The 106,914-nt window shown below is 39.2% G+C and overlaps 3 protein-coding genes across 11 annotated transcripts; 2 read left to right on the top strand and 1 right to left on the bottom strand.

Moving 5' to 3' along the window:
• Positions 1-19,698: 19,698 nt before the first annotated feature.
• Positions 19,699-33,215, bottom strand: EIF2S3 (eukaryotic translation initiation factor 2 subunit gamma). Its single transcript, XM_065646193.1, has 12 exons — positions 33,109-33,215; positions 30,761-30,824; positions 30,163-30,290; positions 29,919-30,040; positions 28,419-28,513; positions 27,085-27,243; positions 25,694-25,828; positions 24,701-24,795; positions 23,944-24,088; positions 23,348-23,517; positions 22,189-22,361; positions 19,699-19,954 (listed from the first exon to the last, which is right to left on the bottom strand). Exons 1-12 carry the CDS (start codon positions 33,175-33,177, stop codon positions 19,891-19,893), a joined length of 1,419 nt encoding a protein of 472 aa, XP_065502265.1. The 5' UTR covers positions 33,178-33,215; the 3' UTR covers positions 19,699-19,890.
• Positions 33,216-33,810: 595 nt separating this feature from the next.
• On the top strand, positions 33,811-56,810 carry KLHL15 (kelch like family member 15). 5 transcript variants are annotated; one of them, XM_065653214.1, is made up of 5 exons: positions 33,811-34,617; positions 35,856-35,952; positions 37,856-37,967; positions 46,567-47,278; positions 54,746-56,810. In XM_065653214.1, the coding sequence occupies exons 4-5, from the start codon at positions 46,574-46,576 to the stop codon at positions 55,853-55,855; spliced, it is 1,815 nt and encodes a 604-aa protein (XP_065509286.1). In that variant the 5' UTR covers positions 33,811-34,617; positions 35,856-35,952; positions 37,856-37,967; positions 46,567-46,573; the 3' UTR covers positions 55,856-56,810. The 5 variants fall into 5 exon arrangements, with proteins under 5 accessions (XP_065509286.1, XP_065509293.1, XP_065509280.1 ...); XM_065653221.1 differs by lacking the exon at positions 37,856-37,967 and having other exon boundaries at positions 33,811-33,967; XM_065653208.1 differs by lacking the exon at positions 37,856-37,967.
• Positions 56,811-70,325: 13,515 nt separating this feature from the next.
• APOO (apolipoprotein O) lies at positions 70,326-102,492 on the top strand. 5 transcript variants are annotated; one of them, XM_065653252.1, is made up of 9 exons: positions 70,326-70,389; positions 75,417-75,530; positions 77,850-77,969; positions 80,619-80,673; positions 81,728-81,823; positions 84,607-84,698; positions 90,881-90,988; positions 99,131-99,221; positions 102,176-102,492. In XM_065653252.1, the coding sequence occupies exons 1-8, from the start codon at positions 70,381-70,383 to the stop codon at positions 99,197-99,199; spliced, it is 663 nt and encodes a 220-aa protein (XP_065509324.1). In that variant the 5' UTR covers positions 70,326-70,380; the 3' UTR covers positions 99,200-99,221; positions 102,176-102,492. The 5 variants fall into 5 exon arrangements, with proteins under 5 accessions (XP_065509324.1, XP_065509334.1, XP_065509317.1 ...); XM_065653262.1 differs by having other exon boundaries at positions 70,329-70,389; positions 75,468-75,530; XM_065653245.1 differs by lacking the exon at positions 70,326-70,389 and adding an exon at positions 73,523-73,586.
• Positions 102,493-106,914: the final 4,422 nt, after the last annotated feature.

Below are 106,914 nucleotides of genomic sequence, written 5' to 3'. Positions count from 1 at the left end.
GGCGCTCGGCTCCCTGCGGCTCCTCCTGCAGCCGCCTCCGCCGCAGCTCGGCCGCAAAGCGCCGCTCGGGGCTCGGCGTGCGCCCCCGAAGCGAAGCGGCTGCCCCGGGGACCCCCCTCCCCTCCCGGCCCCTCCATGCTGGCGCCGCCCGGGCGAGCCTCCCCCGCCCTCCGCCTCCCGCGGCCGCCATCCCGCGGCGCCGGCCGCCAGGCCTGCGGCCCAGCCCGGCCCAGCTCGGCCCGGCGGTGAGGGCCGGTGGGCTCCCCGTTCCAGCCGGTGTGTTTAACTCGCATCTGCGCGGCGGGGGGACGAGGAGGGGGATTTTTTTAGGTTGCGGAAACTCCGCGCTGGGGCGGACACGGGCCTTGGGCCGGGGCTTGCGTGGCCTCGGGTCACCCCGGTGCGGGGCGCGGCTACCAGTGGGAATTATGGCGAATAACAACACCACCACCACCACCACCACAAGGACGGTGGGGCGGCAGGCGCAGCCGGAGCCCCGGCTCTCCACGCGGAAGGCGGCCCCTCCACGCGTGACGGACGGCGCTCCCCGCGGGCACCAACCCGCACTGCGCCCCCCGGCACCGCAGCGCGGGGGGTGGGGGAAGGGTTCGCCTTTTGTGGACAGTGGAAAATTTGAAAAATAGTTTGAAAATTTGTAATAATGTTTCTTCATTCTTGTCCTGAAAGTTAATCAGAATTTTTTTTTTTTCCTAAGAGAAGAATTGATGTTGATCCGTGAAAGGTGCATCCTAAAGTTTTCAAGGCATCCGAAATTACATACCATGGTTCACCTCAGGGAGGTGAGAAGGTACATTCGGTTTGGTTGGAGTTGTGTAGTTGTGGAGTGAGGGCTTGAGGAGTCTACTACACATGCTGTTCTTACCATTTAAGTAAACTGGAAGGAAATTTGCTGTTGCACTTATCAAATGACGCGAATGTGACTTATCTGGTCATGAGCAGCATATGTGCACTGTTTATGTTGCGAATGAGCCTTTGGGTTCAGCTTTGACTTGGCTTTAATTTTATGCACTAGTGTTTTCTGTCTTATCACACAAGATTAAAAAGTAATTTGGGTGATGTTTGCAGTTTATTTCAATGTAACTTATGGTAAACATGTACCCTGCACCGTGCAAATTTTAACCATGATACTGAGAATGGAAGAGGAACCATAATACTTCAAAAAATAATTCCTTTAATTACATGAAGGCTGAATCAGCCCAAGCACGTATTAGAGGAGAGTGGGTCCTAAAATATTTACCTTAAAAATAATTGGTGAGCTTGACCATACTTGCGATATTAATGTAAAATAGTCTTCAGTAAATATTCTTGTCAGGATGGAAGAGGCCAAAGGAACAAGAGCAGAGAAAGACGATGGAAGATCCATAATCAACAGCAAGGTAGATCTAACATAGAGAAGTAGAAAATGGTCACACTATTAATTGGTTTTATTTATGCATTGATCCTTGGTTGGAACATGTCCCTAGTAGCTTGTATTTTACAATGATTTCATAGAAGCTAGGCCATTAAAATGGTTAAGGGACTGGAGTATCTGATGTATGAGGAGAGGCTGAGAGAGCTGGGACTGCTCAGTCTGGAGAAGAGAGGGCTGGGGGGAATTATCCATGTGTATAAATACCAGATGGGGGAAGTGAAGATAGTAGGGACAGACTCAGTGGTGTTGAATGAAAGGACAAGGAGTGATAGCACAAACATGGGAAATTAAATGTAAGAAAAAAAAAAGTTTCAAGAGTGGAACAGGTTTCCCACAGAGATTGTCAAGTTTTCATCTTTGGAGAGGATACTCAAAAACCCAACTGGACACAGCTGTAAGCAGCCTGCTGTAGCTGACCATGCTCTGAGCAGCAGGGTTGGACTAGATGGTCTGCAGAGGCACCTTCCAACTTGAATGATTCTCCAATTTTTAAGCCAGTTTTTCCAACAAAAGTAAAACGCATAGAAAGTTGTAATGAACAGCAGAATATCCTATTGGGTCTTTGGTTCCAAGGATTTTTTAATCAATCTGTCATTCACAAAGGGAATGGAAGTCCAGAATACTTACAACCAAATGTTATGTCATTGCAGGAGAAGACCTCGGAAAAGCTGTGATTCCATTGTAAGGTGAATGGCTGGGTGTTTTGTAAAGACCCAAATCTTAACTTGTTGACTGGTCGGCCGTTCATCCCGTGTCCATATAATGGTTTCACCTTTATCCCCTTGTTCTTTACTACTCAGGAGCTTTTGAGTCATTAGAGAGACAATTTGTCCTGATGCAGCAGTCACCTAAATACCCTCAGCCACTATGGTTTCCAGTAGGCCACAAACACCCTGGTTTGATCAGAAACAGGGTAACTCCCACTGGTGGAGCTGCCAGAAAGGAAGCCGTGTTTACAACTGATACTCAGCCCTTTCTGCTCTTGCAGCTCGTGGAAGAGTCCAAGGTTGGAATGCACTTAAAAACTGCAGATACAGTGGGTATGCTTGCACCACTTTGTAACAACATGGGTTAACTTGCTTGCACAAACGTTTTTGTACCTTGCATTTTTTGGAGTGGAGTAGGCAAATGGTGAAAATACATCGTAAGCAATAGGATTTCTGACCTTTAATTAGTGATTGGGTTGGGTCAGATTTGATACAACAGAGACGGAATATAGCTTGTGTTTAGTTGTTCACAGTCCTGTGAACAGAGCCCTAACCTTCTGACTCCTAATTCTACCTGCAATCCAGTGTTTCTTTGTATTTTGCCCTAGAGCTTGTTCTAGTATCGCTCAGCAGTAGGTACCATGCTGTATCTGACTTTGCCCTCACAAAAGCAGATTAAGCTGGTGGATTTTGTTGAACGTCCTCTTAAAATTATAGTCATGCTTAGCAGGCAGGGAGTTTGTTCTGAAGTTACATGCTGGTAATTTCTTATATTTAATTATCACATTGCTTATTATGATGTTTTGATCAGGTTCCATTTAGTTTTTCTTAAAAAGAACGTGTCCTTCAAGTCAGAAAAAATTAGTATGGCTAGTATTGCTCTAAGTCTGGTATGGCTGACAACTTTTGCATCCATCTCACCGATAATTTACATGTGAATAAATTGTAAAAATTATCAAAGAGCCATTTTCAGTCTCAGTTCCCTCACATTTTTCTTGTGTCTTATTTAGATCCCATTCCAGGTATCGGCAACATGCTTAGCAAACAGCAGCATGCCAAGTAACTGCCAAATTTCTCAAGCTCTCACTCCTCTGTTGCTAACAGCCCTAGGTTATAAGATGCTAAGCTGAGGGTCATCAGCTTTGTGTTGACTGGTTTGAACACCTTTACATAAAAATCTGTTTGCTTCTTGATCTACAGCCAAACTGAGTTATTTTATCATCCAGTTACATTATCATGTTTCCTTAACAGTAGCAGTTTTTTCACCTTGACAAACCCATCACCTGGTGATGAGTGGTCATTTTGGGTTGAGTTAAGGTTTTTTCACTGTACAGTAAAAACGTACTGAGCTTGCTGAAGTGATCTGTTCATGCTTCTCCTATGTGGCCACAGTGATGGAGGGAAATTAGAGGCTGCGTAAGAAAGGAAGTGGGAGGGGTTTCTAATTTCTGTCAGAATAGTCTTCTGTTAATATATTTTCATGGAAATCCTATGAATAATTTTTCTGTCTTCCAGCTTCTATTTGAAGAGAAAATGCCATCATCCAAGGATCTAAAGTCTTCCATAACTTTTTCTGGTTTAGTTATTAATAATACTGCACATGAACCAATACTTACCTGCAATCATTTGATTAAAAAGGAATGACTAAGGAGGACTAACAAGATTGCACATAACAGTGGTAAAAAGGTTTCCTTTGTAACGGTAGTAGCTGCTGACCGACTGAAAGGAAGAGTTGGAAAAAACACCTGTTCATTTTAGCTGGCTGTGGTCCACCTTTGAAACTAACAACACAGGAAGCAGGAGTTTCGTGTAGTTAAATACAGAAACTTGCACATGTGATTCTGAGGCAGTGCTTGTAATACTACTATCCACTAAACTATTTGTGATAGCCAGTAAAAATTAATTACCTTTGTTAGTAAGATCCCAGCTATTAATCCAAGAAAAACATTATATGTATCAAAGACTATGTGTGTTTAAAAAAAACCCCATGGATTTCAAAAGAAACCAAGCATCTTGAGTATTTAGTATTCTTGTTTTCATACTGCATACTGTATCACCACTAAAATTGCCCCTGACGAGGATTATAGAGGACAGAACGCTTTATAGTATAGTAGCAGCAAGAGATTTTAGCAAATGTATATTTCCATCAGTAGCTGCAAAAGAGGCAGTGGAATAAGTGCTTCTGTTTTCCACGTGACAAAACCAGCAAAATATGCTTGTAGTTCATGAAGATTAAATAAAGCAGTTTCCAGTCTACAAAAAAGTCTGCAAGGTTTAAATTGTGAACCTTTGCTAGGATAGGTTTGTGAGGAAAGTCAGTTCCTTTATTAGAATTCTTTTACTCAGGATGAAAGGAGTGTGGCATAGAGCATGTCAGCCAAAGTGGTGTTTTGTGGTATAAGCTACAACTGTACTTGGAGCATTTTTCATGCATTATTTGGGACAGTTACACTTTAAAGGAATCCTTGTAAAAATATGCTCCAAAGTGAAGGAAGAATGAGGGATGAGCCGTTGTTCTATTGATGCTATTTAGGCTGCAGGTTCAGATAACCCTGGAGTCTTAAAAGTGAATGTAACAAAGGAAGGCTGTCAGACCAAAAGTCTGTTAGACCTCATAAGCTGTTTCTGGACAGTAATCAGTAGAAAATGCTTACTGAGAAGTACAAATACAGGGAAAATACAGCATGGTACATGCCTCTAAGTACAATCCTGCCTGCCTTTGTCAGCAGAGGAGGTGGCTGGTCCATTTACAATAAGAAATATAAATCTCTCAAAAGGCTTGAGCTGTTTCAGAAAGAGTGACATCAGAGACAGTTCGCATTTGTCTGAGCAGGATAAGTCAAGCATTAATAAGGTAGCCCATCATGTTAAAGTCAGTCCTCAGCAAAATAACAGAAAACATGAGATTGCTTTGATAAAGAATAAAAGAGCAGGAGAATAACTAATACCAGTAAGTGTGGCTTAAAGAAAAAAGGTCGTGGCAAACACATCGAGCTTCAGTACTTGAGTAGGTGAGAAGCTTCAGCACAGAATTAATTGTGTAGATAGGGTAGGCTTTGGTAATGTGCTTCATACTACACGCCAGAAAGTCCCACTTAGTGACCTTATTGCGGCCTTTTGGTACTTAGAAGGGGCCTATAAGAAAGATGGGGACAGACTTTTTAGGGCCTGTTGCAATAGGACAGATGGTAATGTTTTTAAATAAAAGGAGAGGAGATCGAGGCAAGACATGAGGAATAAATTGTTTACAGTGAGGATGGTGAAACGCTGGCCCAGGTTGCCCAGAGAGGTGGTAGATGCCTCATCCCTGGAGACATTCCAGGCCAGGCTGGACAGGGCTCTGAGCAACCTGATCTAGTTGCAGATGTCTCTGCCTATTGCAGGGGGTTGGACTAGATGACCTTTGAAGGTCCCTTCCAACCCAAACTATTCTGTGATTCTACGATTCTAATTGCAGTATAATACATTAAATGGCTTAAAAGCTGATGGGCTGACAGATCCAAAGAAATAACATTACAGCAATAAACCAAACAGCTGGATGGTTGACAGAAGTGGAGCCTTGGTTACAGTATCTGGCCCAATGCTTCCATCCATGGTCTGGAAGTCATTGCAATATTACCACTGATTTTATTCGCGACTGTGACAAAGGCACTGGAGTAAGAATGGATGGTGAGGAAAAGACAATAATGCAGAACAGTCATGCACACTGAATTACTTTGTAAGTGGAACCTTCTAAATAAATTATGTCTTAACGTGTTCAACTGCAAAATTGTGTATCTAGGATTAATGAATGCAAATCGTGTACCTAGAAGATATTACTGAATCCTGGAAAGCAGAGACTTTAGAAAAGATTAAGGAGGTGCAATCACAAGACACCTTGAAAAGATTCTCGTATACACATGGGACAAAAGGGGCTAGTGCTCTTTGGGAGTGCTGACAGGGGAGTTGATAGCAGAAATAAAGTGAGTTTATATCTGCTGGGTCTCCCTTTCTAAATAGACCAAAAACCGGAGGGGCCACATAAGAGGATTCAGAGGCTTAAGAAGTCTCTAGGTGTTTAACAATAGGAACAAAAAATAGAGATACATGAATTATACAGTGTTTTCCTGGGAATGGGAAGTCATTTTAGTCTAGAGAAAGACATAGTTGAAATTAGTAGCCAGAAGTTTAAACAAGATGGATTAAATTTAAAAATTGAGACTTGACTGTCTAAATGGTAACAACCACAAGTGAAACACAAGGGACTCTCCTCCCCTTGATGCCTTCAGCTCAAGATGGGGTGGCTTTCTGGCATTTTTGCCTGAGTCAAAAGTCCCTTGGTTCACAAAGGAGTGAGTGAAATTTAATGGCTTATACCATAGTCGAATTCATATTAGGCCAATTGTGGCATTTTTTCCCCCTGCCCTTTTAGACGTGGAAAGAAGTACAGATATCTAGAAGAATATCATTTCTTGAAGTCTTTTTTTTAATTATTATTCCGATTTTTTCTGTTAAGAAGAGTTTCAAATCATGCCTTCTGCTCTGTCAACATGCACAGGTCTAGTTGCTCTGTAATAAACAGTAAAATCTTGCCCCTTTTTGTAGTCTCCATAAGGCTGTTCAGAATTTCTAAAGAATTGTCCAGACATTAATTTGCATTTGTGAGTTCAGCTAATGTAATTATCTAATACAAACCTGTGGGGACACTTAATTCTGCTGAGCCTTCTAGTGTCTGTGCTCTGGTGCTTGCACTCAGCCAGCAGTGCCTGTTTCTTCCCTCTCTCCAGTCCAAGGTACTACAGGATTAGTATTTCTAAATATTGCCAACCAAGCCTTGTACTGGCAGAGTGAGACCCTATCCCTGTTTTTCTTTGCTGACTGCTTTAGGAAAGGGTCTTTCTGCGGCCACCACAAGAGAATATTGCCACCAGGTTGCCACCACCATCCTGACAGATGCTTGGTCCTTCGCCAAAAATGTCCCAGGCTAGATGTCTCAAGGGTTTCCATGCAGGACCTGGAAACCTCCAGTGAAGAGTGGGCCATGACCCAGAGAAGGAAATATGTCAGGGAGAATTTGATGCCTGCTACTGTGCTCTAGGCGGGTCTGAAGAGGCGGTTCTTTAACTCCTTTCACTTAGGGCAAAAATCCTGCCAAGAAAACAGTTGCTGGAACCTCCCAGAGCAGCCCTGGTTATTGCTGTCTGCTGTGACAGAGGCGTGTGGCCATGCACAAAATCTCAGTGGATGAAGCAAAGTCCCTTGAAACTGCCTACAGAAAAGTGAAGACAGCTCAAGTCATCTGGAACTGACAGGGCATTTTATCCATAGTATGAAGTGTTGAATCGTATTATGGCCAAGGAACCAACATGATCAAATCCAGCAAAGTCACAGCATAGGACAGATGCAGTCAGACAGGACACAAGATAATCCAAGGCATTAAATGATGTTATGAGGAGTCAGGGCTTGGCATTCCTGCTGGACAGGGGAATGAGAGGTGGTTACGTTTAATCTTTCTTGTGAGTAGGGGATCACAAGCCTATAGAACTGCCCAGATCTCACGATGCATGTGATCCGTAAGCACCAAAGGGCCAGAGCCTTATCACCTTGCATTCCTCTCCCAAGGCAGGGTTCAAACAGTTTGGCACTAAATTAGTTACAGGCTGCTCACAAGTAGAGGCTTTCCTGTCCTACAGATGGCTCTGTTAGCTCTTTGCTTCATTAGAACTGGGGTAAAATCAGCACAGAACTCCAGGACAGTCACCTGCCATAGCCCTTGGCTTCAGCAGCCGCCAGTGCTGGAATATCCTCACCAGGGAGCTTGAGCACCAGCTAAAAGCAGTGGGAGGGAAGCTGTGAAAGGCCTTTGACCCATCCTTCCACACTTTGCAATTGCCTCTGGTCTTCCTTGTGCTCCCTGGAGAGATCCAGAGAGACCTGAAGAGAGAACCGGCTTGGCGTTGGTAGGAAACTTTACATAGCTTCTGGGAAACAAGGCTTGGAAGGCACAAGCTGGGCTGGAAAGGTGCTCAGGCTGTCCCAGTGCCTGAGTTTTGGGTAGTATCTGGCTTGATGTTTGTCAGAACAAATGGCTGGGCCACTGAGATGGGCACATTATAGCCCATACCAACACGTATGAAGCCACTGACTCACCTCAACCCGTGGAGCTTAGAGACAGAAGTGCACTTGGGGATCACAGAATGATAGGATGTCCTGAGTTGGAAGGGACCCACAAGGATCATCGAGTCCAACTCCTGTCCCTGCACAGGACAACCCCACAGTTCACACCGTGTGTCGGAGGCCTTGTCCAGTCTCTTCTTGAACACTGCCAGGCTTGGGGCCGTGACACCTCCCTGGGGAGCCTGTTCCAGTGCTCCACCACCCTCTGGGGGAAGAACCTTTTCCTCATGTCCAACATAAACCTCCCCAGCACATCCTCCTGCCATTCCCTCGGGTTCTGTCACTGGTCACCAGAGAAAAGATCAGCACCGGCCCCTCCTGCTCCCCTTGTGAGGCAGCTGTAGCCCCATGAGGTCTCCCCTCAGTCTCCTCTTCTCCAGTCTGAACAAACCAAGTGACTTTAGCCACTCCTCATACAGCTTCCTCTCCAAACCCTTCACCAACTTCGTAGCTCTCTTCTGGACACCGTCTAGTAGTTTTATATCCTTTTTATCCTGTGTCACCCAGAAGGGCACCCAGTGCTCCAGGTGAGGCCGCACCAGTGCAGAGCAGAGCGGGACAATCCCCTCCCTGCCCGGCTGGCCATGCTGTGCTGGATGCACCCAGGACACGGTGGCCCTCTTGGCTGCCAGGGCGCACTGCTGGCTCATGTCCAACTTGCCGTCGAGCAGAACCCCCAGATCCCTCTCCGCAGAGCTGCTTTCCAGCATCTCGTCCCCCAGTCTGTGTGTACAGCCAAGGTTGCTGTGTCCCAGGTGCAAAATCCGGCACTTGCTCTTGTTGAATTTCATGTGTTTCGTGATTGCCCAGTTCTCCAATTTGCTGAGCCACTCCGTGGTATAGTTCAATAATCACCTCTAGGACCAGTAGTGCCCTCCCGTTTTACTGAGCAGCATGGTTGAATTTGATGTCTGTTGGTGTTCAAATCTAGGACAAATTCAGAGAACCCAAGTTGTGATGCTGACTGAACTGCCTGCAGGCACAGGCAGCCCAAATGCTTGGGAGCCAAAGGCTTGAGTGCAAAGGAAGATGAATGAAGCTGTAAGAGAGAAATATTTTATTTTGATGAGAAAACTAGTTGCAATTAATTAAGTAATGAAAAAAAGATTGACCTGAACAATCATGCATTAGTACACAAAATTCTTTTGAAGAAATTGCCATTAAAAATGCTTATCAAATAACCACAAGTTTTTCAAAGAAGGTTTTCGTGGCATTATAAAACATAATTTTCCCAAGTCCCAATGAAGACGTTGCTGGAATCTGTATAATGCTGAAAAGTAAGGTATCGCAGGAAAATCTATGAAAGAAGCTTGACAACTTGTTCATTTGGAAGAAGTTCATCATGATAAGGCTGGGATATCGAATAGCAAAGCAGCAGGAAATACACAGCCTGAACAATGAAATGTGATCTGAGAATATCCTATTTGTAAGTGTTGCTTGTGGTCTGAAAAATGGACTCAGGCAGAGCTTTTAATAGTTCCTACTTATAAAAAAAGAGTAATTAAAAAATACAGTTGGATATACCAGGCTGATGACTGACATGTTGTTTATTCAAATATTATCATGCGACTTAGAGAACTGTGTCCTAAGTTAAGAACCCCCAGGCTGTTTTGACCCGTTAAAGAAATGCAGAGGGCTCATGTTTGGTCTGCCTGTGCTTTGCTACACAAGATAGCTGCAGATAAAGATCAAAAAAGCGTCCAGATATTTACAGTCTTACTTACTGTGGTGTTACACAAAGTCAATAGGCTTGAACTGATCTAATAGGTTTAAGTTGGTGAAAATGTTGTAAGGCCAATATGAAATTATCTACAGCTGTGCATCTATCTTGAATAACCTTTCTACTTAAAAATATTACCAATATGAAACATAATATCACTTATTTTGAAGCTGTCTGACATTTCGCGTTAGACAGGTTTTTAGTTGCTCATAAAACTTTGCCAGCTTTTACAAGTCTGAAATTTTCCATAAGGGGTGTTGGCCTCAAACTGAATTTTTTTGGGAAGATTCCAGACACACACACGGTTTTTTCAGCTGTCTGAGATTAAAAAAAAAAAAGATTTTTTTCCTCCTCTTGTTTAAAAAAAAAAAAGTTACAGAAAGGAAAAAAAACCTCTTACATTTAAACAGCAGGGTAGTCCTTGTGTTGAGCAGGGGTCTCTGGCATCCTCTGGAGAAATGACAAGTTATGTGGCTGCATTAAAATCTTTGAAATATCTTGGTTTACAAATATTCAGTAGACTTTTAAATACTTAGTTGTTAAAGGTAGGGTTTCACAGGTAATTTTATTTCTAGTGCTTCCTTATTAAGTGCTGTGCAAGCTTAAAGGAATTTTTAATTGGGTAGGATGGTTAATTATTTATTCTACAATTTCAAATATCATCCTCTGGGTTTAAACTCTAATTGTTTTCGAAGGGAAAGGTGGGGGAAAAAAGAATCCAATATTTACTCTATAATTCTGTAAGCTCACATTTCATTTGCCTTATTTGTCCATGAATTGAAGATAACTGCCTCCAGAGTTGTGGGTGAGTACATGGAATAAAGGTGAAAGGACTCGTAAATATTCAACCCGATACATTGCTGGAAGTCAGCACTGATAGATCTTGAAAAAAAGGAAGGCTAGAGAAGATTCCAGCAGTTTACAAGTAAGTTTAAAAGTATTTCTATTTTCTCTTCTTGGCTAAAAAAATTGTAGATGGCCCTGAGGGCTGCCTGCTTCAGTGACTACATGAACATTGTATTTCAAAATAGGACTGTGCTCACCCCTCCCTGTGGGGCATTACAAAACAAACCATTACACTGAGGGACAAACCCTCTTTTCAGTGAGACTTTAATAGGAACAAAATTTGCTGCTAGAGTAGTAGCAAAGACAACACCGATTTTGAGGGTTGTTTTTGTTGGTTCAAAGCTGTGTTATTTGCTGTCTTTCCAGCAAAACTCTTGTGTAGCTGCATTAACTGTGCTCTGAGTGAGCCACAAGGCTGCTTTGAAACCCTCAGGTCAAAGATCCTACGTAAAACTGAAAAATTGAGTTCCTCAGGCACAGATATGAGCAACCTCTTTTCTAATCTCTACCTAAAAATACATATTACTACTCAAAAACATCATATGGGATTGAACTGACGTGACTCAAATTAAGAATGGAGCAAAACATGAATTAAATCTAAACTCCTAAAAGGAAAGTCTTCTCTGAAGAAGCCCCTCTTCTCTCCCTGTCCTCACCTGAGGATGTGGACTCTGCAATCTACTTAAATTGACTGGAGTTCGGCACGTCTTCAATACGTGCAGCAGCTTTTCAGCAGTCCCTAAGCTGCCAGGTTGCACTGGTGAGTACCAAGAGTCCACTTTTCTATGACATTAACTGTCAAAACGAACACCTTCCCATAAAGTTCAAAATCCTTTCAAAGACAAATGTGAAGTTTTAACTGCAAAAATAAATTCCCAGCTTGAACGCACAAATTGGCAGAACAGCAACAGCGTGAAGTAGCAAGTAACGTAAAGGAAGAATGAGGCCGTCTGGGAAAATGGAAGTCATTTAAGATCACAGTTTCCAAAACCCTTCAAGCACAAGCTTACCTTTAAGCGCACAATGATCCCCCTGGCATTCACAGGGTGATTTGTGTGCTGAAAGTGTGCAGGTACGTGGTTTGCAGCGCTGCTCCGGCGTTCGCTGGCTCAGCATGTTGAACACGCCTGCTATCAGACAGCCAGGCAAGAGACAGGAGCCAAAACCATATGGAGAATACGTGAATGCTTGCGATTGCTGTGGAGGACTAATTACGCCCTCATACTTTTTTTTTGTGTGTGTGTGTGTATGAAAAGTATGTCTCTATTTTAGATTTATAAAGGATTAAGTAGTATACAGTCACTGCCAAAGGAATAAATGGGAAAAAAAATTAAAGAAAGAAAAATACTTTTTTTGCTAAACCTTATGTTATCAACAGCATTTTGGCTGTAGCCAGGTAAAAGTACAAAAGAAAAGGTATGCTACTTCTGTATGCTCAAAGCTGGTCACCAAGGTAAAAAAAGCTTCTTGATGAAACTTGCAAAAACTGTGACTTAATTCTGTATGTGTGGTAGTTAGGACTACATTGAAAATGAAATATTTTGAGATTCATAGTAGATTACATAGTCAAATAGGTGATTAAGCAAAAACAGTAAGAAAAATGAAGCAGAGAACCTTAAGACACATTAGCAGGAGAAATTGCTTTTCAGGTCTTCATCATAAACTAAATAAACTGAAATAACTAAACATAGAATTGTGTAATGCTTGGCAGGGGAAGAGGCTTTCTAAATATTGTAACATAATGAATCGTGTATGTTAGATTTCTTTACAAATATCCACAGAGAGGCAAGAAAGAAGAACTGGTGCCCCAATTCATTCGAATCCTTACAATTGTGGAACATGAGCCTTAATTCATGAATTTTTTTTTCAAATGTAGCGAAATATTTTTAAAAGTATACTAGGCTTTATAAAGCATCTGCTTGAACTGAAAAGTTGGTGGTTTATAAATGCATACCCTCCAACTTGTTCATGAAGCCTTCCTCAACACAAGTAAATCTCATATATATTAAACTTTTTTTCCACTAAAATATTTCAACAGTTGTCACCTGTGCTTGAGCACCGTGTTCTAGTTCCTTGTAATTTATAAAAGACATTGAAGAATATGTATTTATTTAAATATTTGAGGAAATTCCTTCGACAAGATGCCTGTTCCTTGACACCAAAGTTCTCTTGCCTGTTCCTTCATCATTGCACACTGCCCATGTTAGGAGTTTGTTTGGGATTTAATCCTTTCAAGGCAAGAAAGGAGAACTTACACACTTGTAATCACTTGCATGCAGCTTTTGACTGTCACAACTGAACTATTACTCACTGCATACCGAAACCTCTATAAAAATGTTTATTCTACCTGGGATGTGCAGCGAGCACTTATACTATGCCAGTAAGATGGACTGGAGACATATAAGAAAAATTAGATGTGCACATATAGACATAGCTTTACAGAAACAAGAGCAGCAACACGACACCAGGGCACATTCATAGTTTTACCATCATGGTAAGTGAACGTCAGCTATTAAGCCAGCTCTGCCAAAATAATTGTGGCAAAGGAAGAACTGATGTTCAAGCAGTGTACATCGAATCAGGGGATTGCAGTGAAAAGGCAACTGAATCTAATGGTGTGTGCACAGACGCCATCGTATGGTCAGGAGGTGACAGGGTTTGGAAACCAGCAGTTGGTGTAATGTTGTTGTTGTTGTTAATATCATTATGCAGGAAGGGCAGCTGTTTGAGGCTTTGTAAATGTTTAGTCCTGGCCTTGCAGGAAGGAGTGACCCAGAAGAGCAGGGGCACGCAGAGCCGGGGCATTATGCTGGTGGAAGCACTGATGGGAAACCAGCATGCGAACGCAACAGGGGCAGAAGTTTAATTTTTTGACGTAGGCGATGCCGAGGCTTTCGTCAAGATGACTCAGCATGGAAAAACAGCAGAAACTCCACTTCCGGCAGTGAGCTAGAAGGAACTTTGGAAAGTGCTACAGAACTAATACAACAAAAACATAATTGTAAAATGCTTTTGGATTTTGTATGTAGTAGGACAATGTTAATTGATGTTAATTGAAAATTCATGCTTCACCCCTTCAGAACAAAATCTGAGGTTTGGCTGGAAATGGCATTTCCTAAATACATACTGAAGTCTCGGAAAAAATTACTGATGCAGCGCCTTAACTTTGTACGATTGCACAAGATATCTACTTCTTCTGTATTAAAGAAGCATGCTGTATTACGTCGTGCTGCCTTCTTAACTATTGAAGTAATGCAGCCTGGCACAGCAGTGTCTCCAGTCAGCATTGTACCCTTGAACAATGCCGTAGTTCAGCTGGGGCCAATACAAAATACTGTATGAAAGGTCAAACCTCCTGCCCTGTCACACTCTCAAAACCACTCAGTGCCTCAACCAGCAAAACAGAGTGAGACAGAAGCCGATGTAGCGCCTGCCAAACTAGCAGAGCTGCTCATCACCCTCATTTTTACCCACCACATTTTATTTTGGGTAGCGTCCCCATAAGACACTGTGAGAGCACCCTTATTTGAAAAATGAACTGTGAAACTCTCCTCTCACCAGAACAGCTACCTGGCTCGACCATTAGGTATATTTATCTCCTACAAAAACAAACTTTATATGTCAGTGTATAACCACAGGGTTCTGATGATTACATAGAGCTTAAAGTTTTACTTTCAGGAACCACTCCTGCATGTTGGAGCTAAGGTGATTAAAGCAGCAATGTCTTTTTGCCTTTATAGGTATGATTACAAATCCACTTTTCCTAAAACCTCTTCATTTTAAGGTATACAATGCAACAAAATAAAACATCATCCTGTGTTTTTGTTGAGTTTCAGCCCACCCATCCTTTTAAGACTTTATATCTTTCTCAGTGTTTTATAGCTCTTTCTTCAAAGAATGAACATCCATAAGCATCAAGCAGGAGTATAAACTCAGCTTTCTCTTTTCTGCATCACAGAACTACTCTATATAGATTCTGTGCAGTCATTCACTGATCTTTTTCTAGTGAGCTAGTGTTACTTATATGCAATACTATGAGTAACATTAGTATATATGTACTAATGCCTTAAAGAAAATTTCAATATGAAATTAAGCTAATGACTATTTCTCCCCACATTTTTGTGAAACTGGGGCTTCCAAAGCCAACCTAAGCTGTTACCAGCAGCAGCACCACCACAGCTCTGGGAAATGCTCTCTTCCCGTAACCCTCCTTCTTATATAACCAACCAAAATGCAGCTATTCCACAGATACTCTCAGGTGTGCTTCCTTTCTTTAACCAGCTCAACAGAATAATTACTAAAAATAACAAAGCCAGGGAAACTGCCAGAATTTGGGTTTATTTTGTCCATCATTCACTTGCATTTTTATGACTTGGAATTACAATATTACAGGTATAATATCCTGGCTTGAACTGCATTATCGGTGTCACTTAATAGCTCTATAGAATTGATACCTGCATACAGGCTGGGACATAGTGTTAGTTTAGTGGAGATAAAGTGCAAAGTCATACATATAAAGTCCTAAGTTACGCTAGGCGTCTGAAGAAACATAAAGGTTATTGTCTACCTGAGGAAAGCAAAATAGAATTTCACATATTCCCTGTCATCTGGAACCTTATGACAGAAAATTAACTTTAAATCCAAGCTGCCAACAGAAAGGATTGTCTTTCATCTGCATCTCTCCTTTAATTTCTAAAAAAAAAAAAGAAAAAAATTAAAATCAAAGTTTTCAAACCTGTTCCCCCATCTGATTCACTGCACACCTGTACAAGCACTGGAGCTGATACCACAGGTATGGGGAACAAGCATCCAGCAGCAGGACAGGTCCAAGCTTCAACAGCAACCCTGACTTCTGCTCCTTGAAAGCAGCTGTATGACCACAGTTGTTGTTAATCTGACATTTCCCTATTTTAGCAGGTTCGTGTTTCTACAGATGTTACTAAGGTGCCTGACCTTCATTTTAAAGATTCCCGTAAATGCATTTTTTCCTACATTTTTCTTTATGGCAAGTTTAAGGTAGGGAGTGAGTCTCTGGCCTCTTACACAGCAAGATCTGAAGAGAACTTGGAGCAGGCCACTGGGAAGACACTTCTACATCTCGTGTCACTAACTAGATGCTTCTCTGTAAGACAGTGAGACATTCTGTAGAAACAGGGGTGGGCAGTAAAGGCATCACTTATAACTTTCATTTTCATGGATAGAACTGGTGGGAGAAAGAGAAGGGAGAAAAGAAAGAGGAATTAACTGAACAAGCTCTCCTGCGGGTAAACCACCAAGAAGACTATCTTCGGTGGAAAAACTGCTTTTGGACAACTCTAGCCCCAAAAGCTCAGACACAGAGCATAGTGCTAGGGAGCTGCTCTAGGTCAGGGGTTGCATGGAGCCCCTGGAGAACAACCACACTTTCCTCCCCATAGTTTCTATTCAGTTTTAAGCTAAGCTTGACTTCAGTTGCATCAAAACCAGTAGCAAACTAGTATTAATATCCACTTTTATTAAGAATAACCTCATCAAGTGAGGCAGCATTATCGCTTTGGCATTTACAAAAAGTTACGGTGAAGAACTACTTTGAAGTTTTGTGTACCTTTGCTTCCTTAAAATCTTATTTCTTAAACTAGGTAACCAAACAATGTTAACTGTGGGTGGTTTGCAGGGCAGTACAGTATCCATGATATGGATGAAGATAATGGAGAACTCAGTTTCTCAAGTGGTTTGTTTAATTTGAGCTAACCAGCAAAAACTCCTCGGAATGACAGGCAGCCAGTGTCTCCTGCTAATTTTAATACAGAACCGACTACGGGTTGATAAAAAAAAAAAACAAACCAAAACAGGTAGTAATTCAGTTCACTTGCGCTGGCATGGCAGGGTTCTTGGGTACCAGAAATCTTTTGCAAAATATTTGTTGAGGTAAAATACTTTCCTCGCTCTAGTGAAGCAGTGCCACTACACTAGCAACCCCTGAAACCAGTTACTAAGTTCTGACAGATTACTGGAAGAGTTTCAGTTACCCATGTGTACCTACTGGTGCCACCTCAGATGCCCTGTTACATCCAGCTACCGCTCCAGAAGGTGGCAAGTGTGATAGCTGCTTGTGCCACTTGTGCCCTGGCTAGCCAACCCATTTGAAAGGCAACTGCACACCTATAATGAGGGTAAAAAAAAAAAAAAAAAAAAAAAAATCATCACTTTGTCTCTGAAACAAATCCTTAGTCAAGTGAGAGAGCTCACAAGTCATCTGTTACTATTTTCATCCTGGCCAAGAAAATCCAAGTACTTTTCAACTTCCTTAGTTTTACATGGTATCTCTTTCTCTCCTGTCATTCATCTGAACCTCAGCATCACAACTCAGCAAATGCAGAGCAGGTGGATACAGACACATCAGCACAGAATATAGTCACACTTGGGTCTCCGATGCTGCAGGGTCACATGCACATTTACTTGTGCCAGCAGAGTCAAAGCTCTCCAGTCAGAAGAAATGTAACATTTCATTTCGGTGGCAAGAAAGAACTTTGCAGTTTACATCTTCCCCTCCACTGCCACAATGCGATAAGATATATAGCACACTGTTTTATGTCATATGTAAATCACAGCTGACACGTCAAACTACTTTGACATGCTCCTCACCTCCCTTCTTCTCTCGGGAAGGATCAGGAACAGGCTTTGGGCCAGACACACTACTCTGTAACAACCGTCTCACTCTTGGGCAACTCTTTTTGCATGACACAGCATATGTGCACAAATAATGAACCCAAGTGTACCAGCAGAAGGACGTGGAGAACAGTTCAGAATGTAAGAAACAGTCTTGGGAGAGGGCTGCAGCTGCCAGAAAAAAACCCTAGCGCAGCCTAGAAGAACCACTGTGAAAGCAGGCTGATGCCAGAATGGGTCAGATGCAAAATTCACTCCCCTGGCACCTGGTTGCCTCTGTTCACTCTCTGGTTCCCACCAGTTCCTGTGCAGGCCATCAGAAAAACAAAATATTAGTATTTCAGAGGGAACAAGACACTTTCGCAAAGCACTTCTTAATGTTACTGATAACATATCCCTACCTAATAAATCTGCTATCAACTACAGGAGTATCAAATCATGTTTTAGACCTAAATTTAGTAATGACCTACAGCTATTTAGCTGCAAGGAGGTAAGGGTGGCTACTAATCCTAGCACTAGGATGGTATTAGTACTTTGCGTTTATTACCTACCCAAGTGAAGAAGTACATTGTTTTGGAAAAATTATGGCACTTCTATTTTTTAAATTGCTGATCAAGAGATTAAGACCCAATCTCCAAAGTATCTAGATACCTAAAAATGCCTACAGGAGTTTAACCAATTTGTCAGAAGAATTTCAGAATGTCTGTACCATTAGACCTACACATTCCGTGCATTTAGAAATTACTCTCTGGGCTAAATTTCACCCTGGTGGTGCTGTCAGCCCGGCACTTTGCAGAAGCTTACTTTCTCTTTTGTGCTCACACTCATGCCCCCAAACTAGAAATGGTGTAAGTTTATCCATGTTCTTGTAACTCAGAGTTACAGAAATGAGCTTCCAAAGCATGGAAGATGCAGCCTTCGAAACAGACACATTTAAGATCGTAGACTGGCCAGGTACTGGGAAAATCAGGAAGAACTATAGCTGACTCTCTCTTTTAAAATGGAGAAGCACTATACAAAAATTAATGTATTTAGTCACACCACCATGTGAGGTAGAAGTACTTTACAAACAGAGAAACTGAGCACAGGAATTCCATCCAGTAGATGGAATAAAGGAACATAAAACACAATGCCAAATCAGGAAAAAAACTCAAGTTGCTTCAAAGTCCAATTTGATGAGTGAAACAGTATTTACCTTTAAAATGCCCTTGAAGATATTAAACAAAACAGAAACCAGGCTTTGAAAATGAACACAGTACTTTGTATAAAAACATGGAAAGTAGCATGACTTGCTAAAGAATCTAGTATATAGAATACTTAGAACTATTGTTCATTAGTACAAATGAAGAAGTTAAACCTAAATGGATGGAAGCATTAGCACCCTGCAGTAAGTTTATTACATTATGTTTTCTCCTAAGCAGCGCGATTCAGGCTAGCTAAAAAAAAAGTGGTTTTACATCTTTTTCCTCATCTCATGCTGAATCCCCCCCTCCAAACCATTCCCTTTGTAGCTTCTTCTAGATATTTCATAGTTCAAGATCATAGCTAAATTCGTTCAATAGAACTTTGAAATAAGCAGTTTACTCCTACTGTATAGAGTGCTCCCAGGTTACCCACAATGACAAACAGCTCCATTTCAAACCAATCACATTCTTTTCATAAATCCATTCTAAAATAAAGTCAAAACCAGTACTGCCAGTTCAGGTCCAGTTTACTTGTAGTTTTTCTTCGGGGGTTTAAGCAAAATTCTTTGTAATACTGGAAGGAATAAACTTAAGTCAGCAACGTTGACATCCTTCTTACAAAGTGTAATACAGCTTGAATCCTAAAGTCAGAACCATACAAACTAAGGAAGAAAGTTTTTGTTGTAAACAGCTGTCTGAACAAAACAAGATGTGCAGAAAAGGTACTAGTCTTCAAGAAGAGTTTGGCTTTTTGCTTTTAATTCTTGCACTAGTTGAATAATCACTGCAGTCTTTTGTTACTCAGAAAAAAAATTGTATTAATTGAAAATAAGCAATATTTTATTTCGATACCAGATTTATGGTTTGTGTGTTACACTGGGGCTGGCTTGCCTGATATTAAACAGATATGTCTGAAACACAGAATAATATAAATTAGACATGCCATGGGACATGTACAAATGATTTCTACCAAAATGTGGATAATAAAACCCACTTCTATGCCAATTCTTTTACACTTTTAATGGTGATAGTGACTAGTATTTTAGTAAGAGGGTAAAATTCAATAAAACGTACAAGGACAGCCATACAACTCAAAGGTAATGTTTGCACAGCTTCCAATTCCACTGTGAAAATATACCCTCTCCAAAATAGAAACAGGCACTTCATCTTTAAAAATGAAGCACTCTCTCTTGTTCTTCAGTCGTCATCAACAGTTGGCTTGATTGTTACTCCTCTTCTGATTTGACCCCAACCAATTAAACTGCAAAAAGAAAAACAGTTTATATTAATTTTAATAGTCAGAAACATCCAGAATAAATCAAAATCCTTCTGTCCTTATGCCTTCAGTTCTCACATTTTGATTTTCTCCACCTCTCTCCCACCCAAAATATCCTACAAGATCTACTACTGGTTAGTGGAAACAAGAATGAAGAAAGATTAGGGACAGAGAACATTAGTATGTTTGTAAACAGTTAAGGATGTATCTTTGAACACTAAACTAAAAATCTGAAAAATTTGTAATTTATGTACTGGTGGCCAGTAAATCTATTCACAGCTTGATCTCTTTAGCTATGCCTGCGGTGCTGCATTACTTTCAAATAAAAATTAAAATGTGAAAAGTCAGACAAGATGACAATAAGATCATAAACAGAGCTGTAATTCTCAATGAACATGTAACCTATAAAAGGCAACTCAACTCTCAGGTAAGTTTTACTATTTCTAGTCAGCAACATTAAGGCCCCTTTTACAGGCCACTGTTGCTTCTGAAAAACATGCTTGTAAAAATAAATTAAGATTACATCCATTTCCACAATCAGCAAGCAGTCCATATTATTAACGCAACTGTCTTTAAAACATTTCTAGTTTCTGGCACAGAGATACACTGAAACCACATGTGCATCTCAATTTAATTTATTAAGCAGTAGAATCTGTCTCTGGCCACCAGAAAAAGAACTGGAGTATATTAGCCCAGCACCCCCCACTTTTAGGACCATATCCACCTTTGAATTCACAGTTCCTTGGAATCACTAGTGTATCCTGTTTACTTGGCTACTTGCTGTTTAACCTCTGTGCTTCCATATATTTACTTTCTAAGTTGTACTTCTTGTTCATCTATTTCTTTCGCACTTTCTTCCATCTTTTCAGTACTCCATTGCCTCAGGCTACAAGTTCCTTTTCACAGTACCAACTGTATATTATCTTGACTCCAATTGGATTTTATTATGCTGCTCTTCCCAGTTTGCCTCCTTTCCCTTTTCTCAGCTTTCAGTTTCCTTAATGTTGTCCTTTTGTCCTTTTAATACAGCATAGCAAGCAACTTTTTAATAACAAGATCTTTACAGCAGGCTGCTGCTACTTGTCCACCAAATAAACCAGAGACAAGTGGGATTTTTGGCAAAATTTGGTCATGTATTTCATGTGGGAAGTAATCTACAGAAGCAAAAAAAGTCACATTAAAATTTACACAGGCTGACAGTCTATAGCTCAAAAAAAAGCATTATTTCCAATAGAAATAGTTTCTCCTTTTCCTTCTGCTTCTCCTGACTTAATTTGTCTTTATTTTCTTTCCCCTCACCCCGTTCAAGAGATGTTATATTTTGCTTGAGTTTTTTCAGGGAATAATCTCTTCCCTAATTTGTCAGCTAACTCTGAAACAGCAAGCACTGAGTTCTCATCTATGCTTTCCTGTTGATCTGAAAAAGAAACACACAGCCATGGATATTTAAAGCTTAGTTCTTTTTCATATAATTGTATATTTATTGTATAATTATTGTATAAACGGCTATGTTCCCTTATACTTTCCCCTTATCCTACAAGAGCTGTGCAGGGTCAATGAATCTAAATATCCTTATGTTCTTACGATATTCAGGTAGTCTTAACGGAACACGTAATAGGTACAGTATGCATAAAGAGAAGTGTGGCACCAATGTAAAAAACACTCAATTCTGCTCATTGTTTTCAGCATCCAGATGTGCACTCAGCCATTTTATACTGGTAATTTGAATGGGTCAATCCAGTTGATACTTTCTTCTTTCCTCTCTACTCACAGAAAAGACTCAAACTGTAGAATGTCCCTCCTCCATTCCCCTGCTATTACTTCAGGGTTGCACTAGAAGTCACACAGAGCTCCACACCAACTTAGGTGTGTATAAAGACAGGCTTTGGCTCAGCATTACTACAATTTTCAAACCACGCTGCTGCGATAGCCTGCTGTTAAGCTCAATCACAGCATGGCTGTTATGGGAACAAACCATGAACCTCAGATGTTTCCTTGTCTGTTAAGTAATAGATACCTATCCACTATAATGCTTGCTTTAAAAGAGGCTAAAAATGAAATGAAGCATCCCACAATAATGGTGTCAAGGTGTCAGGAGAATCTAAAGGAATTTTGAAAACAGACATATACTTACCTGTTCTAGAACAAAATCAGATCCATGAATTTTTTTTGTTAATAATATAACAAGAAGGTACTCTACCAATTTAGCACCAACTTACCGCCAATGTTTCTCAACTCTTCGACTCAGGGCAATTTTTTCTCCAACTTCTGTGCACACTGGGTTAGTTAGCACAATTTTCCCCAAATCAGCCTTTACTGCACTGACTCTCCCTCCAGTTGATAAGGATCCTATGTTTACCATTAAAACTTCATTCTTCGATAATTTTTGCACCTGAAGACAGACATACAAAACTATGAAACATAAGCTTTAGTATTTAAAAAAAAAACATTCCACAGACAATATTGAGTATCTCCTGTTACCTAGTTGCCAACAAAAGAGATATAGCTGAGAAATGTAAGAATTATAAATATCCCCCCACATAAACCATGCACAACAGTGTCTGTGTATAAAGTTCATACATGAAAAGACAAATATGTAAATGTGTTGTGCATGTAGTACTGCAGGTTCTTAGTATGATATACTTTCTTGGGATTTCTCTACATTTTCTATAAAACATACTGCGGATTGCATATACTGTATTAAAGGCACAAACAGTCTCAGACAGCGCTACAAACTGGAATGTTATGCCATTCTTTTAAATAATCTGGATATTCTCATTTCCCTTATGCCTACATACATCAAAATGATTTCTCAAAAATAATTCATTTCAGAGGATAGAAAGTGCTGAAGCACTTAACCTACTGTTGCTTGAAGCAGTTTATAGATTTTAATGCTGACAGGGAAAACTGATCTTTTAGTTTGATTTGTGCAAAATGGACCATTAAACATGAGACTGTGCCATGCATCAAATTTAGCTTCTTTTCAACTAGTGTTTCAAAAATACTTAGCTTTAAAAGTTCTTCGGAGAGAGAACCTACAAGAAGCATGTAAGCAGGAAGTAGATCAGTATGTGTATAAAACTAATTATTTCACAAATGAATAGGCTGATAGCAAAGGAAAACAACTACCAGTATGTTCAGAAGAATACTTACCTTCAGGACACAAAAGTACTTTATGTTACTTTAAACTACTCTAATATGAACTACTCCCCTGAAAAGCATTCTTCTATATTATTAAATATGCAGATAAGTTTTCTGACAAGAATACATGAACAGGGAGACAAAATTACTACAGAAATCAAAAAGTACATATTACTAAAACTTAGCACAAGAGAAATTGTAAAAACGAACCCGAACAAACAAACAAGGGGTACAGACCTTTGCAGCTTTCTTGTCACCTTCAGTGCGCACACCTAATAGTCGTCTCAGCAAGAAATAGGAAATTTCTAGCTCTGTAAATATTTCTGGCAGTGCTCCAACTGCACCAAGAACTTGGCCTACCATTCGGTCAGCTCGACACAAAGTTGGATCAATCTTAGTTCCAACACCTACAACACAACAAGGAAAGTCTCAAGGAGTAACTGAAAGGTAGCTGTCACATCTGCGTATTAAAATATTTGAAGAAGATCTAAACCCAACAAACTGAGAAAGTACTGTGAATTCCCTATTACCTGGACAGCACTTGCAGAACGTCGGCAAGACTGTGAGCTCTGTCTAAACAGATGAAGAAATATTCTACTGTTAAAGCTGGTACAATTAACAATGCAAGTTGATCTGCATTGACCAGTGACATTCAGGAAAAATATTTATTAAATACATAATTTTCACACCTGTGTTGCCTCTCCCTATGTATATGAATTATTTGAAATTACTCAAAGGCTTTTTTTCCCTACACTGAATTGAACTTTTGAATGAAACCAAGTGTTTTCAATAAGCATGAAGAAATAAATCTTTTCCTAGGAGAAAATTCTTACCTATAAGACCTCCAGGAGCAGCATATTGTAGATCATTGTGTTCGGCAAAGAGTGACACAATTTTGGAAAAGATTGGCTTGCACATGAGTTTTCCTTCACTGTCCTTGGACACGATACCAGGCCGAACCTCAATTTCCTGACCCACCTAATTACAAAAGTGAAAAAGTGATTAACTGATTGTTTCAAAGGAACATAAAGCTAACAACTAGTCACAGATAAGACCTACTTCAAGTTGTATAAATGTTTGAAGAATGTAGTTTCCTTTCTAATCCAACAGAGCAACTTTTAAAGTTTCCATCTATTTACAGTAACCCACAAGAAAAATAAAAAAATCAAAGCATACAGAATACTTAAATGGGGAAGTGGGACCTGTGGAAAGTCACACACACTTCAGAGATACCTTTAAAGTTCTTTTGCTCCCCTCCTTCCCCCCAGTAATTCAGCAAGTAAAAGTGGTAAGACTGAAAAACAACTCTCTCCCTTAATTTTTGTAAGCAATAAAATCAGCATCATTCTTAGCAAAAGTTTAGACTATGGTATCAAAAACACATATTAAAAAAACCCCAGTGTTTCTTCTTCTGGTATTTTAAAATAATAAAGTAAAAATGAGGCACAGACAGAAAGGATAGGTGCCAGCTGACCATATTCTGGTTTAAAAAGGCATTCAATTACATAGATTCGTTTTGTACCATGCATACAAAAACTCTACTCACTATTATCATTACAAATCTCCAGACAAAAGAGGGAAAAAGGTTACCTTTAAAACACCCTTTAGAATACTGCCACCAGCTACACCCCCCTTAAGGTCATCAACTTCACAGCCAGGCTTGTTGACATCAAAAGATCTAATTACTGAAAAGAAGAGACCATAACCAAGTCTATATTTAAGATCATGTTTTTAAAGGATTAGTGCCTTTCTTTAGCAACTTTGCTTCTCTATCCTTATTAAGGTATACACATATTTATAAATATAAAAACATAATTCAGGGATAACACTAAAAATTATGAATATTTTATTCTGAAATTTTAAGTATATAATTGATATTGTTCTCAAAACCATTTAAGCTGCTCGTATACATAAATGGCTTTTTAAATTGCTTTTGCGGAACAAAAATTAAGTGAAATATCAGTATCTGAAAAAGAAAGTTATGATCAACTAGATTAAAAAAATCTTCAACATTCACAATGTCAGCTGTGAATATTGTAACATTGGTTTAATGTAGTCAATTTTTATGCATTCTGAACATGTGTTTTCCAGGTCTCCCATGTTTTGTGTAGGGAAAAAAGTAAACAAATGGATTCATTCTAGCAGAACTGAATTTCAAAATACGCTAGACAAAAACGGAGACTTTCAGGAGACAGGACTCTAATACAGAAAATCTCATCAGGCTAACTGTACAATTTCCATGGAAATACTTTAATTTTCAAATTCACCAGCTTGTTAGTACTTTGTTAAATCAAATTTAAATTCATAGTAACTAAAGGAATGTTTTAAGATACAGATTGCATTTTAGTGCTGTCATACACATATAATATGCACAAAAATCAGCAATCACCTCAAATAGATCTAACTATAGCAATTAGCTATGAACAAACAATACAGCTCTCAGAAAATATGCAAGTTTTAAAAGCACATTAAACGCTCCTTTTAAACACACCTCTTGAGCACATTCAGCAACATGCTATTCCAAGTGCAGATACATGTAGTAAACTGTCAGCTAAAAAAGCCCAGACCTAAGCGTTTACATACCAATAAGCCTTGGCTCAGATGTGAAGTCTCGCAAAGGGACTGGGATTTTCTTCACTATATACTCGCAAACTACCTCAATGTTGTATTTCAGCTGGGCTGAGATTGGAATTATTGGAGCTCCTTCTGCAACTGTACCTAAACCAACATCAAGTTCAACATATAGACTTAATACAGTATTTACAGCAACATTACCAAGTGTTCTGTCATTGTTAAAATTACTAATGAATTTCAAGGCACATTTTATATGTATTTCCCAAAGCAGTTATCAGAGAATTTAGCCTTCCCTTCAACATTTTAGCTCAAACTAGCCAGACCTGCTTTTCAAGGCAGTTGGTAAGTGCGTACTGAAGAGCTTTACAGTTTCTCTTTGAACATTGTGCAAGATAACCTTCTGCTCTAAGGAAGAATTCACTTCTTACACTGCGATCAGAAATATTCTTAAGATAATTTCGGAGAGATCAGATATCTCAGTGTTGGATACATCAGTATTAATTTTACAGTCAGATCTCATTCTGACAAACTAAAATTCCTATCAATTTAATGATCCAGGTTTTCTAAGTTTTGCAATACAAATACATAATTTAGAAAGATCCTAATTATGGAAGGATTAATTTAGTTATCAAGGCTTGTTAAATATTATTAGTTTTAATTGTAGCTATGTTCTCACAAAGAACTCCAAATTTACATATCAAGCCACTCTGACATAGCTGTTATGAACAGCTTATGTAAGGCAACAATTTCGAACTCAAAAAAAAAAAAAAAAAAGAAGAAAGATATCTATTGGCTACTTTTATTGGTGACAATCTAGATCTGCAGCTTTTCACAAACCACAGCTGAAGAAGATAAGCAGGGAAAACAGTGGAAGCTCCTAGGAATGATGAAACTCAAAGCAATATACTACAGTTAAACAGAACTTTATGGAGAAAGTAAGATAATCCTGTCTGAACTGGACTTAACAGACAGAGCCAAGAAACCATCTTTTGTGATTAAAGTAACAGACGCATTTATACCTACAAGGTGCCCCAACAAGTACTGCTTCATTCTCTCCTCCACTGCAGTAAAATCACAGCATAACCTCTAGCAAAGAAACAACCCAAGAAGAGACAATACAGAGGAACCACAAATTCAGTGAAAAGCTACTAGACAAGAGCTATTGCTATTAGTTTTACATCCAGAGCTCTGACCAACAGCCATAATACTATTGTACGTAAGCAGTCTGAAACCGATAAGAATCACAACTCCAAAAGTCTATTTTTTTACATTAACAGACTATGTACAGCAGCATCTAATTAAGATAAGCTTTTCTGTAAACATATAGAAAACCACTCTGTCCATGTCCCAACACTGAAGAAATTCTACCACTAACTGGATTTCTGCTGTTGAAAACTTACCTTGTACAAATGCAAGAATCTGTTCATACTGTTCTTTAGCCTGACTCTCCTTCACCAAATCAATCTTATTCTGTAGAATCAAAATGTGTTTCAGTTTCATGATTTCTATAGCAGCTAGATGCTCTGAGGTCTGGGGCTGAGGACATGACTCATTACCAGCTGAAAGAAGAAAAGTGACTGCAATATAGAAACTATAAAGACAGACAAAACTCATACAGTTAGGACATCTACTTTCCGTTTTATCTTTATGAAAAAAGACAATTATCTCTCAGTAAGCTACGTGTGAAACATCCAAGTTAATAAGCACCACTCTTCTCCAGAACTGCTGGCTATAGCATCCACACTATATATGACAGATGAGAGGTTGCCAGAGTGGCCCCGCATTCTACTTCCTCCCAGAAACACACATCTAAAATTTCCGAAGATACTGAGAGCTAACTTGTGTCTACTTGACTTATTCCATCTTTTAGGTCTTCAGACATCTCACTACAGACTGTAGTATAATGGACAATTCACCTCTCAAAAAATATCTTAAAATTCTATGGCATTTTCTTATCACTAAATCCATAAAAATGCCAAGATCCTCAAACTCTATAGTACACACACTAAATATATCAAGTATGTGAACAGAGCAGTTATAAGCATGGTTTGGATTTCAGCCATCCAAGAAGCCAGCTTTGGCCTGATGTGCCATTATGGTGTTATCTCACTTGAAGTTCAGTCTATCACACTTTCTAGATCTAAACAGGCAGGAGTGACACCTTGTCAGCTATCTCAGAGTACTTAAACTACAATATCTGAAGTTATTTTTCTTGTTTGTTGACATGCCCTATCTAGGTAAGATAATTACTGTTTATCACTGCAGAGCACTAAATGGTTCTATAGACACATAAAAATCAGTTTTACTCACTTCCTGCTGGTTGCAAATCAGAATAAAAATTGTCTGAATCAAGATAAATCTCCTGGACATTGATTTTGGCCATTTTCATCTCAGTTTACTGTTGTACTGATGATTCTGGACTCTCCTGTATGGCAAAGGCTAATCTATTTCCATAAAATAATATAAACTTTACAGTACTATACCACTACAAGGTTTCATCTTACCTAACCTTCTATTGATTGGGGCAGCTACCAAACTAATGTACAGCAATGTTTAAGAAAAACAGCTTGTTAGGGTACATTTTCATTGCAATATTACTTTATTTTCTTAAACATATCTCAAAAGCATCCACTTGTTTTAATGTCTCATCCCACCCCACTAAATTTAAAAACCCATATCAAGTTGCTTCACAATATTAAAAAATAGAGTTCTGCTTTTGTGTAGCAATCATTACCTATCAACAGTAAAGCTGCATCCATTACCGCTGCACCGTTCAACATAGTAGCCATCAAAATATCATGGCCAGGACAATCCACAAAAGAGACATGCCTGTTGTAGAGGAAGGTTAAAAAGAAGTCCAAAAGCCGATTATCAACAATTTCTCTGACTGATTCATGTGAGTGGCTAAGCAGATATAAATTTAAAAGCATTCTTAAAATATCTAGATAAACAAATATTTCAAGACAGATGCTGAAAATACCTTAGAAGTATTTTCAAACACATTCTAAAAGAACACAAAACACAAAAACCACTGAATAGTTTTTCTGAGTTTTAAGATTCAATACCATATATCCCTATTAGGTACTGCTTTAATATTTCACAAATTTATTTGTAAATTAGGCTAGATTTAAATGTACCAGAATAAAAACAAAACAACAAAAAACACCAAACAAACACCACACAGGATTTTGCTTATCTCTTTTAAAAGATGTCTCCCATTCTCCGATTTTAGAAAATTTTATGGCTTTAATTACACAGTTATAATTGCACTTCACTTCAAAGATTTATCTACAGAGACAGTGTTACAGCCCTTAGTTCCAACCTTATGATTTCCTTGTGCAGACCATAATAGTTAATTTGCTATCTCGTTTGAACCTATTCAGTGAAGAATCTTTGTTTCCTGGTAGCATGCCACCAAAAAGCAAGACACTAATTTGCTGCTTCACTGACAATGTTAAAAATCTACTATAAGCAAATAAACAGTAAGATAAAGAAAGCTTAGCCAATAGTTTAACAATGGCTGCATGACTGTCACACTCCAACAGAAGCTATTGTGAGAAAAAGTGCTCTACTGAGAATCTGAGGAGAGGAAGGAAATACGTGACTACAGTACTACGTGTATTTTATACATAAGCATGGACTAGGAATCTTGTCATCCAACAGTCTTTGTGACTACTCTCATTTGAGCAATCATTCTAAAGACCCATGTAAGAACTGTTGTGGTTACTATGCTTGCATAATGACCATGCTATGCTTTATTAGAAATGAAGAAATAAAGAACACTTGGCCTCCAGTCACAGGCCTGATCTCACATTAAGCACCAGACTTTCATATATTCATTTTAAGAACTTGGAAAACTTTTCTGCCTCTAGGAGAGAAAAGTTCAACAAAGGTCACCCTCCAGAAAGGGATTTTAAAGATGCATTTGTGAGGTCCATATTAGTTCTCATTCTAGTGGATGTAAAACGTTCTTATATTAATAGCAGAAAAAATTCAGTTCAGAGTCCTGTGAATACCTGAGGACAGAAGACACAGCTGTGCTCTACCACGGACTGTGTGTCACGACTAATAAAAACAAGGCAGTTTAGGTGATACCTTAGAACAGGGGTGCCCAGCATCTAAGAACATGTGGTCTGCCGTAACAACTCATTCAGTTTACAGCTCAATCCTGACTATTTTCTGTTACGTCAAAGGAAGTAAACACAATTTACACCATTCATTTTATAGCAGTTACCTGACTAGTTTAAAGTTCCCTTTGGTGCCAGGAATATCTGTAGGGAACTCATCTGGGGTGCTACTTCCACAGGACCGGTAACACTCTGGCCGGGAACAGCTTGGGTCATCCAGCTTGTAAATCTGTAAGTTGTTTTTAAAAATTGAGAAAAAGTTTAACTCATCAAGGGTTGGTTACCTCTAAGCTTACATCCACCCTGAAATATATTTACAACATATTTGCTAGATTTCTGGTAATGACTCACCTTTGCATTAGCATAACCCAGCTTGATTGTGATATTTCTTTCCAGTTCATTTTTAAATCTGACAGTATGAACTCCAGATATAGCTTTGACTACTGTCGACTTTCCATGGGCTACATGACCAATTGTACCTATGTTTTAAGAGCAAATGTTTGTCAATAAAGCAGTATTTTAATTTTTTGCAATGTTCCATTATGATCAACACATAATTACCCCAAACTCTCTGTAACCAATAAGTCCAGAGCTCCTATCAGAAGCATGTATGGGTTTCATCATCATTTTTGTTCAAACAAGCAAGATCCTAATTTGAGGTCCCAATGGACAGATTTTGCATTTTCATGAAACTCATTTCAGTGCTTAACTTTAAGGTAAAATAAACTTTGCTTTAGCAACTATTCCCCATTTCATTCAACAGTGTTCTTAAAGTAAAATTGGTGCTTTTCAAGTTAAAAGAGTTTGACAAATCTCTTCCTGCACCTTGGTGAGTCTGTTTCAGTAAGAATTTCTTAAAAATGTTCTCACATAGGTGCCATATGCTACTGAATAAGCGCCAGAAAGAGTCACATTAATGCACCCCTCTTTTTTAGAAGTTGGATTTTACCTATATTAATTGTTGCTTGTCTGCTGATGACTTCTGGTGAAAGAGGCGTCAACTTGGTAACATCCTGTATGAGGGAGATTTTAGAATTTATTCATCTTGTATCTAAATGTTTAGAGTGCTGTATTTTCTTAAAAAATTATTCAGTAGTTCTATCCAGCAAAATCCAACCAAGCTCATTAAAATAATTCTAGATATGCGTTCTAGTCTTTTAAGTATGTGAAATAGGACAAAAAGCAAACAAAATCATAATTGTAAATCAGTATAGGTTGCAAATCAAATCCCTGATCATAAATTGGTATAGGCTGCAAGGTATTAACGATGGAAGTAAACAAAACAAAAAACCTCAAAAGAAGCTCTAATACACACAAAAACCCCCTACCTACCCCCACACTTAAATTACACATAACAGACAAATTCAAATTAACTTTCCATGGGCTACACAGTGAGCTGCACGTACATTTTAAAAACAAAGGTTTGACAATGAATATTTGTTTACGTGGTATAAGGTTCCATTACAGTTGATATATAATGACAACTAACACTTTGGAGTCAGTAGGTCCAGAGAATTCACTAGTGCAATGGATTTTTTTTTAATGGCTACTTTCTCCTCAAATACTAGTATTGCTCCTTTAGGTACCAGAAAAAATTCTGCTGTCCTAAACAGACTGTTGCATGAACCTGCTGGTAGCACCTGGCAAATCACAACACTTACAAATACATTCCATATAGCTAAAAAGATGACTCTGACAGAGTTGTTTTGGGTTTTTTTAAAGTTTTTTGGACACATGTTGGACAGATGTTGAAATCCACTGTAATGCTCCTCTATACTATTTTTGAAACACAGTTATTTTCCATCTCAGCTCAAACAAAGATTCAAGATGCCAAAAGAGTCCTCTGTGCAGTATAGGATATAAGTATTTTGCTAAGATACAAATAACACACACACGTTAATTTACTTGAAATCATGTATTGTTTACACTGTTACATGCAGGTTTTATGCATAACAATCTTATTTGACACAATCTGTGTAAAAATGTAAGCTCACTCATTCTATTCTCTAGTATTACATTAATAAAATGCTCATGTTCAATACAAAACAAGTTTTGTCCACCTAACACAGGCAATTATACTTCTATTTCTTGGATATCTCACTTTAAATGACTACACACACCAAAGTCAAGGATCGGAACATGACCTGCAGATGGCGTCATCTAGTAGGATGACAAGCATGCAAGCATGATGCAAATCCTGCCATCACAAGAAATGTTCCTGGTGCGCACGATTATGCACACATGCAATTTTTTCTTCAAGACTAGCATAAGGCTAAGTTCAGCTCTAAGCTCCAGCCAGCTGTAAGCATTCAAGAGCCAATTGAAAAGTATAGTATCGGCCTTAAAGGTAATTCCTGCTGACCTTCCAAGTAGGCCTATACATGCTCTTCCTCACTGGCAAATGCTATAGTCAACAATGACAGTTAGTGAAGAAACTTTTAAAAATTACTAATATGCTTCACTAACAAATATCAACATGCTTAACTATAACACAAAAAGAATTATTGTACCCAAACCCCACGAATATAAAAAATTATTATTGTAAAGACAAATAGCCCTTCTAGTTTACTTAACACCAGAGGCAGCAATATGACTTTTGACTGCTTTTGTCTGCATATATGTGTAATAAATGAGACAGCTAAGGCAACACATTTAATAGGCAAGACCACCACAGCAAGAGACCACCGCAACTGATTTTCTCGGTAGGCAAGAAAATTCTATTGGTAGGCCAACCAAGACACAGCTGGCAGTCAATCCATCGAGCCTGCTGGGGAATCGAAACACCAACTGATTATTTTACTTTGGAAAGAGAAGAGCCTTTAACAGCGCTAGAACAGGACAGCCCTTATGAGGAAGAATCTGCACGTCTCCACCACTGCCAAAGACTTCGCTCGCAAAGCCGGGACGCCAACTCGCTGAGCTTTAGACTCATCTCACCAGCAAGCGAAGCGCCTCATCCAGCTAAGCCAAACCCGCAGCGACCTGCCTAACCTGCTCCCAGCGCCGCCGCTCTGCCCGCGCCTGCTTTCAGCTACCCCATCCCTCGGACCCAGCGAGTTGCAACTCGGCCCCGGCAGCACCGCCGCCTTCCGCGCCCCCTCAGACCTCCCCGGCTCCAACGGCCACAGCGGGGCCTGCAAGGAGGCACGGATCCCTTCAGCCTTCCAGCGCCGCCGCCTGCCCTCCTGCCCGCCCCCCTCGCCCTCAGCGGCCCGCCCCCCGCATCCGCCGCTCCTCAGTGTCCTCGCCCGCGGCCACCTGCCCCCGTCCCCTGGGCGCCCCCCGGGCGGGTCTCACCAAGGTGGCGAGGTCTTGCCGGCTGAGGTGCGGCTGCCCCAGAGTCACTCCCGCCTCATCCCCCGCCATCTTGGCCCGAAGAGGAAGTGAGGACGCTCGCGCGGCCGCCTGACCCCCGGCTCCTCTCGGTGCCGCCGGCCGCGGCGTGCAGACCGGCACCAGCCGGCCGGGATACAGACGTCCGGCTCACGGACTCGCCGCGCTGGGCGGTGCAAGGCCGCCGCCAGCCCCACCGCGGGGCGGAAGCGGCTCAGGCGCGGAGCGGGCCAGCCCCGAGAAGGACCCCCGTGGCCCTCGCGTCGGGTGATGCAACCGGGCCTGCCGCCGCGGCTGCTCCGCGTGCGCCGGCGCCGCCAGAGGCGTGCGCATGCGCGGGGCGGGGCGGGGCGGTGGGAGCGCGCCTCGCGCGTGCGCCGTGCACCTGCCGGCGAGTAACGGTCGTGGCTGAGGGTGGTGGGGGGCGGCCGAGGGCGGGAGGGGCGGGTTGGTCGAAACGCAGCGCTAGGGAGGACGTGCGATGTCACACGCCGCTTTGGGTAACTGCTGCTGAAACAAGCCTCTGGGGAACCCGCGCTTCTAAGTGTTACTGTAGAAAGGGGATTGTCTTTTGTCGGTACGACAGGCCGGCTGGGCCCGCGGTTGCTCTCTGCTAGTGCTGTGTGTGCTGTATATGTAAAATACTGCCATTGCTTTGGCAGAGCGATCTGGACCGGGACCTAGTCTGTCAATAGATGCACTAGAAAAAGGAAATTCAGCCCGTGTTTATGCCTGTGTAACAGCATGGTGATGTAGGTTTATTTGAGGCAGTGAGCGGGAGCGATGCACAAAGGATGGGGTAACATTGAAGCAAGATATGCTTGTATGTATTGGAAATGAACATATCTAATTTGATGTCTGATCATTTTATCTGCTTGAACTGTACAATGTCACTCTGCATATGTTAGTAATCTCTGCTAGCCATGAATCTGATAAGATTTTGAATTTCAACCTTCCTCTCGTTACTGTCTTTTGTAGGTTGAATGTTTAGTGTTAGGGAGACCATATGGATATAAGACCCTGCCCCATGATACAAACAGCTTGAATCTTCTGCATGGAGCAGCTAAAAACCCCACCAAATATGTGCTGTTTTCAGTGTTGAGTATGACATAAATGCTTTAAAAATGGAATTAAAATCCCTGATCCAGTGATGAGAGACAGCTTAGAGGTTCAACAGAGACTAAAGGCCAAATTCACAACCGTCCCTCGTGGAAATTGAATTGTGTTCTTCATGAAAACTTGCTAAATGCATAGGGGATATTGCTACTAATAGGATTGCTTCTATGATTGGAGAATCAAGTTTCAATATAAGTAATCAATTATGTCAAATACATGCACATTCAATAACAGTGGCTTTGCCTACTGAAAGATGTGATGGTTCTTAGATTTTGCGTGGCTAGCTGCTTGGGTCAAAAAGACAAGCTTGGAGGAGACAACAATTGAAACGCTATGATAGAAACCTGTGTGAAACTGGTACGCCTGATTTAACAATACTTGTAACCTCCCACTTTTGCAAATAACTACTATTTCCATTGTTGCCTGATACAAAAGTTAGAACTGAGTTCTGCTGGATATACCTAGAACAAATACATTGCCAGCATTTTTGTTTTCAATAAATGAATATGAAAATGAATATATGAATATGAAATATGAACAAGAAAACTTACGGTATGTGTAATGGCATTGCCAATGACAAAATATATTTTGTCTTGCAATCCAATAATTTTGCGTATTGGTCTGGAAAATAAAATTCAATGTCCAGTCTTTCGTCAGGACATGTGATATTTCAATTCTATATAAAATATATCACTTCTTGGAAAAATAATAGATGCTTATGACTGACATACACAAAGTATTGTGGGAACATGATGCAATACTTGGTTGTAGTTGCTTTGATGTCCAGGCATGTATAATCACTTTTCTATGAAAATGAACTGAAAATACTAGACTCTGTAGTTACTTAGCTGTTTAAATTAGGCAATAATGCAGTGCAATGTAAAATTATAGAAACAGTTTTTGTCATGTTTGCAGCAGCCTTTAGAAAGGGTTTAATCTGTGCCAAGAACTCTACCAGGAATCTGAAAAAAAAATACACAAACTGTTGCTCCTGTTTTAACAATGAGATCATACATTTTATGTATTCTGAGATAGTCTTGTTACTTTGATTGATCTATTTGGGAATATATGTAGTATGAAGAAAAACCAAAAAAGTCTAAAGACTGAAAATGTCTAATTAAAGTAGGTAAAAACGTTTATAGGAGTTGTCAATTATATTATGCATACATGTATAAATTAAACAATGTTTTAAATTACTCAAATTCAGTGGTAAATAGTATATGAATTAACTCAAAAATGTGTGTCCAGAATTTTATTCATTGCAATAGTCTTATTTAAGCCAGTGGGAACTACTTAGAAACTGACTTCATGAAGATGCCTAAATCAGAGGGGTCTGCAAATCTCTATGTAAATTTATATTAACTAAAGTAATGTTGATAACACTGGTCAGTGCCAAGGACCCAAATTTAACAGTCTCACATTTTTATTTAGGAGATGAGAACTGAGGTGTTATTGACATATTTTGATTTTTTTGGTAGTGTGAAGGAGGAGATTCTTTTTTGTTGGTTGGTTTTTGTTTTGGTCTTTTTTGCGTGTGTGCTTTTAAACATGAGAATATGTCAAAGCTGTTTGGCTTTTTTTTTTTTTTTGGCTAGGTTCGAAGTCATCTTCTGTGGCAGTGTGTAGGAGAGACCTGAAGATCATCTTACGCCTCAGCTTGCCACAAACCGCAAACAGCAAAATGACAGTCAGGTAAAACCAAAACAGCCCTGCTTAGCTTTTTCCACCCTCACTGACCTATGAAAGGTGAAAAGTCTGAAGAGGGCAGGATGCATGAAATTTTGGTGCTATCGCTTCTGTGTATGAGAAACTTACTTTCTACTCCAGTTTTTCTTTGCGGAAGCATGAAATATGAGTGAGTACATGGTTGGGGCAGCAGAAGACATGTCCTGTGGGTAAGGGAGAGAATGTCTTTCCTTTGAGACTTAGGTGGCAGGAATGGCGCCTGCCTTGGCACAGCGAGTACATAAAGGTTGATTGTTTAACTGTAAGTGCACAAGTAACAGGTTTTCAAACAGTGGCTGGGGAGATGGGGCAAATTTCCTGCATGAGTTAAATGGATGAGATGGAGTAGTATGAAGTTTACTGAGAAAGGTCAGGTCATTGGGATGAAGGAGTGAATGGCAGCAGGTTGTAGTGTGGAGTAATTAGGCTGTGAGGGAGCAGTAGCAGGGCAAAGTGGGAGTAGCAGTGGGAAGTCTTTTGTGAAGCAGCGCACACGATAGCTGGCTCATTGTGTGAAGCTGTGAAAGGTGGGAAAGATGTTCAGCTTGGGGGTGGCAGCTATAGAGGAGGTACACTCTTGTTTTATAGATCAAGAATGGGGTGGGGGTGGTAACGAGAGACTGAAAATAGGCAACGAAGGGGATGGGAATGGCAATAAACAGGGAGAGGATGGCAGCGTGTGGCCTGCTATTTAAAGCAGTGAGTGACATAGGAGGTGACGGGGAGGTATGTAGCAGGTAGCGAATGGTTTGGGAGTGGCAGCGGCGAACTGAAGGCCCACATAGTTCAGCTCACCTCTTTACAATAAAGTTGCAGTTTGCCAGGCAAAGGCAAGATAGATATAGAAAGGAGGTGATGTTTGTACTGTGGCAAAGCCCCATTTATCCCACGTTGGGCTGCCGTTCCCATCCATGAGCTGCCTGCAGTTGGTTCCTTGAGGGCAGCTACGCTGAGTGTCCGTGGCAGGCAGCCCTGACCTCTCAGGCTCTGGTGAGCTGGTTCTCACACCGGCTGGCAAGGCCACTCCTGGCAGAAGGGAGCAGGGATCGGGCTGCTGCACCTGCGGCCAGCCAGGTGTTGGGAGTTCAGCAAGCTCCTAATGGGTTGCCGTGGCTGGGGTGGTTTGCAGCTCAGCACCCCCATGACGGGGCTGCTGCACCCCAACAGAAGTGATGGCTGCAGGAGCGTTGAGGAAAGGGGCTGTGGTTTGCAGCGGGATCTAGCCTGGAGGCTGAGGGGTGGAGGAGAACAGCGCACCTTTGAGCCACCAATAGTGGACGCTTGCAGTTGAGCATCCTCAGAGCCAGGCGCAGATGATGCTCGTTGGTGCAGTTTTCCCAAGCCCAAACTATATGCGGCCTCCGCTAGGCTCCGGTACGGGGATCCTTGCTCAGGGGCGTGCCCGGTCTCCCCGCGCCTGCCGGTGTGCGGCTGGCCCGGGTCTGGCTCACACTGCAAGGGGCGGGGAGGTGCTGGTCGGGCAGGGAGGGCCGCCCCGAGGCGGGGGAGGTTTGCCGTCCCGGGGGCGCCCCCCGCCCACCTCCGGGCCCGCAGGTGGCGGCGGAAGTGACGGCCGGCGCGGGGTCCCTGTCGCGGGGGAAGATGGCGCCTGCGGCCGTGCTAGGCAGCGCAGAAGGTAAACAAGTGTGAGCGGCGGGGGGCGGGCGGGAGCGGCAGGGACCCCGGGGGCGAGGCCAGGCCAGGCAGGGCTGGGAGCGCCGGTGTCCGGGCGGCGCGGCGCGGTGGGGGGCGGCTCCCCACCTCCTGAGCACGGACCGCGGGGAGGAGGGAGCCCAGGATCCCCCCTTCCTCCTTCGCCGCCGCCTCCTCTTCCTCCCGGCTTTGCCTCAGCCATTGCCCCTCTCTTCAGCCCCCCCGGCGCCACCCTCCGCCGCCGCCCCCGGCTGTATGTTACACGGAGGCCCCCTTCTCCGCCGGTCTAGCGGGAGGAGCCGCGTTTTCAGCGCTGCCGCTGCCGAGAGGTAGGTGAAGCCGCTGCCGGGGCCCCCCGGGCCTTCCCGCTGCCGCTCCCAGCCCCACCGAGGGCGGCCCGGGCCGCCCCTTGGCCCTCAGGGTCACTGCTTTCCCGGCTCCGCCGGCCGAGGCAGGCGGGGGCCGCGAGCCGGGTGCCCGCTGGCGCTGGGGGTGTGGGCGGCGGCGGCGGCGGCACGGCCGAGCCGTACCGGGCGGGCGGGAGCCGTGAAAGCTTGTCGCGCCCGCGGGGCGGCCGCGGCCCCGGCCCCGAGGGCTACTGCGGCGGCACGTCTCTAACGTGTAGCCCGCCTGCCCCGTTCCTCGAGGAGCACGACCCCTGAGGTTTCGCTCATAGCAGAGTAGTGCTAAACGTGACAAACGGACAGGCTGAAGTAGGTCATCTGGGTTCCGACCCTGAAAATGATTATTTCGCGATCAGCAGTATTGGAAGAGAAAAAAGTATCTGTGAGCAGAACGAGTAGATTTACTGCTCAAGATTGGTACTGGAGCTTTGACCTATTTGGTAAATACTTAAATGTTGCTTAAAAATTGAAGTGTTGGTTTTGTGTTTTGTTGGGGTTTTTTAAAATTATTTTTATTTTTTCCTTTAGAAGAAGAATAGGGGAACCATAAAGCTTTTACTGGATGAAAGGGCAGAACTACTGAAGTCTGGCTTCCTGTTAACTTCGTTGTTGTGTATACTTGTTCCTAAAATAATAACCCAGCTCTTTCACCACCATTGCCCCAGTTCACACTCGGATGCCTTTAGCATACCACCATGCGCCAACATACTTTCTGTCTTTTTCCTTCCAACACCTAGCCAACGTGTTTAATTCCTACCACATGTCCTATAAACTTTTCCACTGTCACTCATCTCCTTTCACTTTCTTTAATTATACCCTTTGACTGGTTTGGATCTACACATGTGTTGATTTGCCTTTCAGCAAGGGAAGCAGAACAGATAACTGTTGAGCTCACACTGGAGACACCAGATCTTTTTTGTGTATCTAGCTGCCAACTTGGGGGAAATTTGTAGAAATTAATTATGGTTGAGATTTCTGTCTTTCTGACAAGTGAGGCTGACGTTTGGCAATGAGGTCAGAAGCTCTGTGTCTTGAACAAAAGGCACAATCTCATTAATGTCATTTTCTCAGAAGATGCTAAAATATTAACCAAGTTAGCAATGAATATACAGATAATAACAAAAAAAAAATTGTAAGGGGTAGTTCAACTGTTTTGATTTAGATTAAAATTATTTTTACTGTTGGAGTTTAAATACTACTTGTAGCTTATTAACTTTTTATTATGCTAAAAATTTGTGATGAGTGAGAGTCCAAGCACTTTGATATAAAAAAGTAGGATTAGATTTTTGCTGCTAAGAAATACTTAACTTTCTACTTTTCTGTATAAAATACACCATGATTTTCTTGAAAAATATATTCACAATGAGAAAATCATTCTTACATTTGGAAAAATGAGTCATTATATTAGCCACAAATATGTACATATATAAGGAGCGTTTGCACACTGGATAAAGCAGTCCTGTTCACTTGGAGAGTAGTGGCAAACCTGTAGTTTTCGACACTACTGTCATTTAACTCTTAGATATTAGCGATACAAGTTTTTCTAGTTAAAGACAATTCTCATTCTTATGGATATATTAAGAATATTTTATACTAGGCGTCTGTTCTGGTACCAGTAAATGTAATTGGAAGAGCATTAAGCTGAGCTGAGCTTGCTCTGCATTTGGGAGCAGGTTTTTCTGTACAAGTATAATGATGCGATGATCTTTTAGCCAAATGGCTTAAACTATCTTAATGTCTGTGAAGTATAGTTACATCATCCGCATAATGGACTAATATGATGAGAAACGAATGTATATCTCATTTATGTTAATTCATGAGGCAGAAGCTGAGTTCAGATTCAGTCACGTAAAGTTGAACTGGTCAGGTAACTACAGCTGATGCATATGTCTGGCACTCTTAAATGCTTGTCAAGCATGTACTTTCATCAGAAACCTTTTCATAGGCATCCTAAAGCTTGATTTAAGGGCTGAGCTGGGGAGCATATTTTATTCTCTGGTGACTAGTGTTGTAAAATAGGAAGTTTGACATATAATCGATTAGTATTCATCTAAATTCAGCATATGTGAAAACTGTACTTTTCAACAGTATTTTAAAACAAAATGGTTCTGATCTTTTTTCTGTGTGCTTTTGTAACATTTTTGGATCCTTCTGTGCGGGAAGACTGAGTTGGGTTATACTCTTAAGTTTTTAGGAACAGAGTAGTAGGAGCTGAGAAACCTACCCATTTTGAGTACATGCATATGAGAGCACTAACACATCTGCCTGAGTTAGAGGTTTCTCAAAAAGAAAATGGAACAAAACACTCTCTCCTAGTACTGTACTCTGTGAAGATAGCTACAGACTACTCTGCAGGGTTCTAGCATACTTACAGAATGACATATAGCCATACTGAGCTGAGACACAATCCATACTGAGTTTTAGTATCTTTTGTTATAACTAGTTCTGATAACGCTTCTAGCATAACCATAATGACCTCAGAGGCAGCCGATGTGTTGTAAGTAGTGCCCATTGTTACAAACTAATGCAGATCGCTCAGAGATAGCAACATGGGTAGAGATTGTAAGAGGAGCTGTCATGATCAGATGTGTGCCCCTAAGAAATTCTTCCTGCAGCGTGGACAGTTTTCGGAAGTACCCAAGTTTTAATTTCTAGAGTTCTGGCAGTCTGGTTTCTCTGACTGGCTGCTATTGGTAAGCTCCTAACTCCTCGCTTCTAAAGTAATCCAGTGTTTTCAGAATTCTCAGCATGGATTGGGTGACGTCTTCAGCATGAACCTACCGATGTGTTTTAAAATAAATTGTTTCCCAAACAGCATATTAATTATAAAGGATATTAGATAAAACACATAGAAACCTGATGTGTTTCTTTGTTTCCTACATTTGCAATTGTTGCAGCAATGGAGGGTTTTGATATCCACTGATTATTGATCTATCTCACTTTTACATCATTCCTTCTGTTGCTGTTAGTAGGGGATTATAATAAAAAATGGTGGTTCAGACAAAGTTTAATGCTTTAGTGTCAACCCATGTAAACGAAGGTTTAATTTGGGGGATAAATTATACTGTATAAACATATATTTATGCACTCAGTGCATTCTCACTTACTGCAGTACACTGCATTCAAAGGCCCAGTTTTTAATGAGTACGTGCAGTTGTGAATGTTTTGCTTGTATGTACAAATGCCTGTGTGTATTGTGTTTTCATACATATGTATAACATTTGAGTATGGAGAAACATTTGTGCAGAAAAGTGTGTGTGTTAACAAAATTAGAGTCAAAGAATTCTGCTCAAAGCAGTCTTTGCTATGTACCTCACTAAGTAAAGCATATGTAATGGCTTTAAAATTTGCATTTAAATGCATATATTTAATGCATGGAAAGAATGGGATATATGGAACAGATTATTGGATTTTAAGATGTATTTTAGTACTTCGTTTAACCAAAGTATGGCTCTGTAACTTGTAGATATAGTGCTTCATTATGTGAAAATTTGTTGCTCAACTGTGTTCACATAGGTGCTTTTTCAGAATTTCTGTGAGGTAGGTAGAATGAACAAGTACTTAATCTGCAAACAAAGGGACTTGCTAGTTCTGTCTCAGCATCTCAAATGAGTTAGTAAGGAACAGCAATAGAGGAAAGCAGAAATCTGCCTTTCAGATGGTGTGCTGAGTTGGTATTGGCAATACTTTCCTAGAACAATACATTTCTATCCCTATAAAGTGAATATAAGCTTACGTATTACATATGGGCACTTTTTCAGGAAGTACTGCTGTTGGATAGATTTTTAAATCAAGCAGGGCACGAGCCAGAAGTGGCTATTCCATAATTTCCTTCTCAGTAACCTTTTAGACTCCATTTCTTCTGCTTGTGACTAAGAGCCTCAGACACCCTGAGGAAAAAAGGTTGTTCTTGTTTAGCAAGAAAAAGCAGTCTGGAACAGCGTTTTCAGACTCTTATTACAGCTGCAGAATAAAGATGAGAAATCAGTGTTCCAAGTAAGTGCTTTTACAGTCACAGCAGAGTAGACTCAGAAATGCATAATGTACTAAAAGGGGAAGAAATGTCAGGAACAACTAATAAGGTTAAATGTATTTCTCTTTTGGCTTTTTGGCAGAGAATTTTACTTCCTGTGCTGCATTATACTCTGCAGCTCTAGAATGCACAGAACAATGCAGGATGTCAACTTAAGTTTTTGGTGGTTTTTTGTTTTATTTTTGTGTGGGTTTTTTTTTTTATTTTTTTTTTTTTCTATTCCTTTAGTGTGTATATGTTGGATTTGTGTTTTTCCACTTTTCTTACAGACCACCGTAGGCTATGTGCCTTCCTTAGGATTAAGTGTGCTATTGTGATTGCATGGGCGAAGAAAATCTAACTCTGGATTTTGCATTTTTATTGAAAACATGAAAAAAAATGTTATTGTCCTCTGGGAAATAAGCTGCAGCATTTGAATAGCGCTTAGAATTACATCTAAGATTGCGAGTCTGTGTGTGGGAGGAATGGCATAGCTATGCTTTAGAAAAATGACTTCGTTTGAGAGTATTTTGTATTGCTTTTTTAATATTTGAACTACCACATTGCTATTTGCTTTTGGCTGAGGATATTACCTATAGAAATGAAGATTTTCACCAGTTTATCATAATACACATCTATCTAGTTTCTCAGTCTCTGTGCTGTTTTAACCCCCTCGTGTATTTGCACTGTCCAATACATTTTTGTGTTGTAAAGAAAGACACAGGATGTTTCAAAAAGATGGACCCGATTTCAAAGCAGTGTATTTCATGATGACAACGTGTTACAATTACATGAAAATTTACAAACAGTTTAATGAGTTATCAAGTTTTAGTAACCTTTTAATAAATGCTCTATGTTCCCTCCACCTACTGTACAGACAATTGAGACGACAGTGGTTGCAGAGATACAGCATGTTTCAAAATGATGAACCCAATTTGAAATCACTACATCTCTGCAACCAGGAACTGCCCATGAATGAAACTTTTACCACTTGAAAGGGCCGGGCATAGAGTTTCAAGTGATTACTACTAGATGCCAAGTTTTGTGTACTTAATATAAGCAGGTATGTGAAAAAAAGGATTAGGTTTCTTAAACTCCCACATTGTTAAAACATTCTGAAATAATAATAATTTCATATTGCTGGCGAGTTCATTACCATTGTAGAGTTTTAATATATTTTTATAGAAGAGCCAGTTTTAGGGAGATGTGAAAATTAGACGTCTAGAAGATGTTCCCTAAATGAATTTTTTAATGTATTTTGGTGATTCCTAACACTTTATTTTTTGATAGATTTAAATTCTGAAGAGTAAGCTTGTGTCTTATTGCTATTTAATCAGAATTAAGAGGATGGTTGCAAAAAATGTATTCAGTGTGGTCTGTATGTAAAAGCAACATGATCATAGAATCACAGACTAGCTGAGGTTGGAGGGGACCTCTGGAGGTCATCTAGTTCAATCCTCTTGCTCAGCAGGGCTATCTATGGCCGGTTGCCCAGGACCCTCTGTGATGCTAGTTTTTGGGTTTTGTGTAAATCCTCTGGATTGGGTGCATTTACCCTCTACTATTTGTCTCCGTTACCTTCTCTTACCAACTTTTCCTTTTAGCTTCTTTGAGGTTGGTGAAAAAGGCCTTTTAAAGCTGTGCTAGGTGAAAGTTAATTTCTTTCCTCTTATTTGCAGAGTACCTGTAACGTAATTATCTTAAGTTACGTGAAAGGCCCTAGTATGTGTTTGGAGCTTACTGGTATGGTTCTCCTATGTTGTTCACATACGCAGTAGTGTATGTACTGTTTTGAAGAAATCCCTTCTGTGACATTGCCTCCTGCATGAGCCTGTGTGATGGGAGATTCCATTATTTTCAGATTGATAGATGTTGCTTCAGTCACCTGGGGAATGTTGCTTCATTTCTGGCTCCTTTTTTTGAATATTTCGTTGTGTTATTCTGTTCATGTCTCACATTTGCAAATTCCAGCTGTCCTGTCCCAGCTTTTTCACTGATTTTGAAGCTGAGCCACACATCTTAGTTGGTCTATTGAAGAAACATAACTTACGTAGTTGGCCTGTCAGAGCATCCTTGTAACCTTTGAACCTCTTGGCCAATTTCAAACAAAATTGGGAGATAGTTGTTTCAAGTTGCTGTATATTTTATGAAAACAGGTGGCCCATTTAAAGGAAAGTGACCATTAAATCTCTTAAACAGGATTGAAGTATGAGCTGGACTATTATTAAACATCAGAAAACTGAGGGTGGGAGGAGTTACAAGTGCTCTAGTCAGTTTGTTTCTTTTTGAGGTGGTAAGATTTAGTAATTTTTTTCTTGTCTGCTTTTCTGTAGAATTAGCAACAACTAAGACAAAGACTTAATGGTAATTTTTCTTTCTGGCAGGCATGTGCTGTGCTCAGGAATAGGGGACTCACAATATGGAGCTCCAGAGCAGTTTGCTTTTTCTCTCTGTCTTCAGTGACATTAAGGGGAGTGTGCTATCATGGATACCGGCAAGAAAGCGACTGGATTGTCAGCTTTGTCCTTTTGCTGCTGCTCTTACTTTCAGGAATTTGAATTTTGTTGTGAGACCTTAGTTTTCATGAACACTCCCAGAATTAACTCTACTGTGAACAGAACCTGTCAGCAGGCTTCAACAGCATGGGAGCGCTGCCGATTCCATGAGGTGTGGCTACAAACACCCACTCACCTTTTAGTTTTGCATAGATAAAGAGTATTTCCAGTTTTGTTTCCCAGGATGTGTGCTGATGAATTAAGGAGAGGAGATGATTATCTGTTGATGGAGTCTAATAAAATACATTTCAGTTAAAATGGCAGCAGTTAGGATGTGGTGCTTGAGGAAGTGGGAGTAACATGATAACTGCTTTCTGACATTGTGAAACTTGGGCCAATCTAGAGTCAGTTCTGGTACGCTGTTGTAAAGTTCTATAACCTTGACAATTAGCATTTTCTTAAATCTGTCGATGCTGGTGTTACTTAGCTTTTCATGTAGGTTACCAGTACCAAAACATTATTAACTGTAGGTTTTATAGGAAATTCAGACTTAAATGTACAAATAACTTGAGTATTGCAGTATAATGTAAGAAGAAATAAAGTGAAACAAAAATGTTTGAACCAATTCTAGTAGCTGATCAATGCCAAAAGGGGAAGATGTTACTCTTTGTCCCTACTCCTTCTTGTTTGTGATGTCCTGCCCTCTGCATCAGGGTGATTCTGGTGCTATACCTCCTGCAGTGTCAAGTCAGAAGTCAGCTCACTGATAAGCAGAAAGCTCTCTGATTTTGAGGTTTTGTGTGTGCTGGTGGATGGTGGTGGTTGTGTCATGTGTTGCTATGTGTGTCCTGTGCCTCTGCCTTGGCTTAGTTTTCTGGCAGGTTTATGAGTTGAATTGGCTTTCTAGGGCAGTCTGGCAGAAATGGCTCAAAGTAAGCAGGAAGAGTTCAGACCTCAGAATGACAAGAGGCGCAGAGTGGAACTCGCTATTGCCCTTTGACTAGTCATAAATTGTTAAATTGGTTAAAGCTGCCTCATGCAACTTCACCCTACCTAAACCCAGGGAAGTTGAGCAAGATCATGAGAAATTCCTGGATTTTGAATTGGTTTTGATATAGATTTTTGTTGAATATTTATCTTCCTTAACTTCAACCCTGCTAGTCGTTAATTTCTTTTTGGCTTATTTACAGTTTGACTATAGCTTGCACATAAGTAACACTATGCATCTGCATGTTCAAATGCTTAATAAGCAATTAAGCTTCACTAAACCTAGTATACAGAATATTATTTATTGTGACCTAATCTTGTGAGTGTTTTCTGTTTCCTTAGTATATTGCACTTTATAAATCTCATCACCTAATTAATTCCTATAGTAAGAAACAAGGAGGGGGAAAGGGACTGTGTTACAGAAGTGAGACACATAAACTTACGTAGTATGTCTGAAAATGTTCCGTTTCCTAGAAATAACCTTGAGTAAATGGACATATATTTTTAAAGAGACTAATTTTTTTTTAGGTTATACATTGTACAAATCTACTGGACCTTGTTTCTGAAGTTACAGAAGTTTGGCTTCCTTTCTGAAACCTTTGATATTCAGGACCGGGTGTTTTATTGCTCTCCTGAGCTAAATTCTTTAGAAAGATTGAGGGTGGGATAGGAAGAAAAACATGATAACGTTTTTAGCGTTGCATATTATTTATCTGACCACTAAGTAGCTTGGAGTGAGGAATCACTTTGGCAGTACTGCGTAGTTATTCTTGTTCATTACCTTTTCTTTAAAATGAGAGTATTTGTGGGGGAGAAATATTTAAAGTTGCTTAAGTTGTTCTTTAATGTTTTAAGTTGTTTCTTAAGTTGATTTTTCAGCTGAAGAGAAACCAAAAAGAATGGTGAAGACTTTAAGGTCTTTATAAATGTTGTCTCAGTTAGGATTTATCTGGTCAGAAAGGGCTTGTGATGTTATTAGAAATAACAATTTCTTTTTATTTTTATTTATTTATTTTTTTCTTCCCCCCAGGTGATTCATGGCAGGGGACGTGGAAGGGTTTAGCTCCTCCATCCATGACACCAGTGTCTCTGCTGGATTCAGAGCACTGTATGAGGAGGGATTGCTTCTTGATGTCACACTTGTCATTGAAGACCACCAATTTCAGGCCCATAAAGCACTGCTTGCCACCCAGAGTGATTACTTCAGGATTATGTTCACAGCTGATATGCGAGAACGAGATCAGGACAAAATCCATTTGAAAGGTCTGACAGCTACAGGCTTCAGTCATGTCCTCCAGTTCATGTACTATGGAACTATTGAACTGAGTATGAGCACTGTTCATGAAATCCTTCAGGCTGCAATGTATGTCCAGCTTATAGAGGTGGTGAAATTTTGCTGCTCTTTTCTCTTAGCTAAAATCTGCTTAGAAAACTGTGCAGAAATTATGAGACTTCTGGATGATTTTGGTGTAAACATCGAAGGGGTCAGGGAAAAATTGGACTCCTTTCTGCTAGAGAATTTTGTGCCACTCATGTCCAGACCTGACTTCCTTTCATATCTGAGCTTTGAGAAGCTCATGTCTTACTTGGATAATGATCATCTGAGCAGGTTTCCAGAGATAGAGCTGTATGAAGCTGTTCAGGCCTGGCTGCGCCACGATAGAAGACGCTGGAGGCATACGGACACCATCATTCAGAACATCAGGTTTTGTTTGATGACACCATCCAGTGTTTTTGAGAAGGTTGGTGCATTTGAAAAGCAATAGACAGGATTCATCTTTTAGCTAGGGCAGCATGCCATTAAATAGGTAAGATTCCCAAACCTGTCAGGAGGAATAAAAAGATAGCATTTATTTTTCTAATAAACCCATAGAAGACAAACATCTAAATGTATTGTCATCTGATTATTAGACAATGGCATGTACAGTGGCTGGAGAACAGGTAGGTTTATAAAACATGTTTTTAAGTGACTTCATTTGGAAAGGACAGTCGTTCTTACTGTTTTCCACAAGTTGCTTCTTGCTCTCCAGAGGTTTTACAGCTGCATACAGTATGTAGGGCATATGTCATTAGAATTGTTATCAATATAATCAAAACGTAGTTACTGTAGATTTTATATGTTTTAAGTACAGATGTTTTTATTTACAAATGAAAACTAGCATCTGCTGTTAAATCTGCAGGGTGTTTTTGTTGTTGTTTCTTCAGTGCTTGTGCTGTTACACAGCAGTTGGAAATAAGCCCTGATCCTGCGAAGTTACCTACATTTGGTTCTACATAAGGCACATAATACAATCGAAAGTTATTGGCAGTGTGAAATGTGATGATTTACTGTAAATATCAGAGGAATCTTTGTAACAGGTGATCTAAAATTCAACTGATCATTGTATGTATTTAGGTTAAAAGAGAACATGCTTTTTTCTACTGTTCTGTTGAATAATAGACAAAAAAAATTGTTTTCTAATTCCTGATAATCCCTGAGTATTTGTCAACAGTAGAGGATCACGAAACTTTGTAAGCAGCTCTCTCGCAGGCTAGTGATGGTAAGAGTATTCAGGTTAGGAATTACTTAAACTGTGCTGGTTTGTTTTAATGAGGTTCATTTTGTGTGATAAGATACAACTTGTGTTTTTTTCACCTCTCAGTGAATTAATAGGATTTAAAATTGTGTTTTTGTCAGGCTTCTTAAAATTATTTTCCCCGTATATTTTTACTTTAGTATCTAGTGAATATACAGATAAGGTGGTATTGTTCTTGGTGATTTTAAGGGCTACTTGATCATTTAAACAGTAATACTTACACTTATTTGTATTTTAAATTATAAAAGCTATTAATTACCTCAGAGACTAGTGAGTTTTTATATTTTGGATTTTTTTGTGTGTGAATTAAGTAAAGGACGTAATAATACATAAAAATACATTTATGATCCTCTATTAGCCTACAGGCATAAACAAAATAAATGCCCAAACGTGTTTTAGAAGGGTAATGTAATATTTATTGGGTTAAAATATTTCCAACTCGTAAGAGCTGAACTCTGCAAGATACTGTGTAGTGTCTTGTTTTTAATAACGTTTTTACCTTATCACATCATTTAAGCCCTTCAGTAGGAAAACTGGTAGGATTCAGAGAGTATTCTTGAGGTCAGTCTAATGGGGTAAGACTCGTGTGAAAGAGCCTGCTTCAGCTCTTTGAGTTTTTGGGATACAAGTTCAAGCATCAAGCTGTATTGGTTTAAATTTCTGTAACTGCAAGTGAAAAGTATGTTAGTCTTCAGCATTACATTTACATATAACTTCTGGGGCTGGTTTTGCTATCAGTGGTATCAGTCCTGCATACAGGGCTGCTCATATTTTATCTTGACAGCTACTAAATGGCCAGATAGGTAGATTCTAGGGACAGAAGTAATTTTCAGCGTCCCGGTTTAGGTACCCACATGTAATAAAAAGCTTTATCTGTGAGTGCACTTCCCAATAATCGTAAATGGGAACAGAGAGAAGCTAGTGCGGATTCTGGAGTAGGACAAGGCGGCAGAGGGAAGGCCAGCTAAGTAAGTATGTCATTTGTTGCTGAAGCGAGGAACGTATTTGTGTTTTGCCCTGGCTAGGGAGCATTGAGTAATCCAGCGTGACAAGTGACAAAAGACAACACAGTTGGAGCTAACATCAAAATATAGATCACGTTTTTTTTTTTTTTTAAATAAAAGAATGTGTCTATTAATTGTTCTGGAGGTAACCTGAGGAGAACTCTCATCTGTGTGTAGAAAGTGGAAAATATTGGTAAAACTGCTCTTTTTTGGAGATCCACAAACAGAATTCATCCTTTTCCTGAAGCCAGCACATACTAAATGCCTGCGTGAATGTACCAAATACAATCTGAGGTTGACTCTTACAGTTCAGTGAACTCTGTATTTGCTATACACTGGCTGGCTCGTCATATGTATTCTTATGTAATCTTTCTAATACGCATTTTTAAGATGCCTGTCATTGTAGTATATAAATAACTTATGTAATTTAACTTTGTAAGTCACAGTAAGGATACCTTTGGCCTCTTAAACCATTCTATTTCTTAGGTGGTTTTTTTAAGAGATTTACAATCTGAGTGGGATTTTTCTGTCCATTTAAAAATAAATTGATGAGAGATTCCAAATTTATACCTTGAGGCTGATGTGCATTTGGAGTGAAGGTGCAGCCTGTTTGCTTAGTCTAAATCGTTCTGCTTCTGAAGTATGAAGCCCTTAAAATAAATATAGATGTATGAGGGAAGATGGAAATATAAATGAAGTAAGGGTTTGGCAAATAGTTAGAAAATAAAGGCAGACTGTATGCAGAGAAGCACAAGTTCCACTATCTGTGTTACACTTTCCTTTATATGAAACATATCCATGACTCTGTAAATCTTGAGGAAGATTGGAGATAAAAGTTAGAGGGCATTTCTCCTAGATTGTTGGTTTCATCTGTGTATTATTGTAGACCACCATGTCATGACTTCCCTTCATAAATTGAATTTAAGCTCCATTTAGTTTCTGTGTACTGCTTAAATTGAAGTGGTGTTTCAAAACCTCTGTCCTTAAAATAGGAAGGGTATTTTTTGGTGTCCATTCTGTAGGATTTGTTATGACTAGCCCATGATTTATACTCTGATTTATAAATTCCCAGCTTAAATCAGAAACTTACTAATTGCTGGGTGCTTCTGCTTTACAGGAAGGATGAATAGCATGTTATCTTTGAGTACGTGCCTAGAAAATAGAAAATTTTGAGAAGATGTCAGTGTTATGTTGTTGTGACTTTACCTTTGATAAATGTGTTTGGATTAAGTGTGTTAACGTTTTGATAATGTTTGTTGACAAACTTAAAATTGTGCTTAGAATATGGCCAGAGATAAGTAGGTGTGTAAAATAATAAGGATGCTTGTTAGTAGGGTTGATGGATCTTTAGTTTTGATCCAACTTAATCTCTAGTAATTTTTTTTTTTCAAGTAAAAGAAAGAATTTACCCTCTAGAAGTCTGACACAGACACCATCGTTATTCATTTAAAAGGTGTGTAGCATAGCTTCTATATTCCTAGTAGTTGAGTTTGAGTTGCATCACGTACACATTCAGAATTGGCAGTTTTAGAGAACTTTAGTAAGCACAATTTTATAACCTTTGAAATAGTTCTCTGCTTGTATGACTAGGGATGATAGTCACCTTATGAGCCCCCCAGATTTTTCAGTGTTTTTTACCAGTTCTGCAGAAGGAACCAAGCTAATATCTACTGCATATAATAACATGTTAAGATTTAGTTTCCAGGTGTACAAATAATAGATGTTTTGTTTGGGCACTTCAAAAGTAGCCTTTCTTTGTGGTTTTGAAAGCTTTTTCCTAAAAGCCCAAGTAACAAAAATACAAATAGAGCAATAGCTGTTAATAGGTGTATGGGGAAAAAAAAAAAAGCTACGTGCCAAAGTCAAACTTGTGTTACAGAACATTTACCTTGCATTTCATTACTCTTCCTGCAGCTTATTAATTTGCTTAATAGTTTTTAGGGGAGGGAAGATGATGAACATAACATGGGGTACATCTGATCTTCTGTAGGGATCACTTTTCAAATTAGAAACTAATGGTTTACATTTTTTGCTTTACTTTTTCATAGAATGTATATGGAAAACTCTGAAACTTGCGTAGCTGCTACAACTAGAAAAGCATGCCTTGCAATACAGCAGAAAAATAGGCTATGATTAATAGCTATATTCATTTGAAAGGCCAGCAGTTTTTACTGAGTGTTTAACTGATTCGAAATGAAGAAGAAAAAAGACATTCAAGCTCAAATTGACTATGGCTGGAGGGATGGTGGTGATTTTGGTGAAGTCTTGGTGGTTTTGATATTGACTACCTAAGGGGTGAGTAGAAGGCTGGGTGTTTTTAATTATTTTGTTCATCGTTTTTTTTTAAAGGAATAACACATTTGATTTTGTTTATGCTGTTCCCCGTCTGCATAGCTAAAAGTCCAACTGTGAACCACTGGAACTGGTAGATGATGCAATGAGATAGTTCTTATTAGAGCTCTTTAGGGAGCTCTTACATTAGAGCTGTGTCCCAGCAGAACCTCTCTAAGAAGGTTATGTCCAGAAAACTGTAGAGAAAGAATTGGAAAGAATGTAGAAATCGCATGAGCAAAGATTTAGCACTTGGGTTATATTCCTCTTTTACAATAAGACTGGGGTTGGTAAGGAAGTCCAACTTAAACTTTGAGACCCTTCAGCAGGATAACAGAATAGTCTTTCTTTAAACTTTGAAAATGCTATGAAGCATTTGTATTTTTTTATCAGTTGAGAATTGTTGACATACTGTTAAGAACACACCTTTGGTTTTACTTCAAGTTTCATTATGGTTAGTGTACATTTCCATCTGTTTTGCATGTTTTGTAGAAACTTGTGTGGGTTTTGTCTGATTTAGTATGTTGGTAATTAGGTGCATGTTCCTTTTAGAGCTGCTTTTTTTCTGAATGTTGTAAAAATTCCTAATGATTATGTATTTTCATCCTCATCTCTTCAAGATTGAGCTTGCAGATAGGTTCCCCACAAACTTCAGTCTGAAAGAGTTGTTTATAACTGGTAGTTGTGTTTGCCTCTTGTTGTCTTTGTGGTTTAAAGAATAAGGTATGTGGTTAAGGATCAGGGCTTTGTTTTGATGTTAGTGTCTTGGTCAAGATAAGTAGTAGTAAACTACTAATAGATTGATTCCCTGGTCTTGAGATTCTGTCTCTGGAATTAGAGATGCTCCTTGTTTCCTTTTGCATGTTCTCATGGGGTGAGATTTAGACTATGTGAAGGAGCAGAGTGAGGGTATGTTATGTGAGGCTTATTTTAATTCCAGTTTCTGGCTGGCATTTCTACTTCAAGATCTAAAGGCAGAGTTGTAAATGTTGTGAGGGAAAGAAAAAACATTCTTCATTTCTGCCAGGCTTTGCTGGCATGCTTCACGCTCTAAGCATTTTGATCCTGTTGTCTTCCTTAATCATCCAAGAAAATTTGAAATGCATATAGGTGGAACAAAAATCGTTCATCTTTAATTCCAAAAGTGGTGGCTGCAGATTGGGAATGTGTGAAATAGTTGTGCTGTTATGGAATTTGAAAGTTACTTTTAAGGATAAAGTAACCCATCCATGATTCTTTATTTTAACTTCCTCTTTCATTTTTTTTTTAACCTTTAATTCTTTCTGTACTTTTACCACTTTTCTTTCTGTGGTTCTCTCTGCCACTCCTCCCCCCAGCGTATTTTCTGGAATTTATGTTCAATTTTTTCAGTCAGGCAAGGTATGGTTTATTCTAACAAATGCCATATGAGCAGATCTCCTGTGTTTGTATGATTTATTCTTTATTTTCAATAAGAAAATAGATCTGTTATTCCCCAGAAGAGTTGGGCTTTGCTGTGTGTGTTTTATAAGCACTATACCTAAGTAAACCTTTTTGCTTTGTCATCACCCCTGGTAAAAACAGTAGAAGGAAGTTAGATATTGCCCCAAAAATAGTATATGCAATCTGCATGTGACCACCCTCTTTTTCCAAGCAAAGATAAGTTGAATTTGTCAAGATGAAGTGGGGAAAAGAAAAAGTTTAAATAAAAACATAAAATCACTGTAACTCTTGAGCTATGCAGTACTTTACAATGGTAGATTAGTATTCAGGGTTTTTTGAAAATCTGGTGTGTAAAAACAATCTCAAAATCTGTGTGAATCATGTGAAATAATAGGGTAAAGATTTTTAAAAAATGTTTATTTGACAGCAGAATGTCTTAATTACTGTACAAGGAAGAGAAATTATTAACAGAAAGCTAACAAAATTTGAAGAGTGTGTATATATGGAACGAGCAACTACTTTATTCACAAGGTATAAAGAACATTCATTTCCAAATTGCTTTTCATACACATGAAAACTCACACTGCCACCCCTTAGGTAAGTGGTGGTCCAGACTTGTCCCTTGGGACAGGGAATAGGAGGGGGTGGGGGAACAGATATTGAAAAATAGTTACCTTGTGGTCACTTTGAAATTTCAAAGAGGCCTGACATTTTTTCAAAGCATTGCCTCTCTTTTTGGAGCTGGTGGGAACTAAAGGCATTTGAAATGTTTTTGAAAGCAATCCAGTTTTATCTGAAAGAAACTGGGATTTAGGATCAAGTCTGATAGCAGATTTGTGGATTTGGCAATATCAAGCAGGTGTTTGTTTGTTTTAGAAGTGTAATTCAGAATGCTGTGTTAGACCAGATGGTACAGAAGGAGTGAAGCCTCTCTGATGAGAATCACACAGTGACCTGAGGGCTGCCTGGAGCCAGATTTATCAAAGTGTTCAAGACAGTGATGTGTTTCGGTGTTGTCTCAGGAACTTAAATTGGCTTAGATAATAGAAAGAGTCCTGGAAAGGTAAATTTTCACAATCTCCCCCCCACCAACTCCTATAAAACTGAGCAGGGGACAGCTCTTTTCAAATTGAGATGGCGCTGAGAAGGAACACTTCGCTACTCTGCGGTAATTCAAAGGTTGGAACTCTTACCTGGGAAGTGGAAGTTCAAACCTGCCTCCACAGTTTACCAAATAAATGTACAACCAAATAGATTGACATGATGTGTTAACGGTGTTCACTGTCATGTGGAGACTCACAGAGGGGAAACCATAAGGTAACCATCATGACAGGTGGTTAGTGCAATCATGTGTTCTGAAGGAAAGATTTGAGTACCTTCCCTTCCCACCTCACCCCAGTTAAATAGCCTGTTGAGCAGAGCCTAGCATTTGGGGATACCTGCTTGGGCTTCATTATGAGAATTTAGCAGAAATTAGGCTTGGTAAACACAGAATGGGTGTGTAGAATGTTTTTCAATATCAGGAAAATAGTGCATTTTTAATTTAGGTGCTTTATAGATTAAGCAGAAGATGAACAGAGGCTTTTATGGGGGAGAAGGAATAATGATTTTTAGACTTGGGGATTTCAGTTGTGCCTAATTCCATCTTAAATTCTGCATGTGAGTATTCTGCTGAAAACGTTAGTCACTGCTGTTAATCACTAAATTGCCTTCTGGATTTTGGATAACAGTACGTTATTAAACCCTCTATGCACAAATGCAATTGCTGTCAAGATTGCCTGAATGAAACTAAGAAAAATAATGTAATGATACATAGTCATTTAGGTTTTCTGTTTCTCTTGGTCGGAATTTTAATATCTTTTAAATGTATTCATAGGTAAAAACATCAGAGTTTTATCGATACTCCCGGCAGCTGCGACATGAGGTTGACCAAGCCATGAATTACTTTCATAGCGTTCACCAACAGCCTTTGATGGAAATGAAATCGAACAAAATTCGTTCTGCCAAACCCCAGACTGCAGTATTTAGAGGAATGATAGGACACAGTATGGTAAACAGTAAAATTCTTCTCTTGCACAAACCAAGGATCTGGTGGGAACTAGAGGGTCCTCAAGTACCTTTACGACCAGACTGCCTTGCCATTGTGAATAACTTTGTGTTCCTATTAGGTGGGGAAGAACTGGGGCCAGATGGTGAGTTTCATGCTTCGTCCAAAGTGTTTAGATATGATCCAAGACAGAACACTTGGTTACGAATGGCAGACATGTCTGTTCCACGTTCTGAGTTTGCTGTTGGAGTTATTGGGAGGTATGTTTATGCAGTGGCTGGGAGAACCAGGGATGAAACATTTTACTCAACTGAACGGTATGATATTACTGAAGATAAATGGGAATTTGTGGATCCCTATCCAGTCAATAAATACGGACATGAAGGGACTGTGCTTGGTAACAAGTTGTATATCACTGGTGGAATTACGTCGTCTTCAACTTCTAAGCAAGTGTGTGTGTTTGATCCCAGTAAAGAAGGGACAGTAGAGCAGCGCACAAGGAGAACTCAAGTGGTCACTAACTGTTGGGAGAACAAATGCAAAATGAATTATGCAAGATGCTTTCACAAAATGATTTCTTATAATGGTAAGCTTTATGTCTTTGGTGGTGTCTGTGTGATCCTAAGGGCCTCCTTTGAATCTCAAGGATGTCCTTCTACAGAAGTTTATGACCCAGATACTGATCAATGGACTATATTGGCTTCTATGCCAATTGGTAGGAGTGGTCATGGTGTAGCTGTTCTGGACAAACAGATAATGGTTCTTGGAGGCCTTTGTTACAATGGTCATTACAGTGATTCGATTCTCACCTTTGATCCAGAGGAAAACAAATGGAAAGAAGATGAATATCCAAGAATGCCGTGCAAGCTGGATGGCTTACAAGTCTGCAGCTTGCACTTCCCTGAGTATGTTTTGGAGCACGTTAGACGTTGCAGCTAAACCAGAATGAACAACTTAATAAAATACAAAAAGCTATACATAATTTGTCAAAAAATACAAACCAGCTGAATTCCTTCAGAGACATTACCTTGTGTTATAAGAGCAACTGCTAAATGCTTAAGAGAAACAGGATATACAGGGAGAGTACTTACCAAGTTCATTAGAAAAGCCAGTAGTTGGTCTGATATTGTAAAAGCTTTGTGTTTGTTTGTTTCCTTTTTTAACAAACATAATTGTAAGTAGGGGAAAGAAAAACATATTTTTGAGTGTTGTTACTTTTTTTTTAAATGGCCATTATACCACTATGCTTCTGAAGTCAGTGGAGTTAAACAAAATATTTGTGGAAGGAAGGCTCTCTTTTCATTTTTTTTATCAAGCATCAAAATAAAGCTCATCATCTGTACTAGGTTACAAGGAGGTTTAAAAGAACAAAACAAAACCATTTCTGTATTTTATGTTGTCTTTTTGATACTTTTCCCATTAATTGCAAGGTATTTTCAAATCTTCTAGCTGGTTTTGTTTTCCCTTATGTATGTTGAAGAATAATCTTAACCTCTTTGCATGGCCTTCTTCCTGGTTTTGTACAGTAGTACCAGTAAGTCTGCCCAAAATGCAAATCACACATTTTCTACTACATTGAAAATGAAAAATTTTTACATTCAAAACACTATTTCTGTGCTGCCTTCTATTGTCTGCATTGCATTTGCTGGTGAGTAAAAATGTGTACACACATGCATACACTATAAAAACCGTCTATAAATACATTTTTTTATGTGCAGTTACAATATTATATTTTAACTAGTGCACAGATTCAGCCATATCTGTTTAATTTAAGGTATAGTACTATCCTTTAATGAGCTAAATAATTTGAAGTTATTAAGTAACTGGAGGCCTCATTTGGTATCGAAGTATCTTTAGTATATACTGATTGATTCAGTAACTTTAAACTCTTTATATCAATGCTACATAATGAACTGTTGATAATTTGTTATTTTATAAATTATTTTTAAAAAGTAAACACATCTGAGTTTCCTTTATGTTTGAATGTGCTGCCCAGTCTTCTTTTTTATGAAAATGGAAAATAAGCAAATGCTCAGCACTGCTTTGACCCACAGGTATTTTCAGAACTGGATAAACTACAGTTTATTCTCAGTACTTTGCTTGTATTGCTTCTTCAATATGAGTATTTTGTTTGTACTCATATTGAAGTGGTATAATCTTGATTATTATTTTAATTATTGACTGCTGTGAACTACTGTGTTTTGAAAAAGTGGAGTTAGGTGATTGGATGGTTAGTACCATTTATGTTTCTTTTACAAAAAAACCCTACACAACTATAGCTACTGACCTCAGAGTGCCTGAATTGACATATGTGGTCCAAGAGGGCTTTGAATAACTCCGTTGTGTTAACTTGCAGATATTACTGACAGTAGATTGGTAAGAATTATCAGCCAAAACATAAATAATAACAGTGATTATATTCTGATTATATTTAACGATGTGAAATCAGTCACTTCTAGAGTCTAAAGGGGAGATTTGGAGAAGTTGCAGGCTCACACTTAGCTCAGACACGTAGGGACAAAATGCTGAAACATGCACCTGAATATTTTGTAAAATCTTAATGTTGATGGGTTTCACTTTAAGCAAGACTTGACTTTATATGCAGCAATGCAAAACTGCTTTATTCAGCATCTTCCAGTCAGAAATCACTGTAGAAAAGGAATGTACGGTACTCAGGGAGTTCAAAAGAATGCACTTACAAAGGGACCAAAATCACCTTAAATTTCGTATGTTAAAAATAACACATACTTGCCTAAAATAAGTTTGAAATAATTGATGGAAGCTAAAACAACATGTAAAACTCCTCGAACTCGTATTTTGATATTTTTCTAGTAATTATGTTCTGGATCGAGATGTGAGGATTTGTAGCAAGTCAGCAGATTTTTTTTTTTTTTTTAATGATTTATTGATAGAGTATTTTCTTTCCGTATATTTTAACAGAAAGAGAGGATGTATGCCATCACAGCTTTAGTGGTAAGTTACTTTCACCACTAGTGACTGGACCAAATATTGATTCAGCTTTCTGATACACACTAGTTTGCAGTAAAATGTCATTCTTTTTTTAACCAAAATTCAGTTTACTGAATTAGAAATCCAATTTACTTTCTTAATAGCTTAACGTAAAGCCAGCTTGGCTTACATTAAAACCTCAGTTTCACTGTGAGACTTACGTGTACATTACCCTGCATCAGTGCAGAGATAAACCGAGTCTAGTAGGTGCTGGCTGTGTGCAAGTAAAAAGGTTCTAATGTACGTAGTTCATGGAATATCAGGGCACAAGAAAAAAACAAGGATTTAAAAAAAATCGTTTTATTTTTTTGTCAGCAGCTCATTTCTCAATAAGTTTATGGGGCAGCAAGAACTAATGCTGCTTGAGAAGGCTTTCACAGGCATGTTAGGTATAGCGTGGGGTACTTCTCTTTTATCTAGGGCCAGTCTGGGGAATGGCCGTGGTTCTAGGCATCTGGTCTTGCGTGATTCAGGTGTAGTAAAGAGACATTCCCAAGACTTCACTAAAAATAATGGTAAGGATGGGTGAACTCAAGTTATGTTTTTGAGTCTGCATTTGAGCACCTTCTGAAGTTCTATGTGCTAAGTAACTGTCACTGAAGTCATTGGTGAGTACTGAATTGAAATGTGAAGAACCAGGTAATTTTTAGGTGCTCTGCTTTTAAGTTCATTTTTATCTTCAGGCACCCAGTTCTGAAAGATCTTGTTCAAGTTTGTAACAGTAATTACTCTGTCCACTTCTAATTTGAACTGTTGATTTCCACTTCCCTGAAGTTGCGTCTACATTGAGAAGCTGGCTGTAACCCGTGGAGCATTAAGAATGATTGGAATTTGCTTGGGTTTAGAACATGTGGGGCTATGCAAGAATGCTTTGTTAATTTACATTTCTGCTGTGCTTTTATTGCTTCAAACATGAAATACAAAATTAACTTATATTCTTTTTCCATTATAGTGGAACTTTTGAGGCAGTTATTTTTGTTACTTTTTAAATCAGAGGGATATTTTCTTTTTACCTTTTTTTTTTAATTGAAAGATTCTATGTTTACTTATAGTACTTATTTCCAGATAATTTATCGTTTAAATAAAAACACAATTAAACTGGTTAATAAGAATTGCCTATGACTATCAAATTTTTAGCATTATGATCAGATTAAGAAGGGGTTTTAAAGCATTTGAATTCCTCTCATTTGTTTAGGAAAGGTAAGTTATGATCTGTGATTAGTAAGTGGAGGGGGGAGGTTCTTCTCACCCCACCCATAATGGAATATCAAAAAACCTGATCACACCCACATATTTAAAATTTAAACATGACCTGCTTTTAAACAGCATCTACTTTCTTAAAAAGATGGGGTAGTGAGTTACAGTCTAGAGGTTTTTTCACATTTATATCACAAATGTGTCAGTTTCATGTCTTAATTTAGCAGCTAGCTTCAGGAGGAAATTTTGTTTCCAGGTCAGCCAGGATGGACAAAAGACAAAGTGCTCTAGAAGGGCTGGACACTGCCAGTTCCCTTTCCACATGCCGCTATATCTGTTTTTAGGAGACAGATTTTTTTTTTTTTTTTTTTTAAGACTGCATAAGAAAAAAATTTCTAAAAGCTCATTTTCTCCCACGAAGTGTTGCTACTAGTTTCTTAGTGGGAGGTATTAGGTGGCAAAAGAAACCCTTTTGAAAGTTTTGTTCCCCATTGATTCAGCTGGAGGGAGGCAGCACTTGGTTTTACAAAGGCTCTGCTGTTCAGAAAGCGCTGTTAGCAGCAGTGGCTGGTGGCAGCACATGAGCTACCTGGTAACCTGCTTTTGTGCAAAGTGTGGATGCCCCACTTTCCGCAGTGTGATAGCAGCCCTGTTAGAACTAGCTCTAAGGGTGTCTGACTTTCATATTTCTCTGGTTTCTGAGAGTTGCGACCATGTTTTTCTTGAGGTCCTCCTGCCTTACAAACCTGAGGGCTGCATTTTTTCATGCTGATCATGTGATAACTGCTTGCATCGGGTGAAACTTTACTTGACACTCAGGAAGCAAAGGATAAAATTCAGCATGTACAAATTCAAATTGGCTTAAAAAGAAAAACATTGCTTAACTCGTTATGTACATTCTTTTGCGAAGGGAAGGTAAGCATTACGGGGAGAACCTAACAGCTGTTTAAATAAACTTCGAGTTTGTGTCAGCATTTATATGACAAAGTCTTTTTAGAAATAGTCACATTTGCAGAGGTACTGTGCCTTTTTAATATATTTTCCCTTACAAAAAAACCAAAAGTGAATTTGGCCTCTGATTCCTTTAACACTTAAGTGTGTACTTCACGTATATAAACTGTCCAGTATAAAAGAAAACGGTAAGTTACTTAAAAGAAAACAGAAAAGCACAAATGTTATTAAACCTGTGCTTAAGTTTTTGTAGGGTTGGGGGCATCAAGTAAAACATCCATCCTGCTCTCCTTCCATTAATAAAAATGTACCTGGTGAAGTTACTTGAATAAGTGCGGTCCATCACATGTGGCAGCGCTCGCTGAAGGAGGGTGGGAAAGAACATAACTGGAAAGGATGTGTAATCTATTTAAAACAAAGCTTGCTGGTGTCCTATGGCAAACATTTTGAGATTTTAATGTTCGTAAACCAATCTGAAGCTGCTTAAAACAAATACTAATGACTACTTTTGCATCCGCATTCTATTTTTGAAAGTTGATGTGTAACTTTACAATTTCCAATTGTGTGGATAAACATCATAAAACGTGGTTGTATGTGGCAGGTGGCAGAAAAGCTGACTTCTCTTGAGCACAGCTTTCCCAGATTTCCCTCTACTAATGTTTTGTTGTTTGTTTTTGTTTTTTTTTTTTTTCCAGTTGCCAAATGTCAATGTTTGTGTAGTCTTTTAAAAATAACTTTCAAAGATCAATTTCAAATACCTTTTGATTAATATTAAGATGGTAGCTAGGGGAAAACCACTTCTATTTGCAGATGTTTTTATTTATGGGTCTGGTAGAAAACCTTGGTGTAAGTCTAGCAAATGATGTAGGACTGTAATGTTAGCTGTACTTACGGAGCTTTTATTACCTCAGTGGGACCCACCTAACATTTATTTCAGTTCTGGGAACAGGTGAAGGGAAGAGTGAGCTATGCTTTTATTTTAAATATTTTTTCCCTATATATTGTTATTTTTGTAGATATTTTTAAAATAAATTATTGTATGCTGGAGAATGCGATTCCACTGTAGTATCCCACTTGATTCCAGTGTACAATATCAGATTGTTTGTATCGAAAAGAATGTATTTGGTAAGTATTTGATAAGTTAATGGAAAAAGTTATTTTCAAACTGTGCTGTGTTAGTGCTAGCCATTGGAAATACTTTTCCTATATAAAATTAAAATTATCTATATATATGACCTCATATGTACATTTGGATTAACTGTCTATGACTATCCCAGGGCTGCTATAAATTTCTCTGAATAATTTAAGAATTGCCTGTTTTTAACTGTTTAATAGTCTTTTTTCTTGTCCTTTTTTGGCAGAAGGTAATTTTCCCTAGCTATGGAAACTGTGCTCGGACTTGCATATGCACTCTGTTCGGGTTTTAAACTGAAAAAATGTGTAAAATGTGTATAAACAAAAGTGTAAATAAAAATATTTTTAATCTTTAAACACTCTTGTGTAAACTTTGTAATACTTGAATTGTAGTGGACCTGGATTACTTTCTATGGGACTTCAGAGTTTACTCAGTTAAGCAAATCTTTAAAAATGCGAAGTGTTGCTATAATTCATAATGTTACATTAATGATAGCTAAAGTTATCCCGACAAGTTGTCCTTATGTAGCATCAAGCTTGTATCTCTAGCTGTATTTTATAATCTTTCCAGTTTTAATTGCTGCAGTACATTCACGTGTCTACTCTGCATTTCAACTTGAAATCATGTTCTGAGTCAATTTCATTGTTACATCAGTAACTCAGTGTCAAGGCATAAATTTAACCTCTAAGACTGAAAACTGAAGCCAACCTGTGGTGTTAGAGGCCAGGAGGAGAGGAGACTGTTCCCTGCTATCATATACATGTAATTAGTGGCTCTGAGACCATGTGCATTCATCACATATTTGCCAGGAGTCCAAGTCACCCTGCTTTATAGCAGGAAGGGGAAACTTCATTTCAGGATTAATATGTCAGATTAGAACAACATTCAATACCAAGAGGGGAGGGGGGTGGGTAAAACAGAAGGTTATGATCTTATTTTCTTGAGCACTCTGTTGAAAGCTTTCCTCGTCAGTCCCTTGCCACATTTTTCGTTTTCTCTGCCACTATTTTTTGACAGCTCTCTTGCTGTCAGATCAAAGCCCCTGGTTGAAAAATCTGCTATCAAGAATGTTTGAAAATAACTGTGGTTTCATGCTTTTTTGAGTTCTAAAATAGCACTTTTATTTTATTGCTTAGAATTACTTAAAACTTAATTTGCATGAAGTAACTTTTTCCCCTTCCCTCTTTGGTAACTTGACTTCATTCTACACTAAGTAGTACTGTTTAGTATGAGAGAGAATAGTGCAGATGAATTTGTGTTGGTCCCAGTGGGATGTGTCACAGAAGGAGGTGCCTCTTAAATTGTGATGTGTCCCCATTTTTTGGTTCAAAAGGAGACCAAATGTGCTAGACTGATACAGTGGAAGAGAAGATGACAGCAATCTTTCCACACTGTAAATTCATTATTTACAATTATTTTTGTTCACCTTTTTAATTTCCCTTCTCTGTGAGCCAGGTTGTGTTTTTCGCAAAAACTTTTCTTCCATGATGCTATGCTGGCCAGCTTGACTGACTTATTAGCACCTCTGTAGTTGATTAGGAATCTTAAATAATTATTCCATTATTTCACTAAGGATGGCTCTCACATTTTAACTGATTCATGGTTGCTCATATCAAATTCTTCACTTTTTTTGAATATGTGGCCTTATTTTTTGGCAGTAGTTATCTGTGTTCACTTGCATGATATGAAATTAATGTTAGTTTGGCAAAGGATTTTTTTCAGTTAATTCCTTCCAGATTCTTTGGTATGAGTTATCCATCCTTGTTGACTTGAAATTCTTAATTTCAACAGGTGTTCCTTCTTTGTTACAGACTGGGGTTTTGGTTCTATGGTTTTGTGTTTGTTGTTGTAGGGAGTTTTTTGTTTTGTTTCTTTTGTGGTTTTGTTTGTTTTGTGGTGGTTGTGTGTTTGTTTGTTTGTTGGTATTTTTCTTCTCTAATTTCATTTGCTTCATAATATGGACAGGAAAACTGTTGCTTTGGGTGTTGCACAGGTTCCGTATTAGTTCTTTACCTTTTGAGTTCATAACATACTCACGGACGTGTGATTCCCCCACCCAGCCTTTAGCCTGTCAAGTCTTACTGATGTTTCAATGTCACCTTTTAATCGGAAAAATTTTTGTTCTTTCAAGGGAGAGGGTAGAGAATATGTGTAAAGACAGCTTTCATTTCTTGTTTTCATTAACACTTTCCACTTTTACATTTGATGCTTTAGTTGCACTGCCAGGTGCTTCAGGTAATGTTTACTGGTAAACATAAACCTCATCGTGGTCTGTGTTTAAGTACCCAGTGACTCTTCAGTCACCTCTCCATTGGAACAAATGCCAGCATTAAGCATCACATGGTAAGTGACAGGCTTTCTAGATTGATGCTATGTAGTCCTTGACAAACAAAAAAAATGTTCTTTTTGGCATGCGTCTGATGTCTGTCAATGTGTCTCCTGGTGATGTCACCCTTGGTAGCGGTTCTGTATTATGGATAAATGTTGCTCAATAAGTGGTGCTGAAAACCATTTGTTTTCTAATGAGATAGATGGCTTTAATGGTTAATGATTTTATTGCACTATTTAATTTTACCAGACAGATACGTCTTTGGCCAAAACTGGCAGCCACCTTTCCCACACCTATTTTGGTATCTCCTTGGGCACGTTCTAAGCAATGGTTTGTTTGCTTTTTTTTTTTGTCATGTGGTTCATCTCACGAGTTTGAGTTACACCAACCATATAATTCTTTTTCTATGTGAGAATCTCGATCTGCTGTAGTGAATTGTGCATGTTTTGCGTCTTTTTATATGTATTTGAGCACTACTGACAGGACTTCCTGACTTTACCATGTCGTCTTTGTCAAAAGAATTGCGTAGTGCTAACTGAAACCAAGTATTTCCCCCATGTTTAACTTCCATAGTCTCAGGGAAAAGTTCCGAGGGGGTCAGAGTATTCCTCGTGTTTACCTTCCCAGATTGCTGAAGCTGTATGAAGCGCGTGGGATTGTACTTGTGGTGGTGACACTGGTGTCAATGCAAGGCACGGCCTGAGCACTTTCCCCTCTGCTGGTGTAGCAATGGCCTTCGTTTTCACCCCTGAAAAGGAAGAAATTGCTCTGCTGTCATCTTGCACCTCTTGGAAATCCCTGTTGGCTAATATATTTCCAAGTTGCTTGGGTGTCCTTGGTCGGCTGAGGATGTTCCATGGGATTTGCCTCGTGTCACACATGCTCTCACTTTTTTCTCTGGTTCTTACAGGTAGTTCTGAAGGATTTTTTTTTTTTTAATCTAGCACAGGTGGCAACTTGATACCAATAACCTATTTTAACTTATAATGAAAGCAAAAACATAAAAAATTAAAGTTTCAGAAGAAGGCATTTCAGAGTGTCAAACCTTATATATAAGTATTTCTTCTGCTCCTTCTCAGTTCAATTTTTGCAATCAGGAAGAGTTACTGTCAGGTTATAGTTCTTCTGTCACTGTTTCTCCCGACAGATTATCCAAAACACTGAAACAGTCAGAAAAGAAATGGGCAATGGTAATTAACTGAACTATATATTTTAATGACTCTTCATGGTCTTAAATTTGGGAGCTGATCCAACTAACAACCTTATTGGAAATGTTTTCGCTGATTTCTGAAGGAGCTGGATTTTGGCTCAGTACTGTTCTTCGAAAATAAGGGGAGTGAGGCTGACCTTTGTGTAAGTTAAACAAACTAAATACTTCAGCCAAAGAAATCTCAGTACAAAATTGTTAACACCCAAATAATCAACAAGCTGTACTTCGCAGAAGTTGTGAACCTTACAAAATGATCACAGTTGCTCAATATTAGTTTTGTCCTAGCTTTGCAGTGCAGAGATTTTTTTTTCCCCCATGGTAAACAATAATTACAAGAATGTATGTTTTGCTAAACTTGTTAAACCAGTGTAGGAAGCCGTGCTTTCAGATTTGCAGCCTTGTTCAAAGCAGGACAGAACAAAATAAAGTGACTGGAAGGTTCACAGTTTTCCAGTGCCTTAACTTCTGAAGATTTATGTATCTGCTGTAGATTGAAATTGTCTGGTATCCTTCAGAGCCAATGCCTGGGACCAGGCATACAATTTACCTGCTTCATATTCCCATTTTTCTATAACAACAGACTAGTTCTCAGGCTTTTCAATTAGTGAAATTGCCATCCCTTGATGTTCGGAGAAGTTACATCCAGTTTCTGTACCTGTATAATACCATTCAGTGTTACACACATACAGGAATAAGAATCTGTTCAATCACACTTGAGGAATGTGACATTTTTCTCATCCATAAAACTGCCAAAGCAAGCAAAAGCTTTGGTTTTCACATGTGCCAGCACCATATTGTACTAATTTGTGAGTCTGAAGAGGTAACTTCAAATGCTGTGTTAGAGAGAAACAGTTAAAAGTAGAGACAGTGTCATTCTGTGCACCACTACCCTGTGCTCCTTTCATCCTACAACAGAAACTGAAACTGTGCCAGCCATAGCCCACCTCCACAGGGCAAAAACGTAATGACTTCACGTTATAGGAAGTAGCAGGTGATAACGTACGGTAAAGATACAAATGTTCCAGTGATCACTGGAGGAAACTATCTAGATGCCAATTTTAATTAGTGATTGTGAAAGAACCCTGAAACGTGTGTTAGAGTTTCCTAAATGCATTTCAGGATTAAATGTGTATAAGGTCGGGTGTTACTCCTTTGTGAAAGGTACTCTCAGAATGGAAGCAGTAGTTGAAGGTACCAGATGTGATGGTTTTTGAGGAATGTGAAGCAAAAGAATAGAAGTGTGCAAAACCAGCCTGAACAAATGCCGTGGTACCAAAGAGCAAGGAACTGCAGTAGTACCTCCTGGCTAATGAGTACTTTCCCCAGAAACGCAGGATTATGTCCTGAAAAAGGCATCTTGCTTCTAGATTTGCCTCGTACCTCTCATTCTCTCTCAATAAAATATGCCCTCTTCATTTTTTCTAGCTTCTGTTGAGCTTGGGAAGAGCAACGTGTTGGCTGCATGGACACTACAGTGAGACAGTAAGAATGAAATGAAGAGGTGACTGATGTATAGAAATGAAGATCTAGAAAGCAAAAAATATTTAAAAGCCAAAGACAGGCTTTTCCTCTCAAAAAGGGTGTTACCCTAGACTGAACAAATAAAGCCATGAAGCCAAATTCTGCCATTTAGAAATAGAGTAGTAAAGTTTTCCCCTAATGCTGTTCTATTACATCAAATGACAGTGGGAGTGCCAGTGAAAAAAAAAATCTGGATGATTCTTCATGTGCTGCTTGGCTCTGTCTCGCTGCTTGTTCAAGCTGCACAACAAACCCCTGCAGAAGCGTCTGCTGCTCTTCTGGTCTCTAGGACCCCGTAAGGCTTCAAGCCCTGGCCTGGGGACTTAATGGTGAAGCAAGACAGAGCTTAAGCCAAGAGTTAAGTAAGAACGTAAGTATAGGCTTCACCACTCAACTACACAAATCTTTGCCTATTTCTCAATAACTTGTGTAAGGCAGGATGGCGCACAGCTGGTAGTGGTAGTGGTTCTCTAGTTGGTCTCTGTGTGAGTGGTTACGTTCCATGGACCTCACTGTAACTCCTCTCACTCTTACAAGTGTGTGTGGGTACTGCTAGAAACATTGAAATGCCATTTTCTAACAGCAAGAAGGAAGACACTAGAACACTTTCAGTAATAGACTGTAATAATGTCATGGTATGTGTATATATAGTAAGCATATAATACATTCTTCTTCTCATTCATGGGAGATCTGCATCATGTGCCTTGGTAGAAAGTAAAATAGAAATTAAAACCCTTCAAAAATGGTCATCTTAAAAGTCAGTTATAAGTAACAAAGTGAGCTCAGCATGTCACTGTTAATTATTAAAAAGGCAGCACAGTAAAAGAAGGAATGTACGCCTTTAATTGGAAATCATTTGGTAGACCTATAAACTGATTCCGGTAAATAAGACACTATATTATATATATAAAAATATATGAAGATACTGATGTCAATACCTTTATAGGCAAACGAGGTAAAGATATTCACATCATCTTGCTAGGAAGCTAAGGATTACTGTGAAAATAATTCTTAAGATAAAAAGATTTGATGTGCTAAATACCTAAAGAGACTGGCAACAAATGCAATAGCTTTCGCCTTTTAGCCTCAATTAATTTCCAAAATGTATCCGGCTTGACTGAAACCCGAGATGCATTTGAATTTTGAAAGGAGTTGGACTTTGTTGTGATGGGTGCTTAAGAGCATCAAAAGGGTGTTTGTATTCTCACTTTTTTGTGACTCATTTGTCAGTGCTCGAAAGGGAGTGATTGAAAAATGTGGAACGAGAGCTACTGATGGCTACAGTGAGAAGTCAAGGATTTTAATTATGGAAGGAACAGTTGGGTGTTTAACTGCAGCGACACCGAAAGTGAAACTATATGCAGTTGAATTACACTGGAGTTTTTTTGCGTTGTATGTATGGGGTTTTTTTCTACATGTCCCCTGTCTTAGAATATCGGATCTTTATTTGGAAAGCACTGACTATATTTTGGATGCTGTCAGAATGCGACACAGCTGATGAGAAAGCACACGCTGCAATTCAAGTACTGTTTTACCCCAGATGTGAATGCAGTAATGCCCCTCCTGCAGTTAAAGGCAGGTCAGTGGGAAGGCACAAAGAGCTCTGCAATGGCATCTGTCCTTAACATTCAATTTACTGTCTGAAAGTACGACTTCAGACCTCATAGCTGCCAAACCTCTGACACAATTTTTTTTTTCCAAGTTAGGAAGTGAATAAGTGACTCTGCAAATCAATGCAACGGAGAAAGAGTCCTATTAGCAGTCTTCACTCATCAGTCACTTAAGTACATTTAGGATGCAATTCTTCATTGCTAAAGATGGAATTTTCATAACCAAAACCATAATAAAATACCATTATTGTCTGTTATCTTGTGGTTTGGGTACCGAAGCTCATCTTGTACCATTTGTTCATGGCATTTCTGATATGCCATTACCTTGCAAGCATCAGCTGCTGCCTGTGAAATACAGCAGAAAAATACAATAAAGCTTTAAAAAGAAAATGCACAAACCTGAGGTCTTCTTGTTTCACCTCAAATGGCTCCTGACAATCCCATGTGCCAACAAACAAGAAGGGCTGTCTGCTGATTTTACAAACAGCTCGTTGAGATGCATCGCCCAATTCTGCTATGCGATGGTTAAATATCCTCATTAGTCTCAAAAATACTTGCTCCTGCTATAGCTAGTTCTATTAAGTCTGTAAAGAGACTGCAATAAAGAAGTACAGGAATTTTCTTTAAGAGGGAACAACAAAAATTATCACAAAGAAATTTAAAGATAATAAGAGGGAGCGTACCTCATCTGGCTTTCGACAATATCCTTTCTAGTAGACTAGCTGCTACCTTATTCTTCAGCTGCTTTACCTTTTGCATAAAAATGATTTTTGATAAAAATTTCCAGGACTAATAGAGTGCTATTCTTCATATTCTAAAATAAATTACTACAATTTGGGGGAGGGGACAACCTGAGAAAACTCATAAAGAGAGGATCCACATTATTTTCTTGGTGTTCTTACTGTGCCTAAATTATGAGTGTAGGCTTCTCTCCCCATGCCAGGGAGAAGGAAGAGATGACAGAATGCACTTCACAGCAGTGTTGGGGTGCTGTGACCCCACAGGGGCAGCCTATGGCCAGCCCGTACCCAGGCAGCAGAGGTTTCAAGAGTCAGGGAGTCTGAACCACCCCTTCACCCCAAGTCATAGAATCATTTTGGTTGGAAGAGACCCTCAGGATCATTGAGTCCAACCATAACCTAACTCTGGCACTAAGCCATGTTCCCAAGAACCTCATCCACGCGTCTTTTAAACCCCTCCAGGGATGGTGACTCCACCACTTCCCTGGGCAGCCTGTTCCAATGCCTGACAGCCATTTCTGTGGATAGATTTTTCCTAATTTCCAATCTGAACCTCCCCTGGCACAACTTGAGGCCATTTCCTCTTGTCCTATCACTTGCTACTTGGGAGAAGAGACCAACCCCCTCCATGCTACACCCTCCTTTCAGGTAGTTGCAGACAGCGATCAGGTCTCCCCTCAGCCTCCTTTTCTCCAGGCTGAACAGCCCCAGTTCCCTCAGCCGCTCCTCATCACACTTGTGCTCCAGGCCCCTCACCAGCTCCCTTCCCTTCTCTGAACTCTCCCCAGCACCTGTGTCTTTCCTGCAGTGAGGGGCCCAAAACCGAACACAGGATTCGAGGTGGGGGCTCAGCAGGGCTGAGTACAGGGTCACTGCCCTGGTCCTGCTGGCCACGCTGATGCTGGGCCTGGGGCTGTGTGAGACCCGATGGAACTGCGATGGTGACCTTACGGCACAGCCTGTGGAACCTGCACTTCCCATATGCAGCAGTTAATCTGAACAAAGAATACAGATAAGTGCTTTCAAGTACCTGTGTTGTAAGCTTCAAGGTGTTAATGCTTTTTTGCTGCTACCTAAAAATTATCAGTATTTAGTAAAAAGAAGGCACTTGTTTGCATTTGAAATGTGGTGTTACGTGACCGAGATGAAGCATGAGGATAAATATCTTACAAAATGTTAAAAATAACAAGCACCAGGATCCTAGTAACTGCTCAGAAAATGATGACACATGAAATAAGTCACCTCATTTGGTGTAGTTGCTATTTTTTTTTTTTTCCCCACTAGTGCATTTGCTGCCTTGGCCTTGAGCGCTGCGGCAGATCTTGAGCACAGCGAGAGGTGGAGACTCCTGACCGGCAAATCTGGAGAAACAAACCAGCAGTGACTTGACTGGCAGCAGGAGGACAGATTTCCCACCATTTAAATCCGAACGGAATATTGCCTTGGTTTATCTTATCTGACAGGAATTTAGTACTCGTTGGTTTATTAATTTATTATTTTGCGGTTAGAAAGGAACGGGACACCCTCGGCTCCCTTTCAGCCCTCGCTGCTGCCGCGGCGGCGGCAGGAGAGTGGTGGGCGGGGCCTCCTCCCCTCTGGCCCCGCCCCCTCGCCGTTGCCGGGTTACCGCGGCGCCGGTGGGCGGGGCCGCGCCGGCCGCGAGGGTAAGGATTCCAAGCGGCCCCGCCTCCCCGCCGGGCTGTTCTTCTTGACGTCACAGCTTAGCGACACGGCCGGTGCCCACCGCCCGCTCGGCGCCGCCATGTTCAAGGTGAGGAAACCGCTGCTCCCCACGCCGTGGCCGTCGCTGTCCCCCGCCCGTCTCGCCGCAGCCCCGCTCCCTTCACAGGGCTCCCCGCCGCCCGTCCCCGCCGCGGGCGGAGGCAGGCGGCGGTCCCTCTCTCCCTCCCTCCCTCCCTCCCTCCCTCCCTTCAGGCCGCCGCCCCACCCCGGGGCCTTGCAACGGGACGCGGCGGTTCCCGCGGAGGCGGCGGGTTGGGCGCGGTGCCGCCGGGCCGCGGCTCTGGGGGTGTCCTTGTGCGGTGCGGTGCGGCGGCGGGGCGAGGCCGGCAGGGGGCGGCCCGGGAGCGCGGCCGGAGGGCCCCGCGCTGAGGCGCCTTGCGGGCGGGAGCTCCGCGCCGGGAGGGGCCGCGTTTCTCCCGCTTCTCGTTTTGAAGCGGGTTCTGTTTACTCGGTTGAGTAGACGCGGTAGCGAAGCCCCCGGTGGTGTTGCCGGCGAGTGATTTTTTTTTTTTTTTTTTTTTTTTATTCCCCTTGGAGCTAAAAACTGTGCTAAAAATCTGTGCTGTCTGGGGACAGCTCTACTCGGAGCACGTTGTCTGTAACTCTCACAAGCTCTTAGTTCTCCTCTTGTTGCAGCTGCATCATCTCTCTTTTTAACATTTCAAAATTGAGTGCCCAGCCCGTGTTGCACAAAAACAAAACACATGCACACTACGTTCCTGATTTAAAATTACTTCTTGGATACAACAATATGGAGTTGTGAGTTAGCGTTATTGCGGAGTTTGGATTCATACAGTTGTGAAAGTCCTGGTCACACGAGTCGCCCTTTATTGCACGTAGGTTGTCGGTGAAAAGGAGAGAATGTGCATGATCTGGGGTTAGAGCCCATAGCTGTTTCAAAGGTCTTTGCCTCTGATAAGAAGAGCCTCAGATCCTTTCAGACTAAAAGCCAGTTGCATGTTTTAAACAAATATTAATCGAATTGTTGTCATGACTACTCAAGAAGCTGGAGTTTTTTAAAAACTGGTGATGCTCAGTTCTTGAGATCAGTCTTTTTTGTAGCTTTTTTGTTTGCCAAATATTGATAATCAATATGCTGAGCAGCCTATGCTTGCTTTACTCTTGCCATTACTACTTCTTTTTTTTTATTTTAAAGTTGGGGCAATTGCTGCAATTCTTACATAAGGATTTATTCTCAAAATCTTTGGGAATTATGTAAATGTTACTGAATTGTCCAGTAGAGGAACCTGTGGGTTTAGGTGCTATGCGTAGTATTACAATTTTTATACGATTATTGAGGTTAGGCAGATTCCTGTGCTTCAGGCCAACCTCATTTTTGCTTCTAAGAGGAAAAGGGGAAGGTGGCTTTTTGTCCTTGATGTCTGTGCTTCAGGAAACAGGAGTGCTCAAGAGTTTGTTTTCTGGTTGGTTATTTTGTTTTAGTTGAGGTTAAGAGGTAGGAGGAAGAATGGAAAAAGAAAAGGAAAATGAAGCAGCTTCGTACATTAGGTCAAATATCAGCCATCACCAAAATATGGCTAAGGATTTTTTTGTTCTTCCTTTTCCCATTTTGACAGGTTGACAATAACAGTAGCAAGTGAACTGAGAAACCACAGACAAGAGGAAAAAAAGACAAAAGTTCTAGTTAATCTTTAGCTCTTTTTTCCCATGTTTGTAGTGAGAACTAATATGGGATTTATTCTTCCCAGAGGCATTTTTTTTAGTTAAGAATCAAGAACTTTGAGAAAGACAGTAATGCAAGACAATGGAAAATGAAATATAGTAGTCTTTTGCCCTCCAGCTTTCAGATAGAGTTTGCTTATGAGTGATCTGGTGTCTACAGATAAATCTGAATTCTTCAGCTAAAGAAAGGAATAAACTTAGTATCTTTTTTATTTCAAGTGAATGCAGAGCATTGCCTAGAGAGAATGTCAGCTCTACCTTTTTTGTATCAACTGAATAGCTGTTAAGACAAGCAGACTAAATGCACAGCTCCATCGAAGTGTTTTACTAAACTAATTGGTTTGTAATGCGTGGTTAATATGGAATTAAGAAATGAGATCCTAAAGTGAATTTTGGAAACAAAAAGTAGAATGGTTTATCTTTCATGTTACCTAATAAACCTCTTATTGTGTGTGTATATACGGTACTTTAGTACCAGTTGTATCTGTCTCATAAACTTAACTGATGTAGAAGACCATTGCAGTTTAGCTTGAACAGTGCATTTAAGGAGAGATTCTTCTTGCCCTTTTCATGTTTAATTTCATTTTGTTTAAACTGTAAATATGAAACCTTTGGAAAATGTCTGCATTTCAAGATTGCATTTCAAGATTTTGATAATACAGTGTTTTCAGTATGAGTAGTTCTGTCATCACTGATATTTGTGAAACCAAGGTGGTTTCATTCTTATGGTCCACTGTTTGTGTGCATCTTTATAGACAAATCTCAAATATTTCGAGCATTTGGATTTACTCTTTCTGCTGGTAACAGATAATTTTCAAACAATATAAATGCTGCTGAACAGCAGCACAAAACACACCTGTTATTTAACACAGCAGACTGGATTTATTTTTCCTAAACAGAGGTTATCAATAATGAATTATACTTAAAGTATTGGTTTTTACGTTGCTGTTGGCTTTCTTTTTTTTTTTCTTTTTTTTTTCTTTTTTTTTTTTTACTGGAAGGGACACTTGCAGAAATGTTAAATAGAAGATGTGAAAACTATGCATGTGTATTCATGTAACAAACTTTTGCTGTATTCAGGAATTAAGTTTTAGACACTTGTCTCGGAGTGGCTCTCTCTGAAGTTTGTGTTTTTCAAGGCTTATTTCAAAAGCCACCCCTGCTACCAGCCTCTTTGGAGTGTAGTGTGTTCCATTAATTTAGTAGTTGATCTACCAAGGCTATTTGTAGTTTTAGACTTATTTGAAATTCAGGCTCACATGAAATATTTGCACTGAATATGGCTGTCCAGGTAACTGGTTGGCGTGGTTTAAATAAATTTTAGAGTGCTCTGAGGAAAGTGAATAGAGTAGAGAATGTCTTGATGTCTTTTCTAGCTGTGTGCTTCATTCTTAAACATTCAAAAAATCACAGAAGTAATATTTTACTGAAAGCATATTTTTCAGAATGAAAATGCATTCAGATTTTTGCCTTTTCAGTGGCAGAGCAGTTTTGCAGTGAAAAAAGGAAAGAATGACGAAATATATTCTACAGATGTTAATGGTCAGTGGCATTCATGTTTTTATCTTGGCTCATGAAAGTATGTGAAAATGCTTTGTTTAAGCAAGCATTATTAAATATTGTTCATGTTTTCCTTGGCTGTGAAACAGAACTGATCTGGTCCTTGTGGTGTTTCATTATAGTGCTGTAATAACGAGTCCATAAATACAAAGAAGGAAAAACTTCCATTTTAAGCTAAGTTTTTCCGTACCTTTTGACCTACCAAATACCTTGTGTCTTTCTGAAAAGCAATGCCATGACCTAGTTCTTGTGTGCTGTTTCTCTACACATAAATGAACATTTTCAGCAAGTTTGACAACTATATAGTCTAGTTTTGAGTTTGAGGAATCTCTTGGTTACATTTAAAAAACGCTCCATCTGCAGAGCAGTGGAATAAATTTAATTTGCAAATACTGATCTGTTTGCAATAAACATGTAGTCTGGATAATTTTAAAGCTGTTTTCTAACAGTTCTGCAATGGGCAGAAGCAAAGTTTCAGAGTAACTGTCCCGTGGCTAGGTTGGTTATCATCATAACAGCCTGAAGGATGTATTGGTTGATCAAGGCTTCTGTGTCACAAGCAGCTAGGTCAATGTCATGTTCCCTTGCGACTTCTGAAAAGGAAGAGGACTTGATGCCTTCTCCTTTTTCATCCCCTTGTCCCTGGCCACATGGTTCCTCTGGTGCTTGTCAGACTGTTTTCGCAGATGGGTTCGACTTACTAACTCCGCACAAAGCTCTCCACTTCTTTTTCAGGGTTAATCTTTTGCCAAATTGGTGAGGTGAATTGCCTCGTGGGGGAAGTGTCTGGCCACCAAAGCTAGGGCAAGGTGAGCAGCGGGACTTCGGATAATGGATGCGGCGAGCAGAGCCAGACCTCTCCAGTTTGGTGGCTGCAGGCTGTTAGATCCACTCATGCTGTCACCCAAGGCAACAAACCACAGGCTGTTGTAACTCTGCATGTTTTTACCTGAGCAGTAATGTGAACGTGAGGCATTGAAAGGTTTCCCATTGGAACTGCCGTTTCTTGAGTTAAACGCTGCTGTTGATAAGGATGTGCATTTGTTGGAAAATGCTTTTTGTGCATTCCTGATTTTTCTCTTCTGTTTTTTAAGTTAAAGCAGTCTCTCCTGGTAAAAAATGCAATGTAATATAGGTCCTGAATACAGGAAGAATTATGTTCACCTTACTCATGTCGGTTGTGTTGTGTGACTGGATTGAATCAAGTATTCAGAAAGAGTCAAGTATCTGTCACAATGTGCTGTAATTCATGTTTCTCACAGAAAAGCAGGAGACATTCCTAAAACTCTAGAAAGCAGTGATTATGTTCTGATACTTTCAACTGTAGGTCTCTCTTCCCCGCCCCCCCCCCCCCCCAATCTAGATGCAGACAATAACTAGAAATAAAATGCAGAACTTTTTGGTACTAACTATGGAAAAATGGAGGTGTTACCAACACTCACAAAGTTGTTTAAAATATGAAAATAATGTTGTTAATATCTATACTGAGAAAGTTACTGAAAATTATGTTTCAAGGGAGAGAAAACAGATCTTTTTGTGAGATGAAAACTTATGAGATTAGCATTTGTATCTACTCTCTCCTTTAGCCTCAGGCTTTTCCAAATACCATCTGAATAATTCAAGTGTTACCACTTCAATGCCTGAGAGCATTAGATTGTCTACCACCAACTCCCTTTTCTCCTAACTTCTAAGCATCATAATATAACACTTATTACCATATATGGGGGCATAAACATTGTCTACCTGGGTGCGTTCAAATGTGTTGCCATTTTGTTTGAACATAATGATTTTAATGTCTTATAATGTTTCCAGGTAATTCGGCTGGGGGCCACCCCTGTTAGCCTGAGCTTGCTCTCTCTCCAGGTTTATGCTGCTGCTTCTTCAGAGAAGGAAACTCCCAAAAAGGAGTTGCTGAAAATTGAGGAGGTAAGTATGGTTAGACCCCTAGGGCACTTCTATCTATATAGAAATATCTGCAGAATTCTGAAAGACATTATATTTTGATGCCTGAAAGCATTTAGCTACATCTCTTCACCCTTTATATTCTTGCCTTTAAACTTACTTCTCGCTTTTCAGTAATGGAGATGTTGATATGGCTTGGCTTCTTTTACCTGAGAGTTGCATTTGATGCCCTCTGCTTGATAGCATCAGGCTTGCTTGTGTGCAAGATCTCTTTCCTACATTAAAGCCTTCTGTTCTTCATTCAGAAATTACCTATTCATATTTGTGGATTTACTTGTGGTCATATTTCAAATCCACAGGAGTGTTTTCTTTGCTTTTTAACCAGGTAGCACTATGTATTTTTTCAAGAGCAAATCAAAAGTTTTTCTTTCTTAAAATATTATCTTTTTTACAGATAAAATTCTTGGCTGGCAATGGTTTGAATCAGATATAGTAGCCTACAGAATTTTATCAGTGTTTCTTTCTTTACAGCATTCAGACCTAAGCAGCAACGAATACAATAAGTAGTGATAATAAAAAAAAGTTACTGTGTTGTTTCTCTAAGATGTTATATCACAAGTGGAGCTTTAAAACACCCTGTCAAACTGTAGACACACCAGCATTGTTGCACAGGCTTTTCACAGTCCCCAACATTAAAAAAAAAAAAAAGTAGTTTAAATAAAGATTCATATCCATGAGAGTTTGTAGATCTTTAAAAATTTTAAGTACTTCAAGCCAAACTGAAGTTTTGTTATATGAGCAGTGAAACACAATGAAACTTATTTTTGTGTATACTTAGGTCTTTAGGATGTGTCTGCATGGGCAGTTCACGTGCATAACAGGAGAGGATCAATAGCTGATGCAGTCTCCTGGCTTCACCCCAGTGAAGTCGCAGTAGCGTGGGCCATCGCATGCCCCACAGCACTGCTGGTGTGGGGCAGTAAACAGGCAGTACGTTCAAGTTACATTTGTGCTGAATAACTGGCTTGCCCATCAGCTTCAGCCAAGCAGAATATGCAAGCTGTGGGGTTTTGGCTGCCTTCCTTAGCATTCACAGGGTATGTTTGTTGGGATCTCTGTCAGCTGTCCAGTTTCAGAAGATGTATGGGAATTTCCGTATCTCTGGGACTTCTGTCCTTGTGCCAGATGTGGCTGTTAGGTTGTCTAACAGGGTCAGAGTTAAACTGATTGTGACTATGATTGCCACAGATGACTGGATTTCCTAAGGAAATGAGACTTAAAATGCTTGTCTTTCCAAGTATTATGGGAAATCCAGTTGCATGAGTTATTGAATTATTTGACAAATTCAATGTCATTGTATTTTTTTATGGTTAGTAGCTTTTTTAATTATGATAGAGATACAGTTGTTTTCCAACTTACCATGAAAAGAAGGCTAGCTTCACTTCAATGCAACGTGTAAACATCAGTTTATAATATACCACATTTATGCTATATTTTGTAGTCTAAAATATAAGCTCTCTATACAAAACACCAGTGCAATATCTAAAATAGGTTTTGTTTTGATCTAAACTTTGCTGTTCATCTTCAACAGTATAGACTTTGGTTTTTTGTTTGTTTTGGTGGGTTTTTTCCTTTGTTTTTTCCTTTTTTTTTCTAAAGGAATACAATTTTAAATATGTTTAGGTAATTGTAATAAATACATCGTGATGCTAAACCCTAAATATGGTAGCTTACTATTTATTATGTGAAGATGCCCATTGCTCTTCAGTTGGATGTTACAGTTCCTTTGTGCTCAGCCCCATGGCGCTATTAAAGCTGTCAGTTGCTGATGTGGTCAATGACGGTAACACTGGGATGTCATACTGTTTTCCTGCTCAGTAACAAACAGACAAATTTGTATCAGATGATACCTTTGTTAGAAGCTACTTAGACTCTTTAATGATGGCTTGTGCAAATATAGAAAATGGTTGATTGTGATTTCAGAGTTCTAGTACATTTAGCATGTGAACTGGGGACCAGAAGTGCTGATTAAGACCAGAAACATTTTTTCACAATTATGTTTTGTGTTTTTATTAAACTAGTTTAATATTAATTTATAACCTGTGACTTGGATCACATAGCAGCTATGGATGAATTGTACAGCAATTGGAAGTCATCATCATCATAGTATATAATTAAACTTTGCTCATAATTGTCTCACAGCTGTGCCTGAATTTTTATTATGCATTGTTTATGTAGTAAGCACTGTGTTAGATGTTCTCTGGTTAGACTGTTCATGCCCTGAAGACCTACTTAACACAATTACACCTTTGTTTTTAACCTCGTGTTTGCTAATATTCACAGCTGTCACTCTACTCCTCTCCAGCTCGTGAGACTAAATATGTGGAGAATCCACAAACCCAGTTGGAAGAGGGGGTTTCACATTTACGGCATGTTTTGGAGCCATATACAGCCTGTTGTCAGGTATAATGATTTTATATCACATCTGGTAGTGGTTCAGTGGTAAGGGTTGATCTGGGATGGTTTTTTTTAGAGTCGGAATTCATAGATAGCAGCAAAGTAAAAGTCGATAGCTATACAAGCATTTTTTCCAAAATGCTGCATTAGTTCAATTTTTCCACAGTTCGGGTCATAGTATTTATCCTCTCCTCACACAAAACCAGTTGTTTCTTTCTACTAATTTGCTGAACTAAACCCCTGCTTTTTCATATTTTGTATCCTGCCAGAAGAATTAAAAGAAAATTAACTAAAGCTTAGAATTGTTATCCTAAATAAACTTAAAGATATCTGGGGATATCCGGATTTGATACTGTCCTGTGACCGATGAAGACAGTGATTAAATTTGCGTTTTCCGTGCTCAAGGGGAAGGCCTTAAATTACCAAGCAGTGTGTTTTGGAGCAGCAATACTGAGTTGGCCTCACTGCAACTGTGACAAAACACAACTTTGCAGAGAATAAATCAGTATTTGCTGAACTGGACTGTTGAGGGAAGGAACGTGGTTCTCTGGAAGACAGAAAATCCCAGGTCACTAGTAGTGGCAAACCTAACTCCCAGACCTTACCTGAAAATTTTCTTATATATTTTGTTAGATAGCATGTTTCTACTAAACAGTCATTAAATACAAAAATAGTCTTTGGAGCATAGAGGAAAACCAAGATCTTTGTCATCAAGGCCTAAATTATTGATACTAGATTTCAGGTTTTCTTGTTCTTTCCTGACCCAGCAAATGTTGAGGCTTTCTTTTGAAGCAAGGGCATCCTTGTCACCTGGGTGCCTCTCGGCAACTTCAGGTGATTCTCTGCTCTGCACTCTGGCTGGTGTGAATCCTCTTCTTAAGCCAAGCTGTTCACATCAGGGTGTCCTTTCTGCCTGGAAGTTCTGTGGTGTGGTACTAACCTTTAACAGTACCAAAACATTTTTTCAGAAATACTCAGGATTACTCAGTCTAGTGATGTGTTTCTAAAGTGCCACCAGCAGGAGCACTGACTTCGGTTTTGAAGGAGAAGGGAGTTTTTCCACAGTCTCTTTAGAACTCTGACCTCCTAAAGGCATGGGTTCAGTTTGGTTGCCTGTGGTAACTGTGACTGGGGAATGGAATTTGAGACAAGGTTAGTTGCCCAGTTGGACTGAGTGCAGGTAAGCCTTGAGCAGTGCTTTATGTCTCACTGGCCTATTGTCTTCCCATTTGCTTTATTTTTTGTCTGCTTGGTGATCACTTACATAAGATGTGCTCTTCTGTTCATGCACAACAAGCCATTTCCTGGCAGTGGTTTACTGACTCATTTTATGAAGTGAGCATGTAAACTTTATGGGTTTGGGGTCATCTTGCTTGCTTAACTGTAGTCAGAGATAGTTTTGGTTTTACACCACTCCCACCCTCTGCTGTGTTAAAGAAAATAACATTTTAGATGTGTCTCGGTTGTCTTTAAAATTAAAAGCATAACTTAGGATAATGAGAATAAAATTTGTTATGTTTGTATATCCATTTGCTTCCTTAACTGTAGTGGGAAGTCAGTCCAAAACACAGACGTAGAAGTGGGCCAGTTATGTGGGAGCTGTGACAGATCAGTCTTACTCTGCAGGTTTTTTTAGAGCATGTTCCTTTTTCATTGGCTTTTAAGAAGACCAACATCCATTTAGAGTTATGTTGTGTGTCACCCACTACCACTTTTTTTTTTCACAACAGGTTGTTTTGTTTTGTTTGTTTGTTTTTTTAAGTCATTCTTGCCAGTGAGGAAATGAAAGTTCTAAAGATACTGTCCCCCATGCAGTATCCCAAACAAATGCTTTCACTTCTGCATGGATACAGCTCAAGTGGTACTGCAAAACCATTCTTTGCTTTAGCTTTGGGCATACATGTTTATGAACTTGTTCCCTAATTGATAGACAGTCTCACACTGTCTCTCTGAAGGATTATTAGCATAGTAACAATTAGCAGGGTTGCTCTTGTTGAGATATATTTTTTTCTACTGTGATAAAAGGCAATGTGATTTCTTTTACTTCCTGCATATTTTCAGTCTGAGAAAAAAAATCTAGAACTAGTTTGTGGGGTTGTTTCAGTGCTCTTTGATTTGCTTTGGACATTATATGGACATCTCATTTTCCAAGTCACTTCAAAAATGCAGTTTTGTTAGCTTGAGATGGTCTGTTGGAAAGTGCAATTTATCACCTTGCAGAATGACTCATGTACCCCTGTGAAGTGCTGGGAAGGAGTTTATTACAGTGTTGTACTTCCTTCCTTTGCATTAGCTCAAGTGTTTTTGCGATACCTGTGTACACTGAGAAACCCGAGATAACCCTGAGTTTCAGCTACCTGATCAGAAACTCAATGAAATATTGAAGTTGACTTCTGTGTTTTGAGGTATTGTATTTCATCTGTGTCCAAAGACTCCTTTGAGAAAAACCTGTATGTATGTATGCTTAATGTAATGTTGAGCAAGCATAGCCCTGTAAGTGAAGGGTGGAAGTGGGAATAAGATGAAGTTATTTTAGGCACCCAACACTTTTTTTTTTGTTCTTTCTTTGTCAGGGCAGTTACATTCTGTAGTTAATATTTCACTTACTAAGTATCTATTTACTGTTGTTTTCTTTTCTTTTTTTTTTTTTTTTAGGAACTTTATGCCAAAGCTATGCCCAAATTAGAAAAAGCTGTTGAGCATGGTAGAGGTAAATCAGTTTAGTTTTCTTAACTAGCAATTTAAAATGCAGGACTATATGATATCTTCTGTTAAAAGAGAATTCCATTAAGCGTCATGATATATGTAGTTTCTAATGCATTTAAGACTACTTCGTTTGCACTGTATATCTGTTTAAATTTCCTTTGTAGGTCATTATGACACTACATTTCTAAACAATTAGAATCCAAGACCTGCGTTCGTGTCAACCTGCGTGTCTAAAAACAACAGTTATGCAGGAAAAGAATAAAAGAAACCCCTCACAACTTATTCCCAGCTAGTAGTATTTACTTGACCCAGCCTAGTAATTGAAGCTTCCTGTGATGTTCATTACTTGTCGCAAGTGTTAGGCCTTTCGTTTGTAATGTTAAGCCTTTTCATTTTAGTTTACTTCCTTGGATCTCCTAAGAATTTTGAAGTAATCCAAAATAATTAATTTTTGTTATGGAAGCATCCTTTCATACTTAATCTCATCAGGACTGAGTATGAATGCTATCTAGAGCTCATTTCACATACCGCACCTCTTTTACTTAAACTTAACAGTGTCAGTCTTTTGAAGTCCTTTGTATGGAAGGTTTTAATATTTTTTCATTCCCCCATCAGACTCCCATCTTGTAGTGAGCTTTGCTTGTGCTGTGTCTTTCCTTTGTTCTGTGATTTGTTTTTTTGTACAGTGTTTTATTGAAACTAATTCTTCTTAACATGTAAATGTAAGAATCCATTTTGAAAATGTTTTTATCACTAATTTGAAAAAGATATAATCAAGATGCAAAAGAGCAAAACAAAACAGATGGCCCAGGAGCAAAGGCAAAAGCTTCTGTGAAAACTGGTAAATACAATACGATGTTCAGTTTCATTCATGTGTCACTAGAGAAGATCTCAACGGCTTTGAATTTTGTGCCAGCAGATCTAAAATGTGCATGATAGTTAAATGTGTTTTGATAACTCTTTATGTTTTGTAACAATATCCAGCATGTATTGATGATTCCTTATCAGAATAACACTTTCACATGACATTAAAGCACTTTGTTCTGACTTCTTTTCAGAGGGCTTTGAACTTCTCCAAAACCCCCCTGCTGGATTTTATCCAAGGCTTGGTGTGATAGGTTTTTCTGGAATTGTTGGGTTGTTTCTTGCTAGAGGTAAGTGGGAACCTTTTGAACTGCTTATGTTATGGTTTGGGCTAAGTAATTTATTTGTGGGGGTTTTTTTAATACTAATTTTTAATTGTGATGCGTGAGATCTGTACGAGCATGTTTCTACAATCTTCCTCTAATTATAAAGAAACTTCAGGTAAAAGTTGTGTAATAACCATCAATTATTGTTTATGAATACTCTGTTTGTTGCTGGAATCTAGTCTTTGATCTTTTCCAATTCTAGCTGCTTATAGCAAAAGTAGGTTTTTTAGCTTAAAAATCTTTTAAATTACTTGAGTTCTTGATCTCATATGTCACTGTGGAAAACTACAGAGGAATAAACTATGGTAAAATACAGAGGTTCCTGAACTATGATACATGTACAATTAGGTGTATATTCAAGTTCTGTAAGAGTATTGTGTGTTCAGACAGAGCTGCTGCAGATGGTGATATTCAGCAGAAGTGCTTGTGAACTGTGAATGTACTATAAATACATGCATGTTATGGGCTGCAGAAATGTGATAGTTAATTTCATCACACTGATTGAAGAAACTAATAGGTTTATGCTTTCATATGAATAAATAGCTTTTAAAGTAGTGTTAATTTTGAAAAAGTATTTTGTGTTTGTATTGAGAGATTCTTAATACAGTAAAATGAAGTAACACAAGAAAACTTGTAGGTAAGAGAACCATGAATTTCTAGAATTTAAATACTAGTGAGGACTTGCTTTGGATAAAAACATGCCTCTGTGGGGCCTGTATATGTTGAACAAACTCCAAGTGTGTGCTTGACTATGTAGAACTGGAAAGCATTCTATGAATATATGCACTCCTCAAAATATTTTCCAGTGAAGATGGTAAAAGCAGTACTTTTTTCCCTAGTTTTTTTTTTTTTAATTAAAATCAAGGTCTCCAGCTTCACCCATTTGAAGTTTGTTCTCTTCAAATTCCTGCTTCTGGAGTTATATGATTATAAATGAGATCAGATTCCAGCCTTTACTACTGTATCAAAATTGAGGGATAGGCAGGGAATCGCAGTCTTGAGGCTGGATCTAAAAGAGCAGGGGGTCATAAGTTTAAGAAAAATAAAAATGCCTCGTAATACAAATGTCTGATTTGTGCATCTTTTAGGATGGGAGCCATAATTTAGAACTTTTTGTCTGGTTATAGTTTGCAATACTATTATTTCCAGAAAGTATTCAAACTGTAGAAGGAAGTGCCTCTTAATTTCGATGCTACAGAAAGTTACGATGAAGCTGCTTCTTTTTTTGTCCCTTCCCTCATTGGTCTCACTGGAAAAAAGGTACAGATAAAATCTTGCAGGTCCAACTGTAACACTTAAAGATACAGCTGCTCACTAAGTAGAAAGTACGGTATTCAGAGTTGGATTGTGTGAATATTGTGCGGTCATTCAGCTTGATTTAAAATGCCATTGAAGGTGAATTTGTTCTAACCTTGTTTAGTAGTGCTGGAATATGGATATAGGAGTATTCCTGAACTTCCCTCTAATGGGTATCTCCAGCAGGTAGCAGCCTGCTGTAAGGCATTAATATCTTCAACTATTACATTTATTCCTAAAGTGATATTGTAGCCACGCTGATAAGCTATCACTAAGCAAGACTTCCCCATTCTCAGAAGTTATAACAAAAGTGTAATTTTTCTGGTTGTAAAAACGCAACAAAACTTGCCTTTCCTGCACTTTCTTACAGTGAATTGGAACCAAGTCTCCTCTTCACAAAAGACTAGCAACATCACTTTATGAATGTCTCTTGTTTACTGCTAAGTTTCTCATCTCATCATGAGCATATGTTAGTGGAAACACTAGGCACTTCTAATATGCATTTCCTCTTCAAAATTCATTATTTCTTTATTAGAAGCACATGTGGCTTCTCATATAGAACAGCCTGTTCGATAAGGAGCAGAGCTACTGCGTCCTGACTCCTGTATGTCTGTTCTATGGCTTGTTTTTTTTTTTTTTCTTCCGTACTGCTTGCTTTTCTCCTTTACCTGCTCCTTTCTGTGTTCCTTTCTGCCTGGATAATCTGCAGCATGCCCTGGAACTGATTCAGTGATTCATTTTGTCACTGACCAGCCAGGTTACATAACCTGTGGCCAGTTGTGATAAGATGACAACCTTTTTAGGCAGTTAAATCATTTTAGACTTATAATTGAATAGAGAGTTCAAATTGATTAAAATGTTCAAAATTTACTTGGGGACTGAGCAAAAGGTGTACAGCATAACTGTAAGTACTTGAGTTTAAAAGTACTTTCAAATGCTTTGCAAATCACTAAAGTGAATCAAGAAAAAATATTCATAAGAGCCATTGTGGAAGAATCAATATTTGTGAGTCAAGGTAACTTACAAAGTTGGTATTGGAACATCTCTTGTTCTGATATATTAAAAGAATGCTATCCTAACCTTTCTTTGCCCCAGTTTTTCCTTTTGGTTGAGAACAGAGTATCAATTGATATAATTCTCTTAAGTATCTCTTAACTGTGGCTTTTACTTCATTATTCAGTATTATTCATTATTACTGCAATAAATATAGTTGTAAGGTAATTTTCACTATGGAAAGATGTTAATAGAAGTAATCTCTTAAAAAGGTTAAGAATAATTGTTGGTCAGAGTAATCACATTTATTAAGAAACTAGTACCACTGAACAGAAAACATGCTGAACTGTATTTAATAAAATTGTTTTGATTATAAATAATAGGGTAGGGCCATTCCACTATTTTGGTTAGCATGTACTCTAACAATTTTTTGTGTTTTTTTTGTTTTTATGAAACAGGCTCAAAAATAAAGAAGTTAGTGTATCCCATGGGTCTCATGGGCCTTGGTGCCTCCATGTATTACCCTCAGCAAGCGGTTTCTATTGCAAAGGTCAGTGATTATACTTTTCTTTGGGGAAGTGTCTTTTACTTTGATTATCACCTCCTACCTTCAAATTAACTGGTAAACCATTTTTAAAAGCCCTGGCAGTGTGCTTGGCACTTAACAAAATGATAGTGATTTTGTCAAAGAACATGAAGCCTAGGCTGAAGAATGGTCAGATATTCTGTTTCATTTAGTGACTTTTTTTTTCTAATGTCTGCAGTAGCATCTTCAATTTGAGGAACAAAATTTTGTTTCTGAATCTCTAACCGCAAGTTAACTATAAATTAATATAAACATGCTTAGTAAGTGCAGTTTGTGTGTTTACTTAACAATACTAAGGAAGCCTGAAATATCTTGATAGCAAATGAAAACAGCATTTGAAAGAAAGGGAAAAAAAAGATTCTATAGAGAAATCATAGGAACAACACTTCGAGCTAAACATTGTTATTGAAGTTTTCTGCTTTTTGCTGGGTAGAGTTTTGAGAAAGACAGCATGCACTTTCTGGAATGGAGTAAGAATTCTGCTGCTTGTTGGATACCTTTTCTGTTTATGCATTTGTTGTTTCAGGCACATAAGAAGCATGTTAGCTTACAGTTGCTTAAGTGGGTTTCCTCTGAAAGAAAGAACTGAAGAGACAATTGCTTACAGCCACTGCTGGTATCAGGTCACATGCCTTTCTGTCCACACTTAATCATACTGGCAGATCCTCAGTTCTCCACCACATTCTTTTTCAAATCCAGCATTTGACCACTCACAGTGCACATATTTTAGTGTGTCAGAAATACTTTATATTTCAGGCTCTGGTAAATTTGCCATCCAGTTATTGGTGACTTAAGAATGACACTGACATGTCAGGATGAAAATACTGTATTCTCAAGAACTTATTATGTTCTTTGTAAACAGAAAGGTCATTGACTTCGGGAGAGTCAAACAGGCTGTGTTTGAACTCTGCCAGCACAGTGATACCCTGATCTTTGATGGAATCTTTTTCTAGTGCTTCCAGGATTCAGATACTCTAAATACAGATAGCTCTGTTGATTCGTTCTCGGGGAGTGGAAATTATGCCAGTGGCAAGAAAAAAAAATAATTAAAATTTAAGAATCTGAAGAGATTTCTGTTGGAAACTGTATTGAAATTCTAGTTGCCTTCTGACAGTGAAGTGGAAAGTGATCGAATGGTGTTCAAATTGATGTTATTGTTTTTAAAGAAGCTCAGTTCAGCCTTAACTATGGATTTGCTACTAACAGCTTCACAATACCTTGTTTATTTTATGAAAACTTTGAAGTGCGTGATTGCCCTTTGATTAATTCACAGTTCTTAGTTTGACTGTAACAAGAAATCTGATATGAGACCATGAGCCTGAAACTTGATTGCCATAGGTTTAGCTTTGTTGACTTGGTGAGGACACTAGACATAAGAGTTTGGAAGCTTCTGTGGAGAGCGTAATAGCCTAGATACTGTTTTGGTTCCTCTAATCTCTTGCGCTTTTCTGTTCTTAAAGAAGCAAAGTTTTAATCATATCAGATCTTACTACCCATAATTTTTGTGCTTTAATCTGAAATTGGAAGCACTTTCCTCTCTAGTAATTATTTGGAAATGTTTAATAGGCCTTTCAGAAAATTTCTGTAAGGCTAGGAAGTGATGCTGGCAGTGCAAAGCTCACTTGCCAAGTTAATAGAACCGTATAGGAAATATTCTGGAAAAGAAATTTATTTTTTTATTAATTTATTTTTTATGTTGTTTTTATTTTTTCTTTCACATTTGAGTACTTCATCATTGCTTTTTCACTTAGAGTGGTATAGTTCCCTTCATTTGGTAAACTTTCAGATTTGACCACACTAAAAAACTGGAAAGGTTTTGAGTGTGCTTTTAAATCCTTCCCACCTTTATTAAAGACTTACCATTGAGGAGCTGGAAATAATCACAGCAAAACATACTTGCAGTTGAGGTACAACACTTGATCCATCTGTCTAGAAGAAAACCTTTTTCTTAAATTAAAATGTATGAGTTGCTAAGTGAAGTTATAGCAACAGAGTTGATCATTCATAATAGTTTTCAGACACTTTATCTAACAGGAGATGGAAGAAATGCACAGACTAATTATTTTTCCTGCTTTAGTAATGATTTTAATAAATCACAGTTTTGTAAGGGATTTGTTTCCTCATTGCTAGTATTACTTTAATTTGTATAACTTTGAACAAATGGTCAGACTGCATGTGTGGTAAGGGAACTGAATTTAATACTAAAGTTTTTTTTGTTCTGGTGAAACATTAGTGTTTTTGAACCATATTGCTTTCTAGGTAATCATAATACACTAAAATATTTTATATTTACTGTGGCTTCACTTCCATCTGGAAAAAAACTTTCCATTATGAAGTTACTTAAATGAGTCTCTTTATCTTTAGAATTAATTTTTGTTCCTTGTTATTGGACCTCCTCAAATTTCCTAAACTAGTGTATGTTATGCTTACCTTCCTCAAAGAATGAAAAGCTTCCTAATACATAAGTTTATTTATTTGATAAGAAACTATATTATTTCTAAGTCTTCTCAACTTGTACCTTGTCCCTTGCCCAGTTCAGTCCATAAGGCATAAACAGTTTTACTGGCACAACTGAGAGCGCGACACAATTACAGAACCTGTGGGTTAAAAAGGAGGAGTTGGAGTCACTTGGTTTGTGTTTCCTACAGAATGAAATGCTTGCGAAGTTGCACTTTACTACTTTGTTAACAATATAAATGTAGAAAAGCCAGCAGATTCTCAGTTTAGCTTCTCAGTATGCAGTGTAGATCGAGTCAGTAACCATAATTCTGCTCAATAATCTTGACGTGTCACATGCAGTACAGTCAATATTACATGGTTATGGTCCTATGTTGAGTTAAAGTATGGGAGCTTGTTCACACGCAGTTAGGCCTTAGGGATTGCTGAAGCTATCCCACTAGCGCCTAGCACAGGTGTTTGTGGCCCAAGGTCACTTCAAAACTATTTCAGAGTCACACTTGAGAACCACTCGGTCTGACTTTTGAACTTGTTTAAATTTTCACATACAAACTTGCTTACAGTGTTGTATTGAACAGAGGTAGCATTGTAGCTTGTTGTAATTTAATGCAAACAAGCTGGAAATTGTTATCTTCCAGAAATTAGAATTCCAGATGACTGAATGGAAAAACTTGTCCCTCTTTGAAAGGAACTTTTTGTATGAATATTGGAATGAATGCTCTGGATGACTGAATGAACTGTTTGTATTATGATTGTACCTTTTACTTTTCCTGGTTGGAACTGCCGCTCCCAAGAGTAGTGATGGCAACTGCAGCACCCACCTGCTGCTTCTTCCACTGTTCTGCGAGAGAGGTACAAAACACAAGGCTAATGCATGAGATTCTTAGGGATATGGTTTAGAGGTGGACTTGGCAGTGCTGGATTGACAGTTGGACTCTATGATCTTAAAGGTCGTGTCCAACCAAAACGATTCTATGATTCCATGACTCTAGTGTTGTGTTCATGAGAGGATGCATTGGGTAGTTATCAGAATTTCTTGGCTATGTTCCTGTTGACCCTGTAATTTGCAGCTTGCAATCTATCTAGAACTGTATTTTTCAATGCCAGCCGGGCGAGCGAGGCGATTGTCCCGCTCTGCTCTGCACTGGTGCGGCCTTACCTGGAGCACTGTGCGCAGTTCTGGGTGACACAGGATAAAAAGGATATGAAGCTACTGGAGAGTGTCCAGAAGTTACAGAAGCTACAAAGCTGGCGAAGGGTTTGGAGAGGAAGCTGTATGAGGAGCAGTTAAAGTCACTTGGTTTGTTCAGCCTGGAGGAGACTGAGGGGAGACCTCATGGTGGCTACAGCTGCCTCACAAGGTGACAAGGAAGAGCAGGCGCTGAGCTCTTCTCTCTGGTGACCAATGACAGGACCCGAGGGAATGTCAGGAAGATGTGCCAGGGGAGGTTTAGGTTGGACATCAGGAAAAGGTTCTTCCCCCCGAGGGTGGTGGAGCACTGGAACAGGCTCCCCAGGGAGGTGTTACGGCCCCAAGCCTGGCAGTGTTCAAGAAGAGACTGGACAAGCCCTCAGACACATGGTGTGACCTGTGGGGTTGTCCTGTGCAGGGACAGGAGCTGGACTTGAAGATCCTTGTGGGTCCCTTCCAACTCAGGACGTTCTATGATTCTATGAACTTGGGTGAACTGTGAAGGTGTGTTTGGGTCCCAGCTCTTGGGAAGTGTGTACAGTGTTGAAACATTGGTTAACTGTGGCAGAGTGAATTATCTGGGCTACTGTACTTTGTGATGTAGCTACTTCAGTCCAGCAGTGTGAATGACCAGTTTCTCATTTAGTACAAGTCATAATTCACTTGATCATATGAGTCCCATAATAATATTTTTAGGTTTTTGCTGTTAAGTATTTAGAGTGTTTTAAAGTATTTTAAGGGAGTATTTTTAAGCAGGAACAAAAAATGGCTTATGGATAGTTGTTTTGATTCTCATTTTATGTTGATAGCTGTGACCTTAGTAACATTGCAGACAAAAAAGCCCTCTGTTTTTTGTGGTTATTTTTTGGTCATGGTAGGTTTGTAGGGCTTGCACAGCTGATCATGCTTTCTTTCTGGATGACCCACAGGCTCATCTGACTTTCAGAACTAATTTGTTGAAGTACTTGAGAATGAACACTCTTGATATTGAAAAAGAAGATAACCGTCTACCTGTTATGTTTGAATTGTGGGCTTTTGGAGATTTAACACATTCATCCCTGTAACAGTTGGTGTGCTTTTTGCTGATGACCTTTATCACCTTCAAATATAGAGAAAACGCAGTGCATCATACTGCCCAAACCAAAGTACAACTCTAATTGTCAAATGTGGTGACAAATATGCTAGCTCCTTGTATTGAGAACAGTTTACATTTTGGATTTAGTTGTGACTCGGAAATGTAGTTGCTGATTTGGGTTTGTTTTCTTTTAATTCTAATTATTAAGTAGACTCTTCTGTAAGATAGTGTGCCCAGAAGCACATCCCTTACTATTGTGGTACGTACCTGGTGTAGTTAACTGTGTTCAGATGAACAAAAGGAAGAGGTTCTTTGCACAGAGTGTGCCCAGCACTGGAGTTTCTTGGCACTGGGCGTTGTGGATGCTAAAAATTTGCTTGGGGTTTCAAGGGGAGGGGCAACAAATTCATAGGAGGGAAATTCCTGGGAACTGTTGTACACATAAAAATCACCTCTGGCTCAGGAAACCTCTGAGCAGCAAATTGTTGGAGACTGGGAGAAACTTAAAAAAATAATACAGAAACTGTTTTAGAAACATCAGAAAACTGTTTCAGAAAGATCATTTATGCTTGCCCTGTTCTCATAGTTTTGGTTTTCCAGCTTTGCCTGCCGTGGGACATAGGGTGATACCTTCTTATTTCTTTATTTCATAAGGTTTTTTTTAATTTAATAGCTGGTTAGTTGGGCAAAATGTCCACTTTTTGTTCTTTATTTGTAAGAAAACTGATAGTGATATGAAAGTGAGTACTGAACGGAGCTGTAAAAACCTATCACTCTTGAGTTTTAAAGGATGCTATGGATGTTACAGTTCCGTATTGTGTAAGGGGCAGGAGATACTATTTTTATTAGACTTAAGGACTTTTCCTGTTGTAAAATTACCTGTCGGTGTAATATAGCAAACACGGTCTTTCCTAGACACCTTCTGTTTTAAGAATTGACAGCTGGTTATTCATTACAGCCACTTATCAGCAAATTAGGTCTTTCCTCTAAAAAGTGAACAAAAAGAAACAAAGGGGTACATTTACTGTTCTGTCAAAGCAGTAAAAATGTAAAATTGCAAAATAGTGGCAAACTAAGGGGGATTTTTCTTTAATGAGTATGGTCAAATTAAGAAATAATTTGCTTATGTTAAATCTAAACATCAAATATTAATAAAACTGGGATTGTTTCCATGCAGCATCATTCTACCCCTTTTTATACAAACATGTTTTCAAGTGGTCTTCAAACTGTTTTTTAGTTGGCTTTTCTTATTTCTCTTGTCATTTTTTTTTTCCCCCAAGATGTTTATTAATGGTGGACACCCTGAGCTTGAACAGGAAGATGTTAAAGATCTTGTGTTTTGAGACTTCTTCCACTTAAACAAGAAGGAAAATAATATTTCCCAGATTAAGTTCATGCTTTCTAATCTCTTTTGTTTCAAAGGTTGCTGGTACACAGCTGTATGACTGGAGTCTTCAGGGATATATTGCTGTAGAATCCCTTTGGAAGGACAATCCTAAGAAGAAGAAATCTGGGAAAAAAAGTGATAAGGTAAGAAGTCTGAGGAACTTGATTCAAATGCGTGATGCATTCTACAAAATGCTTCCAAGTTTCTAAATAGGTGTGATATGATTGATTAATGATATTAGTTGAAGATTAGCACTGACTAGTGAAAAAATGGGAACTTGTTTTAATGAATCATTACATTATGTAATGTCTTGATCATGATTTATAACCTGCCTGGAGCTTCTGGAGTTAAGTATCTTAATGATGTTTTTGTGTTTTATCTACTAGACATTTCTGTAATCCCACAGGAGCAAGCTGTCTTTGTTGTTGTACATCTGATAGAGATAGGCAAACTGACTTTGAGGAAATGTATGTAGATGGCTCGTGAAGCGGAGTTTGACTGGAAAGCTGCGCTAACTGACTAAATGTGTGCCAGGGAGAGCCTGTAAGATTTTTAGGGAATTTTTTAAACTGCTACTTAAAGAAAGAAAAGTTCAGGTGTGTAACGTAAATCTGCCATAGTTTTAAATTCGCTTCTAAACTCACTGCATCTTTAATTCCTGATTTCTAAGCAACTATGCTTGTTCCGTTGATATAAACTGCTGCCCTGGCTGCAGACTGCTTCCCATCTCTTATTTTTGTTGTCCAACATAGCCTGGCAAAACTAACAGATTATTTGAAAACAACTTTGAACAAGCAGAAGGTCTTGGTCTTTTACTGTGGACCTGATTGAGCCATAGCTCACAACATGGTATCAGTTCAAACTAGGCTGATAATGATGTGTAGCTTCTGGGTTGTAAACCAGAAGTCCTACCTGACCAGAACATGGCATTTTCAGCCCTAAGACATAAGGGGGATAGCCACTGAGTGAGAGATGTTTTGGAGAGGCGGTTGTACTTGAATTGACCGAAGGTATGCAACTGAGTTCCCTAGGTAGGTCTAGGTGTGGGACTAGTTCCAAACAAGCTGGACTGGAGTAAATGCTCACGTGTCCTGTCAGTTGCTGAGTCTTATGAGAGTGGAGACTTGCATCACTGGATACTCATCCCGTCTTGGCCATGGGCGCTTCAATAAATGCACGTGTGTAGCTCTTTGAATAAACAAAGGTTAATCATACAGTACCTTTCCTAAAACCTAGGCTGTCAAAAAGTATCTCAGAAAAATAGGCAACGTTAAAATATTTCAGAAAGGCAAACTGACAGCATCAGTAGAAATTAGCTGAGCTTTTTATTTTATTGTGTCCTGGGCTTTCAAAAGGAAGCATGTGGTTGTTATTGGAAGGCAAAAACTTTTGAAGCTTTCATCTTATTATAAGGCTTATTCAAGCACTTGCTACCTCAGCAGAAAAACAAATGACATGCCAAATTGCAGAGACCACTAAGTAAACACACTTCTTTCTCTTCCTCCTTGCAGAATCTTTAAATCGCACCCCTTAGTTGCCAAAACCTGTTATTTGCACAAAGGAGTGAAATGCCATTGAGTGGTTTCCTCCTAAGGTTCATCCAGTTGATCAGATAGTGTTAACTCTTGCCATTTAACTTCATGGATTAGGCAAGATAAAAATGTTGTGACTCAAATGAAGAAGCACTGTGCACTTGATAAAATTGCCTGCATTGAAGATGTTCAGTGATCTCCTGCCACTGGAGTATACAGCCTCCGTGTGTGTTTGTCCTCTGAAGTTGTTAAAGAGAGGGTATTGTCTCCCTGGTCTCTGGAGGAGCTGAACAGCAGTTGTAAAAGGTCACGCGCTTTTGAAATCACTAGAATGTGGACTGAAAAGTATTTCTAATGGAAGAAGTCTGCTCTGAAACTTCCTGTAGTCTGTGTTGCTGAAGCAGTATAAAAATACATAGTTGAGAATTTTGGAGAGGTAGGGCTGGGTTTTTTGTTGTTGTTTTGGTTTAATTGTTGGAGGGGTTTTTGTTTGTTTTAAAGATAGTGCTATGATGTTCTATCAGGGTATGCTCAGTCACAGTTAATAATGAAAACCTCTACCTTTTTTATATGTATGAGCACCATTGTGTCCCTAACAGGAGATGCGAGAGGTGAAGTCTACCCTAGAAAATATTTTTTGTCTGTGCGATTATACTAGTGCAAAAAAGTACCTTTTGTTCATACAGACAATTAGGCGAACCAAATCAGTATCAACTTTTCCAGCAAAAGAATTTCTATTATAAATGTAAGTTGCATTTTTATTGGAGTTTTACTGATACAGAAGTGTCATGGAAGAAAACAAATGCTTTCAACTATCATATATTAGAATTGGCAAAGCATTCTAGGATAGATTCTGGGACTTCTGTCTTAATTTGACAGCCCTGTGAAAGAATTGGGTTGGTTTTGTATATTTCTTATTGTCATACTAGGCAGCTAGGTTCCTTAAACAGTGAAGACAAATGTACATGTTGTTCTTGAGTTGGTGTTACGGCAGATGTAAGCTACTTTGTGGAACCATGCCAGAGCAAAAGAGGTGATTATTTTTGTTTGTTTGTTTTTGTTTTTGTGACATTCACTCTAGCATTTTTCTGTTGCTACACAAATGATTCTTGCAAATAGTCAAGCAGTATATGGGTGGCTCTTCTTGGCTTGTATTAATCTGGTATGTTGCTCATATTTGATAGTCAAAGGTACCACAGCTGTGCATAACTTCATGTTTGTGCAGCAACATGTCATTAAAATAGATGTGGTATGTTAATTTTCTGAAGGTTTTATGAAACAAAAACCTGTGCCAAATTGAGGTCATATCAACTGAAATCAAAGTTCTGCCAAGAACTATGAATTCCAGGACCTTCTGCTGCTACATTTCAAAACACTGTGGCTGGAGCCCCTCCATACAGCAAGTCTGTCTCATAAGGTTTTGAATATGCTGTTTACAGTGCAGCATTCTGGTACCCTGAAGCTGGCTTGTGGAAGGAGCCAGCTGGTCAGGATGACAGGGTGAAAGCCCTCTGCTAAAACTACACAAGTACTATAAGTAAAAATCAGTGTGCACTCTTTTTTTTTTTTTTTTTTTCCTCATAAGGGACAGCAGGAGTAGTTATTCAGCTTCTGTATACTTTATCTTGACATAGTAAAGTGGACAACTTTTCTACTTCCCCCAGGTAGAAGATATGGTAGAAGAAATGTAACCATCTTGTTTGGAGGGCAAGTATATTTTAAGGGTTTTATCTTCTGAAAAACCTTTTGCTTATTTGACTGACCTTTACTCACAAGAAGTAATTCCACAAAAATCAGTGGAAATAGTGTTAACATTTATATTATCAAGCTGTAAATCTTTAGGGGAGGCGATAGCAAAATGAACATGTGTCCCTCAGACTTTATCTTAAACTTAGTGTACAAAATTTGTAGAGAATCATACCAACATGCAGTTTTTTAGAATGATGCATTTGAAATAGTTTTGAGTAGCCTTAGGTGGCATCAAACTTTCATTACTGGGGTTTTGCAATTATGAATGCTAATACCCTGTGTTGCCTTCAGCTAGTCTTTGTGAGTAACTGGTCCATCTGCTCAATAATATTGTAGTTCATGCAAGATCATATTTTTCTACATTCCTTCTACACTCTTTTGCCTTCTAGCGCCTACGAAAGTGTTGAACTAGCTGAACTGTTAAGGCAGTGAATTGCAGCTGCTTTTTTTTTTTTCTCCCCTCAACTCACAGCAGTCTCTGTTTAATACTGGCTGATTTTATCATCTTTAATACCTGTCCTTAGGTCAGAGGGATGGACAAACCATAGCAGCTTGAGGATTTTGTGGAACAGCTTAAACTTAAGGACTATGGTTTTTTATACAAAGGATTATAACTTCTTTTACAGAAAACTGCTTAAAGACCAGGATTTCAGAGCCACAGTTCCATACTTACCACCTGTAAGTTTTTAACAAACAGGTCCTGTTCATCAGTCAGCTCATTTGATGTTTATTTTCATGAAATGCGGCCTTTCTGCCCTTCCTCTTCTGGCTCTGGTTTCGGTACTTCCCTAAGTTGCACTGTTGTATTGTGCTGTATGATTGTTAGCTCCCATACTAATGTGACTTTGTCTTCAAGAAGGACATGTGTTACTGCTCCAAGTCACTTAAATCCAGGTTTTGTTCCAGCCAGTGAGCTAATATGTACTGAAACACATAGAAAAACAATTTTCTTAAGTTCATTCCCACTTTGTCTTGCCTTTATACCACTTGAAGACTTTTGCTGTATTTTCAGCTATTCTGGATTCTTTCTCTCCCCCTGACACTGAATTTGACAGTTCTTGTTTTTACCGAAGTGGCCAGGATGTGAAAAACTAAAGCAGCACTAGAGCTCTAAGAGAACCATGTTCTTCAGGTCTTGTTCCTTTCTTCACGTGTGTGTGCTTTCCCACTTTGGTCCAGTTGGTAATAACATCTTATAGAAAACTGATAAAATTGATTTTTTAAAATTTTTTTTTTCTTCCTGTCTGTCATTTGATTGTTTAAACAGCTTCAGAGATTGAGAGAAATTCTTGTGGCTTATTGTTTGGTTTTCATTCCTGCATGGTGTGTTGATAGACACTATCTGTGACTTAGCAATACTAATTTATTATATATATATTTTAAAAACCTATACATATATATTATACGCATAAAAATATATAAATATTTAAAAATATATCTATATGGCTATATCTGGGTGTTTTATAAAGTGCTAGCTGGCGACAGAGTGCTTCCACATGCAAAGACTGCTCGGCTTTGCGTACTTGTTTCTTGTGCTTGCTTGGAACAAGCATCAAAGAAGTTGTGGACCTGAACTTTCCTCACCTGAAAGCTCTGGTGGAAGTTGCGGTGTCAGTGCGTTGACTAGAGGAACTTTACTGTCAGCATCATAGATTGTAACCGCGTCAAACCTTAAACTGTGTTTTAAGAGAAGAATTTTTAAGTCACTTGTATTTTGAGCATCAACATAAACAGCTGAGCTGCTTTCTACAGTGAATAAATGCTTGTAAGGCTTATATTCAGTAGCTTCTGAATAGATAAGCAACAGTTTGGTCATCTGAACTAAAAGATAAACCTCTGCTTCTGTCAGAAAATACTGTTCCCTGTCATACTTGTATTGTTTGGTAGCAAGAACAACAACAGACTAAAACTTGTAAAAATTATTACTTGTTTTGGATTGGATCTTTAGTTTGGGCTGTGGTGGATTTAAATGTTTTAGAGGTAGGAAAGACAGAAGCTACTCCACAAAAAGTTAAGCTTTTTAGGGCAACTTAAGACTAACATTTTTTAAAGTCCTCCATATTTCTGAGAGAGTTAAGTTCAAGCTCAGTTAAAAATAGAAGATGGAGAATAAGTTATTGACTGGGGGAGGATGAATTAAAGTAAACCAGTGACGTTCTCTCTATTCTGAGCAATACATTGCAAAGAAGAGAGAAGAGAAGGTGAATTATTAATTTGGGAGCGCAGATGAGCCCCTGTTTTTCTTTGCAGCTGTTTTTTTCGTGGTGGCCAGACTCTGCCTTTCAAGAGTTTTCCAGAAGCATAAGAGAGATGTATGCCTGCCTTTGGAGTTATAATTTCTGAGGTTAGGTGCCAGTGTAAAAAGGCCTGGCCATCTGCAAGACTTTCTCAGAGAGAAAATCAGAAACTAACTTCTGCATCTGGCTAGGCTGTCAGGTGAGAAAAAAGCCACCCCACATTTGGTTTTTTGACATTAGAATAGGTTGGTTTGGGGCATTTTTCTCTGTATGGAAGAAAAAATTTCACAGAAATAATTGCATTTTTTTTTATGTTTGTCATTTAAAATTTAGGTTTCAATGTATCTCTGTTAGATACCGTGAGCTAAGTTGGGTGTTTTTTAATCTTTTATGTACTGAAACCTTACAAAAAGCGTTGTTTACAGTCCCCATAGTTCCAATATTATTTCCATTTGAAATAATGATTTTTTTATTCCCATGGCATCCCATGTATTGAACACTTGATTAATGAATGTGTTATGGAGATTTCTTATCAGCTACCTTTCGGTTGAAAATGTCGGATGCAGAAGAATGCAAAATACCTTCTCCTGTGGGATAGATCTCTGCATGAACTCCTCTGGCCACCCAGACATATTTTGGAATGGCTGTGTTGAGCCAGAAAGTAGAAACACCATTTCGAATGTGTGCCTGCTTCTAATTATGACAGGGCATCATGGCCCAGAGGCAGCTTGTTTTCTGGGTCATTGCTCTAAACACATTTTTTGCTTCTGATGTGGTTTTGAGTGTGACCAGGGGACCTTAACACTTAGTTGTAAAATTAGGTGTGTATGTGTCCTGTGCCAGCTCAAAGGGTGTCCTTTCCTGGCCACCCACCTCACCGCCTGATCGGTCTCACTCAGGCTAGCTATCTATGTAGTGGACACATACAGCAGATGGAGTTAAAGGAACTTTTTAATCGCTGATTCAGCAAATGAGTTTGTGTGAAGAATGACCGTTTAGCAGTGGATTGGCTTCTTGAATTAAATAGCTCAGGCTTAATAGATCTACGGAAGATGAGCCCTGTGGTGAGATCTGCTGAGCTCACGGAAACAAAGGAACTGAGCAAGACCCCTGTTGTCATGTACATTTGTGTGTATGCATGTGTGTTGCTTTGGGCTTTTCTCCTCTTTCAGGACCAAAAAAACCCAAGAAGCTTACTTAAATAGTATTTGCTTTTTACAAGTTAAAGCAAGCAAGAGGAAAAACATAGAACTCTCTGTGAACAATTTATTTTTTGTTAATTTGTTCAGGATTGAGTAATCCCTGGGATGAGGCATCGTGAGTCAGATTATTCATTACAAATTGTAGTAAAATGTCATAACTTACAAGTTCCTGTACAGGAAAATTACAGAGTAGATCATTATTTTGAAATGGGTGTGGTTTGTGGATGTGATTTCCTATATTATGAGACATCTGGGGTAGTGATCAAAACAAAATGGGTTTTTGAAAGAAAGAGTTACCTTTTAAAGGTCTTGCTAGGCATATTTTGAATAAGGAATTTAAGAATTGTCTTCATAATTGAATCTCAATGTATTGAGTCCGTATCTCCAGCGCAGCATATGCAGGGTCTCACAGACTCAGTGCCTTACTTGTAGTATTTGATTTGTGCTGGGACATAGATTTGACCCATCCTGTGAAATGTTTATTTTCCAATCTCTTCTATCTTCCTTTGTTACATTTTTCCATCACATTTAAGTCATATTGGTAAAAAAATATTCTTAGAATAAAAAGAAAAGGCTGTCTAATTTTCATGTGTGGAATTTGAGAATAGTTGAAGCTGGCTGTGACCTCTTATCATCTCATCCAACTCCTTGGTCAAAGCAGACACAGCTTCAAAGTTAGATGTGGTGGCTCAGGCCTTGTGCAGTCAAGTGCTGAACATGTCCAAGGATGGTGATTCAAAAAGTTCTCTGGAAAACCTGCTCCAGTACTTGATCAGTGGTGTAATACATTTTTTTTTTTTTCCCCCCCCGCTCTTGATCCAAGAGAAATTTGCCCTGTTCCTGTGTCCTTTGCTCTGTGTCCTTTTGGTGTGAATCTCTGGGAAGCTCTTCCAGATACCTAAATGCCCATTTAGGGAGCTGTGGGTAGCAATTAGGTTCCCCTTTGTCTGGCCTTCACCAGGCTGAACAGACACACATCTCTCAGGCTGTCCTAGTCTGTCATATGCTGCAGTCCCCTAGCCATATGTGTGGCCCTGTAAGTATTTTTTTTATTAATATCTATTTAAAACTATAATCAAATGCCTGTTCTTCATGGCATACTTGGCAAACAGATAGACCAGATGCTCTAACAAGCCTCTCTTCGTTCTTTGATTTCTACCATTTATTTTGGGGAAAGTGTGAGAACGCTCTCTTAAAGGATACGTACTAAAAGAGACCTATTGTATAAATCCACACAGAATTCCGAGAATGCAAAATAGCAGCTACTCTGTGGGAATTCATCCTCTGTTATTAATGCAGGCAAAATGAGTCAATTAAAACATTTCTGTTGAACTACTTGTTCTTTCAAATCCCTTAATTGCTCAGCTAACTACAGGAAGACTAAAATGTAGGAACCGTTTGGGAGAAGATAACATTTGAATATATTATACTGAATTAGTCTCATCAGCCACTTGATTTTGCAAGAAGTTTTTGTTTCAGCTTTTGAAGAGGGTTTCTGTTCTGGCAAAAACATTAATCATGGAGTGCCTCATGTGAAATTTCGTGCATATTTTTCCCTCCTCAAGGGTGATGCAGATGGTGACAAGCCCCTGGAAATCCATGCTGCTTCAAATGAAAAACAAGCCCAGAAGTAGAACACCAGATCACTTTGCACAGGTAAAGAAAAAAGACTGATAACAGTGTGTGGCTACAGCAGCAGAATATCCTGAAAAAGCTGACCATTTGCAAGTTTGACTTGTAGTTATTTTGATATCGATGAAGAAAGAGGGGAAGAGAAATAATAATTTTATTCATCTCAACATTTGTCAAGAATGTGTGCTCCTTAGCACTCTTTAAGTTAACTTACCAAAATTCTTCATCATTAGAGCATAGCAAGCAAATACACATCTCCTCCAAGGGTTCCGAGTTAATTTACCAAGGCCGCCTTAATGTATTGGGTTTTCTTCTCCCTTCCCTTTCCATTTCTGCCCCTTGTACCAAAAAACTCTTTGCCTTCATTGTCTCATCTGTGCAGATATGAAGGAGGGGAAAGAAACCTCTTTCCTGCTTATATGTTTTCTCTAAAGATATGTCAATGCCAGTAACAGTTCACAATGTGCCTGACCTTTCATGTTGATGCCTCTTCCTAATGAGACGTGTTTCAGCATTTGGAGATGGATGATGGAGGAAGCGGAGGTTGCGTTTCCCAGTTCTCCAAGCCAGAAACTCAAGTTGAGATGTCAGTTCTGCTTCTGACTTGGCCCTTGGGTTGCTTTAGAAACTCAAGCAAGTCCGGTGATTGTTGGTTTCTAGAAAAGCAAACCAAAACCACCCTCTCAACTTTTTAAAGATGGTTCAATTTCATAGGACAAAAATCACTGTGTATTTGAGGCTCATTATTACTAATGATAATGCAATTGGGCATCATTTAGTACAAAATATCAGATAATGTCTGTTCTGTTATGAGTTGATAAAGGATGTCTTTTCTGAACATGTCGTCTACTTGCTTGGCTTTGCCCTGTATTTTCACATTATGGTAAAGACTTATTTTTCATCAGAAAATGATCCTAGCATTGTAGGAACTCCTCGTTATTTTTCTGTGCAGTTTCATTTACCAGTAATTTTTTGTTAACTACCAGCTGTGTAAATAGTGTGCAGATTTAGAAAACTGCATCAATTTTTTTTTTCTTCCATGCATCATCACCAGTCACAAATGTTTGCAGATGTGATGGAATGAACACATCTGCTGAGCAACAGCATTCCACTGTTACATGATCAGCTTTAAAAGCAAAACTGGTTTCTAGTGTTGTGTTTTCCTTAATGTATTTTTAATTGCTATAGTGAATTATCAGAAGGGCAAAAAAGTATGTTGACTGGCTGATTTACTAAGTAATTAGTTTTTCCTTCAGACATATGAATATAAAGTCTTTAAGAATACATATTTTCCAAGTATTTTGTAAAGTAGCCACGTAAATTAAAAAATTTTTTAAAATAGGAAGAACAGTTTTGTTTTGAGTAAAGATACCCTGGAGAGCCAAGAGGAAGAAAAGCTTCTCTAAAATTCACTAAAATATTGGCCTTATTGTCAACTAGGACACAGCTACTAAATTGTAAAAAGCCACAAAAATAGAGCTTTTTGTTTAGGTATGTGGGGCACTGTGCAAATATCAAGGTTCATTACAAACAGAAACCTGTAAATGGTTGGTTGGTTGTTTTTGGCATTTCTACTGTGTGAATATAATTTCCGTTAGGCCTTTACTCACTTTTTGAAATGTTAGTACTTTTTGCTTCAGGCACATAATCTTTTTAAGGGGGGGAGTGGGTGAAAGGAACAAAAGCTGTCAGGGAGACTTTTACTGAAGTTGTTATCCAGACCTTTTGCCCTCAGGATTTGAATCGTAAATATGCTATGTAAGTAAGTGTTGAGGAAAAACCTTGTAAACAGCTGCTGTCTCAGATCTTCTACTGTCTTGTCTTTAAAAAGAGTTAAGTTGATTGTTTAGGTGCTTAAAGTACCTGAGTGCTGCTGGTTTTGAAATCTACTTGCTTTGCCACATGTTGTTTCTGGAGGAGACACATGGATGGAACTCTTAGATTTTTGACTTAGAGCAACCAGATGGTGAAAGTTCAATTTGGTATCAATTTTCAGCTGTTCCGTGGGGGTGGTGATTTGTTACTTCTGCTTGAAATCAAACCCAGTTATTTAACTGCATACCCAGATCCAGATGTTTTGTTCGATTGGAGTGATCCCAAAGGTTAGAGAATGCTGCTGTGATATTTGAAAAGACATATTTGATTATTCTGAATGAGATCAGTCTCACTGTATTTTCAACTGTTGGCAATATACCTAGGTGAATCTGGTTACTAAAATAAATACAATCTCATTTTCCTCATAAAGATTTGCCACAGCAGGGGTCTCTGAATTGTGATTGGTCAGCCAAGAACAAAATCACTTCACATTGGAGACAGTAACGTATTTCTGCATTCCAAAAAACCAGCAGCATTGCACTTCCTTTATTATAGTATGTTTGTCATCAAAATTATACGCAAACTACAGCTCAAACTACATCTCATGGGCAAAGCAAGCTTTAATTTTATCCAGCTGTTGTGCTGAAGAGTTACATGGAAGTGACATGGCTTTGTGTTTTCCCACAAAGATAGCATATCTCATTTTCTCTCTGTTCTGGTTCTGTATGTATGTAATTCAATTTCTTCAAGTTAAATTACCCTGGCTTTATACCAGAATAAGTGATTTTAGGAAAAAATGCAATTGGCAGGAATTAAAAATAATTCTAGTTGAGAAAGTTGGTGTACTACACAAGATTCGAGTTGGTGTTTTGGTGCTATGAAGTGTTCTTTCTTTTATTTCCATACAGTTCAACTGTAGGAATTGAGCTCTTTAGAGCAGACATAATCATTAGTACTCTAATGTCAGTAATTTGGAGAGTTAAATTTCTTTACTAGAAGTAAATTGGTATTGAGAATTTCCTGTCTACCAGGTTGATCAAAACCTATTTGGGGAACAAAGTTTTAATTGCACTTTGATAATGGAAAGAAAAAGCCTATGGTATTTAATTCTGCTTTCTCCCTCCCTCTCCCCCTTATCGTCTGTCACCTTTCTTTGGTTACAGGTGAAAAAAAAATATAGATATGAGCAACATTTTCCCAAGAGAAAGAGGAAGACCATCTGAATCCATTTTTATTTTGAATGTGACTAACCTGCCTCAGGAAAAGACTAACGGTGTGCTGCTTCAGCTTCTGGTATGGAATCTGTGAAAGGACACTACAGATCTTAGGTCAGTCTTGAGACCTTGTCCTCAATCCTGCAGTGGGGCTCAAGTCTGCCCATGCTTGTCCCCTTGCAGGATCAGCATTGCAAGTAGCAGGTCTCAAAATTCCTCAGTCTCTTATTATTTATATATAAAATAAAATTCCAGTTACACAAAAAGGTCTCTACTTTTTTTTTTCCCCTCCTCTTCTTTAAACTCATGTATGTGACATTTGTGCTATCTGTGAAAGGTTCTTGAGATGTTGTTGACAATGGTGGTATTTTTAACAGTGAGGAAAAGCTTAAAGTAGCATGATGTTTTGGCTACCATTAGCTAGTAGAATTATGAATGAGAACAATTACAATGACTCTTGTGTTTTGTCTGAGTCTCCCCCTCCCTTCTATACAAATCTTCTGCCTCATCAGTGCCAGTGGGAGGTATATAATGAAGCATCTGTGAGTTCCTGTCTAGTAGATGGATGGGAATTGAGCTGTTAATGTTTGTTCTTGTTTTTGCTTGAATGCACAGCTCAGTGGGAACCAGAATGTTACAGTGGTGGGAACCAGCTATAGAATAACTTGGCTGTTTCCTTATTCCCAGCCAGGGGAGGGGAGGAAAAAGTAAAGTGAAGGGAAGTACAAAAGGATTTCCAGCATTTTGAAATCTTTGCACAATAAAACCCTTTCATCTTTTTTCTTTCTTTTTTTTTCCCCCCTTCATTTCCATGAGTCTCTCTTTGGGGGCATGATGCTTCACAAATTACCAGAGCATTAAAAGCTCTATTGGTGAGTCTTAAATGTTTCTAAATTAATCAGTGAATACGAGGAACAGGGAAAGATGGAATTAAACATGTGCTTGTACCATACATTAACTTTCTAAAAAGAACAGGGAAGAAAACACAAAACAAATTGGATTCAAAGTGCTTTTTAAAATCTTTGTTATTACTTGGTTAGGTGTTCTGGCTGAGCGTATTCCAAAAACTTCTAGAGGAAAACAAACAGATCTTGGCAATGTGAATACCAGTCTGTGCGGGCATTACAAAACACGCCAACTCTCTTTTAATACAGGTATGCAGCATGTAGTTGCCTCAGGCAGAAGAACTATCTCCCAACATGTTCAGTGCGTGTTTTTTATCATTGTTTTAGGCCAGTAAAGATGGCGTTGATTTAGCAAAGGGAGCAGGGCTCCTGGGTGAGATTTGGGGTGTGTGTGTTGGCATTTTTAACTGTAAATTCACTAACGTAGTTCAAACAGGCTTGGGAGGATCAAAGTAGCGTTTTTGTCAATAGTGGGAACTTGAGCAGTATCAGTCATAGCTGTAACTGCTGTTACACCACTCTTATACAACGTAGAAATGTTTCTTCCCTTAAAGATCATCCGTCACTTATGCGTTCTCATATTCTAGAGAAAATTATTACCTTTGAGTTAGGAATACAGGTTTAAATGCCCTTACTATTTTTCCAGCAATATTTGGTATATGCCACATTGGCATTTAAGAGCATAATTACTTGGTAATTCAGGTATAATCACCAATAGACTGCACCAAGACGAGCTTTCCTCGTTCTCCTTTTTGATACAGTTGTTAGCTGTTCTGTTTCTTTCTACTGCAAGAGCAAAGTGAAACTTTTCATGTCCAGTCTGTTTTGTGAGCTAATCCTCATTCAAGCACAACAGCTTTTAATCTTTGTTTACATATATATGTGTGTGTGTTTAAAAAATCCTGGGTTAAATAAGCATCACTTGACTTAAATGTGTTTTACTTGATCACATCTTCATACTGCATATTTACATTGCTGTTTAAAAACGTCCCAAATGATAGACATCAAACCAGAACAGTTTTATCTTGCAGGAAATTACTGCCTTGGAGCACCTGCATACACATGTGATGAGGAGACCGTTCCAAAATGTGAGCAAGACAGCCCTAACTGAAATCTTTTATTTGTCTTCTGTTTTTTACAAGTACAGGAAATTTAAGAAAAAAGTTTCATGCCGGTAAGAGTGCAGGATATAGTAAACATTCAACTCACTTGGCACAGACTTGCCTAATGAGGAACAGGAGAGCGGTTGCCCACTGTTCATATGCGTATGTACACATACACAGATGCGTGGAACTAATTTGTGCACACGTGTTGTCTTTTGCCAGACTTTGCCTAGGGGTATTACAATATCAGTTAAAACCAGTATATTCCCCACTCCAGTTTCATGTCAACAGTTTGGTTGTCCTTCCATTCGAAGGGTAACAGCTTGGTAACGGGAGTGTGTACAACTGAGAAAATAGAGTTCTCATCTTGGCGTCCTGGGCCATAGTGGCCATTAGCAGGTGTGTTGAGGCCAGGCTCCAGGGCTTTCTCTTCAAAACATGATCTTTAATCTCTACTGCATGTGAAAATCATCGAACTGGAGGTCATCAGGTTGGCCTATGCAGCCCTCAGTGCTGGGATGATGGTTCCCGTAGGCAGTGTGTTAGTTGTCTGAGTAAAAGTGAACAGCATAGCCTCTCCTTTTGCTAGAAAGAACATCACCAACTTGGAATAATCCTGTTAGCCCAGGTAAATAGGCACAATCTTGCAGCCTTGAGTAAAACCTCAGTATTTTGCCAGAAGCATTCATTGCAAAAATCTGGTTTAGACTTGGTACTCTAACTGCAGAGGGCCCCACACACAGGTGCATTAGCCGATTTTGTAACTGAAATGTTTTGGAGCTGCCTTCATTGCATCTGTCACCTTTGAAGAGAGTTATAACTGCAGTGCAAGAGAGAGCAAGATTGATACGGAGGAAAAAGCGTTTTAGAACTAGAGAAAAGAGTGCCCTGCAAGCTGAAGAGCTTTACTGCTGCTCTTGTTCATTAGCCCTGGCAGAAAAATCTCTGAGCACATTTGCTTCAGAACAGATATCAACCCCTGCTGCATGCACTTCTTTTTCCCTTTTCTTGTTTTGTAAAGGTTATTTCCACACTTTCCCATAAATCCAAAGCTCCTCATAAAGCCAGCTTTATCATCATGAACTGCTATTGACAAAGTGTTTTGGCTCTCCAGGTGCACTGGGGAGGCCTGTGTAACCTCCCACTGGACCTTCCTGCGTGTAGCATCTCAAAGCAGGGTCAACTATTGCACCTGGATGGCCTGGCAGCTGGCGAGGTCAAACCCACTGCAGGGTGTTTTTGACAGGTACAAAAGCTTGTTTACAAGAAAAACCTGTGATAATATCTTAAATGCAAAGCTGAATATGTTTTAACAGATAAAAAGATGTTTCTAGTTGTCTAACAACCACCTGTCTTCTGAAGTCTGGACCATTAGCCGATTCTGGTATTTTTTGACTGTGTGTGGTTCTTAAACTGGAGCTGACAGCATTGTCAAGGTATCTCTGGAAGGAACATTGGTATATTGGTGCAGTTGTGGTGTTTTCTGCTGTTTTGTGTCAGTGAGGCTCATTACTGGCCATCTCTGGTCAAAGACCAAAGAATGATCTAGACTTACACCTTGCCTAGAAGTTCATGGATTCCACCAGAATGCTGGTCTCACCGCACGTTTTCAAGCTGATGTTCCTGGTAGCTATTGCATTGGTGTTGAAAGCTGGAGGCATCAAAGGTGGTCTCAGGATGTCTCACAGCTGGTTACCAATCTTCTTCCTTTAAAAACACCTTCCTGCTTAGGGAAATGGAGCTACACTGCCTGCATCAGACTAAACTGTCAGGCTTAAGCTGTCCTGCTTTTTTTTTTTTTTTTTTGAGGGCATTTAAAGGTCTTTATCTTCCAACTAGGACGCAAAGCCAGTCAGTCATGCAGGCCATGTCCAGCTGTGGCAGGTAAGCTGGGTGTGATGCACCATCATGATCTTGTTATTGGTAAGCTTTGCTAGGTCATCTGGAGAGAGGAAGATGGATCCCAGGTGACTTGCTACTGCGTGCCCCGGGAATAGCCATGTAGCAGCCTGAGCTGTGCTCGGACTCGCGATCCCAAAGTCTTTGTGCCCAGCATGGAAACAGCAGTGAGGGCAATGGGAAAGCCTGGGCAGGGAACTTCTCTTTTTGTTCTGTAGTGTGAATATAAGCCTCCAGAAGACCCAAGAATTTAATCTGATAGATACTAAAACTAAAGGATATGCTTTATGTATAGCCTGAGTGTCCAGATCTTGGTGAGTAGTACTAACCTGAAGTTTTTATAAGACAGCCCCATGAAGTAACAACGTGGGTGACTTGCTGTTTGGGAGAGAGGGCAGGTGCTCTGTGGAGAAGTGTGCTGGTTTGACTGAAAATGGGTTAATTCTCTTCATGCAGTTAAAAACCTTTATTTTTCATAGCTAGCACACTCATTATTTGGACTCAGTTTGAGAACAGGCAGATAACACCCAGCACAGAGTTAAATGTTTTCAGTTGCTCTGGTCTGAGAGCCAAGGGCATTCTGAGTGCTCTGCCCACAGGTGTGAGGCAGCGAGGAAGGGGGGCATGGATGGGGCAGAGCTTGACTGACACCCAGACTGATCAATGAGAGTATTCCATCCCATTAGCATCAGGCTTCATAAATCGAGTTGGGACCTTCAGGTTGGGTCTGCTCTTCTGCTCTTCTTGCTCTCTCTCTGGGGCGCAGCTGAGAGAGTTTTTG

The sequence above is a fragment of the Caloenas nicobarica genome, chromosome 1 (assembly GCF_036013445.1).
Source record: "Caloenas nicobarica isolate bCalNic1 chromosome 1, bCalNic1.hap1, whole genome shotgun sequence".
NCBI classification, from domain to species: Eukaryota; Metazoa; Chordata; class Aves; order Columbiformes; family Columbidae; genus Caloenas; species Caloenas nicobarica.
This window is presented reverse-complemented; position numbering and strand designations above follow the sequence as displayed.

Excerpts from the sequence above, each read along its gene's own strand:
- EIF2S3 (XM_065646193.1), bottom strand. The coding sequence starts at position 33,177 with ATGGCGGGGGATGAGGCGGGAGTGACTCTGGGGCAGCCGCACCTCAGC. Across the intron at positions 30,041-30,162 it reads TGGGTTATGCTAATGCAAAG|ATTTACAAGCTGGATGACCC; the intron begins GTGAGTCATTAC and ends AACAACTTACAG. Across the intron at positions 22,362-23,347 it reads GTGACAAGAAAGCTGCAAAG|GTGCAAAAATTATCGAAGAA; the intron begins GTCTGTACCCCT and ends GTCTGTCTTCAG.
- KLHL15 (XM_065653221.1), top strand. The coding sequence starts at position 46,574 with ATGGCAGGGGACGTGGAAGGGTTTAGCTCCTCCATCCATGACACCAGT. Across the intron at positions 47,279-54,745 it reads CATCCAGTGTTTTTGAGAAG|GTAAAAACATCAGAGTTTTA; the intron begins GTTGGTGCATTT and ends ATGTATTCATAG.
- APOO (XM_065653245.1), top strand. The coding sequence starts at position 73,557 with ATGACGAAATATATTCTACAGATGTTAATG. Across the intron at positions 73,587-75,416 it reads ATATTCTACAGATGTTAATG|GTAATTCGGCTGGGGGCCAC; the intron begins GTCAGTGGCATT and ends TAATGTTTCCAG. Across the intron at positions 75,531-77,849 it reads AGTTGCTGAAAATTGAGGAG|CTGTCACTCTACTCCTCTCC; the intron begins GTAAGTATGGTT and ends TAATATTCACAG.